This window comes from Meriones unguiculatus, chromosome 7 (genome assembly GCF_030254825.1).
Source record: "Meriones unguiculatus strain TT.TT164.6M chromosome 7, Bangor_MerUng_6.1, whole genome shotgun sequence".
Classification (NCBI taxonomy): domain Eukaryota; kingdom Metazoa; phylum Chordata; class Mammalia; order Rodentia; family Muridae; genus Meriones; species Meriones unguiculatus.
Window position 1 is genome coordinate 21,850,068 of NC_083355.1, and position 139,920 is coordinate 21,989,987.

At 45.8% G+C, this 139,920-nt stretch overlaps 8 protein-coding genes and 3 long non-coding RNA genes across 19 annotated transcripts in view; 8 read left to right on the top strand and 3 right to left on the bottom strand.

The window, feature by feature from the left end:
• The window catches only part of Krt20 (keratin 20), an 8,656-nt gene extending 5,637 nt beyond the window's left edge, over positions 1-3,019 (top strand). The window contains exons 5-8 of one of the 2 annotated variants that reach the window (XM_021662123.2): positions 1-7; positions 906-1,126; positions 1,808-1,845; positions 2,623-3,019. The exon at positions 1-7 is cut by the window's left edge and continues 119 nt beyond it. In XM_021662123.2, coding sequence (XP_021517798.1) covers positions 1-7; positions 906-1,126; positions 1,808-1,845; positions 2,623-2,720 — 364 coding nt within the window. In that variant the 3' untranslated portion in view covers positions 2,721-3,019. The remainder of the gene's footprint in view (positions 8-905; positions 1,127-1,807; positions 1,846-2,622) is intronic. The other variant, XM_060386767.1, reaches the window with a different exon arrangement.
• Positions 3,020-10,258: 7,239 nt separating this feature from the next.
• On the top strand, positions 10,259-16,995 carry Krt12 (keratin 12). Its single transcript, XM_060386766.1, has 8 exons — positions 10,259-10,893; positions 11,789-11,871; positions 13,013-13,169; positions 14,105-14,266; positions 14,355-14,480; positions 14,613-14,833; positions 15,863-15,933; positions 16,642-16,995. The coding sequence occupies exons 1-8, from the start codon at positions 10,354-10,356 to the stop codon at positions 16,737-16,739; spliced, it is 1,458 nt and encodes a 485-aa protein (XP_060242749.1). The 5' UTR covers positions 10,259-10,353; the 3' UTR covers positions 16,740-16,995.
• Positions 16,996-43,516: 26,521 nt separating this feature from the next.
• On the top strand, positions 43,517-47,818 carry Krt10 (keratin 10). 3 transcript variants are annotated; one of them, XR_009592783.1, is made up of 8 exons: positions 43,517-44,163; positions 44,978-45,060; positions 45,427-45,583; positions 45,688-45,849; positions 45,936-46,061; positions 46,307-46,524; positions 46,768-47,205; positions 47,438-47,576. XR_009592783.1 is itself a non-coding variant. In XM_021628980.2 (8 exons), exons 1-8 carry the CDS (start codon positions 43,567-43,569, stop codon positions 47,542-47,544), a joined length of 1,797 nt encoding a protein of 598 aa, XP_021484655.1. In that variant the 5' UTR covers positions 43,517-43,566; the 3' UTR covers positions 47,545-47,818. The 3 variants fall into 3 exon arrangements, 2 of the variants coding, with proteins under 2 accessions (XP_021484655.1, XP_021484656.1); XM_021628980.2 differs by having other exon boundaries at positions 46,768-47,114; positions 47,438-47,818; XM_021628981.2 differs by having other exon boundaries at positions 46,768-47,094; positions 47,438-47,818.
• A 1,568-nt stretch (positions 47,819-49,386) lies between these two features.
• Positions 49,387-52,680, bottom strand: LOC132655144 (uncharacterized). The gene is made up of 4 exons (XR_009592784.1): positions 52,597-52,680; positions 52,444-52,503; positions 50,312-50,391; positions 49,387-49,662 (listed from the first exon to the last, which is right to left on the bottom strand). It is a non-coding gene; the product is annotated as an uncharacterized LOC132655144 (long non-coding RNA).
• A 3,818-nt stretch (positions 52,681-56,498) lies between these two features.
• On the top strand, positions 56,499-65,850 carry LOC110542387 (keratin, type I cytoskeletal 28). Its single transcript, XM_060386768.1, has 8 exons — positions 56,499-56,942; positions 57,328-57,410; positions 58,308-58,464; positions 60,407-60,568; positions 60,649-60,774; positions 64,241-64,458; positions 65,237-65,292; positions 65,554-65,850. The coding sequence occupies exons 1-8, from the start codon at positions 56,499-56,501 to the stop codon at positions 65,676-65,678; spliced, it is 1,371 nt and encodes a 456-aa protein (XP_060242751.1). The 3' UTR covers positions 65,679-65,850.
• Positions 56,693-61,331, bottom strand: LOC132655145 (uncharacterized). Its single transcript, XR_009592785.1, has 3 exons — positions 60,876-61,331; positions 58,326-58,498; positions 56,693-56,831 (listed from the first exon to the last, which is right to left on the bottom strand). It is a non-coding gene; the product is annotated as an uncharacterized LOC132655145 (long non-coding RNA).
• Positions 65,851-74,820: 8,970 nt separating the features above from the next.
• Positions 74,821-92,993, bottom strand: LOC132655146 (uncharacterized). Of its 5 annotated transcripts, XR_009592790.1 has the most exons (7): positions 92,553-92,993; positions 89,767-92,339; positions 82,162-82,281; positions 78,528-79,847; positions 78,220-78,297; positions 76,550-77,266; positions 74,821-75,077 (listed from the first exon to the last, which is right to left on the bottom strand). It is a non-coding gene; the product is annotated as an uncharacterized LOC132655146 (long non-coding RNA). The 5 variants fall into 5 exon arrangements; XR_009592789.1 differs by having other exon boundaries at positions 76,550-79,847; positions 92,213-92,339; XR_009592788.1 differs by having other exon boundaries at positions 76,550-78,764.
• LOC110539361 (keratin, type I cytoskeletal 27) lies at positions 76,595-82,517 on the top strand. The gene is made up of 8 exons (XM_060386773.1): positions 76,595-77,008; positions 77,642-77,724; positions 78,084-78,240; positions 78,619-78,780; positions 78,865-78,990; positions 81,088-81,305; positions 81,521-81,570; positions 82,199-82,517. Exons 1-8 carry the CDS (start codon positions 76,595-76,597, stop codon positions 82,333-82,335), a joined length of 1,347 nt encoding a protein of 448 aa, XP_060242756.1. The 3' UTR covers positions 82,336-82,517.
• LOC110539364 (keratin, type I cytoskeletal 26) lies at positions 89,479-98,482 on the top strand. Its single transcript, XM_021626214.2, has 8 exons — positions 89,479-89,916; positions 90,862-90,944; positions 92,077-92,233; positions 92,328-92,489; positions 92,575-92,700; positions 93,591-93,808; positions 95,765-95,823; positions 97,339-98,482. The coding sequence occupies exons 1-8, from the start codon at positions 89,479-89,481 to the stop codon at positions 97,488-97,490; spliced, it is 1,395 nt and encodes a 464-aa protein (XP_021481889.2). The 3' UTR covers positions 97,491-98,482.
• An 8,652-nt stretch (positions 98,483-107,134) lies between these two features.
• LOC110539365 (keratin, type I cytoskeletal 25) lies at positions 107,135-113,863 on the top strand. The gene is made up of 8 exons (XM_060386769.1): positions 107,135-107,730; positions 108,058-108,140; positions 108,915-109,071; positions 111,443-111,604; positions 111,691-111,816; positions 111,945-112,162; positions 112,811-112,878; positions 113,221-113,863. Exons 1-8 carry the CDS (start codon positions 107,314-107,316, stop codon positions 113,328-113,330), a joined length of 1,341 nt encoding a protein of 446 aa, XP_060242752.1. The 5' UTR covers positions 107,135-107,313; the 3' UTR covers positions 113,331-113,863.
• Positions 113,864-127,273: 13,410 nt separating this feature from the next.
• On the top strand, positions 127,274-132,686 carry Krt24 (keratin 24). 2 transcript variants are annotated; one of them, XM_021626207.2, is made up of 8 exons: positions 127,274-127,919; positions 128,960-129,042; positions 129,829-129,985; positions 130,245-130,406; positions 130,496-130,621; positions 131,245-131,462; positions 131,674-131,756; positions 132,353-132,686. In XM_021626207.2, the coding sequence occupies exons 1-8, from the start codon at positions 127,344-127,346 to the stop codon at positions 132,454-132,456; spliced, it is 1,509 nt and encodes a 502-aa protein (XP_021481882.1). In that variant the 5' UTR covers positions 127,274-127,343; the 3' UTR covers positions 132,457-132,686. The 2 variants fall into 2 exon arrangements, with proteins under 2 accessions (XP_021481882.1, XP_021481883.1); XM_021626208.2 differs by having other exon boundaries at positions 131,677-131,756.
• The last annotated feature ends 7,234 nt before the right edge of the window (positions 132,687-139,920 follow it).

Genomic DNA, 139,920 nt, shown 5'->3' on the forward strand with positions numbered 1-139,920 from the left:
TGGCATGGTGAGCTCCTCTGCCGTCCGTCCGGGCGGCTCCGTTTAGTCCGTGCCACCAAAAGCCTGTGCTCAGAACTGTGGAAGCACAGACTCCCGCACCAAATAACCTCTCCCCTGGCAGAGCCAACAAGGAAACAGGTCCAACGGCTAATAATAACCACACAGAAAGAAGCCGAGGCAAGGGCAAGGAACTGTGTGAATGCAGAGGAAAGAGCAGACCTTGATGATTCCACGGGAGAAAAATCACATTTGTCCTGGATCTTAAATCCAAGATGAGCTTTAGTTTGGAGGAAAAGAGTAGAGACGCTGCAGGCGAGGGAAATCCACACGTGCCCACGGCAGGTTATGCCGACAGCACTCCCGGGGTGACTCCCAGCATTTCATTTCAGGGGCCAGAGATGAAGGGACAGACGGGTCTGGGTCATCGCAGTGTGGCGGAAAAGAGAGAGAAATAGCTGAGCTGTGGAGTAGCCCTTAGCATTGAATCTCAGGGAGGGGGAAAAAATGGCAGTTTTGCCTGCATTTCATCAGCCAAAGATCAAGCCTGGTCCCCACCAGCGGAGACCTAGTCCTCCACTGACGTCACAAATCATATGGCCAGGCCTACCGAAAGCACGGCAGGCATGACCTCCTCCCCAGGGCAATGAAGTAAATGCTGACGATATGGCACAGGGCATCACACAGTAGACACAAGGCTCACAAAGGGGAAAAAAAAAAAAAAAAAACGAGAGATGGCAGGCGTAGCTGGCTGGCTGAGGCTGGCTAGCTGAGAGGCAGGAAAGAAGAGCTGGGGAAACGGGTAGTGCTCAAAGGCTGCAAAAACGTCTTCCCAAAAGGTAACAACCGTGCTGCTGCTTGCTTCAAGTCAGCAAGTAAGGGACCCGCTCCTTGTCTTGCCCTCTTAGAAAGAGTCTCTGGAGCGCACCCTGGAAGACACAGAGGCTCGGTACGCCAGGCAGTTGGCAGCCATCCAGGGGATGCTGAGCTCCCTGGAGGCCCAGCTGATGCAGGTCCGGGCTGACATGGAGCGCCAGAACCAAGAATACAATATCCTCCTCGACATAAAGACCCGGCTAGAGCAGGAGATCGCCACCTACCGCCGCCTGCTGGAGGGAGAAGATGTAAAGTAAGGTCCTAGGCGCCACCCGTGGGGATGCGCGCCCGTGTCTGCTGGCAATTCTCTTTCACGGTCCTTGTCGAGGCCACCCCCAGCACAAGAGCAGTTTTACACACAAATCCATGAGACCAAAATACACCAAAGAGCCAAAAAAAAAAAAAAAAAAAAAAAAAAAAAACACCCCACGTATCAATAGCCTTTGAATGAGGTCTTACGGTGGGTTTTAAGTCAGAAGCCCCGTCCTCCAAGTGATACTGATCACGCTTTTATCAGTTCTTACGCCGCACGGATGATTGGAAACGTAACGACCTTTTGGAAACCCAGGCCCATGGGAACCAGTTTGTGAATGCGCGGGATTGGGGCAGCAGCCACCCTCACACACAAATCCAAGGACCTTAGGGGGAGGACACAGATTTGAACTCCTAGCCTAACTTCATTCTTCACTGCAGACTTTCCTGCCAGATGATAGCTTGTCGGTTTTGACACTGAGCGTTTCCCAAGCTACAAAGCGGAACGCTCCAGTGTGAAACGAGCACCACCTAAAGGACAGAAACACTAAAATAACATTTAACCAGCAGCCAGCAGGGTGAGGAGGGACGCTCCCCAGCTTTGACCAGGCAATAATGCTGTCTTTCTGTTTCTTTCGTTTTTTTTTTTTTTTTTTTCCTTTAAAAAAAAATGACAACACAGAAGTACAGAGTTCCAGCTGAGCACTTTGGAATCGAGGGGTAAGTGTTCTACACTTGCCCAAGTGTTCTGTAGTGCTGAAATCTCAGCAGCTCTCTGGCAAGCACCTGTCACTGAGGGAGAAGTAAAAGGTGGAGGGGGCCTCATATGCACCATGAAGAGCCGGGTTTTATTTATTTGCTTGCTTTTTAGTATTTGTTTGGGGTGTGTGTGTGTGTGTGTGCGTGCCACAGTGCACATAGTCAAAGTCAGAGGACAGCTTCATGCATACCACCACATCTGGCTTGGTGTTTGTTTGTTTGTTTGTTTGTTTGTTTGTTTTAACATGATTTTCAGCAACGGTACTCAGATTCCCATACTTGTTTAGGAAGTGTGTTATTGGCTGAGCCATCTCACCAGCCCCAAGATGTCAGGATTCTAAAAAGCTTGTACAGGAGGCTCAGAATCCATCCAAGTGGGGATTCGGGCACATTCCCCATGACAGGGCAATTTTCTTAGCCTGTGCCACTGTTAAGGCAGCCTCGGATCCCAGGAAGGAAATGTACAACTAAAATTCGGATTTCATTTCATTCAAGACTGTCTATCTCTATCTGAGGTGGGAAGGCGGCGGGGGTGGGGAGGGGAAGGTTATGAATTTGGGAAGAGCAATACATCTGTGCTTCTTTTAGAGAAACCAACTTAAGAATGTATAAGGGGGAAAAAGAGTAGGTTCAGGGCCTTTTTTATTTCTAGGAAAAGGAAAATAAATGAGAACAGCAATGACTGGAAGTTGAGCGGTAATGACAGCCGTGTCAACCTGTGATGTCTAACCCATGCAGATATCAAGAAAACCAGGAAGATTAAGACGGTCGTGCAGGAAGTGGTGGATGGCAAGGTCGTGTCCTCCGAAGTCAAGGAAGTAGAAGAGAATGTATAACCAGCTGCCAGCAGGGAGGCTGCGCCAGCCCCGGGCACCAGAAAACATCAGTTCTGCTCGGTGATTACAAGGTGGGAGGGGAGTGTACTTCTCGGTCTCTGTAATTAGCTACAAATGTCTTCACTCTGAGGAGCTGTACGCTGCCTGCGAGGTTGAGCCCAGCGAGTTCTAGAATACTTAAGCCATCCTCACTGCCATCTCCATCGCAAGGCACACCCATCACAGGCCAGTTCAATCAGACCAAAACTCTCGGGTGGAGGAGCTCAAGCAAGTTGCAAATAAACCTCTCTGTGTCCGGGTCTTGTTTCGCTTGTTTCTGAATTGCTGAACTCCCCACCCCACCCCACCCCCGTGAGTTCCCCATGGAGGCAGCTTCCCAGTTAATCTCGTTGGTTTTTTGTCGCCCTTAAGCCCTCTTTGCCTTTCCCATTGTCTCTGCTGCCTCTCACAAGCTGGCTCAGTCCTTTGAATAATTTAAAAACAAATTTCAATCTTCAATGCTGCACAGAATGAGAACGCCGCCCGGGGCTGTTGAAGTGGGGCTCCGTTAGGAGCAAAAACCACGGTGACGGCAGAACGTATCTCCTCTTCACAATAAACTGCTTAACTCGCTTTATTCAGTGAGTCTGCGGTAGGAAAGGTCTCTCCCGGGTGTTTTCAGGAACTGCTTTAAGGAGGCACAGCCGCACTCGGCGAAATCCACCTTTGTAACCTGTGCATTTTAGCACGCGGCCTCGTGCACCCCAGCAGGATGTACAGTGGTTGCTGCTGCTAACCCTTGACCATGTGTGTCACCCCCAAAACAAAGCCTGTACCTGTGGGCAGTCATTCCCGGTAGACAATGATTCCTGACACCAACCTTGCTCCCCACAGGCAGGCACTGACATGTGCACACGCGCGCGCACACACATGCAAACAGACACAAGCATGTGTACAAGCACCTACACATACGTGCACATGCACTTTGGTCCCACAAGCGCATACAAAATCACGTGAACATGCATCCACACACATGTGCCTGAACAAATGCAAACGTGCATACATATACAGGGAAAATGGAAAACAAAGAAGCCGGGAGCAGATGACACTCTACTCTCCATTTTCACCTTCTTGTACTCTGTACTCTAGTCTCACCTTCTTGATAGATTGACCAGGCTTAACGTGGTTGCAGGAGTTTGCAAAAATAAGGCTCAAGGGTGGTTATATTCTTAATCGAAAACCGTCTAACATTTATTGAACCCTTACTGTGAGCGAGCCGGGGGTAACATTCCATAGTCTCTCATCTTGTTCTCACGGTGATACCACAGGGTGGAACAGACTTACGTGAGCCCTATTGGTATATCATAAATAAAATTTTCATAAGACTGGACTTTACGAGATCATCTCCATCTTACATATAAGTATCATACCTGAAAACACAAAACGAGTGGATTCCCAGGATCGTAGTCAGCAAGCATGCAGAAAGACTGAGCCTCGGGTGGTCTAACCTGCCTTAAGCAATAGACCACGCCAGGAGGAGTGAACGAGACTCACTCTGCTGCGGCTCTCTACCGTTCTCACTCGCCAAACAGAACAGCCGGCAAGGCAAATGAGCAGCCTCACCCGCCCGCATCAGACTCTTCAGAGGGCTTCGCTCGGCACCGCCACGTCAGGAACGACAGACGCGAGATTCCCGGCCACGTCACCCGTGGGATTCACTCTCGTTTGTTCCTTACTCTCCTTCCAAGTCACACAGACTAGTCGACTGCTTTTAGATACATAACAAATCTCACGTTGGCTTCTTTTACGCTCGCCCAGACACGTTACATAGTGGTCCGAAACTTTGACAGGCAAATACCAGAGACTACAAATCTAACAACAACCACCAAAAGAAGAGAGAGAGAGAGAGAGAGAGAGAGAGAGAGAGAGAGAGAGAGAGAGAAAGAGCAATTACCCTTTAAAGTGTGTCAATGTGTTCTAATAGGTAGAACTGAGAATCTAACTCAGTTTCATATCAGAAAATGAAGAGGGTATTTTTTTTCCTTCCTCTTGCTTTTTGGTTTCCCCATTCCTCTTGCTTTTTAGTCTATCTCTGAGGTTTTTTTCCCAAGTAATCTTAATCCCAAGAAAATAAAGGGAGAGCACACTAGAGCGGGATGGTAGGTCCTTCCAGTCCAGTTCCACCAGGAATTTCTATGTAAGAGAGGAGTGCTCATCTCTGCACCTGTTTGTATACAGGATTAGAAGCAAGCAGCCTGGCCCTGGGTCTGATGGGCACAGCCAAACTGGTCAACATGGGATGGCACAGCACCAGACCTCAGAATTAGCACCGTCACGACCGTGGCACCCCTGCGGACCATCTGCCCTTCCCCTTTCTTATTAGCAATCAGTCTCAGATCCCTAACTACAATCCCCCAAATAACAGCCCCCCTATATACACGATTTCATCTGTTCCTCTCCCCGCCACACTGCACCTCTAGAACCATCCCCTCCCCCCTTTGCTTTCCATAACCATTGAACTCTAGGGCCTCAACTCGGCCTCCTTCCACCCTTTGGGGAATTCATGTTCACCCCTAGCCCAATACGAAACACAAGCAACCCCTCATTTTTCCCTCGCTCACAGGATTTTTAAAGTGTAATCCACAGCAAGAGGCGTTCCGGTGAACATGACCAGCTAATTGCAGAGAGTGTCAAGTCTAATTTGCAGGAGATGAATTCAGGTGTGAGTAGCACAGTCCAAGATCCAGGAAGTTACTGAACCAAGCCACCATGAAGACACAGAGCACATGCTCAATAAAATCTAAAGATTTATAACAGCACATAATGTTCCCCGTGTTGAATATTCCCTAAATTATGCAAAAACATGGAAGCTATATAAGAGATACATATTATAAACATACACAGGGTTTTGCAGTGCTGGGGATCAAATCCATGGTCTTATGCGCGCTAAGCACTTGCCTGTACACAATTCCAAAAGATACAATTATTGTCTTTCTGTGTGTGTGTGTGTGTGTCTGTCTGTCTGTCTGTCTTCCTCCCTTCCTCTCTATGTCTCTCTCAATCGCCTATGTATCCCAGGCTGACCTCCAACTTTATGATCCTCCTGCCTCAGCCTCTAGACTGCTGTCAATAGGGAAACTGACCACCACACCCAGCAGAACCTTAATTCTTGTTAGCGACTCTCGTCCTTTCTTTCTGTGCCTCAACTTGTGCAATCCCTTCCCTGACAAGCCCAGGACTGTTCTTGAAACACTCCCACCTGTTCATCCATTTACATGGCTGTCAAAGAAAATTATGTTCGCTGCGTACAACCTCAATGGCGGAAGCTGATGACAAACACCAGCCTCCAATGAGCTAAGCTAACAGGCCACACCACGGCAGGAGGCGGGCAAACGAACGCAGCACCCTGTCTTCCAGAACAGCCTCTGAAGAAGAAATATTTCCAACACAAACATTATCTCCTGATACTTGAGTTCAGAAAAAGTTTTAATCAAGCGCTCCGTAAAGTCAGGGCATGATGACTTTTAATGGAGGCACACTTTCGATGACACATTTTAAACAGATTTCAAATAGGTTCTTCCAAGCAAACCACCCTGGGTTGTAAAAGAAAGGGCTTTGGCCAAACAATAGGTGGGACTCAGGATAAAACATCAGTTAGATGCCTGGTCTCCGCCTAAGGAGCTTATGGTTGAGGAAAACACATGTGTAGAAACGTAAATGTCTATTATGGGAGCCTATGTGTGGGTGTGGGGTGAAATTAACTAAAATATACAGCCGTGCAGTGGTGGCACACGCCTTTGATCCCAACCCTCGGGAGGCAGAGGCAGGCAGACCTCTGAGAGTTCAAAGCCAGTTCTGGCCTACAGAGCGAATTCCAGGACAGCCAAGGATACCCTTGTCTTGAAACCATTGTCTTGAAAAACCATTTTAAAAAATAGATATACATGCAAGCATTAAGGATATAAAGCATGCATTTCAGCACCAAATAGACTCCACGTTCAAAAATACATGTCATTCATATTCTATTGCTCTGTGCTCATAACTGCTGAGTGGCGGGTTTGCTCTGGGCGCATCCCTTTTGACTCTGTAATCCCCTGTTTTGTTTCTACGGTGGTAAAATGGAGCCGCTCCACCTTGGCAAAGAGTTGCCTCTGAGTAATAGCAATACACAGCAACCATAATGGCACTCACTTGTGCCATTATGGTTGTGTAATATGTCTGGAGGCGAAGCCAGAGGACAAAACCCAAACTAGAGACGCATTTGCCTATGTGTTGGCATACGTTCGCCCGGCATCCTTTTTCTTAAGCCAGGGAAAATCATTTTGTGGGTCTTGAGCTATGCCCTAAGAAGTTGCGGGAAGGACAGAGCCAGAGTTTCTGGTTGGTGTGTAGGAGAGAACCCCAAGCTCACAGCTAGAGAGGCCGCAGTCACCTCATGTCCTCTCTAGTCTCACTGAGAGCAGCAGCGAGGTTGCTCTGTCTGTAGCATATACTGCAGACTCAAATTCTATCTCTGCCTTAAATAAGTCAACGTCCTTGAGATGGTTCAGTTGGAAAATGGGATAAAAAAAAAAATCACCCTGGGAACTCTCCAAAACACAGTGTCTGTGACCCTCTTGGTCCATGAAAACCGATGACAGTTCAAGCAAGGACAAGCTCGGCCAAGAAGCTTGGGACATAGACGTACAGGAAGAATCCTTGGTGAAGCCTCCATCTGGGGCTGCAGTTCTTGGCATCGCCGCTTCACAACGTTGCCTTCTCCCGAGAAACAGGCAAGTGGGTTGCAGACGCTCTCACTGAACCTTGCCTCCCTCCTGCTGACCCTCCCCACATCTACAGTAAAGGTGTGATTTCTGCAAATGCCGTGTTTGAAAGCCTCACTTATTCTCCATGACTGTGCGTAGGTTGGAGGGAGACTGTGCCCCTCACAGGTGTGACCCTCTGTGTCTGCCCTGAGTCCCCAATGGGCAGCTGCAACTCTGGCTTGGTATGACTCCAGAGTTACGATTTCACCTCTGGAGACACTGGATATGAGCAAATACTATCTGGATCTTTAGATGGGTGTGGATACTGAATGAGGAAAAATGGAGGCTTCGGATCTGCACTCTATCGCTGTAAAGCAAGGACTGACCCTGAGGTCAAATCTGATGCCATAAAGGTCAGAGAAAGATGCCTTCTCTGGGGTCGGGGCTCCCGGGAAATGTGGAGCTGCTGTTAAAGGCTCTGCTGTGGGCACCTGTGCATCAGAGAGCCTTCTGGACGCATGCGAATGTTCTCATTGGGATGCCGGGAGCACCTCAGCCATCCATCTGCTGTGCTGAGGTCTGTTAACACTCGAGGCCTAGTGCTGCTTGTCTCTACACTAATACTTCCCTAATTCTGCGCTACGCGTTCGAGCCTCGGCAGCTGTGTAGCTTATCAAGAGGAAAATCAACCCAATATGTCCTCTCCTACACACCAACCAGAAACTCTGGCTCTGTCCTTCCCGCAACTTCTTAGGGCATAGCTCAAGACCCACAAATTGATTTTCCCTGGCTTAAGAAAAAGGATGCCGGGCGAAAGTATGCCAACACATAGGCAAATGCATCTCTAGTTTGTCCTGAATGCCGATTTTGCAAGACACTGAGCAAATGAACCAGGCATTAGATGATGTCCAGATGGTTGTTAGTTACGTAATCTTAATTAAATAGTAAAACCAATGATGTTCAAAATATAGTCATCTACACCAGTATCCTCTTTATATTAGAACAGTTCTCATATTTTCTATTTACAGAGAGTGTTATTTTCTTTTTGTTGTTGTTGTTAGTTTGTTTACTCACTTTACAGCCTGATAGGTCACCTCCCTCCTCCTCATCTCCTAGCCCTCACAATCCCCTTCCTCCATACCCCCTCCCTCTCTTCTCAGAGAAGAGGTGGCAGCCCATGGGTACCAACCCACCCTGGCACATCAAGTCACAGCAGGACTAAGTACATCCCATACAGGGTTATTCTCAGTAATAAAATTACTTGACCATGAGGAATATAGACAATTGGACCGCCATCTCGAGAAAGTATGTTTAAAAAAATTAAAAACAACAACAAAAAAAAAAAAGCTTTCCCTTTCTCACCCAACCAAAATGCCTATAACTAAATTCCTGAAGAGCTCCCCACGCCCTGAAATTGCACTAACAGGTTTCCTCCAGGTATCCACATTTTCCCATGAGAATATTGTTTTCATGTCCCATATCTATTTCAAAAGCAAAAAAAAGGAAGAAAGAAAGAAAAAGAAAGAAAGAAAGAAAGAAAGAAAGAAAGAAAGAAAGGAAGGAAGGAAGAAAGAAAGGAGGGAAGGAAGAAAGAAAGAAAGAAAGAAAGAGGAAGGAAGGAAGACTACTAAAGGAAAAAAGTATAATAAAAAATGTTAGCTTTTGGAAATGAAGACAACGCATAAAAATTTTGTTTTTCTCATCTTTAGTAAGGTGTAGCTGTGTGTATCTACAGGTGCGTATGTTCATATTCTTGCTGGTGCCCACTGAGACCAAGAGTTTTAAATGGATCCCCTGGAGGTGGAATTAGAAGTTGTGAGCTGCCATGTGAGTGCAGGGGAATTGAACCCAGGTCCTCTGGAAGAAGAGCGGGTGTTATTGAGCACTGAGCCATCTCTCCAGCCCTTGGATAAAATTCTTAGGGTCATGCTACCCAAAGTGTTCACAGAAATTCAATAAGATGGCCTTCCATTGGTTGTTCGATGCTGAAAAAAAAAAAAAAAAATTCATTCTTCTTCCTCACCTGAAATGGCTTGCTGGTTTCTTCAGCATATAGTGTTAATCATTTCTTATTTTGGATAGTGTTTTTTCTTCGTGCACGTTAACGGTGAAAAGACCTAGGTGATATACAATCTGTTCAGTCAACATACTTATTTTGACTGAACAAAATAAGTATGGGTAACGCCATTGAAGGAATATCAGTAAACATTTGGCCCAGACCCCTGGTGTTGTGGTTTACTAAGAAAGCCAATTCTTGTATAACTATAACGTTCGACTTCCAAACGTCACGTTCCCGAGTTTAATTGTTCTGCTTTCCCAAGTCTGAAAAACAAGAAGCACACAGCTCCTAACAGCAGGTGTTTCTAAGGCCTTGAGAACTCAAATTCTAATATCTACTCAGAAGATGCATCCGTTTCCCACTCCTCATCTGCCTCTGGAACTTTTTCTACAGAGAGAGCTACAGCACCATTGGCTGGTTTATTTAGTGTTTCCAAAAGAAATCGGCAGGGAAGAGGAGGAAAGAGCTTTCAGAAGCATGAGGGTCCCTTAACACTCCATCCATTCCTTTGCTGGTGTCTGGAAGATACAGGCAGTGCGGAGAACACAGGCGAGGAAACAATCGAAGGTGACAGATTCCTTGCGACAGCCTATCTGCTCCACCCACCCTCCTTATTTGACAGATATCTAATGGAAATGGTTATTCAATTACGGCTATCCCAGTGAATTTTCAGAATGCATAAATCACATGCCTTGGGGGAGGTGGGGCATCCCATTTGGAATGCAGAGGGTGAACTCTTCAACTGCAACCCCCACCCCACAGCCTATAAAGGCATGACCCCTTCAGGCAGGCCAGCACTGCAGCCTCTCTGGGGTCACCTCCTTGCACAGGCTCTCTCCTCAGCAACGCCATGTCACTTTCAGTCCGCACCTCTGGGATGTGCAGGAGGTCATCCTCCCAGAACGGGGCGGCAGGCAGACCGTGGGGTGTATCTGCTTCTGGTTTTGCCAGCGGCTACGGGGGAACTGGCTCCAGCTCTGGAGTTGGCAGTGGGGGACTCTTTTCTGCTGCTTCCATGTTTGGGTCTAGTTCTGGCTTTAGTGGTGGCTCTGTAGGAGCCTTGCCAGGGCTTGGCGCTGCTTATGGGGGGTCTCTGGGAGGTGGCTTGGGAGGGCTGGGGATGGGGATAGGAGGTGGCTCGGGTGGTGGCTCTCTGTGCCTCCTCTCTGGCAATAATGGGGGGCTTCTTTCTGGTTCTGAAAAAGAAACCATGCAAAACCTGAATGATAGACTAGCTTCCTACCTGGGTAAGGTTCGTGCCCTAGAGGAGGCGAACGCGGAACTGGAAAATAAGATTCGAGAGTGGTACGAAACGCAAAGGCCTGGAGACGCTGGGTCCCAGAGTGACTACAGCAAATACTACCCACTAATTGAAGACCTCAAGAATAAGGTAAGGGGAGGGGCTTTAGAAACATTCTAAAGTTACAATATTTTATAATAATAAATCCTCTTAACTTAGGTACTTTCAACCTAGGTTGTACTTAGAGAATTTTTCTCCTCTCAAGAAGCACAGAAATGCAGCTCCACTCCATCTTAAGACGGCTGTCCTTCCATGGTCTTCCTAAAGGAAATGTACATTTTTAACTTTTCAACATTATTTCTTTACCAATGTATTTGCTTTTAAAAAGCTGTCTTAATACACACACACACACACACCCAAGCCTGGGGATCTTTGCTTTGCTTGTTGTTCTGTTTCATCGTGATGCTGGGGACCAAACGCAGGGCTTCAGCCCTGTGACCAAGTAAGGGTTCTCTCACTGAGCTACATCCACAGCTTTTGCCTTAGGAAAACACAGCTGGAAACCGTTATACTGAGTGAGGTAACCCAAGCCCAGAGAGGCACCTGCTCACTTTCAGATGTGGATTCTAGTTTGGAGTGTTTAGATCTCTGTGTTTGAGTTAAATGAGTGCCCTTAGAGACCAGAAAGCAAGAGAGGAGTGACAGTGGGGAGGAGGTGCCTGGGGAGAGGGGCTGTAGTAAAACATGTGATATGAAAGTAGAAGGGGGGAGAATACTGACATGGAAAGCTTTAAACAAGGACGGGGTGGGATGGAGGGACAGGTGGGGGTGGGGTGGGAAGAGCACCCAAAGCTAAGGATGCATGTAAAGGCCGTATAGAAACTTGCTACTTGAAAAGCTGAACGGAAAATGATTTTTAAAAAGCAGTTTGGATGGAGGAAAAGAGTATTCAGCATCAACATTTACTCTTCATGTCCAAAATGGCACCTAGGAACTAACAGTTACTTTAGGACCCATTTTCATGTGTCTCCCTCTGTTCTCCCAGATCATTTCTGCCAGCGTTGGAAATGCCCAGATCGTCTTGCAGATTGACAACGCAAGGCTGGCTGCCGAGGACTTCAGGATGAAGTGAGTCCTCTGATGGTAACTCCCCCCTCCTCCGGCTCCCCACTTCCTGCCTCCAGGGAAGGCAAATGATTCCAATGTCCTGAAGTCCCCAAGCTCCGCGCCTTCAGTGCTCGCCCAAATCCACACAGGGCACCTAAAAAACACTGAAGGTCAAATCTCTCACCTTATAGTTTAAGTCATAAGTTGCTTCCACCTGGAGCTGCAGATCATCTCTTTGCAGTGAGTCAGAAGCCAACACGATAATTGCACCTATGTTTAAACCTGAATTCTCAACGTATCAAAATGGATTAATAATATTTTCGCCAAGGGGTTAAATGGAACAATTGTTTCCCTGATGACACATACACTTGAAAGCTTAACTGTGTGTTTATTTTTGTATTCCAGCTCCTTTCCCATACCCCACCCTCCCATGCAGAGGAAATACAGCCTAATTTCTTTCTTGTATTACAAACATGTCTTCATAGGAAGGTGTAGTGACAATAGTTCTGAACCTGTGAAGACCCGGTAGAAGCTACTAATGAAGTATCGAGGTTGAAAACTACCCACAAGAGAAATCGAGCAAAAGGAAGTCACTGTCCGTTGACCTCCAGCTAGTTGTAGCGTATCATTTAGGAAGTCAAACCCCGGGGAACCCCCTTCCTGGGGTGCCAGGGTCGCCGTTGGAGGAAAGTTATTGCCTCGTTATTTCCTCATCTTTTTTCTCTTCTCTCCAAATGAACAGTAAGAAATCAGAGAGAGAGAGAGAGAGAGAGAGAGAGGAAAAGTCACAAAATGGAAGGTTGTTCATACACTTTTAGTGCACCACTTTTCTTCTTCTTCTTCTTCTTCTTCTTCTTCCTCCTCCTCCTCCTCCTCTTCCTTCTCCTTCTTCTTCTTTGGGCAGGGGCTGGTGTTGATGCACCTCAGGCTGGCCTTGAACTCCCTATATAGCTGAGAATGACCTTGAACTCATGGTCCCCCTGCCTCCACTTTCCAAGTGCTGGGATTACAAATATGGATCACTATGTTTTGTTTTGTTTTGTTTTGTTTTGTTTTGTTTTGTTTTGTTTCCCCACGCACACATCCATACATCAAATAACCCAGATGGCCAGGGCCCCACCACAATGGTTGTGTTAACGTAGACCTCCTAAACTGCTGACAGGTATGAGAACGAGCTGGCCCTGCGCCAGACAGTGGAGGCCGACATCAGCAGGCTGCGCCAGGTGCTGGATGAGCTGACCCTGGCCAGAGCCGACCTGGAGGCCCAGACCGAGAACCTGACTGAGGAGCTGGCCTACATGAAGAAGAACCATGAGGAGGTCAGAGATAGCTTTGTTTTCCTCTCAGACTCAAAGGTTGCAATTTTGAATTAACAAAGCTGAAGAATCATTATCTCCGTATTAAAATAACTATTAGTTTTGGTGTTCTTGTCTATGCGCTCCCAACCCCCACCCCACCCTCTCTCCCCTCTGTGTGTGTGTGTGTGTGTGTGTTATGAATCTTTTTGTTAAGCTTTAATGGATACAGTGTTAGACTCAAGCTTAATTTCATTATTAAGTAATGGTAGGGATTTTAATTGTCTTCATTAAATATTTCTTTTAAATGTGAAGTATTTCAAAAAATAGAACAAAAGTCTGCAGATAGTGTGTAGGCCACATATGTTAGAGAAATGTACTTAGTATAAGACATGGAAATCTGATGTATCAAAGGCTTGGGGTCTAGAAAGGGAGGAAGGACACTGGCAATGGGCTTCTGAGGGAGTCTCTGCTAGATTCTCAATGACTATGGTGTGAAATAGTATATGGGCCCAGGTACCACTTGTGGCCCTGGCTTTGCAGCAGTCGCTGATGTAAGGAGCACACAGCTCTCTTTCCTTCTTGTAAATGATAGGAAGTGGATGTTCTAGAAGCAGAGAGATCAACCACAGGCACAGAGCATGAAGCCCTTGGTCATTCAAGAAAGCTGAGAAAATATCTTGAGTTTTATTTTTGCTTTTTCCTAATCAGGAGAAAAGCAGGTCTTCGAGCTAAAAATCTGTTGATGTCTTACACTAATATTTTGCCTTTATATCAACTCAGTCAAAATTATAATTTCAAGCCAGGCACAGTGGCTCATGCCTGTAATCCCAGCACTTGGGAAGGCAGAGATGGGAGGATCTCTGTGGGTTCGAGGCCAGCCAAAAAGGCAAAAGTACCTGGGAACCCCACGAGTCATGTGAACTCCTGTATCTGTCTCTCTCCATTGCTGTCCCTAGGAACTCAAAAGTTTCCAGGCAGGTGGCCCAGGTGAGGTCAAGGTAGAAATGGACGCTGCCCCTGGAGTGGACCTCACCAAGATCCTCAACGAAATGAGAGCCCAGTATGAAGCCTTGGCTGACCAAAACCGCAAAGACGCAGAGGCCTGGTTCCTTGAAAAGGTAACGCCAAGACAGAGATTTGACGCCTTCCCAGAAAGCCCTCTGAGCCAGCACGGGGCTCACCCCACCACCCGCTTGGCTATTGCAGAGCGGAGAGCTCAGGAAAGAGATCAGCAGCAACACGGAGCAACTTCAGTCCAGCAAGAGCGAGATCACCGACCTGAAGCGTTTGCTGCAGAACCTGGAGATTGAGCTCCAGTCCCAGCTCGCCATGGTAGGGTAACAAACGCGCAGAGAGATGAGGCACCCTTCAGCTTCCCAAGGAAATGGTGCACCCACTGTAGGCTGGACCGCGGGCTGCCCTCTTTTTTCCAGATCCCCACGCTGCTCCGTCTCCCTTTTGCAGAAGGCGTCCCTGGAGGCGACCCTGGCTGAAACGGAGGGCGGTTACTGCTGCCAGCTGTCTCAGGTACAGCAGCTCATCGGCGGCCTGGAGGAGCAAATCCAGCAGGTGCGGGCTGACGCGGAGCGCCAGAACGCCGACCACCAGCGCCTGCTGGGAGTCAAGGCCCGCCTGGAGATGGAGATTGAGACCTACCGCCAGCTGCTGGACGGGCTTGGTCAAGGGTGAGCAGACAGTGAGGGTCGGACACGTCGAAGGGGCTGATAGACAGTGGACATCGGACGTAGACTGCTTTTCCTGCGATGGGAGGAGAGGGCTGCTGTGGATTAAACAAGGAACAAATCTTGCCAGTCATCCCAGCGCTCAGGAGGCTGAGGTAGCAGGAGCCCAAGTTCCAGACCGACCTGGACTACACCTACATAGTAAGATTGTCTGCAGGAAAAAGGGGCGGGCTAGGAAGTAGCTCAGAGGGTGAAAAGCTTGCGAGTGTAGGAACTGAGCCCAGAACCCCAAAACCTTAAAGCATGCCTCTAATTGCATCACTCCTACTGAATATGGAAAGGGGAGACAGGAATGTCCCCATAAGTTTGTGGCTCAGTGTGTCTCAAACAAGGTGTAGTTCAGGACCAACAAAACATGCATACTCACACACACACATCATACGCACATATAAAAATTATTTGTAAAGAGGAGGGGAAAAAGATAAAACAACAAATCTAAAAGATGCATGCCTAGAATTTGTCAAATACTTTACGAAACGTATTCAGCCATGATCTTACTTGAGACTAATTCGCAAAATGCTCATTGCGAATGAGCACTTACATTGTAAAACGAGTACTTCCATGTTCCGTTTTATTAATGCTCATTGTAAATTCAGGCTTACATATTCTAGAAGAAATGCCTGATGGCCTGATGCTAGGGATGACGCCTCAATGGTAGCCATCTGGACCACTTGTCCCATGGTAGCGAGCCTGTCGTAAACCATAACAGCCTGATCTGGAGGGGAGGAACTCCAGATTGTAAGTTCAGGAAGCTGGTTTCTGAGAGCAAGCTGCCCCCCCCCCAGCCCAGGCGGTTCGGAAACAAATGTGTGTTGACCCAATTGTGTACGCTCTCGGTGCATCCTTCAGCCAAGAAGCCTGTAGCGGTGTCTCCATTGTTTGCTGTGGTTTCATAGACGTCCCTAATGTTTAAACTCGAGCTACAGCTTCTCCTTATGCAGCACGTGAGCACAGCCTTTGTTTTCTTTACAGTGATGGTTTTGATGAAAGCTTATCGCCCGGTGTCTTCAAATCTCAGACATCATCGGTTGATTCCTCTAAAGGTATGGACATGAGAATCGTTAAAGTGAGTCAGAATCTCATGCGTTAATGACTGAAACGGTAAGAGCTCGCTGAATGTTGAGCACAAGTGACTTAAAATATCTTGGTGTTCTGAGCGGGGGAGGAGACATCAGCGCATCTCCTGAAGCACACAGAGCGCTAGGTGGTGTAGTCAAACCCTCAGCAAGCTCAAGGAAGGGGAAGCCTTCTCTACGAAGGCATGATGAGCACCATGAGACAGGGTCTCTCTGTGTAGCCCTGGCTGTCCTGGAACCTGCTCTGTAGACCAGGTTGGCCTCGAACTCACAGAGATCCGCTTGCCTCTGCCTCCCTGAGTGCTGGGATCAAAGGTATGCACCATCATGCACGCTTCTTAAATGCTTTAAAGTGCACCAGGCCTGGTGGTGCTTGCCTACTGTCCCATCTCTTGGAAGGAAAAAAAAAAAAAAGAGGATCGTGAGTTCCAGGCTATCCTTGGCTACTTAGCAAGACCCTGAGGAATGGATAGATAGAGGGAGACACTGAATATTTTGATTTGTGCACAAGACAGAACTGATTCTCATTTCCCCTAAATAAAACTCCTTTGGTTTGGAATGGAAGTGACTTCCGGAAGTCTAAATTTGTGATGAAAAGCTTAGGTTGAACAAGAATAAACTTTGGATTGATAATTGGTTGGTTGATTGATAATTTTTTCTGCTTTTTACCTTTAGACCCAAATAAAACTCGAAAAATCAAGACAATTGTGCAGGAAATAGTGGACGGCAAAGTGCTCTCTTCCCAAGTTCAGGAACTTGAAGAGGCAATTTAAGGCTTCACACTGGCGCCCTCAGAATGCAGGGTTTACGGCTAATGGTTATTGCTCCCACATGCTACATTAATTCAGCGTCTGTTTGGGCCGGCTTCCCCTTCTTTGGATTCTCTATTCGTGTTGGGTGGTGTTAGCACTTCTGGAACAACAGCCACTTACAAGTCCCTGTGGCTGTGCTGGCCTTCACTACAACCCCAAATCACCTTCCTTGGCCTGTAGGAGTCTTCCTGCTAAGTTTTCTCTTTTTTCTGGTTGCCTGGACCATTTGTTAAATCCCAGAGCTTTCATGGGATAGTACTGTTTTAACAGCGATAACCTTAATTAAAGATTAATGACAATAAAGTGAAGTACGTGCCTCCTTGATCTCAACAATAATGCCAGGGACACAGACACAAGCCTTTAAGATACCAGAGGAGGGGAAAAACCAGGAACAAGACAGGAGCCTACCACAGAGGGCTTCTGAAAAACTCTACCCAGTACTAAAGTAGATGCTGAGACTCATACCCAAACTTTGGGCAGAGTGCAGGGAATTTTATGAGTGAAGGGGGAGACAGGAGCACCACAAGGAGAGCAAAAAAACCAAGAAATCTGGGCCCAGGGGTATTTTCTGAGACTGATACTCCAACCAAGGACCATGCATGGAGATAACCTAGAACTCCTGCACAGATGTAGCCCATGGTAGCTCAGTGTCCAAATGGATTTCCGGAAGTAAGGGGAACAGGGCTGTCTCTGACATGAGCTCAGTGGCTGGCTCTTTGATCACCTCTCCCTGAGGGGGACAGCCTTACCAGGCCACAGAGGAAGACAATGCAGCCAGTCCTGATGAGACCTGATAGGCTAGGGTCAGATAGAAGGGGAGGAGAACCTCCCTTATCAGTGGACTGGAGGAGGGGCATAGGAAGAGTGAGGGAGAGCAGGATTAGGAGGGTTGAGGAAGGGAGCTACAACTGAGATACAAAGTGAATAAATTGTAACAAATAAAAAAAATTTAAAAGATATTGATAATTAAGTACATAAGCATTTAGACAAAAAAAAATGAGGCTGAAGATTATGGAGATTAAGTTAAGATTATTTAATGAAGCCATCCTCTCTATGCCAGCCCATTGAAGTCGCTGAAATGTTCTGATTTCCACCATAGGAGAGAGCAATTGTTCTATTCATTTCTAGGGCCTTCTTTCATACAGTCAGTGAGTCCCTAGACACTTAATGAGTCCCCATAGAATGGAAGATAGGAGATTCAATGCTGAGTAAGACTTGGTCCTTTTCTTGAGGACCAAGAGGGAGACATCTACCAGACATGGTGACACTTTGGCAGAGGGCTCACAGAAGATCCAAGGATTCATGGAGGAAGAAGGGATGGAGTTATTCGAAGGCGACTAAATGTTTCATTCAGAAACCAATCCAGCAGTGGAGAGAGAAAGGAACACGTACATGTAACAAGATCCAAGGGTGGGGCCCTCTCTTGCGTTGGTCTTTCTCCTATCTGGCAGTGATGAGGCCCAGGGTGGGGCTTTATGAGAGTGAGTCAGACCCACAAGCCAATGACAAGAGTCAGTTCTGAGTCGAGATAGAAGATAACCAAAGTCTAAAGCAGAGTAGATGCTGGTTTGATCTAGATTGTCAAACCCAAAGCCCCACGAAAGAAACCAAGGTTCAGTTGATGAAGGAAGACTCAGGACTCCAAAGTCAGACTGGGTTCAAGTCCTAGCTCTGTTCCTTAATTCTGAGGGACTTCTCTCTGCAGGCCTCTGTCGCCTACATGCGAGTTGCATCCACATTACTGTGCAGGTGCACACATCTGCAGCCTCTGAGCTTCTCCCTCTCTTCCTCTCTCTCCCTTGAGACCAGCTCACTCAATGAACCCAAAGCTAAGTGGGCTGGCCATGGCCCACAAGGCTGGGGTTATTTGTCTGCCCTGATTTTTTTTATGTGTGTGCTTAGGATTCTGATCCAACTTCTCATGCTTGCAGAGCACAGGCTCTTTTTGCCCACTGTACCATCCCCCAGCCTCCAGTTCTGTGAAGATTAAATGAGGCAGTCTACATAAAACACCAGGAGCCTAGAAAGTGTTGGCCCTAGATGGTACCCAGTTGAAGAAGAAAAAGAAAAAAGAGGTAGCAATGTTTTCTTTCTTATTCTCTGTTGCAATGCTCAGGATCTCAAACCCGGGACGTCAGTATGCTACTGAGCTATGCTTCTAACCTCAAAGTACGTGTGTGTGTGTGTATGTGTGTGTGTGTGTGTGTGTGTGTGTGTGTCCCATTATGGTCTACTATCTGGAACCCAACCTGGGTTAGATATCCAAGTGGGCAGAGGAGAGAGGAAAAAACTGAGCCTGGAAACTTCTGAGAAAGACCCCCCCCCCGGAGGGTTACTCCATATTTAGCTGGTTTGCTTCAGTGCTCAGGTGTCTGAAGTCACTCTTCTTTAAGAGTTTAGTGGCTCTGAGTCCTCTGTTCACCTCTCTCTGGCATGCACACCTCTCTGTGGGTTGAGGCACCCTCTTCCAGCACCTGTCTTAGACGAACCTGACCTTTCAGACCCGCTTGAGAATGGTCTGTTCTCAAGCACAGTCCCCAGCTCCCAGTAATAGATGATGCCACCACTGCATTCTCCTCAGATGCCTCTAAGTAGCTATTGCTTTAACCAACTGGTTTTCCTTATTAGCTACAGCTGACAATCTGAGTGCTAAAGAGACTTAAGAATTTCAAAAAGAGGTATGATCAAGTATAAAGCTAATGGTCATTTCTGAGTTATCTTCATTTCCCAGCCTTCCTTCCTCTTGGGACTGTCCCTCACCTCCACCCCCACCCCCAACCCCACCCCGACCCCTGCAATGTGGCTCCAAGACACCACTCCCCCTGGAAGCCTCCTCTCAGGCTCTTCTCTATTAACTTTGAATGTTGGCTTCGCCCTCCATGGTCCCTCTCTATACTCACTGGTTAATCTCCTCCAGTCCTGTGTTTTCAAATGTTGTCTGTACATCGGTTATTTCTTGGGGTGGCCTCTATAATGACCCCAATTATCCCCACCTCCTGGCACTCGTGTGGAAGGAAGTAACAGAGCATGGCCTCCAAGACAAGCCTAACCCCTAATATTACCCAACCCAACCCTAACTCTCCCCTACGCTGAACCTAACCCTAACTTAAGCACTACAAAGCTATCTCGGCAGGAGGAGGGAGGTGAAGATAGGCGAAGGCCATGGAAGCGAATGTGGTCAAAGTACATGATATATAGGGATCAAAATGCTGTTGAGCAATGCTTTGGTCTAGGGGACTGTCAGATGCCTACAAGGTTATACTACAAGGGAAGGCAGCTGTCTAAAAATTACTGGTGATTTCAAAATTCTCCCACAGAGGTTCCCATGGCTGGGACCTCATAGCAGCTTCCAAATCACAGTCTTTTTTCCCCATCATTTCTCTGGCATATTGTCCAGTACGCACTTTGCAACGGAAGTCCGAAAAGCTCACTGAAATGCACACTCTCACTGGCAAGAGATGCAGTTAGCACAGCAGTTACCCTGGTCACTTGTGCCACTGTGACGAGATACTTTCGACCAGGGGAAAAGAGTGTAAAACACAGAACTTGATTTCTCACAGGCAGACTGGGGCCCACTTTCCGCGCAGATGGCAGGGGAGGGAAGCCACTCCCTGGGACCTCTGTTCTATGATATACCGATCCCATCTGCAAGTGCTGTGCCCTCAGAACTGCCTAAATGCCCCATCTCTCAATGCCACCACACTGGTGGTTAGGTTTTAATATACGTGTTTGGGAAGGACTCGGACTTTCAGGCCACAACAATGACCTCACGAGACTCCAGCTTCTACCATGAGATCACACTCCCTGGGTAAGCACAGGTGGGAAAGGCCCTCTAGACTCTGTAAAACACGGATTGAGAAAATGTTCTCGGGGGAAATAAAACTCTGGGAGGTTGTGGGGAATGACACAAGATGGACCTAAGAGATCAAAAGGCAAAAGGCAAACATATTGTTTACAATTATGTTAAAGTCTAGAATTTTACAAATCTAGGTTCTTGTAGATGCCGTTGTTTTGCATAAGCTAAAAAAGGGTCTGGAAAATGCGGTGTATGCTGAATGGTTACAGCAATCTCTTGGGACTAGCAAGGGGTTTCAAGGGTATATGCTCTATTCTTCCTTTTGCATATGTTTTAAAAGTTTAACAGGTCCATACATTGCTCTAATAATCGAGGGCAGAGTGTATGTTAGCCGTTTAAACGAATGTATTTGGTGAAAGTTCAACAGGAGAGTGGAAACCACCTAGAAACGCCGCCTTAGGCTGCAAAGCGAGGCTCCTTTTGGCTTGGTGAGAGCGCCACCTGCTGGAATGTCAGAAAGGGAACTTTGTTCAGGTCACTCGAGATTAGCATCTTAGGTTATTTCCCTCTTAGAAAGGAAGAAGAAAGGCGACAGAGGGAAAGAGTGGCAAGAGGAGGAGGGAGAGGAGGTTCTTTTCATGGCAAACTTAGTAAGTTAAGACTGTCTTCTTTAGCTAGTAATCACTCTCCAGCAGACCTACCAGAAAGCTTTCCAGGGTATAAAAGGAAGTTAGTAATTAATGTTTAGAATGGCCAGACAGGCCATCTGATCTTGTGCTCTTCAAAATGCACTGACATATCCAATAAAACAAAGACATATTCGTAGATCTGGGGAAATGGCCTTTTGTAGAGTAAACGTTTCTTAAATGTTAGACATGAGGGTAAGATTAAATTGTACTGAGATCAATAGAATACGGCTCGGTCGATAAAGTATTTGCCATGTAATCGTGAGGACCAGAGTACAATTCCTAGAATTTCAGAGACTGAGACGTGTGGATCTGTGGGGCTCGCTGGTCAGCGAGCCCTAAATTAACAGTGAGCCCCAGCCCAGAGACCCTGTTTCAAAATACAAGGTGGATAGCGCCTGAACATATAAGGTTGACCCCTGACCTCTACAGGCATACACACGTATGCTCATGCACCTTATACATATGTGTAAGTACACATACACAGAGAGAGAGAGATTAATATCATAAACTCAAAATCAAACCTAAAAGACAGCGTGCTATCTGTATATTTTTTCATCACTATAGCTGGTTTCAAAAGCTGTGGCTGCAACCATCAAGCAACATATCAATAAAAGATTATCACCATCAGAATCCATGGTCCCAAACCTAATCACCTTATGAGTCACCGAAGTCCACTCAACTAGAATACAACCTGCAAATTTACGAAGAAGAAAAATGTTGATACAGAAAAGCTGTGGCAGGCAGGGTCCCAGGTACCCAGGAAGCTGAGACAGGAGGACCGTTTCAGTCCAGAAGTGTGAGGTCAGCCCAGTGGCTAAGCTACAGAAGCCCAGGCCAAAAAGCATCCCATTTACATGAAATGTTCAGAAAAACAAGGGTCCTCTCCAATGAAAGCAGGTCAGTGGCCTCCAGGGATGAACGGTCAAGGAGGATAAATGAACTGCCTTGCTGGGGTCCTAAGACAGCCTTTGGCCTTGACAGACCTATTGACGTCAGCGACGGTGACGTGGGCATATCTAAATCTTGGGATTCTTCAAACCACGAGCTTTAGACAGATTCATTCCTCTGTGTGCAGATCTCCCCAAATTCAATCTTAAAATGATGGTAGCCAGATGCTTGGTTTGTCTTTGTCGTGGTCCTGCAGTGGAAGCCCGGCTCAAGTGTAAATTTTATTTTTAAGCAGCATCCCGTCGGTACAGTCTTATATAGTATTATATATTCCTTTATTCTCATATCGAGTCAACAGATTCATTTCCCACCACCCAGCTGTGCGTATCTACGTGTTCTACTGAAAATGGTGCCAATCTGTAGAACCTAAATGCAAATACGATGTAGCACCATACATGGCTTTCCCTGTCAGATTGGCACAGACGGAGGAAGCCATCATTGTTGTCCACGGGCAAATGTCGCAGTTCCACACATAATATGCACGATTGCTTGACAAAGCTGTGAGGAAGAGGCTCTTTGTGTGGAAGGTAAGACATTCCTCACTTTTTTTTTTTTTAACTGGTTTTAAAAGGAGCAACACATACTGTATTTATTCCCTGGGAATATTTTTCCAATGGCGTAAGATTTAAACATTTCGTTACAGTTTACATTCATATGTAAGCACTTCTAGGACACTTTACGTTTGGAGGACAGCTGTTCTAAGCCATCTATGTACTGATCCAGCGCATAGACAAGTGACAGAGTAATTTCAGGGTTAAAACGTCCTAACTTATCTTAAGAGCAGCCGGGTAAGCTGGCAGAGAAATATTTAGGCATCCAACCAAGAGATACCCAGGAACAGAATCTGTGGCAGTCCATCCACACTGATGAGAATTCACCAGCCCAGTTAGAGATAAAAAACACAGCAATGGCGTCCAACTTCCCCGTTCTGGTTGTTCAGAGGTTGGGGGTCAGCAAAAGTCTTCCAGGGCAGTGTAACTGGAGGAACACTTGACTCAGTTCCCCCACTGGAGTCCCCAGTGGCAGAGCGCTCCCCCGTGTGACCCTAGATGGTGTTTGTTCAGCTTGCAGGGCTGAGGGAGCTGGAAAGCTGAAAGCCAATCGGAGGATGAGAGTCGCTCAAGGGGAAGGCAGGGTGAGGCAGGGAGGAGAACCCATGAGTGCCTGAGTCATCGTTATCATGACTATCCATCACCTTGAGGGTACACAAGGAACAGTTGAGTGACAGGGGAACGTTTCTGCTGACTGAAGGGACAATATGTGTCAGGTTGTGTTTCCCAAGATACACTAAAATAGCAAGTTACACAATTATTTGTCAATTTAGACAGGAGATGTATTATTGACACACTGTTACAGAAAGGAGCCTTTATTCAAAAATCTGTATGAGTTTTCATCATATATATGTGTGTGTGTGTGTGTATCCTATAAATATACCATTTAATATAGTTAAGCCGCATTCTCCAAAGTATTGGCACCCTGAAAAGTTAATCTTATAAAACGTATCCTGTGTATCATAAAATATTTGTGTGTTGTGGGTTGTGGGTTGTGTGTTGTGGTATACACACATCTCCAGACCTTCTAAGTTATCATGACAGCTGAAGCACAGTCATGTTAATATCTTCGAAGTTATTAAACTTATGTTTGATTTGCTCAGATAAAACACCAAATGAGAAAGCAGTCTCTTAACAAATTCTTACCTTCCAGTGAACTTGAATTTGAACTAAGCAATCCAGGAAAAATATCCCCCCATGTTGTCCTAAAAACCCTTCTGTTGAGGCTTTTTAACCTAGATCGCGCTCCTTACACCCTGAAACTGTAGGCTTCTGGGTCCCTTCGCCCGGGACACTAAACTCATCATGAGCACATCTGCCTCTGTTTCTCCTAAATAAGTTGATTTGGTTATTTTTCTCCACCACCACGACCCCCACCCAGGCTGGATGGGGGTCCACAAAGCTTCCCTGAGCTCACTCCTTTCGTTTCTTCACACACAGAGCTGATCACATCACTCAAAAACTCAAAACGTCGCTCAAAACTCAAAGACTTCAGGTGTCTTTGGAATAAACACCAAAAATCCTCCTAAATGAAGTCTGGCCTTTCTCAAACTGTGCCTGTCTCTTATCTTCACCAGTCCCACTGGCCTTGCTTACTGATTTTCAAATACATACACATATGTCTTCAAGGTGTACAACATGCTTAGACATCCAGGTAAGTGATTACTACAGTCCAGTACAATCTAACCCTTCAGCTTCCTCTCAGACATTTTCCTTTGCCTAGAGGAAATGCCTGCCCAGTCATGGTCAAACTAACCCCTGTTCATCAATCAGGTCTAGCTCAAACAGCATCCTTTCTGGAAAGACCTAGTTAGCCTTTTCACTGTCTTCTACCCACCCACCCCCCACACACACCATTAAGCCAATCAGCTTCCTTTGATATAAATATACATGTACATATATGTATATATACACATATATATATTTCCCTTCATATCTCTTAGCACAATTTGCAGTTCTATATTTATTTGTGTGGCAACTGAAATAATACAAGCAAGTTCTTAAGAACAGGGGCTGTCTCTGTTTTCAATCCAGGGGATCTGCTGCCCTCTTGTGGCCTCCAAGGACACTTGCACTCATGTGCACACATCCACACAACCATACACAAAAATAAAAATAAGTCTGAGACCTGATAAACCAGGGTCAGATGGAAGGGGAGGAGAACCTCCCCTATCAGTGGACTTAGAGACGGCCAGGGAGGAGATGAGGGAGGGTGGGCGGGGATTGGGAGGGAACGAGGGAAGGGGCTACAGCTGGGATACAAAGTGAATAAACTGTAATTAATATAAAAAATTTAAAAAAATTTTAAAAAGTCTTCAAAAGAAAAACTGTTGTTGCATCACCACCTCATGTCCAGTAGGAAACTGTGTCTCTAAATAATTAATTAATTAATTAATTAATAAACAAGATGGCCAAGTCCTGGAGCAACTCCCACACTCCTCCACTTCCACATGTACATACACATATCCACGTGCATGTACTCACTCATGCACACATGAACACGCATATACACACATGTACAAACATGGACACAGCACTAGCATCCCAACAGTGAATAAGACAGCACTGTTATCCCACGGCAGGAGTTGATCGGTACTTGTTGAACAGAGATGCGCAGAACCATGAACAAGTGTCAAACTACTGGATAAAACCTATAACATCTGTGTTGCTATCTAGGCAGCTCCACTGCCGAGCCAGCACGTGGCTACCACATTAAAAGTTTTCAATACACAAACGTTGAGTGCTGCTTCCTAGAAATATCCGTCAGATCACAGTCTGGGCTGAGACCTGGGCTGCTCTCAACCTTGCTCAGAGAAGCTTCCTTTGGCAGTGAACAGCAACTGGTCAATGAGCTAACAATAGGAGACTGGGGGCTCAGCCACAGATGGGACTTCTGTATGACCCCCACCACCAAGGCTCGGGGACCGCTAAAGAACGTAAGAGCGGGAGGACGGCTGTGCTGTGCTGTGCTGTGCTGTGCTGTGCTGTGCTGTGCTGTGCTGTGCTGTGCTGAGCTGTGCTGTGCTGTGCTGTGCTGTGCTGTCTGCCGAACATGGCTCTCCTGATCATGAACTCCCAGCAGCTGTCTTTATTTCTCAGTCTTTTTCCACTACTCATCTATGGTAATACTGAATGAACAAACCCACACTTAGTATCCAACGCAGGGAGGCACAAAGAGAATGCCTTGAATATTTTCTAACCTAGATCTGTTATCTGTGGGTACTCTGTTTAGATATGCTTCGGTCCCCTGGAAATAATTACTCTTACTCGGTTCTCCTTAATTCTTAACAAAAGAGTTTGACTGGCTGCTGTAAATTAAAACACGCTGAGAGGGGCGTTTCCATTTTACTGAGGTAGTCACTGGCTTCGGTGGATATTTTCAGTGCAGTCTGTGGGGACAGAAAACCTCCCAAAGCATGCAAACCTGAGCTTGCTCCTTTCGCACGCTCACCGATAGAGATCACATTGCTCAATATCTCATGATTCAGTAGAAGGTGCTCTTCGGTTTCAACAAGCCGGCTTTTAACTCACGACATTTTCTAAGGAAAGCAACCTGATGATTTTTTTTTCCCACATGCATTAAGAATACCAGAGGTTGTTTTGGAAAAAAAAAATTGAGTAACTTGGTTTCTATTCGGTGTTTATCAGATAAAAATATTCCCATAGCCACTCACTTATAGAAGCAATATTGCATTCCCTAACCCATCCTTAGAGACTACAGTCAACTAACTATGCATATAAAAGTGAATTCTCCTGAAGCAACTGATGGAAGACAGGGTTTATAGGAAAGACTAAAAACAAAACATGATTTTAATATCAGACTACTCCTTGTAACCTAGGTCAAAATAAAACATGCATCTCAAGTCCTTGTCACCAAGGGTTCTCTAAAGTTTACTTTTCTCTCAAACTGATATCTGTCTGGCTTTATGGAGGCCCCCGTGAGCAGCCACGGATATGGCTGCAAACCATCTTACCTTGAGGGATAAAGCAGCCCGCCTAGGGTGCGGCAGACCTGGGCAAGATGGCGGGGGAAATGAATTGGGCTGAATAAGAGAAGCACCCTTGCGGAGCAGGACCTGAGCGGAGCCTACACACTGGAGCAGGGGCCTAACACTGTGTAACCTCTCCCTGCATGGTGTGAAATGCAAGACGATGGGCAAGAGCCAATCTGACTCATAAGAACCCCAAGTTCTTTAGCCATGACAATCTGGACCCCAGTCTTAGAAGATGAACTCTCAAAAAGTCCTTTATACCAGGTGTGTGCCTGGTGTAGAGGGGGGCCAGAAGACAACATCAGATCTCCTGGGACTGGAGTTACGAATGGTTGAGAGCCACCATCTGGGTGTCGGGAACTGAGCACTGGTTCTCTGGAAGACCAGCCTGGGCTCTTTATTGCTGAGCCATCTCTCCAACCCAAAGATTTTTTTTTTTAATAAAAATGCCATCATTTATTTGGATACTTTCTTATTTCAAGGAGTCAGACAATTAGATAAGCAATGCCATCCCCATCAAAATTCCGATGAAGTCTTCCAAAGGACCAGAGAGAAGAATCTCAAAATCCATACAGATGCATAAAAGACTCCAACGGCCAAAGCTATATTCATCGCAGAGAACAAAGCTGAAACATCACACTCCCTAAGGCACAAACAGCGTGTCATAGCACAAAAACAGACACACAGACACATGACTCAGAGTGGCACTCCCAGAATCAATCCAAGAGGCTTCCAGCCGATGCTTTAAGGATTTTTATTAGCATACATCAAGTGTATTTAGTGGGCTTCGTCATGAAATTTTCAGACCCGTATATAATAATTTGGGTCGTATTGGAATGCCTGCCTCATGTTCTCTCATCTGTGTTCCACTCTCACTGACCTTCGTCCTCTTCCCAAATAACCCCTGTATTATTTTTTTTTTTTACATCTAGATTTGGCATATGACAGAAACATGCAATGTCTGTCTTTCTAGTCTTTCTTAGTTGGCTTGGCATGCTGGCCTCCAGTACCACCCATTTGTCTGCAGATGGCATTATTCTGTTCTAGGAGACCAACACAAAAGCTAGGGATGGCCATGTAGCGTTAGCCATGTAGAAACAAGTCCCAGGTGCCTACAGCAACGTCCCGGAGAAGGTGGGTATGCCGTATGGGTGTGAGTTGAAATGATATGTAGAAATATCACAGTAGGTTGTCCAGTTGCTTACTTGCCACTGAAACACTCACAGGAAAGTGAATCTGGGACACGGCGCACTAAGAGAGCCTATGCTTACCAAGTTCGCTTCTTCCCCAAATCAATGCATTAATCAGAAAAAAAAAAAAAAAAATGCCAGAGAACAAAACTGGCTGAAGTCCAGTGAAGATTGTTTAGTCTGTCACTTGGCATAAGAGCTTATGCTGACTGAATTTTTCATTCTGGCTGTCGGATATGTATGGCTCTAGAGTATGAGTCACCCAAACTTTATAAAAATCCGGGAACAACCATAATGTTTTAATCACTGCTCTACAGCAGGTAACTGTAGTGCTCTCTGCAATGTGGGCTAGGAAACTAACTGTATTATCGAGTACCTACCGATCAAACATTATTGGAAAGGGCGTCCCGCCCAGGCCGAGGAACAGCGGTGGGACAGCTGAACAAGTCAAACACCAGAGTAGGAATACTCAGGGAAAGTTTGTTTGGAGTGAAACAGAAAACCCGATATGTGTTATTAGATTTTGCAATGGCTGTGTTGCAATAAAGAAATGAGATTTTAATTGAGGAGGAGGATAATTACGGCTTAAGAACCAACTACTTAATCAACACCACAATCAGAAAAGTTGGAGTGGCAAACGTTGGCCCCACACCCAAGACAAAAAGGGTGAACCCAGAAAGTGAGTAAAGCAAATTTCCATTACAAATGTGTTCAAGATGCGTGAGCCACTCCAGAACCACGCCCTGAAACCAGGAGGGGGGGGGATTTATGTTCCTAGTGATCATTCCATTTAAATAATTTCCACAAGTTTAGATAATAAAAGAAGTGATTGTTCTGATTGTATCTCAAAAGGATGCGGTGTTACTCTGGAGACAGACACAATGGCATAGAACACAGTGCACATTCCTCCAAACGATATGACTCGAGATGATACGATAAACAGGAAGGACGGGCAGGGGGAAGCAGATTAAAACTACAGATTTACAAGCGAACCTGGGGAAACACAGCTCCCTGCTGTGGGCGAAAGCTGTGCCATCTGAGGAACAGGTGCATGAGCAGGTGGGGAAGACTTCAGGAGACTTGGAATCTAACGGATTTTAAGCCAAGATTTAAAAAACAAAAACGTATTTTTATTTTTAAGATATTATTTTGTAACACGTAAACTAACACTGGAAGTCGGTGAGTTTCCCTTCACCGGAAATATTCAAGCTGAGATTGCAGATATTTGATGAGGGAATCTTCTTAGTGTTGACTATTTAACAAGACAAAAAAAAATCAAATAACATTAGTGACTACCTGCTGTGTATAGATGTTTCTGTGTTATCTAAATTATTGATCTCAAATTTAAGAGTTAGACACTAGGCTGGAGACACAGTTCTACATACATACACACACACACAAACATATAAACATGCCTCCTTAAGATCTTTAGAAAATACACTTTAAAAAAGATAGAGGGCTAGAAGATGAGTCAGCAGCAGCACCGGCTGCTCTTGCAGAGGACCTGGTTCAATTCCCAGCACCCACATGGCAGCTCACAACTGTCTGTGACTCCAGTTCCAGGCGATCCAACACCCTCACGCAGACACACATGCAGACAAAACACTAATGCACGTACAATAAAAATAAATCATTTTAAGAAGAACTGTATAGCACTCATTTTGCAGCGATTAAGAGAGACTGCACCATTTAGCACAGTCCCCACAGAGACAGCTGGGACTTGAAATGAGGTGACAGCCTCTGAGGTCCCTCAAAAATTCTGTTACAGTCAGAGCCATGGCAGTGAATGTGTTGGTGATCATGTCTACCTGTCCACTCTGGTGTTCTTTCTGTTAAACTATTCTGAGACAACAGAAGGAAGAAGATACTAGCTTTCTCCGCGTCACTAAACTCAAAAGCTAGCCCAGCGTTAGGTCCTTTTCAACTGGCTCCACATATTTCAGGAACGCATGGTTGCTGACAAACTGTCTAAGCCAGAAAGGGGAGACAGTTCTAGTTCAACGGGACCAAGTCTAGAAAACGGCTGTGATTTCCTTGATTAACGTCACTAACAACAATTCTGCGGCAGGTCTAGTTTCATCAGGAAGCTGTGTCCTCATCAGTGAGCAACGTCCGCTCTGAGTACAGAGGAATGGCAGCAAGGATCCCTGAGTCCTTGTGTAAGGAGGCTGAGGAGGATAAAGAGCTTGAGGCCAGCCTGGGCTTAAGTGATGCTGCCTCAGAAGAAATGGCAAAAGGGAAAGAGGAAGAAGAGGGTACTTTTGAGTAGGTTTTGCATTTGTTATCTCTGATCTACAAAGTCCCTAAAACCATCTTTCTATTTTTTTTTTCATTATCAGTTCTTGAGTGCACGCAGGAAATAAATCCTTTAACCAACAAACTAGCTAAAGTCATGCTTATTAATATCATTCCTCAAACCACTAATGGGAATATGAGGGATAAGAAATAAGGCGAACAGAGGGCTGTCCACAGACTAAATCAAGGGAGTTTTCTTAAGATGCAAATTAGAATCCCCTTGGAAATTTTGTCATGGTTCATAATCTGTTCCTCAGCTTTCTGGATCCAGGAACTGAATGTTGCCATACCTGGATGTCACCTGGCATTTGGCGCCAAGCTATGCCAACTACATTCATATAGTACTGCTGTGTGGATGGCGGTTCCAGTTTAACAACGAAGGCTGTACTTTCCCAGTCTCCCAAGAATAATTTCCTGAGAGCCCAGCTTCCCAACATTCACCACATCTGGCTTTTCTAAACTGTAGGGTTAAAAAAAAAAAAAAAGACATACATGTATGTTTTTATAAACTCCATTATGATAAATTTTAAATTATTCTTCCAAAACTTTGTTTCGTTGGGGTTCATGGGATAGGCAGGTACAGACTTGTATTCGCAAACCCTCACCCAGGGCTCCTTGTTACTATTATTTCCGGTGTTCTTCCTTTTCCAGGCTTCTGCCTGTTCTGCCTCGCGTATGGGATCCCTGGGTCTTCCTTTTTTGCCTTCTGGAAGGAAACATTTCCTAACTACCTTTGAAGACTCCATCATCTAGCCCACTTCCATTTGCCGGTGTGCCCCATATATCCTTGCCCTAACGACACCTGTTTGTCATGCCTTTGTCTTGCACACTCACTTGGAATGTTTTAGCAACACAAGAAGAAGGTGACTTCATTTCTCTCCACCCTCTCCTTCCCTAACGATGAAGGATCTTGCTTCTGTGCCATAAATTATATGGAAAATTGTTGTTCAGGGATCTCCAAGGATCTTGTGGCAAGAGCATAGATGTTTCTCTCCTGGCTCTCCTTCTCCGTGCTCTCTCTCTCTCTCTCTCTCTCTCTCTCTCTCTCTCTCTCTCTCTCTCTGCAGAATGTGACACTCACAACCTCAAGAGACTGCCAGGTTAATGGCCATGCTTCCATCCACTCTGGTTTCCTGAGCTTTCCCCGGCTTCCAGTCCACTCCTTTTCATTTCTTTTACTGAGTGCTTTTCTCTGAGCCAGACCTAACCCTGAGGGTTTCCTCGCCTCTCAGTCTCCACCTTCAGCTCCCCCTTCTCTGGAGAAGTCAGGTGTTCCTAAGGCTTCCTCTGCTGCCTCAGTGTGAATCAACTTGGCCTTCAGCTGTCTGCTACACTCACATCAATCTCAGTGTTTCTTTTACTTTGCACAAGCGGTCAGGTTGTATAATCTATAAATTATGAAGACAGGGGCTGTAAGGGTAATTTTAGTTAATACCTTCCAGTGATTCACTGCCTAGTCACAGCGGACAATGGTAACTTATAGGATCTTTTCCAGAACAATCTCTTTGAAACTCAAGTTTGAATCTTTGATATTGTTGGCCAGCCCATTTCATTAACATGTTACATGCTGTGGTATCCTTGGTCTTCTTTCTCTTTTTTTTCTCCCCAGGGGATCTTGCACAATCCATGCTTTCTCTTTGCCAGTGACTTCCAACCCCAGCTACATACATGTCCCTGAATCCTGAGACGCACTGCCATGGCCTAGCTATGCCTACTTGGCTGTTCCCTGGGTACCTCATCTCCAACCTTCTTGTCCCAAATTCACTGGCTTTCCTACAAGGCCTGACCTTCCTTTGTAGTCACATCAGTTAATGAGATTCCTCAAAGCCCAAACCAAGAAATCTCTTTTTGTCTTAGACTCCCCCACAATCAACCTGTAGCCAGTCACCGTCCCAATGCCGCCATTCAGCTCCTATCTTTCCTTCCTTCCCACACTACCGCCACCTTCTTGGTGTCTCATTGTCTTTTTTTCTCCCCACCTCAGGCCCTTGAAAATCTTATCTCACCTCCTTACCTCCAGTTCCCCTAAAATCTTTCTAGTCCAAACCCAAACTTATAAATGTTAAGGCCGTGCTCATCTCTGGTTTGATGGGTCTCACTTGTCTGCCCTCTGACTGGAATGAGGTTCGGACTCCTTTAAATGGCATGAAAGGACCTTCCTAATGTGGTCCCAGCCTATTTGCAGGCTTATCACTTGGCACTCACACACACCAACTTTATGCCAAGCCAAACTTTTCAGTTCTTCACCCTGCATGTTTCCCTCTCCTCTGCACACGCAGGCTTCTTTGTCTGGTGTGCTGTTTTAGGCAATGACTTCCCACTCACCATTAAAGGTGCAGTGCCCGAGGCTTCTCCTTAAGACCTCCAGAAACTCCTTTTTTTTTTTTTTTTTGCCTGTAACTCGCATGTCCTAAGCAAACCTGTATTGGGAAGCTCTTGTCCAGCTGGCGATTACTTGTGTCTCATTCCCTGTGCTCCCTCCTGAAAGAGCTGGCTTCCTTAAGGGTCAGGTCTATGTCTCACTCAACCTTTACCTCTACAGACCCAAGTAAAGGGTCCAGCAAAACACGTGTAGACAGTAAAAAATAAGTATGATTTAAAAAAAAAAAAAATCAGAACCAACTCCTGTCCCTGTCCTTTGGGACAAGGGACTAGGGACAGCAAAGGGCTTTCCTTACCTTTCTTGTTTCTGCAAACCTTAAGGTCAAGTTGTACTAATCTAAACAATACAGAAACTTATCTTCTCCCAAGTTTTCACCCCCACCATGCCTTAAATTCTGCTCAGGTCACAGGCGTGGGTTTCTTTGTTGTCGTTTCTGTTTTCTTCTTTAATCTAAACAGCTTCCCTGAAGCCTCTGCACTCCTGCCCACCTCTCCCATCGCTAAATCACACCTCAGCCTGAGTCAGATTAGCCGGATGACAATCCGCCTGACGCCTATTCTCACGGCATTCTCTACAGGGAACGCAGAGGAGATAGGCAAGTGGAGACTGACCGGGGACAACAAACTAAAGGCTGGGATGTGGCTTTGGGGTGGCAACATCAGAACACGGGACCAGTTGCTGGCAGGTGGGGGAGGGGGGCTGCAGAAAGGGAGAAGTCAGCAAAGCAGGTATTTAACGTCAACGTCAACGGTGGAAACTCAAGTAGATGCTGGCTCCTATCCGCGCGCAGAGCAGGGAACACCCTCTCTCACACTCAGCTTGGCCCCGCCCCTACACTTGGCAGTGCAGGGGAAGAGCTCATTGTCTTCTGTTACCTAACTCCTGCTAGCTCCTGCAGCCTCCCCTCGGTTTCCACCCCGCGCCCCCATTATCTTTTCTCTCCTCTGGTAAGGGAGTGGAAGGAAAGAGGCTGAGCTGGTTTCTGCTGTTGCCCAGACTGCGGCCACAGAGGCGATTGGATCTCCACTCACCCTTCCACCTGAGAGGTTCTCTCACCTCCCACCTTAACTGCAAACAGTGAGAAGGCTTTCCGAGGAGAGGAAGGAGACTAGGTTTCCACACGACAAACACACCGTGCGTCCAGGGCTGTTTCTGCCTTGTGAGGCTGGCACACCTTTAAGAAACTCAAGTCAAGCTGTGAAGAGGATGTGCCACCACCAACACCAAGACTGGAAGTTGGCATATCTCACTGCACCAATTCTTTCTCCAGACATTCCGTCCACTCCAGTACCAGGGCAACAGGACAATCATTGCTGTTTCTGTTCATTCGCTGTTGGGTTTGGAGCTAGGGGCTGATTGTATCCCTCTTACCCACTTCTCTCATCCTCAGAGTCACACCTTAACATGATTCCTTCCTCCCTCCCTGAAAATGCCAGAACTCCCCTTCCTCTACACGTGTCCTGCAGATGGGAATCAGAGATGGCCCATAAGCAGTACTGTGGACTGCTCATCAGTCATGCAGCATAGAACCTCCTGCCTTCTGCATGACCTATAAGAAGGGACTCTGCCTCTGCCTAGTAACCCTCAACTCTACTTGGAGCCCCCTCTGTGTCTGTATCTTTCTTCCCCCTAACAGCCCTTCTAATAAACCTCTTATCCAAGAGAACAATCCACCTCAGTGTCCCCTGGACCCTTATAGACTTTCTTTTCCTGGGTGCTGACTTTGAGGACTGGCCCATGGCACCGGAAGCCATCTGTGTTGAGTAAGAGGGGCAAATGTATAAAATGTGTGCCTTTTCCTCTACCTACTCCACCACTTACTTTCTGTTTTGGTTTGTTTTTTTGTTTGTTTGTTTGTTTGTATTTTGTTTTAATTTTTATTTGGATGTGTGTGTTTGTTCATTTGTATGTGTGCATGTATGTGCAAATATGCACATGTATGTGAAAGTGACTTTCTCAATGACCTTCTAGTTTTGTTTTGTTTTGTTTTTTAAGACAAGGTTATACTGAACTTGGAAATCACCAATTTGGTAAACAGCAAGCCTGAGGGATCCTCTGCTCACCACCCTGCCACAGCTTAGATTTTAGCCACACGCCACCGGCCCTGATTTGTGTGCCATGCTTGAGACCCAAACTTAGATCTTCATGCTTGCGTGACAAGCACTTTTCAGACTGAGGCATATCCCCAGGCCACCCATATGTCTTCTTTAAAAACAAAATAATATCTTTTGCTTAGAGTGGCCTTTTAAGTGTGATTTCAGCAGATGTCTGCCCAACCTCCTCTTTCTTAGCCAGATCTGAAATTCCTGTTGCAAGGAACAGCCTTTCATTTCACAATTAAAAGAGCTCAAAGCACAGTTTGGCTAAAGTTCTGAAATGCAGACAGCAAACAGGCAGTGTTTTATCAGTGCCCACGAGCAGCGGTGTGTCCCCTTAAGACGAGTGAGAAATCAGATCACAAGAAAGCCCTCAGCATCAGATAAGGTGCAGACAGCACATCAGGAAGAGGAGGGAGGAAGACCAGGAAGGATGACGATGCCAAAGACCAAGCTTAACGTCACTGTTTCTCCAAAGACAGCTTGATCCAGCTGGAAGTCCGAATGGATCCCTAGAATCAACCAACGTGCACTCAGACGTGGGCCTGGGGTGACCATCAATGAAGAAGCATGCATGGCAAACACACATGCCCAGGACCCAGGACAGCGCCGTAAGACTGCCAAGCCATCCATTCCCAATCATCCATCGCTGCTTCCTGGCTGTGGGTGCAAAGCAGGCAGCTGTATCATGTCCCCACTGTTGGGAACCCACTGTCATGCCTTCCCCAATCATGACAGACTGTTCCTTCAAACTGTGAGCCAAAATAAACCCTACCTTCCTTAAATTTAAAAAAAAAAAAAATCAGCTAAACCAAAAGGAATACTCTTCAAGCCCGCTTACCTTCCAGTCTCCATTCAGTTCAGTTATATGGAGCCTGTGACAATAACAAGGCTCCATCTTCACCACGGCAATTTGCATTTCTGGGAGAGACTCTGAAAGCACAAAGCAGAGTTGAATTCAGTGTCTGGCAATGAAAGGTCGGGCTTGAGGCTATACCTACAACCTAATGACGAGTGTCATGTCCATTCTAGCTGGGACACTAATTCATCACTTGGGTCACCCTCCCCCAAGCCTCAGTTTCCCCCTCTATGAGGAGAGACCAATAGTTTCCTACTCACAGGTTGTCAAGTGAGGGAGTGTACATAAAACCCTAACACAGTGTCTGGCAAGCTAAGCATCAGTGATGATAGTCAATGCTTGTCTGAAACCCAGCCTGGGGTCCAGCCTGGGGTCCAGCCGGGGTCCTAGAGCACAACTGTTCTTATGCTTGATGATCTCTGCGTGAGGCACAAATGCCAACATTCAACACTCCAGGCTGTAGGGTCTTCGTGTGTAATAAATAAAGTCCAGCTTCTTACATAACTCTGCAAATATCCACTTATTTATCTAAACCAGAAAACTCCTTGGGCTTAGTCGAAGTCTCGATTTGTAGTGGACTTCAATGAATGCAAAGACTTGTGGAGAATAAGCAACGGTTGAGTGCTCAGCCCTGAATAAGGCGTGTATACCACCCCTCCCCCAAGGCTCAAGGGACACCGTGGAAGAAGGGTAGGGAAAACCCAAATGACCAGAAGAATGGCTGTGCAATGTCATCTTCTGGGCATGACACAGTCATTGCAAAGAGGAGACCAGACCAACTGCTGTAATGTGCGCTGGGCCTGTGTCAAACCGGCCCCGGCAACAGTCGCGGGAGGGAGCGGGGCCCGTGGGATCCTGCTCTTTACTCTTGAGCTACTGGCTGCCAATAGAGTCCTGAGGAGGAGCTGGGAGTCGCCTTCAGTTGTGTTCTCACTGGCGAGCCCACCAGGTGCCAATGAAAAGTCACGAAGTTCCAAAGCCACAGCCACATAGAGGGCCCTGGTTGAACTCGATGAATCACAGAGTAAAATTAAACTAAAGGACAAGCCTTTGGAGAAAGGGATTTGGGGCAGGGGACGGGGCAGTGACAGGGTAGAAGGGAGCTAACAGAGGACTGGGGACGAGAGTGAGCAGAATGCACTATGTCCTTGTAGGGAGTTGTCAAAGAAGAAATTTAATTACCTTTTCTTAAAAGAAAAAAAAAGGAACTAGAAAATTCTACTTAGCCCCACATTTTAACCGAAATAAATTTACAAAAGCTGGTGAATTCCAAACCAGCAAGGCTCTGGTTTGGTTTGGTTTGGTTTGGTGGCACATTTAAGTCGGATTTGCACGCTGTATTGCACTGTAGTGCCCAAGACTTAAGAGTCAAAACCTGAAGCAAGGGGATTAAGCTCCAAATGGAAGCTAGCAGCTTCTGGAAAAACCAGCAGCATAAAAGGATTAACACTGCAATTAGGCACAGTGGCTAATTGCATCGATTTAATGACTGTACCTGGGCTTAGCACAACCCTGACAAAGACTTGAGAACCTGCAGAAATGCAAACAGGAGAGGCCCTCAGGAAGTGCGGGCCAAGCCATGGGTGTAGAAACTGGCAAATCTGACCACTCGCCCATTCCTTCTTTTTCTCTCCAACTCTGCCTGGTTTTTCTGCTACAGCGTCATTTTTTCTAGTAGCAATAGTAAAGAAAATTTATCCAGTTTAAAAATAATAATAATAAAATAAAATCCCTGTGTACTTATTAATCTTCTAAGTCACAATGCTGGAAAATACAGTTTTAAGTCATTTCAAGGGAGTTTGAAGAGTTGCTCGGAAAATACGTGTGATGAAATTCCAACAAAGCCCTTTATGGGAGACTTTTGAGCGAACTACATAAAGTTGCTGTCAGGATTTGATGAGACAAAGATGAAGGTAAAGTGCTTAGCACAGGGCCTGGGACTTGGAAACTCTCAAGCCGAGTGTTCGTTAAACAGTTTAATCCAAGGTATTAACTAGTCTTGGGATGTGATCAGTCTCCAGACCTGTAGAGCCAGAATGGTCACGGACAATTTCCCCAATACAACTGCATTATGTTTAAATAGTTATTATAGTCCTCTGCATTCTTAACTCCCGAGGAAACATGTGACTCCAGATAAAGAACTACACTTGTAATGAAATTAGTCATTTGTTGTTTGTTTTTTTTTTAAGGCAAACATCTAAGAATTTTCTAAATAATAATATTAAAAGATTAATTTTATTTCCTCTTTCCCTTCAATTTACACATTTTATACTTAATTAAAATAGCTATAGAAGGTAATTATTACTGTGTGGTTTAACTTTTATATCCCATTTCTAAGCCGAAATCTTCAATATTCTATTTAGGTTTGCATAAACTTAGTGAGAGAGAGGGAGAAGTTATACCCAGTGATACTATAGTTTAGACCCAGCCATTCTTTAAATTATCAACATGGATGAAGAACAACAAATATTCCTAAAAGAATTTCGTATATTTTTGAAAGTAAAAAACAGCTGTTAGATTTCGACAATGTTCATCTTCAGCCTTTTAAGACTGGAGTCATGCAGGTTGGTTTATTTGGTTCGTCCAGCTTTTCTATTTTCTTACGGAAACCAAAATGAAATTACAGTTCTGTCTTCTCTTCTATGTCAGTTTCCCCCTCCCAAGGCTTTCACAGACCAAAAGGAAGAAACCTGTGATACACAAGAGAAACTTACAGGCTGAACCATGCTTATTGACCCTACTTTACTCCTTACTCACAGGGGTGCTTAAGGAGAAGGCCAACTGGCAAGTAAATTCAAATTCCATAATGCAAGTCCTTAACTCAGTGGTTTACTAGCATCAAGACAATCTCAGCAGATCAAACAAATGACTTGATTGAAGAGGGACAATATGGTTTAAGGTCCATCTATTCTCAGGCACACCTCACCAAAAGCATCCTGTGAATGTTACAGCGAATCTTAAACTTCTTATTCTTAGAAAACATTTTCACATCCACAAGTGTCATCGTTTTTCCCCCCAAGCAAAATCAACTTTTGACTAGCCTTTCGGTTTTCAACTTGCAAGAGTGCCAACATGTCTAGCACAAATGTTCAGAGAACAAAAGCAAAGAAAAGCAAGTGAGGGAGGCAGTGAAAACTCCTCACAGAACAATGAGTATCTGCCAGGTGTGCCAAGAATCTAAGGCATCAGCCATTCTCCGGAGGAAGTCAAAGGGCCAATCTCCTTGGGAAAAATGATGAGGAGGCCTGCACTCCACACCAAAAAAAACACTCAATGCCATATGAGAACGTAGAGACAGCCTCGAGATGGCCTAAAGATGGAAAACTCACGAATAAGGTGGCATCTTGGGCAGAGTCTGCAGCTGAGCTCAGATGATTTGAACAAGCCAGCCACAGGGGGAAAAAGCGATTCCAGACTGGAAACAACAGCAAGGGCCCCAACACGGAACCCAGCACAGTGTTTTAACTGGAAGTTAAAAAGGCCTCCTTGTAATTAAGCAACATTTCAGGAAATGCTAACACTTTTCATTGGCTTGTATATTACTCTACTTTAATATTTAGTATCACTGGACTCCGTATTTTAGAGATGATAACTTGAAACACAGAAAAGCTGAGTGTCTTGCCCAAGGCCATGTAATTACTTTATGAGGATGCAGCTTTCCTTCTACCTTGCCACCCTCACTGCAGGGGCCATTCGATTGGCTGGATAGGGGGTGGGGGTTTGGTGGGGATTCGGGGAAGGCTGGGGGAGAAGAGCCAGGTTATAGAAAAGACTTAATCCATCACAGAAGCTTGAGCATGATGCTGAGGTGGTGACGACACTGCCTCCACGGCATTAATCATGCCACAGCAAAGGGACTGGATCTCAACTGACACAGTGAGGAGCTAAAAAATAAAATAAATAAAGGACTTCAGAAGCTGGTGAAATCATCCTGGGGCAAATATTGGAAAGCCAAGTTTAGAGCACTAGCAGCAAAATATGACAAAATAAGTGAGGTTTGGGGTTGGTAGGAAATGGATAAAATTAGTTTAAAAAAAAAAAACAATGCAATCAAATATTGCTCACAGAAAAATGGATGACACGTTCATCATAGAGTAAGGCAGGCTCAAAACTCTTTCTCCACCCTGCTCTCCCCTCTGGCCATTTTCACCCTCGAACCCTACCCTTTCATTATTTCAGGGTGTGTGTGTGTGTGTGTGTGTGTGTGTGTGTTCATGTGTACACATTATGTATACGTACATGCCTGTGAAGTAGTCAGGCATAGTCAGATGTCTTCCTTGCTGTCCACTTTACCTTTGAGAAGGGTTTCTCACTGGTCCTGGGGTTTACCAATTAACTAGACTGGCTGCTCAGCCAGCCTCAGGGGACCTCTTGTCCCTGTCTCCCAGCACTGGGACTTCAGGTAGGGATCATCATGCTCCCCTTTTTCACACAGGTTCTGAGGTACCAAACTCAGCAAGCACAAACACCAGCGGCTAAGCTGTCTCCCATGGCCCATTCTTTCATATTTTGCAGCCCTAAGTGGTTGTAAGAAACAGAAATCAATAATGACAAAAATATTTGCCAAGCTCTTTTTCTGTGCCTGCCATCTGCTGTCCTGTGTTTTATATTTATTAACTTATAAGTCTCCGAAGATAACTCCATAGAGTAAGCGAAATTATTATTATTATTATTATTCCTACTTTAGAGAGAGGAAACATGGACCAGGTTACACAGTATGACTCAAGAGCCTACCCACTGAATAGATGCGGCAGCCTCCCATCTCAGGCAGCTCCCATCTCAGTTCAGACAAAGACACTGGGAGGGGTGGGATGATACTAGATTACCTGCAGACTTAGGGCCACTGAATTCTGCAAGTTCTCCAACGAACAGGCATGGTCCTTATCAAGACCTTATCATCATTTCTCAGCTACGCAACTCTCCCACAAGACTCTTGGAATCCTGTTCTGTGCTCCCTTAGCACTGTGCTGGTATCCTCAAATGTAGCCTAGGTTGCTCTATCACTCTCCCTGATTCATGGGTATGTTTGTTTGCCTCGCTGGAGACACTTTATACCCCTTGAGGAGCAGGCGTTATATCACAGTCACCCACGTAAACCCAGGTCACACTGCAGGTGCTCTGTTAAACCAGTTAAAGGAATGAATAAATTAATGAATATGGACGACTTGTTCCAGCTGAGCTGGTCTACTTTGAATCTCCACCTGCTTGGTATTTTTTCACTTCCCAGAACAGCCCTCTCTGTTGTTGGACACACCACATTGAAAACTCCAGCCCATCCTTCGCAGGTCTCCGCTTAATTCTACCCGTAAGGTAAAATTGAGCCCAGAGGCCTCGTCAATCTTACAATGCCAGGTCAGTGTCATGGAAACCATCACCTCTGTCACTCTATCAAAACCAGACTCTAGCACAACTAGCTGTGCTCTTCGGGGATAATAATTCCTATGAACGTCTAAGGGTTAGTGCTTCCCAGCTATAAGGTTAGGTAAAGAACTCCTGTCTTAGAGAACTGTGGGGAGACTGAAAGTGAACCACCTGAAGACCGCACATGCTGGGGAAATGTGGGCTCCTCCCAGATCCCACACTCCTTTGCCCTTCTGGTAGCACTTAAGTCTCAGTGTTTAGCACTTCCCTTCAGTCAGACTGCAGGGACTTGGAGGGGTCCTTAAGGACAGGAGCTAGGTGTCACCCACATCCTTCTCAATCTCTCCACGTGCCTTACACAGCAAACACTGACGACAGAGAGATTAGAGGTGGGTTAGGACAATCACATGTAGGCCATGGCAGGACTAGAGTCAAACATTTCCATGCAGTTTTTTGCTGTAGAACTATCACATGGCTCCTCTGATCACACTCTTGCCGAAGGACTAGATTCAACCAGTGAGTGCAATTAAAGACAAAGGTTTGCCCCTGTGCCGTGGTGGGTAGCTCTTCAAGCTACTTGTTTAAATCAGTCTTAAACCAGATTGAGGTTTCCGTGGTTTTCACTGGTGTGGAAAATTTAGAGCTAACACTGAAGCAAGCCGAGGAAAATCAAAGCCCCAAATCCGTGGTGGCTGTCAGTAACATCAAAAGCTCTTTGCTCTTACCATCGAGTCTTGATAGCAAGGCTTCACCTCTCTGAACCTGCCAGTCTTTCTGCCCCTCCTGACTTGTCACGGCCTCCGTTTATCGTGTGGTATCTTCACAGGAATCAGTTCCCATGCTCAGGGCTTTTTTGTTTCTTTCAGCCGCTGCCCTACTTGCAGGTGCTGGCAAGTTGGAGGAGCTGCAGTCTGTGGCAACCTGCAGCATAACAAGCAGCTTTTCACGATGCTTTGACCACGCTCTCCCCCCCCCCCCCGCCACACAGACTCTTTTCTAGCTCCCGTCCTGTGGAAGGTGCAGCTACAAATTCAATTTGGAAAAGCAATTACCAATGGGATCATGCCAAGGCCCTGCACTTTCAGTATTTTCCTGCTTCCGTGTTCTTTTTGTTTTGCTTTTTCCCCTGGGGAGAAGCACGTGGTGAGAACAGGAGCCTTGGTTTCTCTGACAGCAAATCCAACACCGGAGAGAATGAATCTATAACGTGGAATAGTACAAAGAGCCAAATCCAAGATTCAACCATGCTTCCAACCGTAGTTCAGCCAGCCGCCGTTAGAAAACTCGCCACCTTCCTCAGCTTCACCTCCCTGACACAAAACTGAGGCAGTGACTGCCGAGCCCGTGTCGGTGAGCTATCCTGGAGAGTTTCAAATCGACCTATCCCCAAAAGCACTACCTAATCCTAAAACATCTGTGAATCTATACATGTAAATGTATGTGTAATATATTTTAACAAGAGCAATGTCATAGCCTATGGGTAGTTATAAAACAATTTTATGTCATGTAAAGTCTCAATTAGGGAATTCACTAGACACTGTCCCACTGAAATCTGTGCACAGGGTAGCCAATAAAATGGGTTTTGTTTGTTTACTGAGAAGGAAAATCTAGCTTGGAAACAGAGGTGCGAGTCTGGGTTATAAGTTGACACAAGAGCCATTCTGTGACTTGGATTTATGGTGCTACAAGAAAACTTTTTGTTGCAAGTCAAAACAGAGCCAAGTTCTTCCTCTGTAATCAGTCAGAGCTTAAGGCGATGCAGCTTAGTTCCTCGCTTCTTGTGCTTAGAATTTCTGCCCCTAGGTCTTCACATGAACCTGAACCATGAGCTTAAAGATATGAGATAGCCCAGAATAACTTCATGATTTCTTATTTCAAATAGTAGCATCATTGCATTTGAAGATTCCTTACTCGTTCTTGGTGTAGTTTCCTCGGCAAAAATATGAATATACTCTCATTTGCCAAATAAAAAATCCTCTACGTAAGAGATTATATATGTGTGTATATTATATATACATATAGGAATGTGCATATATTATATATCATATATGCATGTGTGCTATATTAACATATATATAATCTTCTGAATTGTGCTTCTTAAACATGGCAACTTTTCAGCACTAATAATTGAATAGCATAGCCTGGTTTTTCATTTAGTGTCAAGATCCTTATTACAGCATTATTTCAGCATGCTGGCTACTTACTACAATTCTTAAAGCTATCTGAAGCATGAATTTGAAAATTTCTTATTTCAACTGTAATCCGTAGGCAATTTTATTTTCTTAGTGAATACCAGGTGCAACCTAAATGAGCATGAGAAAACTTAAGATTTTTAATAGTTACTCAATGGTCTCTGAAAGGTAAAATGTCCACTCATCTGAACTCCACCCATTTTCAGTTTCAACACAGAAAATTTCCCATTTGTTCTCAGGGCAAATACAACAGCATTGAAAAGGTATTGGTTATTACTGCAGATAATTTATGCAATCATAAGCCGAAGATGCCAAGCTGGCAAAAAGAAAACCATGCAAGTAAGCAAACCCTGCCACCTGAGAGACCCGCCCTCTCCGTATATAAGGGCTCAGTCACTGTCCTCGGTAGCAGGCACTCCCTGAGCTCCTTCACACCATGTCTATTCGATACAGCTCCAAGCAGCAATCCTCCTCCCGCAGTGGAGGTGGGGGAGGAGGCTCAGCCTTCAGAATTTCCAGCACCAAAGGCTCCCACTGTGGAGGCTTTAGCTCAGGGGGGTTCAGCAGTGGCTCTTTTAGCCGTGGGAGCTCTGGTGGAGGTTGCTTTGGGGGCTCATCAGGTGGCTATGGAGGTTTTGGAGGAGGCGGCTATGGGGGAAGCAGCTTTGGGGGTGGCAGCTACGGAGGAGGCGGCTTTGGTGGAGGCTGTGGAGGAGGCAGCTATGGAGGAGGCAGCTTTGGGGGTGGCAGCTACGGCGGCGGTGGCTTCGGTGGAGGTGGCTATGGAGGAAGCTTTGGTGGTGTCTTTGGAGGAGACGGTGGTGGCCTTCTCTCTGGAAATGAAAAGGTGACCATGCAGAACCTGAACGACCGTCTGGCTAGCTACATGGACAAAGTCCGTGCTCTGGAAGAGTCAAACTACGAGCTGGAGGGGAAAATCAAAGAGTGGTATGAGAAGCACGGCAACTCGAGCCAGCGTGAGCCCCGGGACTACAGCAAATACTACAAAACCATCGAAGACCTGAAGAACCAGGTAAGGGCACTGTAAATTCCGGTTCCGATAGTTTCTATCCTTGGAAGGCGGACAGATGAAATTACGCTAAGCATAGCACAGCTGAGGGCTGTCTCTGTTAATTTTAATTTTTTTCATGTCAATAGTGTAACCAAGTCTCATCAAAGATATGTATGACCGTATGGTCATGTCAATCTTCATTTAGCATGTGTATCACCCTTCTTCCAAGGTGGCAGGCTAACGAAAACCTTTTAAGTTTTCACAAACGTAAAAGTGCGTTCACAGTTAAAATATGCTAGATCATGTACAAATGTGGGAACTAGAATAATTTTAAATGAATATATATTACATATATATATATGGCTTACTTACAATTATAAACAAGGAACTCATATCCAACACTAACATTACGGGAAACACCAACTTTCCAACACAGAAATGAGATAACCCTTGTCTCTAGGGACTATGTGAACTACATCTATAAATTCAGGGTATATACATTTAGAAGTATTATAACACATTAAACAAATACAAGTATGATTCACTCAAAAATTAGCTGTAACACAAGCAAATCACAACTGTAAAGGAGAGGGTCATAGCTGAAGGAATGTGCCTATACAATGCCAGCCAGTGCCTAGAAAGGAATCATGGCTGTAAAAGTACTGAAACCTCAAGAGGAAAAAAAAATATCATATGGGCAAATCTTTAATATTCTGTGCTTAAATTAACCTCCCTCCAAATTTTTGCAAGTGTATAAAAATGCAACACACCTCTGCTTATCTAAAAAGCCATAAACCCATCTGATCTTTTCAATAACCTGTGTCTCTCCCCCCAGATCCTCAGCCTGACAACTGACAATGCTGGTGTCCTGCTGCAGATTGACAATGCCAGACTGGCAGCTGATGACTTCAGGCTGAAGTAAGCTAAGTGAATGTGGCACAAATAGAGCGTGTGTTTAAAACAATGACCTTGGATGCCCACAACAGCTTTTACATTTTCAGGAACTCATCCAGAGTGAAACAGTTCTGAGCTGTTAAAGAAATTTTTAATTGTAATAATATCTTTTAGGTAATCTTTAAAAGAAAGATGTGTTTTAAATAACAGCTAACATTCTTTGTATTGAACTATTAATATTCCTACATTCCAGACTATTCTTAATATTCCTGTGAGTTTGTGTGTTACACATGTTGCCATGACGAATAAACCAAATCTGTATTTGCATTTGTATCAGTCTTTGTGAAAGTCTACCTTCATTCTCCAGTGTTTGTATCCTGCTTGTTTCAGATATGAGAATGAGGTGGCCCTGCGCCAGAGTGTAGAGGCTGACATCAATGGCCTACGAAGGGTGCTGGATGAGCTGACCCTTGGCAAGTCTGACCTGGAAATGCAGATTGAGGGTTACAAGGAAGAGCTGGCCTACCTGAAGAAGAACCACGAAGAGGTAACACATTTCTCCTCAAATAAATAAACAAATAAATAAATAGAAATTTTAAAAAATCGTCTTGGTCATGGTACATTCATTAATTCTAACTGTCCCACAAACAGGAAATGAGAGACCTTCAAAATGTGTCCACTGGTGATGTGAACGTGGAAATGAATGCTGCTCCAGGGGTCGACCTGACTCAACTGCTTAACAACATGAGAAACCAGTATGAACAACTTGCAGAAAAGAATCGCAAGGATGCAGAAGCCTGGTTCAATGAGAAGGTAAATGAAATGCCTTTCTAGGTGAAGCCCATGAAGATTTTGTTATCATGCTCAATTCTCATCTTTTCCCGTTTTTAATCCTCTAGAGCAGAGAACTGACCACAGAAATCGACAGCAACATTGAACAAATGTCTAGCCATAAGAGTGAAATTACTGAACTAAGACGTACTGTCCAGGGTCTGGAGATCGAACTACAGTCCCAGCTGGCCCTGGTATGTTAAATCTTGTAAAATGGTTTCTATTTTATCCTGCCACGTTTCATGCTTGGAATGAGTTGGGGGGGGGGGCAAGAAAGTAGAGTCGAAACCGAAGCTTTGTACAGGAAAAGAACTGCTAGCAATGAGGCAATCATGCATAAAAGTGCTGCCATCAGGCCTGAACCCTATTACTTTCCTTCTCTAACGTCTTACTGAGTAATTTCCATGTTTCACTATACTAAATAAAACCGTCTTCTCAGAAACAATCGCTGGAAGCCTCCTTGGCAGAAACAGAAGGTCGCTACTGCGTGCAGCTCTCCCAGATTCAAAGCCAGATCTCCGCCCTGGAGGAACAGCTTCAACAGATTCGGGCTGAGACCGAGTGCCAGAACGCAGAGTACCAACAGCTCCTAGACATTAAGATCCGACTGGAGAACGAGATCCAAACCTACCGCAGCCTGCTCGAAGGAGAGGGAAGGTATGTTGGAAACCTGCAAAGAGCCTCAACTGCTTTCATTCAGGATTCCACATAGCAAGGCTTATCCTAACCCAAGGACATGCCAGCGGGTAGGGTAAAGGAGGTGGTGATGTTTTCAGAAGTTAGGGCCGGTGTGTATGAATATTTGTTACAAATGCACGAACACTAACAGACAAACCACTAGATGGTATTTTCTCAAACTATTGCAACGGAACGCATTTGACCCTCACACTATTAATTTAGTTCCGGAGGCGGGCGCGGCGGCGGCAGCGGCGGCGGAAGCTACGGCGGCGGAAGCTCTGGCGGCGGCTACGGAGGCGGAAGTTCCGGCGGCGGCAGCTACGGTGGCGGCAGCTCTAGCGGCGGCGGCGGCTACGGCGGCGGAAGCTCTAGCGGCGGTGGCGGCAGCCACGGAGGCAGTTCCGGTGGCGGCTACGGTGGCGGAAGTTCCAGCGGCGGCGGCGGCAGTTCCGGTGGCGGCTACGGCGGCGGCAGTTCCGGCGGAGGCCAGAGCGGAAGCGGAGGGTTCAAATCTTCCGGCGGCGGCGAACAATCGTCCAAAGGGCCAAGGTCAGCAGAAGCTAGCTGGGGTAATCCGAATTAGTTTTAACTTTCTCGAAGGGTCTCGCCGCTCTTTAAACTCCAGAGCCGACTTTGAAACAACAGAAGATGTCGAGTCAGGTCTTCATTTGTGTTTTTAATCATATTATAGACGACATCAGTTTTTGAAAGTGACACCTACCGCTTGGAGTTGTGTTTTTTGGGAGGCTTTTTGGTTTTTGTTTTTGTTTTTTTAGATCAACTTGGAAAAGTTTTATTGTCTTCCTTTTGTAACATTAGCTTGTTGGTTAGCCAGGATCTCTACGAATAGTTTTATCTAAATTCTGCGGTTTTTTGTTTTATCATTCCACAGATACTAACAAAACCAGAGTGATCAAGACGATTATTGAGGAGGTGACACCTGAGGGTAGAGTCCTTTCGTCTATGATTGAATCAGAAACCAAGAAACACTTCTATTAAACTGCATAGAAGAGTCTCTTCACACAGGCCACAGCACAGAAGTAATGAAAACAAAATGTCCAAGAAAACACTTCTGTCCTGATGGTCTACCGAAATAGGTTCACTCCTTGAAAATAATGGTCTAAAAGGTGTTTTGTGGTTTCTGTATTTCTTCTTTTCATGTATCAGAAAGTGTTCTTTTGTGGAGAAAAAGAAAAAAGAAAACTTTCTCATTTACTAATTAATTTCTCATTTACTAATGAATTTCAATAAACTTTCTTACTGATGCAAACTATCTAAATTTGTCAGAATTATTATTTAATTGTGTGGGTGTGATCAGACCAATATGAGTAATCTGGGTGAAAAAGTCCATAGTGCCCACCTCCCAAAACTTACATTTTCTAAAGATACACAAAGAATGGAGAGATCCCAACTCTCTGCCTTTAAATTGCTTCAATCTTGGAGTTTTTTTAAATAATCTCAAATAAGATCCCCAATATAAAGGGAAGTTTCACATTCTCTTCTGTTCTGACTTTATTTTCTTCCAACTATAATACTGCTTCTCAAGTCTCATATGCTACCTAAGATACATCTTCCAGCAGAAGTCCAACAACAAAAACAGCCCAACAGAAATCATCAAAATTGTTACACACCCAATAAGATGATTTTGTCTGCCAGATGATAGCAATGGGTCCAAACAGACATCTCTAAATCTGCTTACCCCAACCCTTATTTTGTAATCAATATTAAACACCTGTTCTTTCAGTATACACTGAATTTTATCTCAACCAGTTAGACTCCCAACTGGGCTGGCTAGTTTTGTGTCAACTTGACACAAGCTAGAGTCAGATCTGAGAGGAGGAAACCTCAATTGAGGAAATGCTACCCTAAGATTGGGCTATCAGAGGTCCATAGGCATTTTCTTAATTAGTGATTAATGGGGAAAGGTGGAGCCCATTGTGGTGGTTCTGGGTTCTATAAGAAAGTGGGCCGAGTAAGCCATGAGGAGCGAGCCAGTAAGCAGCACTCTCACATGGGCTCTGTATCAGCTCCTGCCTCCAGGTTCCTGTCCTGATTCCTTCAATGATGAACAGTGATGAGAAAGCACAAAGAAACCCTTCCCTCCCCTAGCTGCTGTGGTCAGGGTCTTTCCTCACAGCAATATTAACCCTATAAGACACCAACTGACATTACTTAGTACTCTAGTTGGGTCTGAGATGGGAAGTCCTGATGTGCTTTCTAGTTGCCCGTGTCCACTGAGGAGCAACTTCAGCATCCTTCTTGATTTGAACTCCAGTGCTTTTCAAGATCTGAGCCGTAATCCCTTGCCATTTCGGTGGGACAGTACAAAATAAACTAATAACACACTTAGGAATGTGCCCTAGGGGACGGTACCCCTCCTCAGGCATTGAGAACCAGGCTTTCTTTTAGCATCAGGGGTCCCTATTAGTAAATAAACAAACAAACAAAAATCCTTCTCAATCTAGATGTGTTGAGACCCCTTTGTCAACCTACATATTTTGAAACTCCTTCGGGATACTGAATTGCATCCCAGTGCAAATCTAAACTCGATTATAATACTAGTGGAACAAGGACTGGGTCTGCCTTACCAATCCCTGTGAACCCCACCCTAACACAGTTTTCAGCACAAATTGTTAAAGCCCAGTAAGTACTGGTTGGGCAACAAACTTAGTGAGTCATATCCATATAAGTAAAGGCAGCACCTCCCAGGGTGAACCCAGAAATGCTGGGGACTAAGAACCCAGAGGAAAACGTATTTACTGGCACTGCATGACAATGCAAATGAGACCAACTCTTCTGTACATTTAATATGTGATTATTTTGAACACCTTGTAGGCAAAATGGAAATGATTCAGTTGAGCCAAAAAGGTAAAGAGTAGCCACGGCCCCCAGGGCCTTCCATGTGCTAGAAACTTTGCTGGCTCTCCGCCTTCCGTGCTTTCTTCTTAATCCTCCAGGAATGGCGACCCCAGTCCTGGCAGATGGCTGGAGTAGTAGTAGAGGGACTAGACTGTAATCAATGCAGCTGCTTCAAAATGTGAAGGGGGGGTGGGGGAGCTGGCCAAATGCCAGACAATCAAGACCCTGGAGGCATATTGTCTCCTTGTTCCTCTGGCACTGAAAGAGAAGGTAAGGGATGAGGCGAACAGCCCCTTTAAGGAGGTGATAAACATGTAAGCATTAGTGCAGAGAGAACCAGAGAACCCCCTGAGCATGGAGAAGATGGAGGACAGTGACAGTAAGACCAAAGGCTGCCTAATCGTGTCAAGGATTTGTTGTACATCTGAATATCAACAGCAAAATCTTTTCAGCAACAACCAATCCCAGGATCCTGCTGAAGGAGAACAAGGGCCACTCCTGTGTATGGTTGAGAAGGTTTTTATCAGAGAGAGAGAGAGAGAGAGAGAGAGAGAGAGAGAGAGAGAGAGAGAGAACAGCCAGCCAGAGGCATCTGGAAGAGTCCACACTGAATATGGCCAGCAGATGGACAGAGCCATGAGAGGCGAGAGTGGGGAAGAATGAGAGGGGAAGAGAAGAGAGAGGGCCAAGAGAGGGGACAGGAAAGAGGGAAGAATCAGGAGGAGCTTATGGACAAAGCAGCCAGGCGCCGAGAGAGGAGCAAGAAAGCATGTGGCTAAAATGACTGAGTGATAGAGCAGAGGGAAGCTGGCGGGAGTGGAGGGACACTCAGGGGCTGGCAAGGGTTAGGGCTCAGGGTCTGGGATGAGAAGTGCTGGAAGAGAAGCCAGGACTCTGCAGTGGGTACCTGGGAAGGAGCATCCACTTTGATACGCTAATAGGTACCTCCGTTGGCCTTCTGTCCTGTGTTTCCTCCAGACCTAACACCTACCAGGAAGAAAGGAGAGTTCAGGGTACCAAAGAGAAGAATGTAATTCAGCGGCTAAGATACAGCCACTCCCTTGACAAGCACAGCTGAGCAAAGCGGGTCACACACAGACTAGATCTTGAGAGTGAAAAGAAATTAAGAAACAGCCACTTCCTGTCATACATGCCACAGATGTGTCCATCAGGGACCATAAAGATCATGGACAAGGCGCTAAGGCCTTCAAATGGTAAGTCATGTCAGGGAAGGGTCACTAGAAAATATGACTCTTGAATTGCTCCTGGAGCATGGCAGAAACTGGCTCATTGGAGCTAATGGGAGTTCTGGGGCAACCCGGGACACTTTCACAGTGCTTCCGGGTAGCAGCAGCACCCAAGCTCTCCGCTGCTACTGCTCTAAGGAAACTGCCTCAGAATCACGATTGCTTGTCCTCAATTTAATCATATCCTCAAAGCCCATTTCATTGTTCAAGGGAACACAGTCACAATTAGACTTCTAAGAGGGAATTGGTCTTCGCTGCAAGAACAAATCTCAGTTCCTCTCTCTTCCATTCACCCCTGCCCTTACCTCAGCCAGCCATTGCTAGGTGCTATTTGGACTGTCTTCAGCATTTTCGCAGCGCCATCTGGTTCTGGCCTGACTCAGGTCAGCTTAACATCTCCCCCCAAGTTACTGGCTGGCTTTCTAACGGCTTCTCATACTGATTTCTATTCCATCCCCTGTCAGTCACCCTCTACATGCCAGCCAGTATAACAAAACGAGACAAGACAAAACAACAAACCAAAAAACTGCATTTCTCAATGGCTGCCTTTAAAGCTCAGAATCTAATTCAAAGTCCTTCCCTAGCCCAGTAGATCCTTTTATCAGCTGCCTCCTGACATACTATCAGCCATACATCCTCTGCTCCTTAAAGGCACCAGACTGTTCCTTTCCGCTACGTTCCCCAAAGTCTCATGTGTTGGAAATTTGGTCACTGGTACGGCAACGCTCAGAAGTAGCGGGGCCTTTTAGAGCTGACTCCTGCCGGGAGTTGGTCGTTGTGGGTACCACCCTTGGAAGGAACTGATGGGGTTCTCCTGAGACCTGGGGTAGTCCTCTGAAAGTGCTGTTGTGTAAGTGAGCCCGACGCCTCTGTGTTCTGGCTTTTTCCCGCACCACGTGATCTCTCCCTTTTACAGCACTCCCTCCAGAATGCCACCAGCATGAGGTTCCTACCCTGTCCTTGAGCCTCTAGACCTGTCCCTAAAAATATTCCCTTTGTTATAAAGTATTAAATCTCTGGCAACTGACTATCCTAATATAAAATAGGCTAATGGCTCCAAAGGTTAAATATAAATATTTTATTCATGATTATGTTCTCTTCCCTCTCCATGCCCCTGCCTAGAAAGTATTTTTCATCTTTCTTCTGTGTACTTAATGTTATTTCTTTAAAAGAGCACCCCTGCCTAGACCAAGTCTTCTTCAGTATTTGCGCATTGTTTCTCTCCCTAACTTTTTAAACACAATTTCTATTGTATGGTTATTTACTGAGGACCAACTCTCCACCAAAAAAAAGAGAGAAAATATCCATTACCTGCTGCTAGCATAGGGTCTAGTATATACTAGGTGTCCGTTAAATATCTCTTTAAGGCTTACTTAATTTTATTTCATGCTTTTGGGTGTGTTGCCTCCACGTGTTCTAAAACGCTCCACGCATGCAGTACCTGTGACAGCCAGAAGAGGGCGCGTCCACACTGGCACCGGAGCTACAGACAAGCTGCTACGTGGCTTCTGAAAACCAAACGCAGCTCCACCACAGGATAAACACTGTGACCAAAAGCAACTTGGGGACGAAAAAGTTTATCTCTTACAGCTGATCACAGACCGTCAGTAAAGGAAGCCAGGGCAGGAACCTGGAGGCAGGAGCTGAATGCTGCCCGCTGGCTTGCTCTCAAGCTCGGGTTTATCTTGCTCTCAAGCTCCCAGGACCACCTGCCCTAGCGATGGCACCACCCACAGTGGGCTGGGACCTCCCACTTCAATCCCAAATAAAGAAAATGCCCCCACACACTTACCTAGAGGCTAATCTGAGGGACGTATTTTTCTCAGTCTGGGATCCCCCTTCCCAAGGGACACTAATGTGGGTCAAATAGGAAAAAATAAAAATAAAAAAAGCTTATACAAAAGGAATATCTCCCTCCCTCATTCCCAGCTTTCTTGAGCTTCACCTTAGATGATGCCCAAGAAGCTCCTCCGGAATCTGCCCAGCGCACTATCAACACAAGACAATTTGGTCCTACATAGCTTCCAGCTAAGGGTCAAGGTTCTATCCTGAACGCAAGGAGCGACATCCATTTGAAGACCAGCACTGCCCTCTGGTGGAAACAGCACACAAGGGCAAGCATGGCCACCAACGCAGGGTCCGACCACTTACTTATTTACACATGCTTCTTGGGAGAAGCTTTTATTTGTATGTGTGCCACTCTATTATTAATTGCGATATATTGTTCACACGTATTTTGTGGAAAATATCGTATTGAGGTATGTATATTTGTGAAATGACTAAATTAAATTGACATATCACACACCTTTTTACGATAAGGCCACTTAAAATCTACTTGAATAAAATGCACTGCTGTTCTCTCTTATTTTGACATAAAATGTTCTCTGAGAAACATTTTTATTTACATAGGAAAATGCAGTCATATTACACCAATTAGTTGTCTGCTTGTTACTTGATTTTAATTATAATTATTGCAAGGAACAATTAGCAGTAACTAGTAATAAGGAGGCCGTTATGTAAAATCAAGCACTTAAAATTCTTAATATATGCTAATGTGCGTATTTGGTCTCAGCAGTTCAATCAGAAGGATGATTTCCCAATGCATAAACATTCTAGACTGTGGGTGACAGTATGTTAGTACGTATGCAAATAAGGGTGCATCAAAGAGCAATTATTCGTAAGTGAAACAGTCTCCTCGGGTCATTTCCCTTCAAGGGTGTGGCCCCCTGCCGGGCTGCCCATGCTCTAGGCAACCGCTCCACATCCGTGGGATATGGGCTCTGATAATTCAGACGCAGTGTATAAAAAGACATGAAGTTTGGAAGAGGGTGTGTGGATGTACGTCTGGAAGGAGTTGGAGAGGGGCATGGGTGTGATCAAAATGCATTGTTTTCGTCTATGAAATTCTCAAAGAATAAGTGGATCTCATAGCAGGAGAATCTCAAGTCACCTCCAACAAACAAGTTTTTACCCAGCACATGCCTGATATGCCTGACAGATAAAACATTCTGCATGTCTGGGTCTCCTTTGCCTAACCTGCCAATAAGGAACTGGATTAAGAGATAGCTAGGGCTCTTGATAACTTTTAAAATGTCCTGCAGTTTTGCCCGGGTCATGCATTTAAAGACCATGCCAATGTTGGCCACAGCACCAGCTGGCCAGGCTTATGGCAACTCAGGACCTGGCAACCTGGTATGACACAACCCCATACCATCTTCTCCACCTGAAGCTAAAGCCGGTCATTTCAAAGTCCCCCTTGTTCCTCCTTTCTCCTGTTCTTTCAGCCATCTTTATCCCTCCCTTCCAAGCCACTGCCTCAAGGGAAGGCTCCTTCACATTCAGCATCACTTCCCAGCTCTTACACACATCACCACCACTGCCGACACCGCTACTCTTCACTTTCCCAACCCTTACACACACACACACACACACACACACACACACACACACACACCAGCACCACCATCAGTGATAACAGCTGCCATTTATTGAAGTGTTCCACTTTCCAGGCACTATGTTTAAACATGCCCTCAGCTACCTAAACAGACTGAGAGATGGGAACTTTTCCAACTACATTTTGGCAATTTATTTGAACTTTCTCTGAAAGTCTCTCTGAAGAAAGGAAAGAAAGAAAAAGAGAAAGATTTAATGGAGAACCTATGCCTTATAGCATCAACCATTTAATGTGTCTTTCCCCTGAAATGTCCTAGCAATGCCATCGGTCAGGAGCCCCGGTCTGATCTCTCTCTCTACCCGTGCCTTGTCTCTTGCCAATTTTCAACTTCCAACTCCTCTCCCTCCTCCGGCATCACTCCTTCCATTCCCACTTCCACATACCCTTACTATGGACAAATAATATGCAACCGTATTCCCTCCATCCCCAATGCTGCACCCAGCTTTGTGCCACTTAATTCTTCTTTAATTTATGTTTGTGTGTGTTTGTGTATGTGTCTGTGTCTCTGTGTGTGTGTGTATCGGCTCTTAAGAGCTGTTTTAAAGCAAGGCCATTCCCAAGTGTTTGTTCCTTCTTCACATAGCTGTTTCCCTTCCCATCTCTCTACCAAACTGTGACGTAGACAAAGGGACCCTCACCGGAAGCTGAAAAGATGCTGCTGCCCGATCCTGGACCCTCAGCTTCCAAAACTGTCCGTTGGGTAGATCTCTTTTCTTTTTAAAACAGTCGGCTTCGGGAGTCTTGTTAAAGCAACAGAAATCAGATTAACCAAGCCACTTTAACCGACCTTCCCTCGACTTCAGCCAGGCCGTGTTCACTCTTGCCGCCTCAGTGATGGAAAGGCATGCAGTGACTTAAACTCTTCCCTTGGCTCATCTGTCCCTCTGGTACCATTTCTTCTCTCTATGTAATTATGCTGTCCGTCGCCCCAGTGGTTTTCTCTAGGAATTTCCTTGACACTCTTTTCTTCTGGTGCTGTCTTCAGATCCCCCCCAAACCTAGGTCAGCCCTGGCCGCTGTACTGTGTATTTGTTATTCTAGTATTTGACCACCTGAGGCAGAAGAATCACTTAAAGGCCAGCCTGAAAAAAAGGAGAAGGAGGAGGAGGAGGAGGAGGAGGAGGAGGAGGAAAGAAAGAAAAAGAAAAAAGAAAAATAACCCCAATTCTTTCTTTACTATCAAACGTCAATCAATTACCATTTCCTCTCAACTCCACCTTCTTCTATATATCATCATCTTCATCTCTCCCACCTGGACCACTCTTCTAACTCTGGAGTGTGCCTCATCAACTTGTTTCGACTTGATTCTTTTGCTACATTTTTTATTAAAATATAATTACAGTATTTCCCTCCATTCCCTTTCTTTCCTCCAACCCCTCCCATGCCCCCACCTCTCACCCCCACCATCACTCCCTATTAAGTTTCCAGCTTCCTCTTCTTTAATTCTTATTGTTACATACACATGCATACATATGTAAAACCCAACCCGCTGAGTCTGTTCCGGGTGACTTGCATGTTTATAGTTTCAGGGCTGACGGAGGTCTTGGATCACCAATTAGAGGCTCTCCCCTGTAGACAGACCACATCCCCTACTCTCAGAATCAAACTTGATATTTCTCTTTGTTTTTTACTTAAGATTCACTCCAAACTCCTTGGCCTAGCGCACAAAGCTAGAAAAAATTAAAATAGAAAAGATTCCGCCCCTGTCTGGAACTAATAATTCTCTAAAGATTATGGTACTATCTTTTCATTTCTACATTAGGTATCTCCACATCTTCCACATCATTGTTTAACACAGAGCATCAGACATGGTAGCCATACATTGTGGTGTTGGCCAACACGATACACAGGTGTTACAGCTGTGGAAAGAAGGGGAGATCACCAAGGTTATATTTATTTAAATGACATGGTTTTTGTTCTCATGGGGTAAAATACCTGTTTCTGTAGCTAATAGTCCTTCATCCACCTGCATAGTAATCCAGGCAGACGGGGCCCTATCTCCGTCTTGTTTGGCCTTTAACACTCGCTCAGCCCCTGCACTAGTTAATGACAGTCTGTTCATAGGGTCTCTAGATGAAAGAAAAGGATTACTCACTCAAAATTAAAAGTCAAAATAATGAACTTAATATAGAACTAAGCCCTACTTTATGTACGATAACAAATATCCTGAGGCAAGCACTGGGGGATGTTAGGCATTAATTATTTTTCAAATCATCCAATTATGCATCATTTCATGCTAATCTAAATGATGCCATTTCTCTCCCAGAAGACACTACTCAACTCCAGACAGCCCCCATACCCGTGTATAAAAGCCCACAGGCAGGTGACGTTCTGTTCTCCTTTGCAATCACAGCTGCCCACAGACAGACCGGTGGAACGTTTGCCTTGGTACCATGTCTCTCCGGTTTTCTGGCGGATCCAGGCACGTTGGCATGCAGTCTGGATCCCTCAGGCCACCCAGCGGAGGCACAGGCTTTGCTGGGAACGGTGCAGGTGGCAGTTCGGTTGCTGGCAGTGGATTTTCTTGGCCCTTGGGAGGTTCACTGGGCAGTGCTTCTGGTGGGAGCCATGCCACCGGTGCCCTGGGAAATGCCGCTGGGGTTGGCTTCGCCGGAAGTGAAGGAGGTCTCCTCTCTGGAAACGAGAAGGTCACGATGCAGAATCTCAACAACCGCTTGGCCTCCTACCTGGATAACGTAAAAGCTCTGGAAGAGGCCAACACCGAGCTAGAGAGAAAGATCAAGGACTGGCATGAGAAATATGGACCAGGATCTTGCCGAGGACTTGATCATGACTACAGCAGGTATCAGCTAACCATTGAGGACCTTAAAAGCAAGGTAAGCGAGTCAGGCATCTAAAACTTAATAACTTCCATCAGAAGCATATAGAGCCACAAAGGGAAACGCTTCTCTAATTTGTGTTTAATTTTAACAAATAATTCTTCCCATTGCTCAAAATTAGAAACCTTGAATTGTGAATTTCAATGTCGCTAAAAATGTTAATTCCACTGTTTCTTTTGAAACACGTTTATAGATAATAAATTATATTCTAAAAATAATACAATTATCTGAGAATAAATTTAAAACATTGCTACTTTTTAAGTTAAGTTCTAAACATTTTCATAATTGTGTTAAGAAATTGATTCAAAGGCTTAATTCTTTTTTTAAATAATAAATATCAAAAGCGGTTGTTCCTGTTAAACTCCCTTTTGATTTCTTCTAGATTATCTCCTCCACGGCTACTAATGCGAATATAATTCTGCAAATTGATAATGCCAGACTGGCTGCTGATGACTTCCGACTAAAGTAAGTGACAGATGACAATCCTGGCCCCCAAACCAGGCTCCTATCTGCTTATGTAGTCTATTTTTTGTTGTTGTTGTTGTTGCTGTTGTTTCCATTTTCATCTCAAGTGAAATAAATTATAACCTAAAAGAGTAAAGGAGTCACAGGATTTCTGTTACAAAATGACAGTCTATTTGAGTCAAGAGTGTTACACATTCGTTACATCCGGGGAATAGACTGTCTGCGCATCTCCATGCCCGCCTGCAGTGATGCCAAGCCCAAGGCAAATTGTTTGGTGACTATTGTTCACGCCTTAAGAATGTTAGCTTAGGTAAGATTGCAAAAAGGGATGCTTTTGCTTAACTGTGATGGACACTGGAATCTGTACAGTTGGTTAGCTGTTCATTGTCCTGCACAGAACTAGAGGAAAGGGTCTGTCTTTTCTGTGTTTAGCTGTTTTGTTTTGCTTTGCTTTGCTTTATGACAGGATCTTACTATGTAGCGCAGACTAGTCTAAAGCATTTTCTTTCCCTGGTGGGTCCTATTAAGCCAGCTGCAAGTAGTTTGATTTTGAGACTCCACAGCTACAAGAAGTCTTCTTCGTACGGAATCTCACACAGAACTTCAAAATACAGAAATAAATTAGCAATAGCTTTTTATGCGAAATACATATATATATATATATATATATATATATATATATATATATATATATTCTTAACCAGGATGTAAATCCTCCCGCCTCAGCATCCTGAGTTCTTGGATTACAGACATGGGCTACCACACGGGGCTTTTTCTGTGGATCTTTACAATATTCCGAGTCCTGATTTGGTTTCAGGTTTCCGGTTGACCTCTTCAACTTCTTGACAAGGTCTCACTTGCCCTGAAATTCATTCAAGTCCACTCCCTCCCCTCAAGGTATGAAAATGAGCTCACCCTTCACCAAAACGTGGAGGCAGACATCAACGGACTTCGGCGTGTCCTTGACGAGCTGACCCTGTGCAGGACGGACCAAGAGCTGCAGTACGAGTCCCTGAGTGAAGAGATGACGTACCTCAAGAAGAACCATGAGGAGGTAGGCAAGGCTTCACTCTAGTCCCAACACAGCCCTGCGCAGGAAGAGGGAAATTCCAGCACTAACCCAAGCTCGTGGAAATCACGCACAAAATCTGCTTGCCTCCCACATTAGAACATTAGAGGAAGGAAAGTTAGAAGGGGGCGGGGTTTGCAGCATAGCCGTGGAATAAGACGGAGCATTGGCAGGAGAGTGACCCCCAATCAAGGAAGCCAGTGGGGAGAGAAGAAAGAGCAAGCACCCGGAGAAGGGCTGGAAGCAGTGCGGGATCCACATCCCCTTAAAGACACAGCAAACTGAGGAAGGGCAGCTTTGGCAGTGCTGGGGTTGGGGTAAAAAGCCATTCTGCATTGTGATGCCCTGAAAGCATTTTCTTTCCCTGGCGGGTCCTATTAAGCCAGCTGCAAGTAGTTTGATTCTGAGACTCCACAGCTACAAGAAGTCTTCTTTGTACGGAATCTCACACAGAACTTCAAAATACAGAAATAAATTAGCAATAGCTTTTTATGCGAAATATAGATATATGTGTATATATACATACATATATCCTTAACCAGGATTTAAATGAAATCGAAATACAGTTTAAGAAAACAGAAGTAGGCCAGGCAGGGTGGTACACACCTGTAATCTCCTCGGCGCTTGGGAGGTGGAGGCAGGAAGAGGCATGTGAACTGGAGGCCAGCCTGGGCTATATAGCAAGTCCCTGTCAGAAGGGGATAGGGGAGAAAGCTGAGATATATCAGCCCTTTGAAATCAGTCCAGATGGGGGGGAAAAAAAGATTGGCCATTCAATGAGCTAGGGCAGATCACTGCTTTGCTTGAGAGCCCCGTTCTCTGACTCTGCAGACTGATAACACAAGCCCTTGGCAAACTGTGGAGTTTTGGGTGGGGGTAGGAGGACGGGAGGGGGTGGCCACTAAGACCAGGTGTTCAGGACTCAGGAGCCCTCCTGTTCTCCCTTCTGACCAGACCCCGGCCTGCATGTTTCTCTCCACTCTGTGCTTCAGCGTTCCCATCTGTGAAGGGGCTGTTGCCCCCCATCAAGATGCTCAGACTTGCCGTGCACGCTCAGAGCAGTGTCTGGCAAGCAATCACCACTCAATAAGTGACAGCTAGTGTCCCTCGGGTGAAAATGTCCACAATGGCTGGGGGCTGGGGGAGGGGGGGAGGGGCTGGGTTCTCCACCGCTCTAGTCTCATCGACCCTGACGGTTGGCAATTATTTGTAGAGTAAGTTCTCTGGTCTTCGTAATCTTTTCTTAATCTTTTTGTTTTTTTTAAATGGCAGGTGTGGTTGCCTTTTCTTTTTTAATTACATTTTATTGGTTTCTGTGGGAAGAACCAGGTACGTGCCACAGTATGGCTGTGGAGGTCAGAGGTCAGGAGCTGGTTTTCTCCTTCCACCCCCGGAGGGCTGGGCATTGAACTCAGGTTGTTTGGCAGAAAAACCTTTACCGGTTGAACCATCTTACTGCCCACTGGTATGCTTGGGCTTGGTGTAGTAGCTCAACTCTTTCCTTTCTTGTAGCCTTCGCTGTCTTGAAACTCACTCTGTAGCCCAGACTGGCCTTGAACTCACAGAGATCCACCTGCCTCTGCCTCCCAAGTGCTGGGACTAAAGGCTTGCGCCACCACCAGGCTGGTGGCTCAATTTTATAATCCAAGCATTTGTGTGGCTGAAGCTGGACGGTTCCCAAATTCAAGGCCTAACCTGGATTGCACGGTAAATTTATCTCATAAAAACAAGGATTGGATAGATGGAAAGAAGGAAGGAAGGAAAGATGGATGGATGGAAAGATAGAAGGAAGGAAGGAAAGATGGATGACTAACACAGATGAGCACAGATTAAACAGCACCCATAAATTATGCATTATGCTGGGGCCTTTGGGACCTCTAAACGCTTCTCAGGTGCCATGTGGACAGTCACTTGCTTTTCGCTCCAGGAAATGAAGGTTCTGCAGTGCGCGGCCGGGGGCAACGTGAACGTGGAGATGAACGCGGCCCCCGGCGTGGACCTCACGGTCCTGCTGAACAACATGCGAGCCGAGTACGAGGCTCTGGCGGAGCAGAACCGCAGGGACGCCGAGGCCTGGTTCCAGGAAAAGGTGAGGGGAGCCAGCCCTGCTCTGCCCATCGCACCCTCGCAGGCCAGACTGAATGTGACCCTGGGTGCCCTGCCTTCCAGAGCGCCACGCTGCAGCAGCAGATCTCCAACGACTTGGGCGCAGCCGCCTCGGCCAGGACGGAGCTGACAGAGCTAAAGCGCGCGCTGCAGACCCTGGAGATTGAGCTGCAGTCCCTCTCGGCAACGGTAGGTGACGGCTGGGAGTGAGCGGCAAGGAGCCAGCTCCCTGATTCCCAGAAACCCAAGGGAAGTCCTTCCTTTCTTTCCTATAACAAACGCTTACCTACCGGAAGAGGGCGGGGGAGAGAAGAGAGCAGAAAACTCATCCCGGGAGGCAGAAAGAGAGGCGGGGTCTTCCTCGCAGACTTCTTGACACCGCCAACTATTCCTTCCTTCCTGGTTGGCGCCCAGAGCTCGCTTTGAGCATAGTTCATTTCAGTCCCCAGAGTGTGCAGTGTTGTTTCAGTTTAAAAAAAAAAAAAAAAAACCTTAAGGGGCGGGACCAGCTATTTGTCCACACGGGTCAAGACAGGTCACACCATCATCCTATTAAGAGAGGTTAAGTCATATCAAGAGAGGTTACGCAGGGCTGCAGAGATAGCTCTGCTATTAAAAGACCCTGTTCCTGCAGCGGACACAAATCCAACCCCAGCACCCACGTGGAAGTTAACAACTATCCGTAGCTCCAGCCTCGGGGCATCCGGTACCCTAGTCTGTCTTCTGTGAACACTGCATACATGACGTGCACATACATGTACATACGTGCAGGCAAAACACCCAGACACATAAAATATATGTATGTGTGTATATATATATATATATATTTTTTTTTTTTTTTTTAAGAAAGCTTTTTAAACACACCAACCCGGACATGGGCACTATGTCCCTTCACCCCCACAAAGTAAAGCTCTCATCCCACAGCACACACACCCCAGAGCCCAGGAGGACCATCTGGGACAGCTAGAAGATTTCCATGGTTGCCATGGAGACAACCTAGTTGGAAAGCCTGCTCCCCGTCACGACTGTGAGCTGGCAGCATCCAAAGGGCTTGACTTTGAGAACTCCCGGCCAGCACGTGGCCCGAGGATTCCCCATCTTCGTAAGGGGTTTCGTAACCTCTGAGGACCCTGGGGTGTCATGTGAACTAAGAAATAGCTGCTCTGCAAATCGCAACAGTGAGCCGGCCGCGATGGCTCGGTAGACTAGAAGAATCTCTTGATGTGGCCACCCTAAAAACACAGCCCCAGTGCTCCATCACTGTGCAGTATTTAGACGGAAGATGTGTCCTTAACGTTGGCTGAGCCCCCAGCTTACCCAGCATGCCCCTCTTCCCCTCACCCTCAGCACAGACTGCTCTCTAGCATATCCTCTTGCATATTCCTCTTGCATATCCTGTCTTCCCTGAAACCATCAGAATCCTGCATAATGTAGGAGAAAAAAAAAAACAGGGTAGGAAATAAATTCTCAAAGTTCCTCATCAGAATTGTAAGCATTTTCACATGGAAGCAATGATGTCATGAAGCAATTAGATTCGAGGCTCAGATCAACCCATACTGGGAGTTAGGCTTTGGGATCAGGAAATAATCACACACACACACACACACACACACACACACAGACATCCATCTAACAGTCAATATAACCAAATTATAGAGTAATGCTGGTAACCTAGCTTTCATACCTGAGATTCTTCGGTCAGGATAAATTCTAAGTTCATTTTCCCACAAGCAGAACACAGGTCAGTTATAGGTTGGGGGTTATCTACAGTAACATCCACATGTTTGCTTCCTGTGTTATGCAGACTTCCAGGTTCTTCTAGTTCTCTCCTGTCAGCACCCAACTTTCCCAGAAGGCAGCTAAGAGAGATGCTGGCCCCTCCGGCTTTCCAGGGCATTAAGCCATCTTATAAAAGAATCAGGAAGTAGCCTTTAGGTAAACCCCTCCCTGGTAAACCCCTCTACTTGTTAATGGCCACCTTCTGCTTGAACGCTCCCGGAGAGCCCCGCAGCCTCTCCGAATGCAGCGGCCAGCCTAAGTCAGCATCCTAAGAGTCTCAGCCCCGTTGGACCCAGGCCTGCCTGTTACGATGACTCTCTTCCTCCATCACTCCTTCTTTGCAGTCCTAGGACTGAACTGATACATCATCTGTTTGGCGATATGCAAGACTATCCTTAAAATTCTAATGCTACTATTGCAATAAAGAAGAGTAAGCTAGGTTGCTGGGAGATAGCTCAGTTGGTAAAAATGTTTGCCAGGCAAACACAGTGATGTGACTTTGAGTTGTGGGACTGGTGTTTTAAAAAAAAAAAAAGTCAGGCATGACAGCATGACCTTTTAATCCCAGCACTGGGAAATAGGGACAGGAGGATCCCTCGGACTCACTGATCAGCCAGTCTAGCTGAATCAGTGAGCCCCAGGCTGCCTCAAAAGAAAAAAAAAAAACAGAAGTAGATACCACCTGAGGAATGACAAACGCGCACTCGCACGCACATGCACACGCACACACACAAATACGTACAGAAAGATTTTTAAAAAGCATTTAAAAATAAAATGCATCTACTATGTAAACACTTGAACCAAACTGCCTCCAAAAACCCCAGCCAGAGGCTTGTGTCTCCCTTGAATAGAGGCTTTATTTCCTGTGACGTAAGGGCAGTAGCCATGCCACACGAGAAGAAAAGGAGAATGAAAGAGTGGAAGAGGCAGTAGACGTTCTGACGATGATTAATATCAGGAGTAATGACTGCCTGGGCATACATATATTTACATATGACGAGACAAAGACGGAGATTACCGTACTTGCATCAGGGATCATGTGGCAGGGCAAATTACAGTCTATAGAAAGAGAGGAAGTAGGACATTCAGTAGTGCGGACACAATGACCTGCTTGTTATGAGCGCTGGCCTTGACAGCCTACCCTGCTAAAGGCTTCATTCCGTCTTAACCGCTTTTAAAGGAAGACTCTGGTGAATGACGGAAAATCAAGAATGGGTTAGAGAAAAATAAAACAAAACAAAAACAAACAAAAAACAAAACAAGAGCCCAGGAGGGCTAGGAATAGGAAGGAGTAAGATTTTGATATAACTTGAAAACAATTTTAAAGTATAAATCGCCCTGTGTGGATTTCTCACTGTGCTGTCCTCCAAAAGTGCTTTAATATACAAGTTGTTCTTTAAAAAAAAAAAGAAAAAAGAAAATGTTACCAAAATCTTAACAGTCAAATATCTTGCAGGGGGGCAGTGAGATGGCCCAGTGGGTGAGGGCACATGACTGGAGTTTGGTCCCAGGGACCCATTAGGTGGAAGAAAAGAACCAGTTCCTGCAGGTTGCCCTCTGACCCCCATGTTTGCTGTGGCACATGCCAACACACCACACGTGCACACACGTGCACATGCGTGCACACACACACACACGCACGCACACACAGACACACACGAGTAAATGTTAAAAATGAATAAAGTCTTGGGGGTGGGGGGCTAAAGATCTTATCCCTTGCCAGGTCATTCAGCGCCTGTTCAGGCTCCGCCTTCCGTCTCATTGTGACCAGCCCCTAACATCCCCGGGGAGTGGTCCTGCAGGATGCTGAGAAACCCAGGGCCCGGGTACCCCTCTCTCTCTCCTTCATCTCTTGCTGTGATCTTTGATGCCACAGAAACACTCCCTGGAGTGCTCCCTGGCCGAGACGGAGGGCAACTACTGCTCGCAGCTGGCCCACATTCAGGCGCAGATCGGCGCCCTGGAGGAGCAGCTGCACCAGGTCAGGACGGAGACCGAGGGCCAGAAGCTGGAACACGAGCAGCTGCTGGACATCAAGGCCCACCTGGAGAAGGAGATCGAGACCTACTGCCGCCTCATAGACGGAGACGAGAAGTAAGATCTTGCTCTATCCCTTAGCCTTCCACACTTTCAGCCTGTTTTTCTCCTGTGTGTCCTTCCCCCCCTCGGTGGGTAAAGTGCTTGACCCAGGAGAACCTGACTTTGACCCCCAGCGCCTATATGGATGCTGGGTGTGGTGGCTCTGAGCCTGGAACTCCATCCCTGGGGTCAGGGTAGAGACCGGGTGCTGGGTGCTCACTGGCCAGCCAGTGAGCTGATGTGTGAGCTGGCTCAAAAACTGTGGTGGAGGGGACAGAGAGACCGCTGAGATGCTCTCCCGGGGGACAGGGTTCAGTTTCAGCACCTGCAGGATTCACACCAGTCCAAAACTCCAGATCTTGGGAGACTGGTGCCTTCTTCTGGCCTCCAAGCGAACTGCATGCATGTGGTAAACATGCGTACATGTAGCCAAAATACTCATACATGTAGAATACAAAAATAAAATAAAATAAACCTCTCTTTAAAGCTAAGCTTGAGAGCAACAGAGGAAGATTCCTGATGCCAACCTGCACACACCCACACTCACAAACACACACGCTCTCACATACGTACACATTCACACACTCACCCACATACTCACACACATTCACACACACACCATCACAATCACCACCACCAAAAAGGAAAAAAAAATCCTCTCTTCCTGCTCCTGCACACAAAATCATCTTTTCTTCAATCGTGGAAACTGAGCTCTTTTGAGTCGTTCTGTCCATGAAAGTTTCCTAAGTGATAATACACACTAACATAAAAAATAACCTTTTCTGCCTTCCAGTTCCTGCTCCAGCTCAAAGGTCTTTGAATCCGGAAGCTCGGGGAATACATCCAAAGGTAACAAAACCTCACGCTGTTTCTACAGCGGAAAATCCCTTTTCCATCAACGGCTCTCACTCACGGTAGCAAGCCTACAGCTGAGCAGCTTTCAGCAAAGTGCTCTGAACTGGAAATGTTCCCCCGGACACGCCAAAACCTTCAGATAGACCCCTCACCCTCCCCAGGGCGCGCGCCGCAGGGTGTGGAGCCAAACAACTGTGCCCTTCGTCACGTGATCTCTGGGGTGGGGCGGGGTTTGCCCTGTGCTTTCTTCTCTAGATGGATCCAAAACCACCCTGGTGAAGACGGTGGTTGAAGAAATAGACCAGCGTGGCAAGGTTCTGTCATCGCGGATTCAGTCCATCGAGGAGAAGATGGCGAAGATGGGCAATGGCAAAGCTTGAGCAGAGGGGCCCCTTCTAGGGGGCGGAGCCAGCACAGCCGCCCTGTCCTGAACCAGCGCGGGGAGAACCGGAACGCTAAGGCAGAGGGAGACCTTTTCTTGGGCACTTTCAAAGGATGCTGGGTGTTGTTCATGTCCCAAAAAAAAAAAAAAAATAAAGTAAAATAATTGCCGGGCACACACTTCCGTCTGCTGGTGATTGACAACGGGCTGTGGCTTATGGTGGAAAAACCTTTGCGTTGAATTTCGCTCTAGTTTTTGATAACTACCGATACGATCACGCGGCATTTAAATATTAGATACTCGCTAGGCATGATCTTCAAATTCCACCACGTCAGTAAACCTGTGGGCTTACCAAGTGAGTAAACTTTGGGGACGTTCAGGAAATTCCCCTGCTGGGGCTGGAGAGATGGTTGTGCTTCCTGAGGACCCGGGTTCAGTTCCCAGCACCTACACGGCAGTTCACCTCTGCCATCCAGTTCCAAAGCTTCTGACACCTTATACCTGCAGGCAAAACGCCAATGAACATAAAATGAAAATGTTTTTTAAAAAAATTAAAAAAACAACCCTCCTGCAACTGACACATTCCACCACTAGATGGCGCATGCTCATTATTTTTTTTTCCAAGAATTACCTTGCGCTCACCCACAAACTTTCTAGGATACCATTCCCAACTAAACACACACACACACACATCTCTGAAAAGATCTACCTCAATCAAGGGAGTGTTGACTTTTCCAGGAGAGATTATAGAAGCTTTTTCCCAAGAAGGCCCAGACAAAAATATTTTAGGCATTGCAGACCGTAGGTTTATTGCCACTACTCAGCTTTATAGTTGCTGCTAACAGGAAGAGCCCTAGACTGATGGACACAACTACATTCCGGTAAAACTTTATTTAGAGGTGCTGAGATTTCTGAATTGCAAATTTAACGCTTCATAAAAGGTTACTCTTTCCACGGTTTCCAAGCGTTTAGAATGTAAAGGCCGGGAACTGGAGAGATGGCTCAGTGGTTAAGAGCATTGTTTGCTCTTCCAGAGGACTTGGGTTCAATTCCCAGCACTCACCAGTAGCTCACAAACATCTGAAACTCAGTTTCCAGAGGATCTAATGCCCTCTTTGGGCTCCTCAGGCACCAGGCACTTACGAGGTACACAGACACACATGCAGGCAAAACCCCATACGCTTAAAATGTAAAAGCCACCTTAGGGCTGCTCAAAAACACGTGACAGGGAGGCCTTCAACCCCTCCCCAAGACTGGCATTAAGGCTCAAAATCTCATGATGCGTGTGACCTCTGAGGTCACCACATTGCTCTGCCTTAGTTTAAAAATTTGCTCTTTTACTTCTCAAGTGTCTTCCTGATTTCATTGAAAAGCTCCATCCACCCAACAGCCCAAGAGCACCATGGGGGTTCAAATGAGTAGAGAAAACAAATACTCACTAATTCTCTGTCAGGTTCACCACGTGAAGCAAGTTCTAGAAGTTATGAGGAGATGACCTCCAAACACTCAGGAACCTGCTGTATAACTTGAAAGACTCGGTGTGAAATTAAAATGAAAATATGAGGTTCCCAGGTTCAAAACTCATGGCATTGGAGATTCTAGAATATGATGCTCTTTCTTACATCTCGCTCTGTAGACCAGGCTGGCCTCAAACTCAGGTATCTGCCTGCCTCTGCCTGTGCTGGGATTAAAGGCATGCACCACCACCATTCCTGGCTCTTTTAATTGTGTTCTTGGTTAATCCTGGGGTTTTTATGCTTTTGGTTTAGGGAAGGTTTTTTTGTTTGATTGGTTGGTTGGTTTTTTTTTTTAATTTTTCCCCTTTGTTTCAGCTTTTGTTTTATGGCCTTTTGCTATTAATAGTCAAAGTAAGAGAAAAATTAAAGTGATCACATGTTTTCCACCTGTTCTTATGCCATGCAATTCTAATTTTAAGTCAAAACACCAAAATTATATAATCTGTATCTTATGGCTCACATGTGCATATGTGTTTTGCTCTTACCAAACAAAAGAAACAGTAAAATGAACTTAACTATTTTTATTTCACTCTGTTGCTGTTGTTTGGTTTGGTCTGGGTTTGAGTTTTTTGTTTGGTTTGGGTTTTGTTGTTGCTGTTGTCATCGTCGTTGTTGTTGTGTGCTGTTCGTTTGTTTTTGCTTAGTTTTGTATAGCCTTGGTTATCCTAGAACTCACTATGTAGGGCAGACTGGCCGCAAACTCAAACGCTCTGCCTGCTTTTGCTTCTCGGGTGTTGGGATTAAAGTCAAGCACTACCACACCCAGCTATCAACTTCAAAAAAGTTCATATATACAGATTCTTCAGTCATTCCATGAATGACATTTGAAGAAAATTCTGGTTTGCATGGGAAGCCTGGTTTCCTGGGATTGCCAGACCTCCAGCTTACTCCATCTCGGAGGCTATATACCAAACATTTACCCACCTTAGGCATGGCTGGACTCCCATCATATCATGTCTGGTTAACCCATCACTGTTAACCAGAATCCAGTATGCTGGGCCCCACCTATGCTATGTGTAGAGGCGGGAGAAACCACTGCAGACAAAGGGTTCAAATACTCTCCTGTGTACCTGCATGCCCCGCGGTCCATCAGAATCCACTCTACAGAGAACAAGTTTGAAGATGCAATGACTGAGAATTTCAAGTTAGCGACAAAGAACGCTGACCGCTGACCGAGCACAGGACTCACCTAACAGTTTTTGTGTCTGTAGCCTCAGAGGAACGCCTACCTTGCGGGTGTGCTCAGAGGCCCTTCATCTTTTCAGACACTGCGTGGGATTTCCTTTATGCAGGAAGGCCCAAGAAGGCTCAGCCAGTACAGGATGCATTTTGTGGCGAGAGCGCTGTCGACCCACAGAAGGGCTCAAAGGAAAGCAAAACTCTCTAACCCTGAACCTTTTGCTGAAGAAATAACTCAGAATTCCCCAGGTGTCTCTTCACAACGTGATAGATAATAGAGTTAACCCCGGGGTGGGTTTCCTTAGAGTTCTGTTGATTTCACGGGGTGTGAGGAAACGCTCCGAGCTCAGACTTTAGATCTGTTCTTCCTAGAAAATGACTGGGCCATTCAGTCCTGCGGTTCCCTGTTCATAGCAGAAATTAGGACACTTGGGCTCTGACAGAGTTCTGCTAAGGGACTCTTCCCCCTCCCACTTCACTTTGCTGTAGTTGCGGGTTTGTATACTTCAAGGTTCTGAAGCTCTGAAAGAGAAGGAATTCCACCACTCTGCTTGGACAGTCAGTTGGTTGATTGGTGTGTGTGTGTTGTTGTTGTCATCGTCTTGGGATTTGTTGTTGTTAAGACATGATCTCATACCCCAGGCCTGCCTGCAACTCACTGTTTTAACTTAGGCCATCATCAGACTCATAGCAATCCCCCTGCCTCATTACTGGGAGTGCAGACATAAACCATCACATCTGGCTTTCAGCAGTTAGTTGTTACAAAGGGGATCACAGCCGTCCGAGATGTGTGGGAGGCCCTCGAAGGAAGTAAATCACCTCTGGCTTCCTGGAAGTGGCTCCCGGGGGGCAGTCTGTGCTATTTCATATGCTCTGGAGTCGTGGTTGGCAATACTGTGAGACTGTGTGGCTGTAGAAAATAACCTTTCTCTGGACACTGGTTCTCCCTGAACTTCACATTTCCTGGGAATATGTCTTATTTCTGTTAGCTCATTCTCAGCTTTTTTTAGTTTTTTTTTTTCTTCTATCGCTTTTAATGCATTTTAGGTGATTTTGAAGTGGTAGATGATATATCTTAATCTCTTTGCAGGCACAAAACGTTTTCACTTCATACAGGAATTCTATCCATTTCTATGCTTTCTTATTCGTGTGTATTCACATTTTTGTGGGATTTTACCTCCCTTGGTGTCTTTTGCTCTTTTTTTTTTTGTCTGTTTGTTTGTTTTGTTTTTTGTTTTTTCAGGCAATTAGTCCTTATTTTCTAAAGTGAGGTACAATTCCAAATGAGTTTTCTAACTTCTCAGAGTTCTCTTTGCTCTTGCTTAGATGCAGGGATCCAAAATTGTTAGCCTTGGGCAGGAGAGATGGTTTAGTGTTTTGTTTTGTTTTGTTTTGTTTTGTTTTGTTTTGTTTTGTTGTTGCTTTGGTTTGGTTTTGAAGTTTTACAAGACAGGGATTCTCTCTGTGTAGTCCTAGCTGTCCTGGGAACTTGCTGTACAGACCAGGCTGGCCTCATGCTCAGAGATCTGTCTGCCTCTGCCTCCTGAGTGCTGGGATTAAAGGTGTGTGCCGCCACGGGCCAGCATGCTTCAGTGGTCCAAAGCACACAGTGTTCTTCCAGATGATGTGAGTTTGGTCCTCACAACTCTATGGGATGTTTACAGCTACCTGTAACTACAGCTCCAGGGGATCCAGTGTCCTCTTCTGGTTTCCCAGAGCATCTTCACTAAAGTGCAAATACATAGGCACACACATATAAACACAATTGGAAAGAGAATAAACATTTACCAAAAAAAAAAAAATGTTTAAAAAGAGGCAGACACATAGAGCAATTGAATACAAGGACCCAGAAATAGACCTACACAGTCACTTAATGTCTGACAAAGGTACCAATAACACATGTGGGAGAAAAGACAGCCTTTTCAATGAATTCTCTTTAAAAAAAAAAAAGATAGCCACAAGCAGAACAAAACCAAATTACAGTGTCTCTCCTTGGGGGAAAAAAATCAATTCAAAATGAAGCAAACGAAGTTCTGAATGTCTGGCCTAAAACCTTGAAATGTCTAGCGGAAGCACATTAAAAATCTAAGTTTGGGAAAAGACTTTTTGATAAAACTCCACCAGCTCCAAGAATAATTGACAGATGGGATTCCATCAAAATTCAAAGCCTCCTGCATTACAGAGGAGGAAAGAATCAGGGGAGGAAAAGCATTCTACCGAGCCAGAGAAAACCTGTGTGAGTCACATCTGATCAGGGATTAGCATCTAGAATCTGCAAATCACTAGGAAAAACTAACCATTCAAAACCAAAGTGCCGGGCATGGTGGCACACAGCTTTAATCCCAGCACTCAGGAGGCAGAGGCAGGCAGACCTCTGTAAATTCAAGGCCAGCCTGGTCCACATAGCCAAGTTCCAGGCAGCAAGAGCTGTATGGTGAGACAATGGAAAATCTACAAGTTAGTTGAGCCTAAAAGGAGCCAAAGGGCAGCAGATTGGACCTGTCAGAGAAGGTATGTCAAAGGTCGGAATGGACCAAGGAGACAGAAGCAGACAGATTCCCGTGAGTCTGAAGTCAGCCTAGTCAGCACTGTGAGTTCTGGGCCATGTGGGGCTTTATACAGTGAGCCCCCGTCTAGAGGGAGCTGGAAAAGAATCTAGGGCTTACAGTTTTTCAGTTTGAGGGCTTGGGCTTGGACTTGGGTTGGGGAGGCGATTTCATACATACATGTATCTTACAAATTTTGGTCATTTCTGACCTCCATCATCCTCTTAACACCCCACTCCCTCTCCCACTCACACCCGTCTCTTTCCCAGCAAGTCCCTCTCCAGCTTCGATGTCGTGTGTGTGTGTGTGTGTGTGTGTGTGTGTGTGTGTGTGTGTGTGAGAGAGAGAGAGAGAGAGAGAGAGAGAGAGAGAGAGAGAGAGAGAGCACCACCGGGTCTAATTTGGGTTGCTTTCATGGGCACGAGAGAAGCATTATTTCCTGGAGCCTGGCTGCATTACTGAATCAAATGTCACCACTCACCTGCAGTAGCCATTAGCCACCTATTGCCCCTTAGGGAGGAGTGAGGTCTCGTGAGTCCCTGCGACAGCCATGATGACAGGTTGACAGGCACAGACTTGTTCTCCCCCCCCATGTGGGGAACCAGAACTGCAGTAAGTCTGAGTACAATAGCAGCTGTCAAGTTCAGGAGACACCGTTCCATAGCGCTCCTCCCTACCGCTTGGCTTGCTCGGACCATCCACGCCCTCTTCCAGGATGTCCCCTCAGCCTTGAAGGGGATGACACAGAGGTCCCACTTAAAGCTGAGGGCTCACAGTCACCTCATCAGCATTTTGACCAGTTGTGAATCTCTGAACTGTCACATTGCATAAATAAATGAGCCTCACTGCTGAAGGTGGAGAGCGCCACTGACCCATAGGTGTAAGTAGAGCAATTTAGAAGGCAGTTGGGAAACAGTGACCGTTTAGCAAAACAATAGTAATGGGCTCCGCCCCAGGGCCTGTGAACTCCCCAGCCACAAGCTCTTGACTGGGTTTGCAGAACCAGGCATGAGGGTTTACAGACGCAGGGATGACTTCACACCTGGTCTTTTTCAACAGTCACTTGTCCATTGACATCACTTGTAGTTCCTTCACTCCCTGTACATTAAAGGTGTGTGTGTTTGTGTGTGTGTGTGTGTGTGTGTGTTTTGTATAGACTTCCTTGTAATTTCATGATTGTTGGTCTTTCATGTTCCACAGACTATAGTTAACATTGATTCCTGGTCTTCTGTCCTTGTTTCTTCATCTGTTTGTTTAGTTTGCTTGAAACGTGTCTTTAGGGATCTTGTGGGGCCTGCCCTGAAATGGCGTCTCTTGGGTATTACAGAATATCACTAACTTCGTTTTGACCATGTGTATACATGTTCGCACGTCTGCAGGTAAACAGGTGCATTCATGTGTTCCTTGTGAACACTATCCACCTTTTTGTCTTTTTCAAGACAGGGTCTCCCTGTGTAGCCTTGGCTGTCATGAAACTCTGTCTGTAGACCAGGCTGGCCTTGAACCCGGAGAACCAACTGCCTCTGTCTCTCAAGTGCTGGGATTAAAGGCATGAGCCGCCACCACCTGGTTCTCCACATTTGACATCTATTCTCTCTTTGGCCTAGGACTCACCCATTCAGCCAGGCTGCCGGCTGTCGGGCTGTCGTCCTGTCTCTGCATCTCCTTCACTGAGGTTGCAAGCACATGCTACCACACCTGGCTTCTTCCCGTGGGTGCCAGGGCCAAACTCAGGCCCTTGACGTGTTTTGCCAACTGTTCCAACTCCCCAGCTCTACTAATTTAAATTTGGAGTTGATGCATTGGACCTTTTCAGACCATGGGAGTATTAACCTGGTTTCCTAAGTGCCCTCATCTTCCTTAACATCAAAAATCATTTTTACCAGGCTAGGTGTGGTGGCACACACCTTTTATCCGAGTGTAGAAATATGGCAATAGTTGGGACTTTTTCTAGTGCCCACCCTAGCTCCCAAAATTAATGACACAGAGACCTGTTAGATTTATTCAACAAGCATTAAGCTCTCTGACTGTGTTCTAACAGTTATGCTAGTCTGGCTCCCTCCCAGCCACCTGCGCTTTTACTTTCCATCTCAGTCTTTCCTCGGCCTTCTGCTGTAACTCTCTGTCCTTGTGGCTAACTTCTCCTCAAAGAGGCTTCTTCCTCTACCTGTCTATCTATCTATCTATCTATCTGGCTGGCTATCTGAGACCCCCAGACTGAGAACAAAAGTCCTGCTAGCTCTCTCCTCTGCCCAGTCATTGGTTCATAAGCTTCTTTATTAATCAGAGATAACTGGGGAACAATGTTTACACAACACTGAGTCCGGAGATTCTTCATAGAAATGACAATGCCAACTCCAGAATGGAACCAGATCTCGGGGCACAGAAATCAGCACTTGAGCAGAGGCAGGTGGATCTCCATGAGTCTGAGACCAGCCTGGTCTACATCAAAGTGCCAGGCCAGTCGGGCTCACAGAGACCCTGTCTCTCTCTCTCTCTCTCTCTCTCTCTCTCTCTATATATATATATATATATATATATATATATCCACTAAAAACTTCACTATTCAAAGCACCCCCTTCTTATTAAGCCAAGGTTGTACTTGATTGAGTGATTGGTTGATTGAGTGATTGAGACAGGTTGGCCTCAACTTGATACAGTTCCCCTGCCTCAGCTTTCTAAGTGTTCTAAGTGGAGCAGGCCAGCACAGAGACCTAATAGATTTATTCAACAAGGTTTATTCAGCTTATCAGCTTATGTTCTTAAAGGGCTGCTGCTTCTTCTTCTTCTTCTCCTTCTCCTTCTTCTTCTTCTTGAGGTTTTTTGTTTGTTTGTTTGTTTGTTTGTTTTTGTCAGCCCACTACTAAAGTTTTATTTTGGAAATTTAGTGGAATTACCCATTGTTTTGTTTGTTTATTTGTTTGCTGTTATTGTTTCAGTTTGGTTTTTGGGAGACTGGATCTCCTGTAGCCCATGCTGACGTCAGGATTCCAAGGAGGACCCTGAATCTTCTGGTCTTCCAGCCTCCCCCTTCTGAGGGCTGCGACTACAGGCATTTACTACCGCATCTGGGTTATGTGTTATTAGGGCCAGAGCTCTGGGCTCACACAGGAAGGGCAATCACACAACACATTCAACTGAGCTACAGTCCCAGGCCTGCAAGTTAATTTTTTTTAACTCAAACAGCTCTCTTGTGTGTGTGTGGGGGGGGGGGGAGTATAGAGATGCCTCAGTGGATAAAATGAGCTGGACCTCCAGAACCCACGTAACAGCAGAGCACAGCAGGGTACACCTGTAGTCACGCCAGCTCGGCCGTGCATGCCTGTTACCCCAACTCTGGGAATACAAAGACTGGTGAATGTTTGGAGCTTGCTGGTAGCCAGTGGAACCCGAATCAGTGACCTCTGGGCTTAGCAAAAGACTGTGGCTCAAAAATTAAGTTAGAGAAGAAATGGAAGAACAGCATCCCCTGACTCTTAATCCTCACACACGTTTTTTTTATAAATTCAAAGCTTTTCTTGTGTCGGCTGTTCTGTTTTGATATGCTCTAACCGTTTTCTGAGTGTGTAATGTAATGTTTTGTTACTTCTAAAGTTAATAATTATAAGTGATTTGTTTTGAATGTTTTTTTTTTAAGGACTTATTTTATCTTGAACTATGTGTGTTTGTGCGTGTGAGTATCGCTGAGCATGGAGGCCAGAAGAGGGCATCAGACCCCCTGGAGCTGGAGTTACAGGTTGTTGTGAGCTGCCAATGTGAGGCTGGGAATCGAACTCTGGTCCTCTGGAAGAGCAAAAATTGCTCTTAATTGCTGAGCCCCCTCTTCAGCCCCTGAACATTGTTTCTTAAATGCAAGATCTTACATTTTAATCTTTTAAAAATAAGAAAAGAAGCTGGTGCAAAGAACATGAACACAGGCAAAGGACAGGAAAGAGGCTTATCATGAAACAGGATGGCAAGCAAGGTGACATCTGTGTCAAGAACAAATCTTAATCGGGCACACACAGAACTGTGATTGTACAGTGGCAAAGCGTGGCTGGACAAGGCATGAATAGAAGAGAAAGGGGAGCAGGCAGAGATGTGGGGGGATTCTCAGAGGGCCACCGTCTAAAACTCAGTCTACCGAGATGACCAGTAGCCAGCGGAACCAGGAGGCTATAGGAAAACAAACATAAGGAATAGTGGTTAAACAAGCACTGTGCTACCTCTATAAGCCCAGCACTCCAGAGGCTGAAGGCAGGAGGACCACAGGTTCAAGGCCAGCCCGGGCTACTTAGTGAGACCTGTCAAATGGAAAGAGGGAGGAGAAGGGGATCGGAAGGAAAGGAAGGATAAGGAGGGAAGGGAACACGCAGGTAGGAGAGGGAAAGGAAGGGCTGTAATCGAGGTGTGGTAAACCTGAAATCTCTAAGATAATAGAACCAAAATCCAGGAAGGAATAAGAGGTCAAAACAAGAGGACGCAAGTGCAGAAATAGTCTAAGAAAAGATATATAGAAAAACTAGAAACCAGGCCTGGAGAGATGGCTCAGTAGTTAAGAGCACTGTCTGTTCTTCTGAAGGACCTAGGTTCAATTCCCAGCAACCACATGGCAGCTCACAACTGTCCATAACTCCTGTTCCAGGGGATCTGACCCCCTCACACATGCAAACAAAACACCAATGTACATAAAGTAAATATAAATATTTTTTTAAAAAAAGAAAGAAAAACTAGGAACCTACAGACAGAAAGGGAGCCAAGAGGCCATGACCTAGATCCTTCATTGACAGCCTAAGAAAAAGCACTGCCAGGCATGGTGGTTCATGACTGCAATCCCAGCACTCTGGGAGGCAGAGGCAGATGAATCTCTGTGGGTTCAAGGCCAGCCTGGTCTACAAAGCAAGTCCAGGACAGCCAAGGTTATACAGAGAAACCCTGTATAAACAAACGAAGAAGAGAAAGAAGACAGCGAAAAGAAACTGAGTGCCACAGAGGCTAACAGATCCCCCTGTATGGCCTGCCTAGGAAAGCAGCTCAGGCAAAAACCTGTGCAGATTAAATGACAATTCAACAAAGTTAACAAACTGTTACTAATATTAAAAAAATAAAAATTAAAAAAAAAAAGGATAGGGATCAAGGGAAAACTTTCTGTTTCAAAAAAAAAAAAAAAAAGAACCTGTTTTTTTGTTTCCTTTAAAACTCAGCTTCCTTCCTCTGGAACCCAGGGCCCATGATCTTGAAATTATTTTCAATGTATCTGATAGAAAAGGAGGTTTTGCTTGCCAGAGAAATACAGATGTTGTTGGGCAAAGGATGAAGAACTGTACCAATAACACATCATTTTAATTCTGTAAGGAACTTCATACTCCTGGAAGCCTAGAAGGCAGGAAGGGTTGCTCCCACTAAATTGAAAGGCATCACCCCTGTAATCACCTTGATAATACCCCACCCTGCTCCCGCCCAGAGATAACAAACATCAAGGTAACTATCCACCTACGGAAGTGGACACAGCAGAGTAAAGACATTCATTAGGGGAAAATGTCACCCATTACGGATAATTCTCAATGAGCTGGCAAACACCATTTTGCTAGGGGAGACAGAGTTCATGCAGCGACACCCTCCCTATGCCTATATAAAGCAGTCCTCACCCAGTAGGGCATTCGCCATCGGAGCAGCCCTCCAACCTGAACACCATGTCTGTTCGCTTTTCCTCTGCATCCAGAAGGCTCGGCTCCTCGAGGCTCTCCAGCACCGGAGCAGCCTTGGGGGTGGGAAACACATGTGGAATGCCAGGCATTGGAAGTGGCTTCTCCTGCGCCTTTGGGGGCAGTTCCTTGGCAGGAGGGCTGGGTATGGGCGGCGCCTCCTGTGGGGCCTTCACCTCGAACGAGCATGGCCTCCTCTCCGGCAACGAGAAGGTCACCATGCAGAACCTCAATGACCGCCTGGCCTCCTACCTGGAGAACGTGCAAGCGCTGGAGGAGGCCAACGCTGACCTGGAGCAGAAGATCAAGGACTGGTATGAAAAATTTGGACCTGGTTCCTGCCGCGGTCTCGATCACGACTACAGTAGATACCTCCCCATCATCGACGACCTCAGGACCCAGGTAAGAAGTACAGTGACCCCAGGGGCATATGGACACAGAAAAGAAGATGATGTCAGAGCAGCACCCGGAGCTCAGCTTCAAGTACTCCATTATCAATATTCAAAACCGTTTCTGGGCCGGATGTTGCTCTTTCCAGAGACCTGGGTTAAGTCCTAGCATCTTCATGATGGCTCACAACTGTGTGTAACTCCAGTTCCAGAGTATCTAAAGTCTTCTCCCTGCCTCCGGGGGCACCAGGCACACCCAGGGTGCACAAACCTGCATGCAGGGGGCAAGACACGGATACACATAGAGCAAGTGAATTTAAAAAAAAAAAAACAAAACAGTAATAATTTATATTACAATTATAACCTCTGAGCATGACCCGCCCATCATCCGAAATCAGTCACGCACGCACGTTTTTAGTAATGGAAAGATATCAAAAACTGCCCAGTGTCTCCAACTACATATTTATAAACTTAGAGGGGGCATTTTTAAAATGATAACGTGGGGATTAAAATTGACTCTATCTCACTTCTCATCATCAGCTCCAGGCGCAAGAAGTATTTACTATGATCTCACACATAACTTAACTGCAAGGCAATCTGAACGGTTTACTATGTCCCCACTCTTAACTAAGTCTCCATCCATCAGATTATCTCTGCAACTGCCAACAACGCCAGTATCATCCTGCAAAATGACAATGCAAGGCTGACGGCGGATGACTTCAGGATGAAGTGAGTTGAGCCAAAAGTTATCCCTGCACATCCCTCTTTTTTGGGGGCGGGAGGAGGGAGGAATGGGGACCATCGTTTTTGTCCACGTGTCCATTTTAAACCAAATCCGTATCGAGAAGACCAATAGGGGAACCTAATTTACTCAGAAAGTGTGAAGCTAGCACGAACGAATGTCAAGGTCATAGGGAAGAGAACTTTGAATAGTCCCACTGGCTTGCCTCGTAGGAGCATTGTCTATTCCACTGTGGGTAGTTTTGCCCAGGCCTGATGTATTAGGTTGGGTTTTAGGATGACTTGAAAAGTGGGGTGACTCAGATCTGGTGGGAGAGGAGGATGAACCTTTCAACCTCGTCTCTAAGGTATGAAAATGAACTGGCGCTCCACCAGAGTGTGGAAGCGGACATCAATGGCTTGAGAAGGGTCCTGGACGACCTGACTTTGTGCAGAACCGACCTTGAGGTCCAGCTGGAAACACTGAGTGAGGAGCTGGCCTACCTCAAGAAGAACCACGAGGAGGTAGGCACTCAATCTTCTCCGTCTCCACAGCTTCTGCCTCCTTCCCAAAATCTAAACCTAATTTCAGATGGTAAATAGCATATCTTAATATCAAGACGGTTTTAATTTCTCCCTACTCCTTTGAAATATTTCTCTCATTCCCTCTCAAATGAAACAAACCAGCCCAGGATGATAGCTCACAGCTACAATCCCAGATCTCAAGTGGCTGAGGCAAGACAATTGCTCACAGTCCCTGGGCAGCCTGGGCTCCAGAATAAGACTGGCTCAAAAGAGAAAAAGAAACAGACCTCACAGAAAGCTTTGAGCCTCACGGATCCTGCCGGCTTGGCTCCCTTTCAGACAGTCAGAACCTAATGTGGTTGAGCACATCTGTTCCAGGAAATGCAGGCCCTGCAGTGCGCAGCCGGAGGCAACGTGAACGTGGAGATGAACGCAGCCCCCGGCGTGGACCTCACTGTCCTGCTGAACAACATGCGAGCCGAGTACGAGGCTCTGGCGGAGCAGAACCGCAGGGACGCCGAGGCCTGGTTCCAAGAGAAGGTAAAGCCAGGCTCGCTGGCACTTGCCTGGCATGGGGTGTGGATGCCGCTGTCTCCACCCTGACACCAGCTCCTGACTTTGCAGAGCGCTTCCCTGCAGCAGCAGATTTCAGACGATGCTGGAGCCACCACCTCAGCCAGGAACGAACTTACTGAGATGAAACGGACTCTCCAAACCCTGGAGATAGAGCTGCAGTCCCTCTTAGCCATGGTGAGTACCAAGGACCAGGCAGATCTGCTTTAGAACTTGAGAAAAACTCAAAAGAATTGTCGTGCTGGTAGTGTTGCACCATTTGGGATTTTAGTCACGGATTACTATGTTGACATCTGCTTGAAAACCATGCCTACAACAAGCCCCGGAAACCAGTAAATACAATTATTTTAAAAGAGCTCAATAAGAAAGCTAATTCTGTTGACTCTCCTCTCCCGAGTCAACAGATCAAAACTTTCATCTGTGCAGAGCAAAAATGTCTTCCCTGGTTTCCCCACCCCGCCTTCCCGTGGGTCAGTTAATTAAGAGCACTTAAGCTCCTTTTAAGTGGCATAAATAAGAAGCAAAGCAGAGGTGTATTCAAGAGGTGCCTAATAACAATAATAATCACCCTTTTCATTAAGGGTTTGCCCAGTCTTTCACTCAGAGGTTAGTCCACAATACCCCTGAGGGGCAGACAGGCACTCCCGTCATTATCTCCAGAACAAGAATCAGATTCAAGGAGGAGAGGCAATTCACAGGGTTGCGCGATTAGAGACAAAGAATGGGACTTCCTCTCCAACTCGCCTAACCTGTGTCTGTACCTTTCCACCTATGGCTAGGAAACCTACAGCATTAAACCCACAAAACAATGCACGGCTGTGCGTGAATGTATATAAAAATCGTTCAAGAAATGATTCTACGAAAATATTTGGTTATAAAAAGGGTCAGTAAGATACTGATGTCTAGGCAGCGATGGTGGTGCGCGCATTTAATCCCAGCATTCGGGAAGCACAGTCAGGGGAGATTCTGTAAGTCTGAGGCCAGCCTGGTCTACATAGCGAGTTTCAGAATAGCCAGGGCTATGTAGAGAGATTCTGCTTCAAAGAGAGAGAGGAGAGAGAGAGAGAAAGAGAGGAAGGAAGGAAGGAAGGAAGGAAGGAAGGAAGGAAGGAAGGAAGGAAGGAAGGAAGGAAGGAAGGAAGGGAGAGAAGGAGGGAGGGAGGGAGGGAGGGAGGGAGGGAAGGAGGGAGGGAGGGAAAAAACGAAAAAAGAAAAGATACTGTTATCTTCATTCCAGGTAACATTTTAACAGGTGTTCCCTCTTACAGAGACTCCTTTGACTTCACAAGCCAAGCAATTGGACAGTTTAAAGGTTAAGAGGGGTGGCGCTTTTCTTGAATCATTCTACGTATACACCGGTTTATAAAGCTGACTAGAGAACGAGGAATGATCAGCAAGAGACAGGGACTTCATGCGACTCACAACGAGGGAGCAAAGTGTAGGGGGCTTTCCTGAGAGAACTGGAGACTTTGCCACACCCTACAAAGGCAGCATATATTGGTGTAGGTGGTAGAAATCTTTCAACTGCACCATAGAAGGAAACAGTTTCTTTTTTTTTTTTCTAGCATTTCAGGATTGACAGGGTCCATTCGTCACCATCTGCATCATTATCAAATAGACTAGTATGGTGTCTATCACGAATAGCGAACAAATGAAGACTTCATTTCTTGTGTTTGGGATACATGTATGTCTGTGAGAGGGAGTTGGATCCACTGGTACTGTCAACTTGACAGTTGTGAGCCGCCACGTGGGTGCTCAGAATTGAACCCAGGTCCTCTGGAAGAGCAGCCAATGTTCTTAAGCACTGGGCCATCTTTGCAGCCCCACAAATGGGATCTTTTAAATGGATATGAGTGCCTGCATATATGTGCAGTGTGTGTTCCTGTGTATGGTACACATGTGGATGTAAATGTGTGTACAGGTGTGTGAAGTCCAAAGGTCAACCTCGGGTGCTGTTCTTCTGGAGCTGTCCGCCATGTTTTTTGTTTATGGTTTTTGTTTTTGAGACAGAGGCTCTCAGGGGACCTGGGGCTCACAGGTTAGGCTATGTTAGCTGATCATCAAGCCACAGAAATCCTGTCTCCACTTCCCCAGCACTGGCATTACAAGCACGCAGCCACACCTGACTTTTTAACGTAGTTGTTGGGGATTGCTCTCTGTTGTGCATGCTGGCATGGCAAGCGCTTTACCGACAGCCATCGTCACCACAGCCCGGATATGAGAGATTGCCTCATACAGCGACGCTTTCTACAATACCCTCTTCCCAAACCACAGAAACACTCCCTGGAGTGCTCCCTGACGGAGACTGAGGGCAACTACTGCACACAGCTGGCTCAGATCCAGGCGCAGATCAGCGCCCTGGAGGAGCAGCTGCACCAGGTCAGGACGGAGACTGAGGGCCAGAAGCTGGAGTACGAGCAGCTGCTGAACGTCAAGGCCCACCTGGAGAAGGAGATCGAGACCTACTGCCGCCTCATAGACGGAGACGAGGGGTAGGCACTGCCCCTGTGGGACCAACACCCTTTAAGATCCCTAAACATCTTCTGGAGCTGAGCCAGGTCCAGATCGCATCGGTGACCACCCCGCCCCAACCCCCAGCATTATTTCCCCACTCAATGAATTCCTTCTGTAGGTCTGTGCTTCTCGGTGGCTTTAACAAAAGATACGGATGAAATTAATGCCAAACTTTTTTTTCTTCCCCTCACAGCTCCTGTGTTAAGTCAAAAGGCCAAGGGGGACCCGGAAACCAGACAAAGGGTAAATAAAAATTTTGAAGCATTCAGTGGCTTCTTCCTCTCCTTCCTTCTCTCCTCCTCCTTCCCCTCTTCCCTCAGCCCTCTCTCTCCTGTGTGTGCATGTGAGCAAGTGCAGGCCAGAGGACATCCTCAAGTATTCCTAAGCCATGGTTCACCTTTTTCTTTGAGACAGGGTCTCCTACTCATGAGGCCAAAGCTTGCCAAGTGGGCGAGCCTGGCTAACCAGAGACACGCAGGGATCCTCCTGTGTCCCCCTCCCCAGCCCTAGAATGACAAGTGACTTGTTTTATGTGGCTTCTGGGGATGGAGTTCAAGTCCTCATTACTAAGCAAGCACTTTACAGACTGAGCCATCTCTGCAGCCTTCGTTTCTCTCCTTCTCTGTCTTCTTCATTATATATGTTTTGTTTTGTTATGTTTTGTTTTGTTTTGCTTTGTGGAGTAGGTTTTCTCTGTGTGGCCCTAGCTGTCCTGGAACTCTCTATGTAGAACAGGCTGGTCTTGAACTTAGAGATCCACCTTCCTCTGCCTCCCGAGGGCTGGAATTAAGCATGCACAATACATATTTTTTCAAATGATGAGTTATTTCCCACCTGTGAATTTAACACAATTTCATCTGTGTCGTTTTAGATTCATCTAGAACTGCAATCGTTAAAACTGTTGTTGAAGAATTAGATCCCCGTGGCAAGGTTCTCTCCTCCCGAGTTCACGCCCTGGAAGAGAAAACCACTAAAGTCAGCAAGAATGAGCAGAGGATGCCCTCCTAAACTCGGCCCCCTAAAATGAAGAGCCCTAATTGAAAATACCAAATCTAAATGGTTTTCCTAAGTAGGGCCCTCTTAAGTGTCTGCTTCTCTCCCAGTGAGGGAAGACAAGCTCCTTTTAGACTAGCGGCATTTCTTTGGCTTTCTCTCTGGCACTGTTTCAATAAACGTCTTCCTGTTGCAAGCTATCCTGCCTGGATCTGGTCCGTCACTGCGTTTTAAGTAGCTCCTCCCACGGAAGCTAAACTCTCCCTTTAACTTGCTCTCTGCAAGTTAGGAACAAGTTGGCTATGTGGTGGTTGTAGTCTTTGTCACGTTCCTATAAAAATTTGTCTTCCATCCTTCCACACATCCTGGGCATACATAGGTTGAGGGCTAGGCAATGGAAATAAAACAACTAATAAAAAATGAAAGCTGGTTCCTGGAACTGGGGAAATGGCTCAGATTCAGTTCCCAGCACCCACTCGGTGACTCTTGTAACTCCTGTAACTCCAGTTTCAGGGGATCTGACGCCCTCTTCTGGGCCTCCTTGGGTACTGCACACATGTAGTGCACACACATACATGCTTTCGAAACACTCATACACATAGAATACAAATAAAAGTCAGAAACATTTAAAACATAAAGGAAAGGTAAAATGTGTCAATTGTTTTAGGAGAAGTGAGAGAGAGAGAGAGAAATTGCATAAGAGCCAGCAGAAAGACTGTAAGAGCAAGAGGTAGCAGAAGACTTGCTGCAAACCAACGCTGGACATGATGGGGCTGTTATGCTCAGGAACCCACGGCAGCTTCACTAGATAAAAAGGTGATGGATGGCTGACAGGTGAGTGAGAGTTCAAGGCGCAGGGAACATGGTGGAAGAGTGGGTGGAAAGAATCTAAGCACTGAAGGAAGGTAAGAAGCGCTGTGAAATGCTCTCTCTGGACTTGACATGGCTATGGCTTCACGAACTCCCATCTGTGAGCTGTGTAGGTAGTCATGGCTGCCTACACAAGATCAAGCCAGCTATGTCCCTGCAGAGATGGAGTGGATGATTCAGCAGGGCCCACCCCTCTTCAAGAGGCTGCTGGCAGTGGAGAGTTCCTGGGGAAGGAGAATAATTCTTTATTGAAGACATGGCCATTGGTAGGTACCCGTGTTCTCGTGAATGGTCCCACACCCATGCCCCCTCTGGACAGAGCTAACTGGATTTAGTGGGTTATAAAAGAGAAGAATGTAAAGTCAGGAGGAGGATATAATATATAATTCTCTGTTAATTCTCTGTTAGTGTGATATAGCGATTAAGGCAACTTACAGAAGGAAGGATTTCTTTTGGCTTAGAGGGCTAGAGTCCACGGTGGCGGGGCAAAGCTAGCGGGCATGGTGGCGGGAGCAGAATGCCGAGAGCTTACATCTTGAAACTCAAGCACAGAACGGAGAGAATGAACCGAAAGTGATAAGTTTCAGGCTCTCAAATCCCACCCCCTGTGACGTGCATCCCAAAACAAGGCCATGCTGTCCTGGACTCGCTTTTTAGACCAGGTTGGTCTCGAACTCACCGGCCTCTGCCTCCCACAGTGCTGGGATCAGAGATGTGTGTCACCGTACCACGGTTAACGCCATGCTTCTTCAATCTCCCCAAACCACTGTAACCGACTAAGGACCGAGCATTCATATGTTCCCAAGACTACAGGGAGCATGTCTCATTCAAACCACCATGTGAGAGATATAGGAATAATTAAAAGGGGAAGATGGTATCATATTTCATTATCTACCTGTACGAAAGTCTCAAGAATACATAAAAATTGAAATGCATTAATGAGTTGAAAAGTAGGGGCTTCCGTGTAGCTTTCTGTATAATTCTTGTCAAGCATGCACAAAGCTCTCAGCTCTATCCCGGCATCACATAAGTCCTGGGTGAGGTGGGAGGGGGATGTAGGAGGATCAGAAGCTCAGGGTCATCCTTAGCCGCATAGAGAAGCCAGCCTGGACTACACGGGGCCTAGCTTCAAAAATACAAATAAAACAAAATACCCAGGTGACCCTGAAACAGACACACGCTCACTTAACTTCCTGAGTGACAGACACTCTTACATCCTGTCAAAACCATAAAAAATTGAAATAAATAAATCTCTCTCCACAGAGTTCCACAGTCAGAACTACTCAGCTACTGTAGAAGACAGTTCAGCAGGTTCTTCCAGAGCTGGACAAGCTCTGATCATTGGATCCAGCAACTGCTGGAAACCTCTGGCTCCTTACTCCTCTATCTGAAGGAGATGAAAACATCTCCACACAAAAACCTGCAGAGGAGGGGCTGGAAAGATGGCCTGGTGGTTAAGAGCACTCGCTGCTCTTCCGGAGGACCGGAGTCTGGTTCCCAGCACCCGTGTCAGCTGGCCCACAAACACCTGTCACTCCGGGAGATCCAGCATGAGCATGTATAAATAAAAATACATCTTTTTTTTTTTTAAACTGTACAAAGATGTTTACAGTGGCTTTATTCATTAATTGACAAAATGCAGGAGCAAACCAAATGCCCTTCGGTGGGTGGGTAAAAACAAAAAAAATAAATGATGGCAGATCCAGACAATGGGTCATTAACCGGAACCATCAAGCCACGAAAAGACAGAGAGAGAGGAAACTTCAAGGTGTATCGCTAAGTGAAAGAAGCTGATTTGGAAAGGCTACATTATGTAGGAGCCCAACTCTGACATCCTGAAATACACAAAAGCCCAGCAACAGTACGTGGCTGCCCAGGCCTGAGAGGTGAGGGATAAACGGGGAGCAGGGGGATTCAAAGGACAATTCCAAGTACTCTATATGCTACCGAGAGCAGGCATGGGTCAACCAATGTACAACTGTCCAACCAACAGGGTTCATCCAGCGTGAGCCATGGGTTTGATCGCTGGAACAAAAGCACTGCTCCTGCATTAATGTGGGCCGTGGAGAGCCGTTGATCAGCAAGGAGGTGGTGTGTGATGAGGGGGAGTATGTGGGAAATCTTTGTACCTTCCTCTGAATTTTGTTGTGAATTTAAAACCGTTCTTAAAAATTCTTTACAGCTTTTTTTTTTTTTTTTATGACTAAATAGTTAGCTCGGATTTTTCCAGTGTTTGGGATGGCTCATCACCAACTCATCCCAAGTAAGGGAAAACAAACAAACAGACAAACAAACAAACAAAACAAACTCTTTCCACTGGAACCAAGTTGAGATCATAGGCGGGTGTGTTCGTGGCTTTTAAACTATAACTTCTAAGGAAGGACTGGTTTTAAGAGATAGCCAGGTCTGCCCTGTGCTAAACGCCGTCTAAAATCCATTTGGTCCCCACCGCAGCCCTTCGAGGTAGATACCGTGGGCACCATCATTTTATGAGTAAGGAAACTGAGTCAGAGAGTGGAGTCCTTTTCCCAGAGTCACACAACTAGTAACCCGAGGTGCTGGAATCCAGGCAGTCTGACTCACAGCCTGAGCCCAGACACAACCTAATGCAGGGCGCTGGTGAGAACCAAGAGCTCTGCGGCTCCACCCTCCTTTGCTGTCTCTAATCGGCACCTCTTTCCCAAACCAGAGAAGCCATTTGGGGAGGAGCTAACACACCACAATCTAACCCTGGGGTGGGGGAGACACGAAGGATCTAGGGGCAAAACAAACTGTACTCACGCTCAAGAAAAGTGTTTTTCTGGGCAAGCAAGGAGACTCAGTAGGTAAAGGCACTTGCCCCCAAGTCTGGTGACCTGAGTTGGATCCCTAGGCTCTAAGTGGCGGAAAGAGAAAACTGACACCTGAAAGTTATCCTTGTGATCTCCACCTGTCCATTGCATCACACACATGCACAGGCACACTCTAAGTACATACATACAAACATATACATACATACATACATTAAGAGTTTTTTTGTTTTTTTTCTTTTCACTAGAAGTGCTCTTCCAAAACAGCCAACAGGAACAAAACGTATGCATCTTTAATTTTTTTTTTTTTAATTCATTCTGTGTGAGTGCAGGTGTGGGTGTGTGGACACAGCCTGCCACACTCACACACCGTGAGAGTCGGAGGACAATGTGCCGGACTTGGTGGTGTTAAGTCTTCTCCTTCTGCCGTCTGGAACCAAACTTGTGTCCTTACATCAAGGGCCTTCACCTGCTGAGCCAGCTCACCAGCCCCTAGAGTTTGCATTTTAAACAGTGGACTATCTGAAACTAAACAATGCATGTAGGGGCAGTGGGCTCGTCATGAGATCGTTAGAGCCAGACAGCAGTGAAAGGCTTCGTCTTGAAATGAGACATGGAAATAGGGTATGAGTTCAAGTTCAATTCAGCTGAATTTCTTCAAACACTAGCAACGTGCATAAAATGCTTTAATACCTAGTAGATTCTCAAGAAATAACGAGTGATATTCCACTGTGCACTGCTCTCTGATCATGAAGACGTAATCTGAAGACACAGACATTGACAGAAGTGACCTGGGAACTTGTTCAAGTCGTGTTTTGCGTCCAGAAAAGCACAAATATAAACAAAGGTATAGATATGGTATGTTTGCACTTTTAAAGTTTTAGTTCAGAGGGATTGGGGAGATGTCTCAGCACTGGCTGAGCCCTGGCTGCCTCTTGCAGAGGACCTGGGTTCGATTCCCATCACCCACATGGCAGCTCCCAACCATCTGTAATTCCAGTTCTGATCTCCATCAGGCAGGCAAGCGGCACACAGACATACACAGAGACAAAACATTCGTACAGACACACACACAAAAATAAACTTTAAAATGTATTCGCTTACAGGAGCTCTGTGCTGAGGAGGAGTGAAGAGCGAATGCGGGAACACCAAGTGTTTCCCGGAGCTAAGCGTCATTCGTCCTGCTCTGAGAGAGAAGTCTCTGATCTATGTGGCTCTGTTATTTCCAGAGCCAGCTCATCTCCAAAATGGTTCTAATAATATATGTTCAACGTAGTCCATCAGAGATAAGTTAATTAGTATTTACAAGCCACCTGGAGATAAATGGATTGTGTTAATAACACTTTGCAGTCTCGTTAGAACTCTTATCTTAAAAAAAAAAAAAAAATCAAGTCTTACTATTACTTTACCTACACGCTGTTTTGGTTGTTTCATTCATGGGAAACGTTGGCAAAAGGTGTAAAAGTTTGGCCAGGTCGCTACAAAAAAATCACCAACAATTCTCTGACTAGAATTTATAAATCTTACAGTACAATTCTATGAATTACAATTTTGTATTAAATATTTTTAAATACCTGTGCTTTTTTTTTTAATTCATGCATCCTAGTCCACTGAATAGCTCCTGTCTTGTAGTGACAAACATCTGATATGTCCAAATTCAGTGTCTACAACACTGAAAACTCTCATCCAGGAGAGAATTCGTGTTTCAAAACTAAACCCTGCGATCAGTTGACCAATCAATTTGTACCCATCATAAGTGATAGCAAGCTGCCCGTCTGACATGTCCACCTGATTATAATAATGCCAATAATTCACATATATTGAGTGTCTGTGTCCTTCGGACTGTCTCATGGTCACTCGTTATTGGAGCTGCCCGTTGAAGCCTTCGGCTGACACTGTTGGAGGTGATTATGCTCGTTCATTCCTAGGGAAGCTCAAAGAGACTGACTAGTTTCCCAAGGGTTTCGTGGAAAAGAAGAAAGCATCGGCTTCCCCGTGACAACCAGTCTCCTGGGTACCAGATTGTGATGGATTTCTTAGGCAGTGGCGGAAACAGCACTCTCTTCCATATATTTTACTTCCCACTGATCAGTGGTGAAGCTTATGTCTCCAAGAGGCTTTATGTGCACAGATGAAAGCCTAAGAACCATGACGGGGTGGGTGGTACACGCCTGTAACCTCAGCATTTGGGGAGGCAGAGGCATCACGAGGAAGAGACAAATTCAAGCTCAGTTTGGTCTGTAGAGTAAGTTCCAGGCCAGCCAGGGCTATACAGTGAGACACTGTCTCAGAATTGATCATTTTAAGGAAAACAGTTTGGAGTCTTGGCAGTTAGTTGGGTTCGTGTTCTACTCCTAGACCAAATTAAAAAAAAATAAAATAAAATCTCAGCAGCACTCAGATGATACCAGCACGCAGATGGCTGAGAGAGGAGAACTGGAGTTCAAAGCCAGCCTTGGCCGCGTGAGACCCATTCCAAATGGTCGACAAAAAGGAAGAAAGAAAAATCTCCATATAAATCCCCACCAACCCCACATATCTGTGTGAACTTTAGCAAAGCTGACAAGCAAGCTGTTAACACTTTCAACTTACTACAAATGGAGAGACCGATCAGTAAGAAAAGGGTTTGCCATGCAAATATGAGGACATGAGTTAGATTCCACAGGGGCCGTGTGAAAGAAAGCCAGAGGCTTGGGTGTAGGCTTGCCATCCAGCACTGGGGAGGCAAAGACCTGCAGATCCTGGGCTTCCCTGGCTTGCAAGCCTAGCCTAATTCCCAAGCGCAGGACCAGTGAGACCCCCATCCCCCAAAACCAAACAAGGTGGATGATGGAAAAACACCCAAAGTTGCCCTCTGACCTCCACACCTGTGTACATATACATGCACACACACACACACACACAGGCACCTGCACACGCTAACACCCATGTCATATAGGTACACCTGGAAAAACAGATGAGTTCAAGAATTCTTACTAGCAAAAGATGACCGAATATGGAGAGTTTCTGCCTCAAGAAGCAGGAAGGCTCTTGGCAAAAACAGGGACGATTGAGGCACTCCGGTGCATTCCTTCAACACGGGGAGCAAATATTTCTAGTGTGAATTTTTTTCTTTTGTTATGTGGGGGGGGTCTCCACCCTTTCCCCGGGGGTCAAAAAGATGCAGAGTCTCATCCTGGTGACACACATGATACTTTCCTCTCTGTGATCTTGGGACTATGATTCAGTGTTACTAACGCTGCAAGGCTACGAATTAGGATCACTGTCTCTGGCACCTTTTTTATACATTAAAAAAAAAAAAAAAAATCCTGGGGGCGCCTCGCCACCTGCCGGGCACTATTAAAATTCGCCCGATTATGAAAAACAGCAATTAGGACACGAATAAAGTTTTATTACAGATCTCGGTAGCTGAGATTGAACCTATAAAAGCCAGTGGCGCTGTCTCCCCATGCTACCTAAACGTTGGCTTTGCACCTCTCTGGGGAAGACGGCTGTCGCCATGTCTTTTCGGTTTTCCGGGGGATCCAGGCTCTGCTCTCGAGCTGGGTCTGTCAGGCTGTCCCGGGGAGGGGCAGGCTTCGCGGCTGGGAATGTGAGAGTCGGGCCTGGAGCAGAAAGCAGCTTTTCCTGCACCCTTGGGGGCATCTCCTCCGGAGGAAGCTTTGGCAGCGGCCATGAGGGCTCGGGTAGGGGAACTAGCATGGGTTTCCTTAGCAACGAGCCTGGGCTCCTCTCTGGAAATGAGAAGGTGACCATGCAGAACCTCAACGAGCGCCTGGCATTGTACCTGAACCACGTGGGTGCCCTGGAGGAGGCCAACACAGTCCTGGAGAAGAAGATCGAAGGCTGGTATGAGAGATGCGGGCCTGGCAGTGGCCGTGGACTTGACCATGACTACAGCAGGTATTTCTCAGTCATCGAGGACTTGAAACAACAGGTAAGAAACGCAGGTTCCCATCCTGTGGCTGTGGGCGTGGGGTGGGCATGATTAAAAGCAAAGGAAACTTAAAAAGTATTTAGCAGTAAGCTGTGGCGGCACATACCAGTCATCACAGCGACTCCCGAGGCTGAGACAGGGGGATCACAGATTGAGGCAGGCCTGGGAACTTAAGAAACCCTATCTCAATTAAAAAAAAAAAAAAAAAAAAGCTGAAAATATAATAGTAGAATTTTTAGCCAGCATGCCTGTGATTCTCAGTTCAATCTCCAGTATCATAAATGAGCTTCATTAGTTAATTAATTCATTTCAAATGCACTTAGCAAGTGTATGGGGTGTGGAAATTTTCTCACTCTTTGGTCCCGGAGTTAGGGTGGTGCCTGGCAATTTAAAAAAAAAAAAAAATGTAGAACCAAACAGTAGAAGAGAAATAGCTTCAACATCAATATAACAGAGCCAGGCCTGGTTGCACAGTCCTGTGATCCCTGCCACCCCAGAGGCTGAAGTAAGGGGATCACAAATTGGAGGGCAGCCTGGGTAATTTAATGAGATCCTGCCTCAGAATTAAAAACTAAAATGAGAGCTTGGGATGTAGTTCATAAGCCCATAAGCACGCCTGAGGCTCTGGGTTCAGTATCACAGGGTTGCTGCATCACTTTATTTATTTATTTATTTATTTATTTATTTAGCTTTGATATTCAACTCATAGTTCTTGATGAGCAACTGTGAAGTTATCTGTGGGGCTCTTTATTACCTGACTGAAATAATGGTTCTTGTTTGTTTGCTTTGCTTTTTGATCGTTTGTCTGATATGCTAAACAGGAGTTCTATCACTGAGTTACACCCCAAAACCAAGGTTCTTTGGGCACCCAAGTAAAGATACTAATACAAATGCCCGAGACAGATTCACACTGACGTTGCAATGTCCCTTGACTGTCCCATTCAGATCGTTTCTGTGACCACCTGCAATGCCAACCTTATTCTTCAAAACGACAATGCCAGGCTCACAGCGGATGACTTCAGGATGAAGTAGGTGCCAGCAAAGTGAAGGCCACAGCTGCTCTAAGGAACGTACCTTTTGCTTTTAAAACCTATTTTGTGTGTGTGTGTGTGTGTGTATGTGTGTGTGTGTATGTGTGTGTGTGTGTGTGTGTTTTATGTCTACAGGTGTCTTGCCTGCATATATGTCTGTGCATGACTTGTGTGCCTGGTACCTTTGGGGACCAGAAGGATCATTGGATCCACTGAAACGAAAGTTACAGACAGTTGTTAGCTGCCATTTGGTGGCTGGGAATCAAACGCAGGTCCTCCGGAAAAGCAGTCAAATGCTTTTAACCATCGAGCCATCCCTTCAGCCGGCCAAACAATTTTAATGAAGTCACTCTATTCTAGATCAACAAAGTAGTAGAATTTAATACATCCTTATAAAAAGATCTACCATAATTTTTTTTAATTCTATTCCAACATGTTATTGGATCACAAAGATCAACTGTAAAGAAATAATACCTCTAAAATAATACATTTATGGGGGCTGGGTTGTTGGTAAAGGGTTTGCCACAAAAGCATGAGGGTCAACCTGACTTCAGACCCCCAACATGTACATACAAACAAGGGGTTGGCAGCATACCCGAGCAATTCCAGTGCTGGTGAGATGGAGCCGGGTGGTGGTGGCGCACCCCTTTAATCCCAGGACTTGGGAGGCAGAGGCAAAAGGAGCTCTGTGAGTTTGAGGTCAGCCTGATCTACAGAGCAAGTTCCAGGACAGCCAAGGCTACATAGAAAGTCCCCGTCTCAAAAACAAAACAGAGAGAGAAAGAGAGAGAGAGGAGAGGCTTGCTGGCCAGCAGCCTGGACAAACCCGTGAGCTCCAAGTTCAGTGAGAGCCCCTGTCTCAAAACCGGTGAAGAGTTACTGAGAAAGACCACCCAATATTGACCTCTGACCTACGCATGCGTCTGCACAAGCACATGCAAACGTACACACACAAAAAGCTGTACTTACCAATTAAAAGGTATCTCAAACTGTCTTCATAGTTTGCCATTGCAAGAAGCCTCAGAAATACATACAGACCACAACACCCCTTCCCCTTGGCATACGACCGGTCTTTACAAGTTGTACCTGCTTGGAATCACAATTCTAAAACACCTTCGCGCCCTTCAAGGTACGAAAATGAGCTTGCCCTGCGCCAGAGTGCTGAGGCCGACACCAACGGTCTTCGCAGAGTGTTGGAAGAGCTCACACTCGCCACGACCGACCTGGAAATACAACGCGAGGCTCTGAGCGAGGAACTGACATACCTCCAGAAGAACCATGAGGAGGTAAGGAAGCCTGAGGAACAGCCTTCCGCGCCGAGTTCCTTTCTTCAGGTCCGTCCCAGGATGTGGATGTCAATCAATATCCTTCCCTCTCCAGGAAATGGAAGTCCTGCAAAACGCAGCAGGGGGAAACATCAATGTGGAGATGAACGCGGCCCCCGGGGTGGACCTGACCGCCCTGCTAAACAACATGAGGGCCGAATATGAAGATCTGGCCGAGCAGAACCGAAAAGATGCAGAGGCCTGCTTTCAAGAGAAGGTACGTGCGCCTCGGGGGACGCGGGAGGGGCTCGTTTGCTAAACAGTCAGGCGGGCTCCTAACCCTTCTGGCAATGCCTCTTCAGAGCGCAGCTCTGCAGCAACAGATTTCAGACGATGCGGGAGCAGCCACGGCGGCCAGGAACGAGCTGGTGGAACTGAAACGCAGCCTGCAGACTCTGGAGATAGAGCTTCAATCCCTCGCGGCGATGGTACGTGAGGGCGGAGCCGAAGGTGTGCGTCAGCACGCTTTCCACGGCGGCAGCAGAACGGCCCAAGCAGAGTATTTTGTACAGAAAGGGGGTTTACTTAACTCATAGCCACCCCAAGAGGCACAGCCTCAACTGTGGCAAAGCCCTCCCCGGCTACGTTGTATCATGGCACGAGGCATCCTGATAGAAGCCTGAGCATCGTGAGACAGGAAGCTAGAGCACAGGAGGGCACCACGCTCAACTCTTTTAAAATAACCCTCTCTGGAGAACTAACTAGGACTTAAATCAGCTCACTCCCAGAGCGGTGCCCTTGGTGACTGAACCTCTCTCTTAAAGGTCCCCACACATCCAAACTTACCCATCACACAAGAACCGAGCTCCTGATACATAAATCCTTGAGGGACACACTCACATCCAAAACATAACATTATAGAAGTCAGCACATCTAGACAACGGATGTTTTTAATATTTTACTTTGTGTCTGTGGGAGTTTTGCCTGCATGTCTGGACACACATCATCATGTGTGGGTCTGGTGCCTGTGGGGGGTCAGAAAAGGATGTCAAATATCCTGGTGCTATAGTTGAGAGCCGGCCACGAAGGTGCTGGGAACCCAGGTCCTCTGCACGAGCATTAAATGTTCTTAGCTGCTGAGCCATCTCTCCAGCCCCTCTAAGATGAATATTTACAAAACTAAATGTAGCACATACACGTAACTAAAATTGCTACAGCGTGTTCTACTATGTGTCAGGAATTCCATCCACACACATCACTTCTGACACACCAGCCCCCCCCCCAAAAAAACCGTGACATCCTCCTCTTGAGAATATTTCCGTTCGGACACACTGCCCTCTCTTGCCCGTCCAAGCCTTACGCTCCTCTCCTCTCTCAGAAACAGTCCTACGAGAGTTCGCTGGCCGAGACGGAAGGGAATTACTACGCTCAGCTGCAGCACATCCAGGAGCAGATCGTGGCCCGGGAGGAGCAGCTGCAGCAGATCCGCTCGGACACAGAGGGCCAGAAGCTGGAGCACGAGCGGCTGCTGGGCATCAAGACACATCTGGAGAAGGAGATTGACACATACTGCGCCCTGCTGGACAGAGAGGAGCAGTGAGTACCAGCAAAACAACTAACCTCGCGGGAACTAGGTCTTTACATGTGTTTATTACACGTGTGTTACAGATTCCATAAGTATGTTATGTGCTTACTACAGAAGCAGGGCATAGATCACATAGTTAGTATATGTTCTATTTCTTTGGTAATATGTAGCATACATAGAACATCCTAGACTTCTTAAAAGTCATATGTATGTATGTATGTACATGTGTGTATCTTCAGTTATTACATTATTGCATCCAGTGAAATGAAAACAGACAGAAATTTAAAAGTGAAAACTCGGGGTTTTCTTCTAGCTTGAGTGTTGTTGTGATGGTTGTTTTTGATGATGATGATGATGATGATGATGATGATGATGATTTCTAAGACAGTACCTCATTACGTAGCCCAGACCCTGAATGCTGTGATTTTCCTGCTTTGGCATCCTGAGTACTGGGATTATAGGCATGAGGCACACACGCAGCCTAAAAATCAAAGATCTAAGCATGGAAAACATTTGCGTGCATTCATTACATAAGTGACAGTTAAACACAAAACACTTGGTCGTCCCAGTACTCTGGTCCAAGGGGGAAAATGCTTTTTTTTAAAATTATGTTTGTGTTTAAATACATTTCTTATAACTCAGCCTGTTTTATTACCTGACACATACCCCCTGTCCAGGCTCAGAACGATGGCTGAAAATGCCTCACTGTACTGTTGGTAAAGCAGTGAGTGTAGCCACCTCCCGAGCAGATGTCATTAGAGAGACACCAGGCCCACACACATACAAAGCCCCAGTATTGCGTCTTTGGTGTGAACCACATCCTGACTGAATTGAAACACGTGGTTAAACCTCTTTGAACCACTGTTACCTTTTTGGTAAAGCTGTGAATACAGCAAAACCGTACCGTTCTCAGCCACATCACCTCACCGTGGGGATGAGCGCCATGGCAGAGGCGGACATCGGTGGCTGTTACTAAAGGCTTACCCATGTTCACACTGTGAATGGCTGTCTTCTTCTGCAGTCTTTGAAGCCGGCGGGGGGGGGAGGGAGCCTTCCCCAGACTTTTTTTTTTTTCAATACATTCCAACCACAACTTCTCCTCACTCCATTACTCTCAGTTCCCCTTCCCAGCACTTCCCCACTCCCCCAGATCCACTCCTCCTCCATTTCCCTCAAGAAAAGAGCAGGCCTCCCCGGGGTACCCGTCAAACACAGCATAACAAGAGCCAATAAGACTAGGCACAGACCCTCATGTCAAGGCTGGGTGAGGTAATCTGGTAGGCGCTGTTGGTAGAGCGGTAAACGTAGCTGCCTTCCAGACTGTTCTAAAGAAGAAACCAGCAGTGGTGGCACCCTCCTCGGTATTTGGAGACCATTCACTCTTTATTTTAGGTGACGTTAAACATAATTTTCTCACGAATGTGTTGTCTCTCTAACACCATAAACGACTGTGTTCCTTAGGTCTCTCTTTTTCTACAGCGCCTAGTCCACCTCTTAGGGCAGGCACTGAACTGTTGAATGAAAAGTCAGAAGACGAGCTTGGGGTGCCCGTGTTGCTAGATGAAAGAGACAACACCCAGCCATAAACACCTACGTAATCTCTTGTCACTATGCTGAAGCCGCAAAAAGCTTACAATGTCCCTCTAAAACAGGACAATTTAAAACTTACCGAAACCAGAACTCCAAAGTGATTCTTTCCAGGGCTGGAGAGATGGCTCAGCAGCTTAAAAACCAGTTCAGTTCCCAACACTCACGTCAGATAGCTCACAATCACCTGTAACCCCAGATCCAGGGATCTAATGCCCTCTTCTGGCCTTCACTGGCACCTGCATATATGTGGCTACTCAGACGTGCACATAAATAAAACTAAAAGTAATTGTTTAAAAAAAAAAATTATTTCCAGTTCACAATCATTTATGAGCTTCTAATTGAAAGAAGAATATAATAATCTGCTCCTCTCTTCACAGAAGAGGTGAATCCACATCTTACAAACCAAAGGACAGCAAGCCAGTAAATGAAGCCAATGGTATGGAAGGAATTTCAGTTAGTGTAATTGTGTGTGTGTGCGTGTGTGTGGTGTGTCTACCTGCTATGCATGTGTGTGTACCTGCTGTGTGTGTGTGTGTGTGTATATATGTATGTGTGCGTGTGTGTGGTGTGTCTACCTGCTATGCATGTGTGTGTACCTGCTGTGTGTGTGTGTGTGTGTGTGTGTGTATGTGTGCGTGTGTGTGGTGTGTCTACCTGCTATGCATATGTGTGTACCTGCTGTGTATGTGTGTGTGTGTGTGTGTGTGTGTGCGCGCGCGCGCCTGCTGTGCATATGGAGGACAGAGATCAACCTCATGTGTCTTTCCCAAATGCTCCTCACCTTATTCTTTTGAGACAGAGTCTCTTAGTCTGGAATGTGTCAGTGTGGCCAGTGGATGCCTTAGCATCCTCCTGTCTCTGCTTGCCCAGTGCTGGGATTACAGGCGCGCACTGCCATGCCTGGCCTTGTGCGTGCGTGCTGAGGATTGGACTAAGTTCCCCACGCTTCCACAGCAGAGCAGCAATCACTGAGCCATCTCCCCAGCCCTGAAGGGTTCTCTTAAATCCCTTCAGCTCTACTAAACTATCCACCTAGTGAGTAACTAAAATCTTACTTTAAGTTTAGATCTGGTGAATGAACCAGGGAGGTTATTGTGACTTTATTTATTTATTGTTTGTTTATGCATTCATTTTTTACCTTAAGTTTTGCTAAGTGACTGGCCTGAAACTCATTTTTGCTTTGGCCTAACACATGCTAGCATTACAGATGTGTACCACTGTATCCACCTGACCATTCTTAGTATTTCTATCTAATATTCCCGTATAACACGTATGATCAAATTATACAATGACTGTCCTGAAGAATCCTCCAATATCTTTACTCCCTAGAACACACTGCTTCTCAGTTTTACTACTTAATAAAAGAACTTATTTTAAACCACTAAAATAAGACGAGCTGGTATTTAAAGAAGGCAGTCAATAGCCTGGCCTAGTACTTCAGGCTTATAACCCCAAGTACTTGGGAGACTGTAGCAGGAGGTTTGTATATTCTAGACTTGTCTGAGTCACAAAGTGAGTTGAAAACCAGTTTGAGTGATTTAATGGGACTCGGTCTCAAAATAGAGAGTGAAACGAGGGATGGACATTCCGGTGAGCAATAGAGCCCTGGTCCTGTAGGTTTTGAGTGCCTGGGTTCAACCTCCAGTTCTAAAAGGGAAAGTAGGGAGGGGGAAAGGGAGGGAGGGAGGAGAAAGAAGAGAGCATTGATTATTCCAGACATATTTATTTACCTGATGTCCAGATTGTTTTAATACATGCTTCATCTGCACTTTCAAGCACCTGTTGCAGAGAGAGATATCCTGGGTCTTGTTAAGCATTGACTTTAAACGAAGCATCGTATCTCAGTCTTCTCCAAACTTTCAAAACCCAGTCCTTAACCCATACCCGCCGTGACTAAGCACCTTTCCCCTGTGAGGACTGACCACTGAACTTTTCCCTGACTTCATTTTAGAGCCAACGGAAGAAACGCTTGTCCGGACGATGGTTGAGGACCTAGACCAGCTTGGCAGCCTCCTCTCCCTGCGAGTGCACTCGGTAGAGGAGAAATCCTCAAAGATCAGCAATATCACCATGGAGCAGCGGGTGCCTTTCAAAGCCCCGTGATGACGGAAAGGTTGTTCATCAAACACAACGCTGCCTCAGAAGATCCCACTGGCCAAGTAACCCAAGAGAACTAGCCATGCCTGTCCCTAAGAGTCAAAGGACTAGACTCTGGCTTCCTTTTCTTTCTCTTTCTCATGCAGTCATGAGCAACCCCGGTGGAGGCACCAGAACCCTTGGCTTTGGCAGAGAAAAAAAATTCCATGGGCAGCCAAGGTGAAGCAGAGTTGGAGATTTCCTAAAAGGCATTTTTTTTTTTTAACCTCGCTCCGAAGCACACGGGTCGATAGAGAGTTGTTCGGGGCAAGGGGTGTGTGTGATGTACCTGGATGCCAGTGTGGACTCCTCTAGGGAGAGTCAGACTTCGGTGTCTTTATCAAAGGCATACATAGGATTTTTGGTGCCTCTCAATTTATATCTCTAAAGGTCACAAGAAATGCCCCCTCTCGTTTCTTTAACACTGCTCGAGGGGTGCAGCTTATAACAAGGTTAAAACTTTACAAAAGAAATCCCTTCGGGAAACAAGGCTGGCAGATGGATGGATGGGGGTGTTGTTTAGATTTGGGAGTGAGGAGACGGTGTTGGAAACTCAGGGTGATGCATCATGATGGTCCTCAGTAAGTAGGATTTGGTTTGACAGGTGTCTTTGGAGAAAGTTGTGTACTGTGTCTCAGGCCATTTGGGCTTCGTCAGGGATTTCTAAAGTTTCTGGACTTCTCAGGAGAGTTGGGTCAGAGTCTGGGATGAAAGGCGTAGTTTTTTTTCAACCTTTTCTTCCCGTGTCACCATAATGTTCCTATATGTCTACCCTGCCCCAGTGCTCTGGTAAGCCTTTACAGGAAATGGGACCATCTTGGTAACTTGTTTTTATCTTGTGAACCTTTAGCCATTTCATAAGGAGCTCTTCTGTTGCAAATTATTTTTAAATCTCTGCTTCCTTTCAACTACCACAGCTGATCCCCACAGGACTATGGCAAGGACGCAATAAAAAAACACTGTGCTTCACCTCAGAGTCACGTTTGCCTTAATAACAGCAGAAAGCAGAGAGGGCACTAGCCCTAACCTTGTCCCAAATCCCAGTTAGCTGTGTAAATGACCCATTTGGCTTTCCGTGGGTGTAGAAGTTAATGTATCCATTGGTCATTAGGGTTTGTTCACTCTTCTGATGCTTAGATGGATGGTCAGGGAACATTTTCGAATCTGAAGCTGGTTAGCTCTTCTCCCACTTCATAATGCATGCATCTTCCCCTACCCCCAACCCCAAAGCAAACCTAGAACTGCCCCCACTCAAGCAGGTCAGGGCTTCGAAAGCTTACTAACATCCACGCCTGACACTGTGCAGTGGACAACCATTAACAAAGGAACGCACAACTCATCAGAGCGCAGAGAATAAATGATAGATGTCCGGGCGGAGCTCAGCCATAAATGGACCGTCTATATCACGTCCCCTGATCCAAAAGCTCAGGGACCATCTCAGAAGAGGGGGAAAGACTCTAAAAGCCAAAAGTCAAGGAGGACAAGACTGAAACAGTGTCTTCTAAACATGGCAGGACCGCTGTGCCCATGAACTCACAGCAGCTGCAGTTGGCCGTACAAGGCAGACACAACAAGCCAGGCAACAAGCGTGAGTGAAACAGGGAGGGGCTCAGGAGCCCCAAGCCCCAGCTGAGGCGATACTGTCAGCTGATAGGGAAGGCATGAAGTTGGGAGGAGGCTCGAACATGGATCTTGGAGGCTTTATGGGAAGAAGGGGGTAAATATAATCAAGATAGAGTGTGTGCATGTCACAAGTTCTCAAAGAGGTAACAAATAATGAAAACAGTAATAAAAATAATATGGCGCCTGGAATTCTGACACGATATATTCTTCTTTGAAAGTGCAGCCAGGGTTGAAAAACGCGGGAATTTTCAGTGAAAGAAGTTTTTCTACTTGTGGCCAAGTGAGGCAGACAGCAATGCAATAACCCGGTTCTCCAACATGCAAGGCAGGCGCCACTGAAGGGTTTTAGCAAACTGGAGCAGAGACAACACGGGATTCAGAACAGAAGTGCTCGCTCCTCTGAGGGTACACCTCTGTCTTGACTGCTGTCCTTTTTTTTTTTTTTCTAACTCCCATATAACTCAGTTGACTCCAACGTGTAGACAGGCTCTGAAGATGTTGACAGAGCTGATCGTTCCCTTGGCAGAGTCTTTCGTCATGAATGGCACCAATCGTGATCCTCAAAGCTATAATTTCAGAGTGTGAGTTAGATTAAGTCAGGTTAGAAATGCTTCTGAGTGCAGAGCCACAGTGGCAATAGCTTATATTTAGCAAGTGGGCTTAAATAGACTTCAAATGCATTAACCAATTTAATCTTGTTTAAATGTTAACGATTTCCATGTTTTATCTTTAGTTTATATATGAGAAAACAGCTATTCAAGGGGATCAAGGAATTCCCCAAGGGCTATACAGCTGATATGTAGTGGGACCTAGATTCAAATCCAAATCTTCTCTTCTTCACCATAGTGACCAGAGTCCTTGCATTTACCTCTAGAGGGGCAAAACTGACATAATGGGCACATATTCAAAAAGAATTTATTTGCAGAGGGTAAGAACCCAGTAGCTATGTAGTTCCAGAGGCTGGATGCCTCAGCACTCCCAATCTGCTGTTGGGAAGACTGGAGGATTCCCGGAAAGCCGCTGGCCTTCAATTCGTGTTGGAAGGCCAATGGAACTGGGTTCTGATATCAGCAAAGGATGGTGACAGCAGGAGGAGCAAAAGCTGTAAGAGTAACAGCAGAGATGCACTAGCCAGCAAGAGGCAAAGGCAAACAGGCAAAAGCAACAGTTTGCCTCTCTTATATGTAGGCTACCCATTCTGGTGGAGGGATTTCCCCTCTCAAGTAACCCTTCCAGGAAATATCTATGGACTCACCCAGAGGCAGGTCTCTTAGCTGATAAGCCAAGATTAACCATCACAGTCCTAATGTGCAAAGCAGAATCAGCATAGGAATTTTACTGAAGCGCATTCTTTTTTTTTTGGGGGGGGGGTAAGATTGTGCTGCCCCCAGTTTCTCCCACGCATGGTCACCTATGATCCAATGAGAAGCACGCCTACTAGTACATCCTGGCTATCCTCTGTTCACACTCCTCTCCTCTTCTCTCCTAGCTTACCTCCAAATCCTCTCCGGTACTTCCCTTCTCTCCCCCCATATTAATTAAGTCTGGTCATCGAACGCCTGCCCTGCTGAGGCCACTCTGCTCCTTATAATGCTTCATTGCTCTCATTCTGACTGTCAGGGTCACATAGAGGCTGGGACCTAGGAATCCAAAGAGTAGAGACACATACTCAGCTCTCTCAAAACACGCAGCAAACTTAACTATTTCGAAATCACAGCCCTAGACGCTCTTTATCTTATGACTACCAGGAATCTCATGGTGCCTTCTTATTCTCAATGGAGTTCCTTTTATTTCCAAGAATAAGCTAATTACCACTTTTTTGTGTGTGTTCATATTCTCCTCCTTTAGCAGATAAATAAGCTTGCCTCTATGTTAGACAGATTTATAACTAAAACAAGCGTTGCACCTAACTGCTCACTTTTAATGAAAACACATTCGCTTTATGGAGACAAGAAATTTTGAGTATATTTCCTTGTTTCAAAAAAAAAAAAACAGTGTGCAAAAAACAAAACAAAACAAAAAAGTAAATCTCACCAATACAAAATTTTCACTGGACATTCATTCTTCCTCTTTTGTAATTTATTTTTATTTATTCTTTGAGAATTTTATACCCTATAATTTTGCCATGTTTTTCCCCCCAACTCACAGATCTTCCCCCACTCCCTACCATAGTATCACCAATACAAAATTTTCACTGGACATTCATTCTTCCTCTTTTGTAATTTATTTTTATTTATTCTTTGAGAATTTTATACCCTATAATTTTGCCATGTTTTTCCCCCCCAACTCACAGATCTTCCCCCACTCCCTACCACAGTAGACACTAACAGTAATGTCTACTGTAACAATAACATAGCAGAAAATCCACAACAGGCGTATCAAAGCAAAGCCACAGCACAGCAAAATACAGGTTTTACAGCCCAGGGGGACTCAGGCCTTTAGTCCCAGAACTCAGGAGGCATAGGAAGGCAGAGCTCTTGAGTTCAAGGACAGCCTGGCCTAGTTCCAGGCCATCCTGGGACACACAGTGAGACCCTATATATCAAAAATAAATAGAAATACAGATGGGTCCTAAAAACCTGATAACAGTTTTTTAATCCATTCAGATCAATAATATAAAAACGCATACCAACTGCTCAACAAAGATGGACGCAGTGTGCCCAAACTCAAAATTACAAATAAATTTATTAAAAGAGTTCATCCACACTAGTAATTAAGAAAAAGTTAATTTATACCACATGAGACACTCTTACAGTCCCAACAGACTAGAAACAGCTTTAGAATACCTGTCAAATTTTCTGCGTGTTACTATCAATTTGTTTCTGCTTTGGGAACACTATGAACAATGCTTTATAAATATTCCTTAAATATTACATATGAAATTGGACAACCAGAGGAACAAAAATAGAGAAAAATGAACCTAGGTGTGGTAGCACATGTCTTTAATCCCCACACTCAGGAAGCCAAGGCAGGAGCATCCTAAGTATGAAGATAGCCTGCACTACACAGAAAATTCTAGGCTAGCCTATTATAGGAAATCCTGTCCAGGGAGAAGAATAAGGAGGAGAAAAAGGAGGAGGAATGATCCAGACCGACAGGCCATTCTTCAGCGACAGGTCCTGAGAGGACTAGCGGATCGGAAAACAAGGAAAGAAGTTTGGAATTGAGAGGTCTGCTAAGTCTTACGCCAAGCAAGCTTAAGAAGGATGGCATCTTAAGTGCTCTTCCCATGGGAGAAATGGGACAGAGTCAATAGATGACATCACACAATGGGACAAAGTCAGCATGAGACTAATCAAGCAGTGTTGTACAAAGGGAACACAGGGTACCTCAATGGCACTATAGACCAAACACACCACAGCCGTGGGACTGATGACTCCAGTCTCTTCAGTGGAAAAAGCCAAGTTGCCAGAAACATAAACCTCGACTCCTTCAAGGTCTTGGCCCCAGCCCCAGACTGGCCTTGTCTACTCCCGGGCAGGGACACAGAATAAATATTCTCTTTGTACTTCTATCAAGGCTCTGAGAAACTCTTGGATCAGCCTGGCTCTCAACAGAGGAGGAACGTAGGGGAGGATGAAGAGTGGGAGAAGTAGGAAGAAAGAAGGAGGAGGAAAAGGTGGAGATCAGACTTTTTAAAAACAATTTAAAGATGGGTTAGGTAAAGGGGAAGGGGAGTAATGAGAATGGACCTTTAAGGTGGGGAGAGGGCTGGGAGGGTAGAGCAGACGAGAGGGTGAAGGGAGAGATAACAAATGCTAAGAGTTGTGGAAAGGCCATATAAAGATCTACTAATATACACACACACACACACACACACATATATATACACACGTGTATATATATCCCAACAATACAGACTTTCGCCATTGCTCCTGGTTGCCCACCAAAATCTGATGATTAGAACCTATTGTCGAAGACAACACACACACTGGCTATATTACGTGGAGAAATCACAGTAACAATTACTCGGAAAGCTCCCTCCCTCCTGGCCAGCTCTCACAGTACTTGAAGATCCTGTGCAGCCTTCTGAGAAGTGATAATAATAATAACAATGACAATAACAATAGTAACCAGCAATCTCACCTAGCTGTGAAACACCCATTATGAGTGCTGGGAACAGAAAAGTACCTGCTCTTAGCCACTAAGCATCGCTCCGGGCTGTGACTGACGTTTCATTTAAAACCCTAAATGGTGCTAGGGAGATGGCTCAGCGGGCAAGTTTCCTGCTGTGCAAACATGACGACCAAAGTCTGGATTCCCACGTAAAAGCAAGACTTGGCAACATATCTGTAATCCCAGTGCTGGGGGTACAGAGACGGGAGGAGCGTGGGGGGTGCTGACCAGCCAGGCTAGGTGAAATGGAGAACTCCAGGTTTAGTTAAGTGGTCCTATCTCAAAGACGAGAGTGGAGGCAGGTGGCAAGACAGCTCAGTGGTCAAAGCACTTGCCACGCAAGCCCGAGGACCTGCGCCCAAGCCCTAAAATCCATGTCACGTTAGAAAGAGAGAAGCGAGTCTACAGAGCTGCCCTCTCTCCTCTCCTTCACGCACTGTGGAATGCGCACACATCACAAATGCGATGGATACGCACGCACGTGCGCAGGCAATGGTAATGACCTCTTTGAGATGTAAGTGGAGAACAATGGAGGACGTTGGCCTCCGGCGTGTGCACGCACGCATTGTATAACGCCTTATCAAACACTGCTGGAACTAATGAACGTATGCGGTAAAGCTATAGAGAACAACATCGGCTCAAAGTCAGCAGCGTTTCTACTCAGTAGTAACAGGGCACCGCAGAAAGACAGCAATCCCTTTACCATAGCCCGAAAGTACCTAAGGAGAATACGTAATGCCGGAAGTGAAGGATCTTTACACTAACAACTCCCTGAAGTAGGAGCTGCCGCAGACCCTGATGGCATCTAAGGGAGGGAGAACTCGTTTTCCTTTAAGGATATGGCTCCTAATGGGCAGTCTCTTCCTCTACGTGCTCCTGGCCCCACACCCAGGGAGTACAGAAGCAACACAAATTGAAGCCAAGGGGTTATTTTTTTTTTTTTAAAGAGAACAGAAAATTGGAGAGGTAGAGGGTGGGGTGAATCTTGGAGGAGCTGGGGGGAGGGAGGTAAATATCAAAACACGTTGCATGAAATTCTCAAGAGAGTAAGTAAAAATCTCTTTAAACCAATGCAAGAAAGAAATTGAAAAGACAAAAATAAATGAAACTAGATCTCATGCTTACGGATAAGAAGAACTGAAGTCATTAAAATGTTGGCATACAGATTCAATGAAATCTCTATTACGAACCGTAGTACAGCTTTCACAGAGATAGAAAAACAATCTTGAAGTTCATGTGACACCGCAGACAGTCTCGAACAGTTAGAAGAAAAAATTAAGCAGATAGCACATCACTTGACCTTAAAACCTACTACCAATGTCGGTAGTTTAAAATGTGTTAAAACACCAAAGCACACCTTCAGCCTGGTGGAAGAAAATTAAGAAACCAGAAATAAATCCATGCATTTACAATCAATTTGTTTTAGGGGGCATATACAGAATACACAGTGGGCAGCCTCTTCAACAGATGATGGTGAAAACTGGAAGGGAAATGGAGACTTTGGGTCCTCGCCTTGTCCCATGTACAAAAATCAATGGGTAATGGGTTTAACACTTAAATATGTGGCCTGAAAATAAAAGGTTACTGGAGAAAACATAAGAGAAAATGTCCTGACATGTCTGGAAAAAACATTTTTAAGATTTATTTTTATCTTTAGTGTGTGTGTGTGTGTGTGTGTGAACCACATATGTGTGAATTTCTATGGGGGGGCCTATGGAACTGGAGGTACAAGCAATTGTGAGCTGTCTAATTGGGTGCTGGGAATCAAACTTAAGTCCTCTGGAAATGTGGCAAACGGAAAACAAACAAACAAAAAAACCTAAACTAAAAATGTAGTCAACAAATACAAAAGTACAAAATGGACTACAAAAACACTAAGGTTCCTCAGAACAAAGGACAGAGTAAAGAACTAGCCCTTACACTGTAAGAAAACACTGAGAACTCAGTCTTTCATAAGACTGTTAGTTAGCCTCAAAGAAGCTAAACAACAAGGACCTTAGGGAAGATGCTTAATCCTCATTCAGAAGAGCAAACAGGACAGACATCAGAAGTAGGAGAAGACTGGGAACAGGGCAGGAGCCTTCCACAGAGGACCTCTGAAAGACTCTACCTTCAATACCACCACCAGGGTATTGAAGGAGATACTGATAGCCAGACTTTGGGCAGAGTGCCGGAATCCTTATGGAAGAAGAGGGAGATAGACAGAAAGTCCACAGGGAGAACAACAGAGCCAAAACACCTGGGCCCAGGGTGGGCCTACAGAGATTGATATTCCAACTAAGAACCATGCAGGGAGAGGACCTAGACTCCCTCTGTTCAAAGGAAGCCCATTGGCTGCTCAGTTTCCAAGTATGTTCCCTAGTAAGGGGTACAGGGGCTGTCTCTGTTTCTGATATGAACTCAGTGGCTGGCTCTTTGATCACCTTCCCCTGGGGGGGTGCAGCCTTACCAGGCCACAGAGGAAGATGATGCGACCAGCCTTGATGAGACCTGATAGGCTAGGGTCAGATAGAAGGAAAGGAGGTCCTCCCCTATCAAGGGACTAGGGAAAGAGCATAGGGGGAGAAAAGGGAGGATGGGTGGGACTGGGAGGAGATGAGGGAGAAGGCTGCAGTGGGGATACAAAGTGAATAAATTGTAATAAATAAATATATACATTTTTAAAAGATTGTTAGTATCCAAAATATATAAATATTATCCCATGAAATACAAAAAACATATATGCATTTATACGTTATAAATATATAAACTGTAAAATCTATATATATAAATTATAACTAAAAAAAAATAGTATCCAAAATATATAAAGTCTTCTGCTCAATAACAAGAAAGTAGCCTAATTTAAAAGACATTCCTTTAAAGAAACTGCTGGGAGAGCTATGGAAAGGGTATTCTGCCCCACTAATCACATGGAAGCTCCAGGGGGGGAAATGTTGGTCAAGGGGCACAAAATTTCAGTTAGGAGAAGGGTTATACAATTAGGTGACTACATTTAAAAACAACGCATGTTTTGCTTGAAAATTGCTGAGTGCGTCCTACGTGTTCTCACTGTAAAAATATGTGAGAGGAATGAATATGTTAATTAGGCAGACTCAGTCATTCCGCCCTGTGTGTGTGTAATGAAACAGCACATTTTACATTGTCATTTACATGACATCTCAAACCGTCATTTAAATGCGGGCTTTTCGTATTTAGGTTTTTCAATAAATATACTGAAACCCAACCCAATAGATAGTCAGCATCCCATGGCTTTCCCCTGAGCTAAATAAACCTCACACCGAAAGACGAAAGACGAAGTTGCTCCTTCCAAGCTAGCCTCGAATTCTGTGGGGTCAGGAAGTAAGCTGATGTCCTTCCAGACTCCCACAAAACATAACAGCAATTAGGGGGTGTGTTCCTAATTACCAAAATGGATGAGAGGAGAGGACAACTATGCTCGCTCCTAAGGGTCAACAAAGCACGCGTCAGCGGGGTAGAAGCTGGTTTCCCATTGGAAATCGCCACACGAGGAATTCAGAACAAGCGGACCAACCATGACCCAGTGGCTGAAGAACCAGACTGGAAAATTATGGCTGCTGCTCTTCTCAACCGAAGGAAGGAAGAACTGGAGAACCAAAGCCGACTCTCAGAAACTTCAGAACCTGCCTTGGCGCGACAGCCCAAAACTCCCCAATGCCAAATTCCTGCTCTGTGACAGAGCCAGGAGCGTTATCTGCTTAGGCTGGAAGTGAAGTGTGACTCACTGGCAATTTCAAATTGTAATAATGAGGCTGACATTGCTCCACCCGGATCTATTTCTCAGATAAACACCAAGCTAGGGGCAACTGCCCTTCTGCAGAAAGGAGCCCAACAAAGTTACTAATTAGAAAAAATCATCCAATTACGCTAACTTGCTGAGGCTGGCAAGCCAGGCTTTCCCCCTATGTAGGCAGAATTTCATAGGACACCCCGGAGAACTGTCTATAAAAAGGCAAACGAAACCATCGGGGTCAGAAGGCACTCCATTCTGACTCTCAGGAACACAGTTCTGTGACGCGCCTGCCCCGAGACCATGTCTCTTCGCCTTTCTAGCGGATCCAGGAGGTCCTATGCCCGTCCCAGCTCAGGGTCGCTCAGGGGAGCCAGCTTTGGGGCTGGGAATGCTTGTGGCGTCTCCGGCATCGGAAGTGGCTTCTCCTGCGCCTTCGGGAGCAGTTCCATGGGAGGAAACACGGGGGCGGCCAGCTCCTGTGCTGGCTTCACCGTGAACGAGGGGGGCCTCCTCTCCGGCAACGAGAAGGTCACCATGCAGAACCTCAATGACCGCCTGGCCTCCTACCTGGAAAACGTGCAAGCGCTGCAGGAGGCCAACGCTGACCTGGAGCAGAAGATCAAGGGCTGGTATGAAAAATTTGGACCTGGCTCCTGCCGGGGTCTCGATCACGACTACAGTAGATACTTCCCCATCATCGACGATCTTAAAAACCAGGTAAGAAATTATATATATATATATATTTTTTTGCAGTCACATATATGCAGTTTGCTATCTGATCTCTTTTACTGAAAAAGTAAAAAACACGCTGCATCTTTATCTGTGCTGTTTTTAACCGCATTTCACTCTAGCCTTGGAAATAATCGTGAGGTAGATTCAAGGGCTTAACCTCGTGTTAAAAACGTCCTCGGCTGATAGCCAAGGATGTTAATTTTTATCATTGGCGTTTCCTAACATTAAAAATAAAACGTTGCCTTTTTTAATTATTGTGATAAGTGGCCTTGTAAAAAAAATAAATAAATAAGTCAAACTCCCGATTTCCAGATCATCACCTCCACCACCAGCAATGCCAACGCTGTTCTGCAGATTGACAATGCCAGGCTGACAGCTGATGACTTCAGACTCAAGTAAGCCACCACAGGGCGCAGGGAATCCATGGGGATTCCTGCCGTCTTCATTCGGATTTCTCTTTAATCTCCCCATCAAATACTTAGTCACTCTCCCTCCAGCACTGGAAGGCACTTGGATCTAAAATAAGCAGGATGAACGTGGGGGGGTGTGGAAAGAATGTACAAGCTAGAGGATGGGAGAAGCACCAAGAAAAGCGGCTGTGTTCACATCCCCGATGCGGCTACCGATACCTGAACAAAGCCAAGCCAATGAGATCAGTCAAGACCCCAGCAGGCAGCAACGACTGGGCTCCGGGTTAAAAAAAAAAAAAAAAAACTGAAAATGGGTGGGAGGGGTCATGTTAGGGCTTAGCCAAGAGAAGTCGGAGTGGAGAGCTAGGGAGCTAGGCGTATAATCAAGACACACACACACACACATATACACACACACACACACACACACACACACACACATATCTTAGATCCTTTTAGAAAAAAAAGGAAGAAACAGAATTTTATCACTTGCCTATACATTGGCTAGTTTTAGTGATTGTTTTTAAAACTAGTGCCCAGTAACCTGCTTTCTTTTTTTTTTTTTGTCAAATGCCTCTCACATTTAAAAAAACAAAAACAAAACAAACAAACAAAAAACAGTAAGTAAGTGCATAATAAACTTCAAAGAAGTGACAAAAGTGGCCAGATTTGCCACCTCAGAAGTCCCGAGTATATCCGTGGCTGGCGACGGTCTCCAGCCGTGTGACCGACTAAAAGAAATCCTTGACCCTCTTGAAGGTATGAAAATGAGCTGGCTCTCCACCAGAGCGTGGAGGCCGATGTCAACGGGCTGCGCCGAGTTCTGGATGAGATCACCCTGTGCCGCACTGACCTGGAGATTCAGTACGAAACCCTGAGCGAGGAGCTGACGTACCTCAAGAAGAACCACAAAGAGGTAAGGGCCAACGGGTTGGCTCGGCTCTGCTTCTGCCGGCCGGCCGCCTCTCAGCAGCTAACACTGAGCAAGAGATTGGTCTAAAGACTCGCTGTGAAGCCCTCAGGAGGCCGGCTTGCCTTTGCAGGTGTTGAGTTTGCCTGTATAAATATATATATATATATATATATATATATATATATATATATTGCCCATTTTCCCAAGGCTGGGGCCAAGAGCTGCTTTCCAGAAAAAAACCGGGCTTCTAAGATCTGTGGCCAGCTGTCATTATAGCTGAGTTAAGTGGCCTACTTAGACAATTACATGCAATTAGATAAAATGAATGTGCTTTAAAGGCCACTCTAAGAAAACTAGATCTAAGTTTCCACATAACAGAAACTTCATACACTAAGTATACAGTCTGAATATTAATATATTCCTTCTTAAAATAATATCTGCATTAATTCTTCGGAAAATTTCAAGCCATATCTGTTGATCATATTCACCCTCCCCCCAACCTGCTCTTCTATCTGTCCTCTCCACCTCTCACCTCCCTACCCACCCAACTTTGAGTTTCCTTCTCCCCCACCCACATAAGACCAGTTTATGTTGCTTAATGACTCTTGGAAATGGGGCCTGGAGTTTAACACCAGCCAGGGTCACATCACTGGAGAAAATCGACTCTCCCCCTCCCAGCTGCTAGCAAGTGCCAATAGCCCCTCAGCAGGGGTAGGATTTTATGCCCAATTCTCCAAGTCCTCCCTGCTTGAGCCTGTGCAAGTCTCATGAATGCTGTCACCGTCGCGTGAATTCGTACATGCAACTGCCCCTGCTGTGTCCAGAAATCACTGCTTCCCTGGCGTTACGGCCCGCCTCGGCTCCATCCAAGCTTTCTGCCCTTTCTTCCACAAATAGTCCCGAGCCTTGAGGGGAGGAGTGTGATATACATGTCCCGTTTAGCACCTAAAATAGTGTTATTGGACACAATGATAAAAGTGCAGCTACAATTAAATTGTAGCAGCTACAACGTAGCATCCCTCCGGAGTGCTCACTTGACCGTGATGCCATTGTTGTTACCATCAGTATTTTCTGTTCTGAAAAGATGGAGAGAACGTCTTTTAAATGCCTTTGGCATTTTTTAACTACTCGAAGATATCACGAGCCCACGTGTGACTATGATCCATGCTAATTACTCAATGAATTGGTGATGAATTAGGAGAATTTTTTTTTAAACACCTTGCTTATGGAAGGCTCCATAGATTTCCCTTTGCTGTCATCATTTTTTTTTCTTGAACTGGTGAAGCTTTTGCTAAATCCTGTGGTCTTTAAAGCCCCACGCAGAGACAGTAGTACAGAGTCTATCAGAGAGTTAAGAGGACCCCCTGGGGACTGGCTTCAGGAGGCCAGGAAGCTGCCCTCATTTTCGGGAGTGGAAATTCTGCAGCAGACGGCAGGAAGGTCTCTGCTGTTTCTGTTTGCATAGACTTGGCGAGGAGACCTGCTGTGTCTCTTAGAATCACCTCAGCCGAGGGCATGCCACACAGACAGAATACTGGGTAGTCTTTGACAGCAGACCAGACTCCTGCTCTCAAGACGACAGGGATCATGATAAGCAGCATTCATGTGTCAAGCAACATTGCAAAGCCACAGTAGTATTATCCCTAATCCTTCCAGTTCTCTTAAAACCACCCAGAGAATTTTTTTTTTTTTTTTAGTTCGCTTCCATTTTCAGACAAATCGTAACTCCCCCCAAATTTATATAGCTACAGCTGGCCAGGACCAGAAAGCACATGGAGAGCTGTCTGACTGGAAAATCCAGAAGGGGTCTTTTTAATGAGTGTGTAAATTTAACAAACAGCTGATGCTTCCTTCTCTGGACACACCCACTCTTGTTTATCTATTTAAATGAGTTATCTGAACTCAACCTCTAGATTATACTCAGGCTGTGTGTTCTAGGGAGCAGCTGAGGGCTGAGAACGTCCAAGGTGGCCTCCGCCAGATCAAAGAAGACAGACCGAAAGTGCTGATTTAAACAATCCAAATAAGAGCCGGAGGGCAACTCTTTTAAATGGTTTAAGCACTTGTAATTGGGAAGGAATGAAGGCTTATTCTGGATCTGCAGCCCCGGGAGCTGCAACAATAATCAATATTAAAACAATACTAAAGGGCTCTGGACCCTTTAAGATTCTTCCGGAATGAAGCAGGCTACTCGAGGAGGTAGTATCTCCAAGGGCCTCGAGAGGTAAATCAAACGGATAGGAACTAAAAAATACGGAGAGATGGTCACTGCAGAGCCAAGGAGGGGAAAACCAGGACAAGAATTTTACCCACGCTAGGCTTAGACACCCTCAAAGTCTGGCTTGACTTCAGCCCAACACCTGTGTGCCTCCAGGAAATGCAGGCCCTGCAGTGCGCAGCCGGAGGCAACGTGAACGTGGAGATGAACGCGGCCCCCGGCGTGGACCTCACGGTCCTGCTGAACAACATGCGAGCCGAGTACGAGGCTCTGGCGGAGCAGAACCGCAGGGACGCCGAGGCCTGGTTCCAGGAAAAGGTAACTCTGACCCGACGCCACCGTCCCCAGACGTCTTAGTGCTGTTCCCATAACTAAGATCTGCCCCCTCTCGGATGCCATTTCAGAGCGCTTCGCTGCAGCAGCAGATCACGGAGGACGTGGGCGCCACCACCTCCGCCAGGAATGAGCTGACGGAAATGAAGCGCACGCTCCAAACCCTGGAGATTGAACTGCAGTCTCTGCTGGCCACGGTCTGGAAGGAATTTCCTACCTCTCCCTAAAGTTGTTACAAATTTCCCGGCGTGCGCCACGGTGCATGGCTAACAAGTAACCGAGTGTCTGTGCCTCCCCGTCACCCTCTCTGTGTTCTTCCCGACAGAAACACTCCCTGGAGTGCTCCCTGACGGAGACCGAGGGCAACTATTGCACGCAGCTGGCTCAGATCCAGGCGCAGATCGGCGCCCTGGAGGAGCAGCTGCACCAGGTCAGGACGGAGACCGAGGGCCAGAAGCTGGAGTACGAGCAGCTGCTGAATGTCAAGGCCCACCTAGAGAAGGAGATCGAGACCTACTGCCTCCTCATTGGAGGAGATGAGGGGTAGGTACCTCCGTTTGTATGGGAAATGCCCTGTGCGTTCGGCTCGCCCTGTCCGCCTCTGCCACATCGGTAGATTCCAGCACCTGCAGCAGAAAACTATCACAAAGAAAACACTGAGCTGGGGCTGGACGTGCACGGGCCTCCCCTTCATCTTCCTCTGAAGGGGCAGCAGCTACTTGCACAGCCTTCGTCCTGCAGTCAGCATTGGACGTGACCCAGAGATTCAAGGAGAAATGTGTGTAGGTTCTATGTACAAAGTACGCAATCCTTTCGATGGCATTTGAACACGTGACTCGGAATCCATTGCAGTCCTAGGACCTGTCTCCCCTGAGCCTGAGGGGTGACTATTCCCAAAATGCACTTAACAGTTAGATCTGTGACAGTGAACAAATGTGGCTGTCTCTGTTACCATGGATGCCAAGTGTTAGGCATCCCACTTAACCCTGATTCGAGAAACGAATCAGCAGCATCTGGCAAAAATCCAACCCCAGGAATGAAGATTAAAACTATCGCTTCTTGACATTAAAGTAGAGCAGTTTCCGCTGTCACCCACTGGGTATGTTCTCGAAAGAGCAGAAGAAATTCTAACACTGGCTCTGAAACAGAAGGGTTTCCTCTCCACCTCACTCTTTTGTGGTGTTTTCGCAGGGCTTGTAAGTCTGTGAGTTACAAGTCTAAAGATTACGGAGCTGGGAATGCCGGAAGTCAAATCAAAGGTAAGGAAAACAGAACTCCATTGTTGGGTCAGCCTACCTTACTTCAAGTACACAGATTATTGTCTATGCTACAGCCAGACTTGGAGCAGGTAATGGTTGCATGCTAGGTGTCTAACTTTAGACGTGTTTGCTTATTTTTAAAAAAATGTCAAAACGCCACCATGATCTGGCCTAACCAAGCAATCAAAAGTCACCAAAGATGAGTCGAGTGTGCTTGCTACATACTCTAACCTATTTTAGAGAGAGAGAGTGAGAGAGATAGAGAGAAGCCTTCTTATTCCTTTATGTCACTTCTTACTCATTTTCTTCTGGCGCTTTAAAAATCTAACTTGGAATTTTCAGATTCAGCCAAAGCCATAGTGGTTAAGAAAGTTCTGGAGGAGGTGGACCAGCGCAGCAAGATATTAACCACAAGGCTCCACTCCCTGGAAGAGAAACCTCAAAGCAATTAAGGAAGATCATAAGCAAAAGAAGAAAACACACCTCAGAGAAGACAAGGCGTGAAACACGTCTTGGGAAACGAGCAAGCCCATGGAAAAATGTCTGTCCTGTCGTCTCCTGTTCCTTTCTCCTTCCAAGCCATCAGCAGCGGAACTCCCCACCCGTCTGGAGAGCTGTCACTCGCGGACGTGAGGGGCTCACCTGATTACCCCCAAAGCCATCTGTTAACAGTTCTTTACACTCAATAAACCTTCCTTGAGCAACTCATCTCTAGTGGCTGGCGTTGTCTTCTCTTTGAAAGGTTCGTGGCAGAGCTGCCGAATGTGAGTGCCTGGCAGCTTGGGAGTTACGTGAAAAGTTTCTAAACTAATTAAGAGGTCTTCCCCTTAGGTTTCTCACAGGGATTTCCAGACGAGGTCAGAGAGAATAGAATTGCTTCCACCGGCACATTAATCAGCCCCGCTTTGACATAAGATGCCTAGGACCTGTCATAACTGGCAAATGTGTGCCCGGTGCATTCTTTGTCTGTAACTGGGAATAAAGAAAGCATTTGTTTCAAAGTATAAAGATGAAACAAATTGTTGTAAAGTGTCCAGTGAGGTTGACATCCAGTAAGTGCTAATTTGGGTTCAATTTCAGTACTTAGAGTGATTTGCTTTTCAAAAATCACTGCCCTTATAAATGTATATTAAAACAGCATTCCAAATATAAGAGAAATTAGGGCAAATGTTGGCTTAGAATCCAAATTATTTTAATGGAGCCTTGTGGTTCTGTGGCTGCTCTTTAATATTACATCATAATGGGCTTCCCTGTGACATTTTCATGCTTGTATGTCATGCATTTTGATCATATTCCCAGTATACTCTCTCATCCCCTCTACTTCTGATCCCCATCCTCTTTCCAATGAGTGTTCCTTCTATTTTCATGTCTTGTGTATGTGTGCATGTGTGTACATGTGTATGCATGTAATTGTGTGTGCATTGTGTGAATGCATGTATGTGTGTTTGTATGTGTGCTGTGTCTCTGTGTGTGTGTGTTCCAAAAAGTTTCATCATTAAAGTTGCTTACAGGTGAGTAGACATCTTACCAATACAACACTGAAGAAAATGCCTCTTCTTCACCCCAACCCCAGCATCCATTAACTACTTAAAAATCCTCAGGGGTGGATGGGGCCTCTCATCCATTTGTCTTTAGGGTTATATCATAGCAAATATAACTCTTAACGCTCAATAAAGAGAAACACGTTAGTCAGGGTGTTGAATGTTTTGACATTGCAGCGTGATGCTGTGATCTGCAAATGTGTTGGAGTGTATTCATGACCATCCTCAGACACATGTAGTCACAGGTCAGATCTGCCGGTTAGGTGACCTGTAAACTTGATTTTCTCGAATCAAACGTAGCCGCTTATACTTAGCTGAGCCTTGTCTCTCTATGGATGGATTATCTACGTTGTAATCCACTTGGGAAATTTTACTTGGGGCTCTGTGGAAAAACATCAAACAGAAAAGATGATGATATTGTTTAAGAGCACAGTAATTACTCCTGAATTACTTTTGTGATTATCTGATACAATCTTACCTATATAAGATACAATCTTAGCTATAAGCCACTAAAGCTGGAATACAAGGTTATATTAAACAAAAACATTACAATCTCAGAGAAAATCCCACTTCAAAAAAATATCTCATGATTGTTAAGAAATGCTGAAAGCAACCTACACCCCTCTTTCTGCCTACCATCCAGTCCTCCCTCATTATCTACACTGATGCTCCCAAATGGAAATCTGTAAATAACTATACATTTACTGTCACAAACTTACGTAGCTAAAAGGGGATTTTTAAAATATATGCAAATAAATTATATACAGTGGTCTGCTGAAATGCTTTTACCATCTCCTGAGAGATTTCTGAATATCTCTTCTCAACTCCTTTGATTCCATTACTCTCTAGCATGATATCAGCCCAAATACCCACACGGCAGGAGAAGACAGACTCGCATGTGTGTTGTGGTACACGAAAGCACGCACGCGCGCGCACACACACGGTGGGAGTTTCGGTTTCTTTAAAAACTCATGTTATGTAAACATCTTTTCTTTTAATCCTAGGTGTGGAATATGGGGTTGCTGCAGATTGCCCACAGCAGCGGACTATGTGTCTCGTGCAGGCTCTGAGAGGGGCATGGTCTTTGCTGGCTGTGGATAGTTTAATTCTGGGGACCCTGTTCTTGCAATCTCCTAGCGGGTCACACGTGATGTGTGTCACGTCATGGCCTAATGTTTACTGGCCAATAAAACTGTTTTCTTGGGTTGGATGGATGGCGCAGTGGTTAAAAACACTGCTTGATCTTTCAAAGGACACATACACATTCTCACAAGCGTCACGTCTTCTTTAAAACATGAAAGTAGAAGAGAGTCAGCAGGAGAGAAAAGGGAGAGAGAATAAAAGTTGGGAACTGAAGCGATTAAATGCAAGTCGTGTGTGTGTGTGTGTGTGTGTGTGTGTGTGTGCTTGTGTGTACGTGGAAATGCCATTTTGAAAGGCAATATTTTAAGTGATTAGTAGACAGTAATTAATTTTTTTTCTTAGCTGCCGTTTGGTGCCACCTGCTGTCTTGAAATATAATTACATTAGCCCGTCATCTCCAGGGCTTCGGTCAGAACAGAAGCCAAGAAACTATTGCTGTGGCCTAAATTCCCCACAGTGCCCTAAGACACGAAGGGTTTTCATTACACTTGACATATGCGGCCAATGAACATGCTGAACTTTTCATTGTGTGAACTTGAGAGCAGATCTATCAGCAAGCAATAACGGGATCCCTGAGAGATGAGCCCATGCTGCACAGGAGCAATTCACAGACTTAGAATGCTCACGAAGCATTGCCTCATGTCCAGCCTAGCTGGGAAGCAAAACAAAGCAAATTTAAATAAGAAATGCCGTTTCGGTACCAAACCAGCCCTATTTGTTGAATGAGGGTGGATACTCACTTTATCAAGAGAATAGGGAAAAGACACCGACACCTAGCCAGATGGCCAGTGAGCCGGCAAAATCATCAAAAGACTAATGCACAGCAGGCTCCAAAGAATGTTTGCTAGGGCCAGTGAGTCCCCGTCTAGGAGTCTTCTCTTTACGTAATCAACTATTAATAGCCGTCTATTCTTCCTGGCCGCTTTATTGTAGCAAAACCTCAGACATACTAAAATATCCACTGACCAAAGTAAATAAGCACAGTTTAAGAGGCATGAGCACATCTAGGGACCAGCATGCAGCCTGTGAGGATGTCCACGTTCACCCATCGACCTGGAAAGACATCAGTCGTTCACCGAGAAGTGAAGAGTGGAGACCCAGCATGGCACAGCTTCCTAAGAAAACAATTGCCCACATGTTCCACACATGCTTGTGAAGATAAAACTTACAGAAACAATAAGCATAAATGTTTTCCCAGTGTTGGGTATGTTGAGGTAGTGAAAATACAAGGGACAAGATGACTCAGCAAGTAAAGACACTGGCCACCAAGCTTAACAACATGAGTTCAATCTACCCGATGGAAGGAGAGAACTGACTCCCACAAGATGTCCACATACACACACACACACATAAACTGCTTTTGTTATTATTTTCTCAGATAATATATCCTGACTATAGTTTCCCCTCCCCTCTACTCCTCCCAATTCCTCCCCGTCCCCTGCAAACCGCCTCCCTTTCTACCTCTCATTAGAAAATAAGAGGCTTCTAAGAGATAACAACCAAACATGACAAGATAGAATATAAGATGAAGCAAAAAACTATTATATCAAAGTTAGGCACAGCAACAGGAGGGAAAAGAGTCCCAAGAGCGGGCACAAGAGTAAGAGACTGCTGGTCACGGTCAGGCATCCCATAAAAATAGAAATCTAAAAGCTCTAATACAGACACAGAGCAGACCCTATAAGCCCTGTGCGTGCTGCTCAGTCCCTGTGGCCTCATACGCACCTAGCTTAGTTGGTTCAGAGGGCCTTGTTTTCCTGGCATCCTCCATCCCCTCTGGCTCTTACAGTCTTTCCACATCCCTTTCTTCCGGATTCCCTGAGCTCTGAGGGGAGGGATTTGAGAGAGAACTCCCAAATAGACTCTCTCCTCATAATGTCTGACTGTGGGTCTCGGCGCCTGCTCCCGTCTGCCACTGGAGGAAGCCTCTCTGACGATGACTGGGTAAGGCTGAGGACCGGGTGGAGTTCAGCAGCGTGGACTGCACACAGGTCCTGCCTCCGACGTGACGCACCGCCCACGCCTGACTCTGGGCAACGAGATATACGAGGTTTAAAAAACTGGTTCGTTTTCTTGAGTCTCTTCCTAAGACCTCTGTGGCTCATGCTGTCCCTGGAAACCTGCTGAAGTCCACAATCTGCAGCCACCAGAAATCGTTGAAGTCCATGATCCATGCTGCCCCTGGCTGCTCTGGGCAAGACAGCTTCTTTTGCCCTGGAATGGATGACAGCACACTCATAACTGAGAGAGAGAGACATTGAAGGCTTCTGTAATAAAACACGCACACACCCCCAAAAAAGAGAAAGAAATAGAAAAAATAAACAGTCCAGACAGGAAGCTGTTGAAGAGAGTTAAAAGCTGTGATAAAGACGCTGAAGTGTAGCTCTTCAAGCTGATGGTTCCGGGGGGGAGGGGGTGATGGGGAAGGATTTTGTTCTTTTTAAGGGGCTGGCCACAGGGAGCTTAAGCATGCTCCAGTGAGTATATGGACAACACAAACTGGACGTGGTAGACTTCCCTAATGCTGCAAAGGCCACAGTGATCCCAGGCATGGGGGCCATGTCAGCAGTCTGCCCAGGGACTCTAGAGAGACAGTTTGTTGGTCTTGGTTTAAACCAGTGAGTCTCAGCCTTTCTAACGCTGTGGCCCTTTAATAAAATTCCTCATGTTGTGGTGACCCTCGACCATAAAATGATTTTTTGTTGCTACTTCCATAACTGTATTTTGTTTCTGTTATGAATCACGATGGTTAAATATGTAATGTGCAGGATATTTATATACAACCCCCGTGAAAGGGTCATTTGACCCACCTGGGGTCATGACCCACAGGTTGAGAACGGCTGGTTGTCAGGGTTTTCTGCAACAAATCAAGACAGCAGAGACTCCAGTAAACACATCTTCACATGTAGAGGCGTCGCACGGCCACCAGGATGCAGAAGAACCCAGAAAATAGGCTCTGCCAGAGAGACAAGAGAAGGTACCAGAGACCTGAAGAGACAAGAATAATTGAAAATAATCACCTCCAGGAAGCTCAGCACACTTTGGAAAAACGATAAATGAAATGAATAGTAAATGACTATAATGAGACAATTGACAACGGATTGATTTCAAAAAATCAAACAGAAAAAGGCAAGGAGCTGAGAAAAGCAATTAACAAAATGAATGAAAAAGCCAATATCCAAGGCCAGTCTGGTCTACAGATTGATTTCCAGGAGAGCCAAGACTATACAGGGAAACAGTGTCTTGAAAAAGAAGAAGAAGGAGGAGGAGGAGAAGAAGAAGGGTGAAAAAAGGAAAGAAAGAAAAAGGCTAATATGCTAATATCCAACACTGACAGCAGAATTGATTAAGAAGAAGAATCCATGAGCTCCAAGTGGGTTGTTTGAGAATATGTGGTTGGAGAGAAAAAGAGAATGAAAAGGAATGAAGAAATACACAGAACTTAGCAGGAATGGTGATACACACCTGTAGTCTCAGTTCCAGGGAGTCAGTGCTGGAAGCTACATGCAAGTCCTGGGGTAGCCTGGTCTAGAGAGTGAGTCGAACACCACTCAGGGCTATATTGTGAGATCCTGCCTCAGAAAAATAGGGGTAGGGAAGGACACAGACAGGTAGAGCGAGAGAGGGACAGAGACAACGGAAATGAATGAGCAGGCAAGATTGCTCAGCAGGTAAAGGCTCTTGCCACCAAGACTGATGACCTGGGTTCAATCCCTGAAGAAAGGCACAAGGTAGGGGGAGAGCACTGACTTCCCTGCCAGCACCGTAGCACTCATGTACCCACCTGACACAAGTACACACACACACACACACACACACACACACACACACATACACTTGAATAAAAGGAACAAATAAGAGAGGAAACAGAAAAAGAGGAAGGCAGAGAAGGAGAGACAGGAAGAGGGTGCTTAAAGAATTTGTGTGATAGCACAAAAAAGCTCAAATGGGAGAAAAGAGACAAGAAGATGTGGAAAACTTATCTAAGGAATAATAAAACAGGGCTGGAGAGATGGCTCAGCAGTTGAGAGCACTGGCTGCTATTCCAGAGTTCCTGGGTTCGATTCCCCGCAACCACGTGGTGGCTTGCAGCCGCCTGTAATGGGTTCTGATGCCCTTTCTGTCAAGCAAGCATACATGCAAATAAAGCATTCATCTACATGAAACACACAGACACATAAAAAGATGTTTTTTTTAAAAAGAATAATAAAACAACAGGAAAATCAAAACAAAGAAAGATGCACATGGTGGTCTGAGTAGGTGTATCCCCTACAGACTCATGTGTTTCGGTACGGGGCCATAGGCAATCTTAGGAGGTGTGGCCTTGTTGCCGCAGGTGTGGCCTTCTGGGAGGAAGTGAGTCCCTGACAGGGCAGCCTTTGAGGTCTCCTATGCTCAAGCCCGGTGTGATAGACACTCTCCTTCTGCTGCCTTCGGATCAAGATGTAGGACGCTCAGCTCCTTCTCCACCGCCATGTCTGCTTGCAGACTGTTGTGCCTCCCACCAGGATGATAACGGACTAAACCTCTGAACCTGTAAGCCAGCCCCAATTAAATGTTTCCTTTATAAGAACTGCCATGTTCGCAGTTTCTTTTCACAGCAATAAAACCCTAACTATGACAATATGCATAGCCAAGTGACAGAAAGTCAAAGGGTCAATGCAGAGAAACAAGGCTAATCGCATGTAAGGACGCCCAGTGTGGGCCCCTGACAGATGTCTCTGCACTCTCACAGACCACAGCAAAGTGGGATGATATCTTCAGAGGATTTGAGGCCGGGGGGGGGGACTCCCCAACAAGAATGCTGTACCCAGAAAAGATGTCCTTCTGAGCGAAGGGGACGTGAGTACATCCCTAACAAACAAAAGCCGGGGCTGTTCATCTCCACTGACCTGTCTTACAAGAAATGCTCAAGGGAGCTCTGCAGCCTGAAAGAACAGGACACTGGTGAGTGGCACCAAAGCTTCTGGAAGGTCTAAGCGCACTTGCAAGTCAGTCGGTGGCCAAGTGTTTAAGGCTCTAAAAATGTAATCAGGGAGAGTAAGTCAGTTGCAGCTTCAGTTCGAAGGGAAAAGACAAACAGCTGGAAATAATAAGCAAATGACTTGTAAAGTGACGAGAAATATAAAAGCTATGAAGTGTAGCATCCCAGACCCTGAAGGTAGCAAAGAGTAGAGTTACAGCACTGAGTGTTTTATTCTCCTTTGCTATTGAAGCTAAGTTGTTATCAGCCTGTAATGTATTATCACCTAGAAGATGTTTCTCATAAGCCTCAAGGTAACCACCAAGTGGAAATCTACAGCTGAAAGAGCCCCCCAAAAAAATCTAAAAAAAAAAATGCATGGAATCAAAATACATAACCAGGGAACATCCCTTAATCACAAAGGAAGACATTGGGAGGAGAGAAGAACAAGGAATCAATACACAACATATTGAAAACAATTAACAAAAATAGTGGCAGCAAGTCCTGACCCAACAATGACATCCTTGAAGTACATAAGTGGACTCAACCCTCCAGTCCTCTCAGTGCTTGGAGATGCCAGAAGACATCAGATCCTTTGGAGCTGGACTTATAAGTGGTTGTGAGCTGCCTGACATGAGTGCTGGGAACCAAACTCAGGTCCTCTGAAAGAACAGCATGAACTCTTAACCACTGAGCCATCATTTCTGCAGCACCAAGACTCACTGTAGAAATAAGAACACACATCAAGAGAAGGAGAAGGGATGGAGGGGAATACCCCATGCAAAGGAAAGCCAAAAGAGAGCAGGAATAATTATATGGAAATAAAAACAGCTTCAAGTCAAAAGACGAGAGAGAGAGAAAAGAGTTTGGTGAAGGGAGAAAAATCACTATATAAAAATAAATGAACCCATTCAGCAAAAAGGTGCAGCAATTATAAATATATGCATCCAACATCAGAGACCAATTTATAACGTATGGTGTTACAAGGAAAGGGAGATGAACATCCAAGCAGAAAATCAATAACCAAACACATAACAGCTTCCATCCGATAGAGAGCCTACACACCTCCTCAACTGTGCATGGAATGTTCTCCAGGACAGCTCAGTCATTGGGTCAACAAATTCAGGAAGACTGAAACTGTACAAAGCGCTTTTCCAATCACAACGGTGTAAAACTAGAAATCAGTAACAGGGGGAACATTGAAAATTTTACAAATACGTAAAGATTAAATCACATGTTCCCAAACAACCAATAAATTGGCAACTAATTTAAGAAGGGAAATTAAACATTTTTTAGGACAAAAAAAAAAAAAAAAAAAAAAAGGAAATACGATACTTTAAACCCTTAGAGACCCAGCCAAGGAAACAGAAAAGTTTACAAGTACTTACATAAGAAGAGGTCTGGTTGGGCATGCCAAACCTAAAGCCAGCCTGGGCTACATAAGTCGTCCCAGGCCAGGCTGAGCGATCCTGAGAAATTTCTCTCAAAAGAGGTGTCAAGATTGCTCAGTAGGTAAGGGTCCTTCTACTACCTAGAAGGATGACCTGATTTTCATGCCCACAATTCCCACAAGTTGTTCTTCGGCCTACACCCACACAAGTGCGCACTCTCACACGGACACATGCACACGCACACACAAACAGGCCATGGACATGAATGTGCACACATGCGCATATACCTACATACACATCCACTCAGCAATTATTTCATTCAAAAAATTGGAAAAAAGAAAACAAACCTCAAATGAAATCAATCAGGCCTTAAGATATTAGTAAAATAAGAACTAAGTTCAAAGTTAGCAGAAGGAAGTAAACAACAAAGATTGAAGATGAAACAGAGACCAGAAAAACGATGGAAATGATCGACAAGAGCTGGCTATGGCTCCTTTACCACAGAGCTTGTCAACCGTGCACAAAGCTAGAGCCTCAGAGCTGCATCAAACGGGGACCGTGCCTGCCTGTAATCCCAGCACTTGGGAGGTATAAGCAGGAGAACCAGAGGTCGGAGGTCATGTGTGGATACACTGAAGATTCAAGGCCAGCCTGGGCTACATGAGACCATATCTCCAAAAAAGTTAATTGATTAATTAAATTGTTAAAAGACGAATGAAATTAATAGCTCCGTTTCTTAGAGGATAAAAATCAACTAACTGAAGAAGACTCAAGCAAAGAGGAAGAAGGAATAAGAAAGCACAGAGGTGAAGGAGAAACAGTCACAAGACGGAATATCTGCTCTCTCTTCCTTTTTTTTAATTTTTTTTTTATTTTGTGTGTATCGGTGCTTTGTCTACATGTTCATCTGTGCGCCATGTGCATGCACTGTCCACAGAGGCCAGAAGAGGATGTCAGATCCCGTGGGCCTGGAGTTACAGTTGGAGCCTGGGGCTATCCTAAGCAGCGACTCTGCACAGAAGCCAGCCCGGTGATCATCCCCCATCCCCTGCTGCACTTTTCCTTTTCCTGTACCATTTGCCACCAAAAGCTCTAGCAACAGTCATCAATTACTCTGACTGCAGATCCTCCCGTTACCTACCTTGATCATATGCCTTGCTTGAGAGACACACACTGGGTATTCTCTGGGACAAGAAGGAAATGTGAGTTCCATTCTCAGATACACAAACATTTGTCATGAGCAATAAGCCATGCCCATCAGCATATCAGTTTCTTGCTGATCTAAAAACATGTAACATATTCAGCCAAAACTTTAAAAACTAGTAATAAAATTAAAGCACCCAGCGTCTATTTGTCAGCAATAACCAAATAACGATGGTTACTATTTGCAAGCCATTCAGCAAAGATTATATGCAGTAAAAAATGTGTCTTTTATACAATTCTTACTTGGTCAAAATAGCATACAGCGAAAGGGCAGAGCAGGAGCTGACAGCCTTGTCATTTGTGGTTTGCTCATCTCTTCTGAGCTCTCGGGTAGCAGACAACCCCTGGCTAGCTGCCAGACCCCCAGAAGGTCACTTCTGAATGGCCTAGCCTACTGAACACACACTGTGTTCTCGGAGGTTCCGCTTACAGTTGAAGGAAATGCCAAGAACTAATTTATCTTTGGCTGGTCCTTACCGGAAGTACACAAGTGATACAGCTGAGGGTGTCTGAAAGCACTGGGGAATAATGTTTACTAACAAATATAATGCTTAAGTCCAGAACAGAGTCATAATTAAATGTGTGGTTAAAAGCCTTTAATCTAATAAATACACTAGACAGTTTGCAAACCACTGAGTCAAGATTAGCCTCCCGGAATACATCCGCTTGTAAGAAGAAAAATGAAACAGATATAACTGAAAGAAGGGGTGAAAATGCTTTTAAGGGAGACTAAGAGAGAAGGAAATCCTGCAGACTGTGGTCATTTCTACACTGACTCATTGCCCAAAGCGTTGGAGGGAGCAATGGCTGTTTTAATCCTACATGCCTGTCCCACTGGGGTCCATTCTAAAAGACCCAGGGAAGTATCTACCAAGAACTTAACTTGAGAGATGGGGATGTGGCTCTGTGGATAAGGAGCTTGTTACACAAACATGAGGACCTGAGTTCAGATCCCCTAAAACTACACAAAAGCCAGGCACACCTGTGCACACTTGTAAGCCAGCACTGGCAGACAAAGACAGCTGGATCCCAGAGCCACACAGGGTGGCCAGGATAGCTGAAATGGTGAGCTCCAGGTTCAGTGAGAGACTCTGTCATCATCACCATCATCATCACCATCACCATCACCATCATCATCATCATCATCATCATCATCATGCAGAGAAACAAAGAGAAAGACTTTCTGAGGTCAGCCTCTGACCTGGACACACTTCTGCACAGGTGATTGCACAAGACACACACACAATGAGAAAAAAAAAAAAACTTAAGTTTGAAAGTCAATTTAAAGGACAAATAGGAAAAAGTTAAAAAGGTTGATCAGTGGTGGAACCCTGGCCAGCATGTGCATGCATGGGTCCCTAGGCTGGAGCCCCAGCATTGGAAATAAAGAAAGAAGCTAAAGAAGAGAGAGAAGGAGGGAGAGAAGAAAGGGGGGAAGGAAGAAAGAAAAGAAGGAGGGAGGGAGAAATGGAAGAAAGGAAGGAAGGAGGGAAGGAGGAAGAGAGAAATGGAAGGAGGGAAGGAAGGAGGGAGGGAGAAATGGAGGAGAGAAGGAAAGAGGAAAAAAGGGAGGGGTACTAGCATTACAAACCATATCATATAGAAAGCTAACACAAATTTAAAAGAACACTCCCACCATCCTGTACTTCCTCAGTAAAGATGCAAATGTTCTGATATCCCAAAAAAAACAACTTAAAAGAAGGCATCAAAAACCTCCAGCCCAGAAAACAGCTACAGAAAAAAGCCACAGAGGTGAAATTCAATCCCTTTGAATGCTATCTTTCTCTGTTCTTTCACATAAAGCTCTCTGCTCTGGGCTCTTTGCCTTCTAAGTTCTATCAGATTTTTTTAATACAGGGTTTCTCTGTGTAACAGAGCCCTGGTTGTCCTGGACTTGCTTTGTAGACCAGGCCAGCCTCGAACTCACAGAGATTCACCTGCCTCTGCCTCCTGAGAGTGCTGGGACTAAAGGCATGGGCCACCACACCTGGCTCCATCAGGCTTCTTTCACTTCACGCTTGTTCTTTTTCAAATTCTCCTTAGCCCAATTGATCAGAGCAGAAAAGTCCATAATCCACAAAAGGAGAAAAACTTCCTCACTTGCCAGCCCCTGTCTTTGATCCCCTGAACCCATGTTGAAAGCTGGGCCTGGGGAAGTAGAGGCAGGCAGATCCCTGAGGCTTGCTGGCTAGCCAGTCTAGCGTGTAAGCATACACACAAATACACACACACACACACACACACACAAATAATAAAGGTAATTATCACCCAACTTACTAAGAAATACACAATAGAATCAGCTTAAGGAAGAAGGCTGCATAGAGATTGAAGCATGCACATCGTTTAAAAGACCACCAAGGTTAGGGAGAAAGTTTCAAACGTGAAAACTCAGTTACTTGAGTACAAAGCTAAGCATACCTTTGGGAAAAGGACACCTTTTTAAGACTGTGCTGAAATGTGCACATAAAGCCTAGCATCACAGTCACCTGCTGTATGCAGTTCAGGGGTGTCGCACGCACTCACATTGCCTCTGCAACTGGTCCACTGAAGCCTTGCCACATTGCCAGGCTCAGTCTCTACCAACTCAGCAGCCGCTGTCGCACTCCCCCACGCCCCCCAGGCCCTGGCACCCCCACTCTACTGCCCACGTGTATGAATTTGGCTCTTCTAGGAACCTAATACAAGTAGGGTCAAACACTACATTTTTAGTTTTCATTTGCTTATTTTGTGTTCGTATGTGTGCACGTGCTGTGGTGACTTGGGAAGGTCGGGTGACCATTTGCAGGAATCAAGTCTCTCCTTCCACTTGGGTCCAAGTATCAAATTAGAGTGGTCAGACTTGGCAGAAAGCTGAGCCATCTCAACACCCCCATTTCTAGTGTTCCAAAGCGACGCTTTCAAACCAGGGGAACTAGTAGCCAGAGTAATGGCTACCACAAACGGATAGAACGACAAAGCAGAAAGTAAACAGGGGAGATTCCAGAATTGAAGATGCTAAGATACACTGAGTTGTCAGGGTTTAAGGTCCTCTTTTTCTATATTCTTTAGACAAAAACAGGAAGAAAAAAAAAAAAAAAACCTAAGCAATGATTGAACAGAGTCGAACAAACTCCATTTCCCCATGTGTAAAATGGCTCCTTTGTATATTAACGATGGCTTCAGATTTTTCTTTTCCAATCGCCCTCAAAAAAGAGTCAGGAACAGTAAACATCGGTTCCTCTCCATTTCTTAAAACGTGATTGTGAAGAACAAAGTTGCTTATCACCATCCCCCTGAGACTAGAGCAGAGGGCTGGAGCTCAGTTGGTAGTTTGCTTCCCTGGCGAACGCAAAGCCCTGGGTTCGGTCCCCAAGCCAGTATAAACCTGAGATGGTGGCACGGGCCTGTCATCACAGCCCAGAGAAATTAGAGGCAGGAGGATCAGCAAGGCAAGGGCTTCCTTTCTGGCCTAGATTTTACAAGCCCTGATCTCAAGGCGGGAAGCAGAGAAAGGAGGACCAGAGTTCAGTCAGAAAGATAAGCACGCAGGAGGCATTTGCAGCCTCCTGCTGGTCCCAGGCTGGGACCATCTGACAAGCCTCGTCTGATCGTTCTCAGTCCTTATCTGCCCGAATGAGCACATCCCTGACAGCCAACACTACTCACCGGGAAGTGTGTGATTAACTTTCCTTATCAACTGTGAAAAATGCATCAATTCGTCCTAAATTACAAAGAAAGCAGTGACCAAATCGAAAAAGGGAAGGCTTCGTGAAATGCAAAGTCAGCGCTGATGCTAACCCTAATTTTTAACTTTGACAATAATACAACTGAAAAGCTACAAGTTGGGAAGTGCTCCCCCCCCTCATCCCACAGAGGGTTTCGATTACATCTGATAATCCGAGGATATGCTCTGCCCCAGGAAGTCACGGAATTATATTTAAGGAATTACCAGTCATCAAAAGCTTTCCAAGATTAGAACAGTAATGCTGAGTACTTTTTCTGGCTCCACCTTATTTTTTTTTTCTCCATGTCTGACCCAGCCTCATAAAACAAGCCAGTAGGGTAGGTTCATGGAAAATAAATTATCCAATTAGGGATTAGCAAAACTGTAGCAGGGATTAGGAAATGGCCAGGGAAAAGGAACACCCTGCTGCCGTGTATATAAGGGCCAAAAAGGCAGCCGAGCAGGCCGCTCACTCCACCTTTCCCTGACACCAGAAACAGCTCAGCACTTGGAGTAGCATCATGTTTTGCTCAGTCCAGAGAGGGTCCTGCTCCTCCTCCGGGGCCGTGGGCAGCAGGGTGTGCGCTGGCGGAAGCGCCTTCAGCGGTGGAAGCAGCTGTGGGCTTGGGGGAGGATCTGCCCGGGGCTTCCAGCAAAGCAGCAGCAGCTGGAGCCTCAGTGGGGGCACCAAGGGTGGCTTCGGAAGTGGCCTCGGAGGGGGCTTTGGCAGCTGCTCGGTAAGGGGCGGATTTGGAGCGGCCTCTGGCTTTGGTGGCGGTTCCGAATTCTGTGGGGGCTCTGGCTTCGGCGGGGGTTCTAGCGGAGGCTTCTACAGCTACAGAGGTAGCACGGGAGGCTGCCTTGGTGGTGTCGGTGGCGGCGATGGGGGCCTTCTCTCTGGAAGCGAAAAGCAAACCATGCAGAACCTCAACGACCGTCTGGCCAGCTACCTGGACAAGGTCCGAGCCCTGGAGGAAGCCAACACTGAGCTGGAGACGAAGATCGAGCAGTGGTACAGCAAGCATGGGTCTGGAAGAGGTGCATCCAGAAGAGACTACAGCAACTACTACCCGGTCATCGAAGACCTGAAGAACCAGGTGGGGCTGCACAGCTGGGCTCCTGCCCTTCGTTTCTACTCCAATGAAACGGTTTTTACATTTGTGTGTGTGTGTGTGTGTGTGTGTGTGTGTGTGCATGTGCGTACAGAGAAGGGGCATGCCTTAGCACAAGCCTACCAGGTGGGTTCCAGGGATCAAACTTAGGCCTGCAAGTGCCTGCACATGCTAAGCCATGGGGGGGGGGGGGGGGCGGCGCTGTGATGAGATCTGACGCCAATGAATTATTCATGTATGCAAAATAGGTCCTGCTGCGCCTTATCGTGCAGAAGACAGACAACAATAGTCTTCTGTCTGAATCTCAGATTTGAGTTTTGAATCCATAACACGCCAGACAGCCAGCTGACAGGTGTCTGTTAGAGGAGGGGTGGTACCGAGGGGATAATTAGGGTGACCTAATTGTTTGTGACTCATTCTCACAGGTTAGGACATTTTTTGTGTGTGTGTCTTTCTGGATTCATTGAGAACAATTTTTTTCTTCCCAGAGAATCTGGTGAAAGGTTGTGTAAATGTCATGAAACTGAAAAAGTTTCTGCCTCGGTTTCGTGAGATGGGTAGTTTTCAGGGAAACTGTGTTCACACTGAAACCTTAAGTGGGTGAGGAAATTAATGCTCTTCCTATCAGCAAAGATGGGCAGAGGATAGAATTCTACAAAACGCTGTCCTGTGTCCACCCCCAATAAACACGTGAGCTGTTTACTGTTGCAGAAGGATGTGGTGCCGAGTGTTCGTGGTCCACTGCTAAGCCAGTCTGCAGGCTAACCCACCTTTAAGCGTTGATGATGGGGCTGGAGAGACGGCTGTGTGGTTAAGGGCACTGACTGCTCTTCCAGAGAGCCCTGCAGCTCACAGCTGTCTGCAGCTCCGAGATCTGACATACACGCAGGCAAAACACCAATGCACATAAAATAAAAGTAAATATTAAAAAAAAAAGAGTTAATGACATAGGAGATGTCTACCCTCCCAGGCAGGCGTCAAAAGCAAAAGAGTCACCTTGTAACTCAGTCTTCCTTCTTCCCTAGATCATTTCAGCCACCAGTGAAAATGCCAGGAAGACTCTGCAGCTCGACAATGCCAGACTGGCTGCGGATGACTTCAGAATGAAGTGAGAGACGTGAAATACTCGAAAACAGTATTATGGGGAATAAGACACAGTACAATCACTGAGGGGGGAAAAAAACCCTTTGGGAAATCATGACCTAAATTCAGAATTAAACCAGAAGTAAATTTGGCTGGTTTTCTTCTATTGTTTTACTGTTTGTTTGGTTTGGGGGTGTTCTTTTGTTTTGTTTGTTTTGTTTTGTTTTGTTTTGTTTGAGACAGAAACTTGTGTAGCCCAGACTGGAGTCAGATTCATTATGTAACTGAGGCTGGCCTCTAGCTCCAGAGTGCTATGTCACATGAGTACACTCCTATACCTGGATTTCCGCCGCCCCCCCCCCCCCGTAAACTTTAGAGATTATTGTTGGAAAACAAGGAAGGGAAGGAAGGAAGGGAAGGGAAGGGAAGGGAAGGGAAGGGAAGGGAAGGGAAGGGAAGGGAAGGGGTAAAGAAAGGGAAGGAGAGCAGGACATTAAGGTTGATAACTTAAAAAATACTGTACATGACTAGAGCTAATATTAAAAAATTACTTTTCTTTTTAAGATTAGAAAAACTTCATAGAAACCTCAGACAATTTCATTTATCAAAATAGTCAGGGGTGGGTTGGGACCCCAGCTAAACAGTTAGAGCAAAGGCCTCCCTAGCAAAGGCCCAGGGCCCAGGGTTCTACACAGAAAGAGAAAAAAAGAAAATGAGCAACAGTGCTCCAAGGTGAAAACTTTTCCCAAGGGTGTGAAAAAGAGGTGCTCCAAGATGTGTCTCCTCACCTGCCTTCCTGCCACCCCTCCAGGTATGAGCATGAACTATCGCTCCGGGGGGGTGTGGAAGCCGACATCAACGGCCTGCGGAAAATGCTGGACGACCTGACCATGACTCGCTCGGACCTAGAGATGCAAATCGAGAGTTTGGCTGAGGAACTGGTCTTCCTGAGGAAGAACCATGAGGAGGTAGGAACCGGTGGCCCCGCATCCCCGAGCGCCTCTGCCGTCCGTATTTTCCACCATATCTGGTCTTCAAAAGTAAACCCAGGTTGACCAAAAGGACTCCCCGCATCCAATGGCAGGAAGAGCTTAGTAATGAGCATGTGGCATCTTGGAGTTCCTCCGGGGTGTCACGGGTTTTGAATGTTTGCAGTGACACCCGCGTTAGACGGTTGCAGCTTTCCGTTCGCCTCACTGTGGCGCCTTTGTCGTCCCTTCGTGCTAGGACATGAAGGGCATGCAAGGAAGCTCCGGAGGGGACGTGACGGTAGAAATGAATGCTGCCCCAGGAGTAGACTTGACCAAACTACTCAACGACATGCGGGCTCAGTACGAGGCGATGGCTGAGCAGAACCGCCTGGAAGCTGAGAAGCAGTTCAATGAGCGGGTAGGGGTTTGCGCCGGATGCCTAAACCCGAGGTCGAGCTCAAGCCGCCGCCTCTGCTCGTGTGACAACCGTGCCTTATTCCCATTTAGAGCGCATCGCTGCAAGCCCAAATCTGCACCGATGCAGGGGCAGCCAGCTCCGCCAGGAATGAGGTAATGGAACTGAAACGCACCATGCAAGCCCTGGAAATTGAACTTCAGTCCCAGCTGGCCCTGGTAGGTCCTGACGGTTGTCTGTCAGTCTGTTTCAAATCTCCAACGAAGAGTTAAGCAGATGAGTTGGCCTCCTTCGCCATGACCCCCCACTGAGCATACAAAGACAGGAAAAGGGAAACCCTTTTGTCTGCTGGAGAGCACTAAAAAGTCAAGCATGCAGCTCTCCGGCCCTGGGAGATGACTCCGTGGGGAAAGTGCTTCTGGCTGTGTGAGTGTGAGCGCCAGCTTTTGAGTCCCCGGCATCGCTGGGAAAGATCGGGGGCAGGGAGGGGCGCATGGTACCAGGTGGCTCCGTGACTATCCTAGCCAACCTCACTGACCTAGTGAGAGACCCAGCCTTGAAATATTGAAGACAACAAAGGAAGACACACATGTCACCCTCCGTCCTCCACATGTCCACGTGCAGGTGTGCACACACACACAAGACAGCTCTCTCTCTCTCTCTGTTTCCAATAAAGATGTAATCTCAGTAGTGCCAGTGAAGGTTAAAAGAGGCAAAGTCAAGGCCGTGTGGATTATGCCCCCAGCAGAGGAAAGCATATACTCCTGCAAAACCGGACGTGTTTCCAAATCGTCTACTGACTTGTCATCGACATGAATTTTTCTTTTTCTCTTTGTCTTAGAAATGCTCTCTGGAAGGGACCCTGGCCGACACAGAGGCAGGCTACGTGTCTCAGCTGTCTGGGATCCAGATGCAGATTAGCAGCCTGGAGGAGCAGCTCTGCCAGATCCGAGGCGAGACCGAGTGCCAGAGCGCCGAGTACGAATGCCTGCTCAACATCAAGACACGCCTGGAGGAGGAGATCGAGACCTACCGTCGCCTGCTTAACGGGGAGGGAGGGTGAGCGAAAGCCGAGATGCACATCGTGAGCTTAGGAAATCAAAGCGGGGAGGGAGGAGGGGTCGGACGCGTGCTCAGAGCAATCAGGTAAGAGCCCCATCAGAAGGCACCCAAAGCCACACCCTGGGGTCTGGGGTGGGGAGGGGCTGGAGGACTTCTCCCACCTTGGCAAACTGCAAAGTAAAATGTCATCCTTTCTTCTTACCTACAGTAGATATGATTATTCAAACTTAATATCCAAGCATATGGTACTGAGTGACGCAAGATCGGGGATCGGTTCTGACCAAAGAAAAGGTAGACACTTTCTGAATGTTGGTGACAACGTTACCAGCTCAAAATACTTTTTAGTGGATTGTTACTAAAGAGTATTTTACAATGAAAGGCTTGCTTTACTTGTCTATTTTTACGGTTAGGCTGGGGAATGGCTTAGGCAGAATTGCTTCCCTTGCAAGCAGAGGGACCTGAGTTAAACCCTCGGAACCCATGGGCAGGAAAAACAGCCAGGCACTTATGGACTGGCAATTTCAAGGCTGGTGGAGGTGACGACAGGGAGATTTCTGGAGCTTTCTGACTGGCTAGCCTAGCTCACTTGGCAAGTTCGAGGCTAGAGAGAGACCCTGACTCAAAATAAAAATAAAAGAAAATGAGGTGGATGTTACCTGGGGAACCACAGCAGAGGTTGTCCTCTTACTTGCACACGTAAACACATACACGCACGTGCCATGCATGCCCAGCTACACATGTGTGCGCGCACACACTAAAAATAAATAAATGATAAAGTGTCCACAGTCGCTCACAGTATCTTACTGGGACAGAGCACGGTCATCAGTCATGGAGTTTCCCCTGCTCTGGGTCTCAGTGGCTGACCTTGTGGGTCCCGTGATTTTCAGATCCCAGCAAGACAAGAGTGACGAAGACCATCATAGAGGAGGTCGTGGATGGCAAAGTTGTCTCCTCTCAAGTGAGCAACATTTCCGAGGTGAAAATAAAGTAAACGGTTTCCAGATGTGCAGGGGTCGTCTATCAGAGGAAACGATTGAGAGGGAAGCCAGCCTGCCCTGGTCTGACCACTGCGCTGGCTCACTCCCAGAAAAACCTGCTATCCAAAATTGGCTGGCCAGCCCGTTTTCTGCATCCTCTTATATTCTTATTAGAACATTCTTTTAAAAGTAGAAAGGAGAGATTGGCTTTGACGGTTTCTGTGCTTCAATAAATATACTTTTGCAAGCTAACAAATGAAGCCATTCCTGAATTTTTTTTCCCCTAAAAAATTTAATATCTTACCCAGGGCCGGAGTCATGATTGATGGTTCATGATTGTGTCACTAACATTAATTCATTGCTTATTTGATGACTCCCTTATTAAGTGAAGATTTCAGCCATTTTGCATGTGGGTTTTTAAAATCACACGAGAATAGAATGACACCATGCTAAAAGCAGACATCATTCTTCCCTAACACTGTAGCCAACAGTCTAGCTCGCCAGACAAGGGTAAAAATTATTACAGTGATCAACTTATAGTTCATCAGTGCCTATTTCTTTATGTCAGTCACTGGACAAGGGTTTCCTAGGCTTAGAAAAAGACACACAAGCTACGCCTCACCCTTCAGCAAGTTCACAGTTGACTGGCTGTTCACATCCCCACACTTGGGAGGCTGAAAAGGAGGAATTGCCACAAATTCCAGGGGAACCTGGGTTACATAGTAAATTCCAGGCTAGAAAAGGCTACAGAGACCCTGTCTTGACAACAGTACAGGGCTTGCTTTGTCAGTGAGGAGGAAAACCAGACATGAAGGTAGCAGGAACTAAAGGGTGTCCTAGTAAAGACCTCCGCTGGACACAGTGGCACACAGCTAGAATGCCAGCACTTGGGAAGCAGAGGCAGGAGGATCAGGGGCTCGGTGCCATCCTCAGATAAACAGCAGGTCTGAGGCTAGCTGAGCTACGTAAGACCCTGTATCAAAAAAACAAAAAAAAAAAAATTAAAGAAGGATTATACAGTATTTGCCAACACACCACAGAAATGGGACATGGTATGTTTTGGGACGTTAACATATGACCAGAGACCATAGGGAAAGAGCATTGTGCATGTGATAGGAGATCTGATTTCCTAACACTTTGAAAGCCCCCAAAAGAAGAAACGCTTTGGAAGTTGTTCCTTTACCAGTTCTAGCCACACCTCCAACCAAAGCTTGTCAGTTGGCAGATCTGGCGTTTCTTTTTCCTGCTCTCCATCTTCAAGACCTTTCACCCCGTGGGTAGTCACAGCCCCATTCCTTCTTTTGCACAGTATCTCCAAGGATTCAGAACTTGGTCTTTGGTGATGAAAACCAAGAAGTTCCAATTGGAGGTGGTTCAGGCCCTAAGAAGAACCAGGCTGAAGATCTAGCCAGGCTGGGCAACTGTGCTTCACACAAACAATTTTATATTGACCCTCTCAGAAGTCAGAGAACCAATGCCATAGGCCAGTCCTCCGGGGAGAAAGCTCGCAAGACATGACACAGAAAGCCAAACTTAAAATTATAAGCAATGAGCCTGGGATGGAGCCACAGCTCAGTGACCTGAGTGCAGTCCCTGGAACTCACTTTAAAAAAAAAAAAAAAAAAAAAAACAGCAAGGCATGGGGTGTGCACTTGTAATTCCAGTGCCATGGAGGCAGAGACAGCCAGATAGATCCTTCATGCTCCCTGACCAGCCAGTCTAGACTAATCAACGATCTCCAGGCCTGTACCTACACATACAGAAACACACACACACACACACACACACACACACACCACACATACGAACCTAAACATAATGCATAAAACCTATACATTCAAATACAAAACTAGTAAGAATGACATAATATCACACCCTAATCATCAAAGCAACCATAAAATGTAGGATTTCATCACCTAGGCATACTGAATAAAACATTACAGATGAGCATCCTGGCACTAGAGAGATGGCTCAGAGGTCAAGAGCTTATACTATTCTCGGAGGGAACCTAAGTTCACTTTTCAGCACTCACGTTGGGTGGGTGGCTCCAACTCCAGGGAACCTGATGCCTTTGCCCTCCACAGGCACCTCACAGTCACATGCACACAGCCACACACACATGTATATAATTAAAGTAGAATAAAGAGAAACCTTCTTTTAAAATGTCAGTGCACTCTCCCTTAGGAGTCCCTCCTCCTCTTGGGAGCTCTTCCTCACTTTTCTTTGACGAATTTGTTCTCCGAGTTTAGGATGAAAGGCGCCCAAGGAAGCTGTAACTTATTCAGTCCCCCACCCCAGAACGGCATGAAAAGACTGAAATCTGAAGAAGACACCAGGAAAGAGAGTGCAGCGTTGTAAGAGGCCGTCGAGTTTCTCTTCACACCGGCACAGTAAAGGAAACTTTCAGCCACTGACCAGCATCTTCCTAGGGCTGGTTTTCCAGCTGTGGGTCCTGACTGCCTGGACCTGTATTTATGGCTGATGGGGGCCCTGGTGTGGTCTCCTGCACCCTCCAACCCTTGTATCACCGCAAACAACAAATCTACTCGGAAACCTCCCTAGAGTTGAGAGCCCTGTGCCCTTGGCCAGTGTTAACATGATACATTTTTAGGAAAGAGTTGCTCAGACAAGCCCAGCTTGTGTGCACCGAGTGAGAGTGAAAGCTGTTGCTAAGAACGGGCCACGTTCTTACTAACGAGCTGCTGTGTCACGTTGGATCATGACATTTCCTTAGAGGGCTGAATACGACGTTAAGAACAGGGTATTTGCACGTTATTCCTTGTCCAAAAAAAAATTATGTTCATACTTCACCACAGGAAAGCATCTGTGTGGAAACTGAGGTTCGGCTCCCAAGTGGCTTGTAAAGGAGCAGAGTTTCCTCTGAGAGGACTTGCCCTGGAGGAAGAGCTTTGGCTAGTAGCAAATGAGTTTTCGGCTAATGCCAACTTCTGATCCAGAGATTCACAGGGCCTGTCTCGTTTTTTTGTGAACTTAAGGGGCGATGGACAAAAAGGATGAAAATGCTTGAAGTGCCATCTGTCGTCACAGAGATTACAGGCAAGGCGCACGACAGCCAGCAGGAAAGAGTGCTAAAGGACTCCAGGCTCTAACGAGCAAGGCCGAACTTGCCTGGTGACTTCATTGAATTAGAAGGTAGTTCAAACAACAGGAAACAAAGGGAAGGAAATAAATCATCTGAAATGTGGCTCAGGCGATGTTGCCCAAGCCACCTCTTGGAGTAACAAAATGACACAAACAAGAAATCTCTTTAAATTATCTCTAAGTCAAATGTGGCATTTTGATAACAGAGAAAAAAGAAAAGAAAAGAAGGTCAAAACTTTTCAAAAAGAATTTACTTGTCTGTAACATCAACCCTTACCTGGAAAGGTGGGGAAGAAAGAAAATGCTAAAATAGCACTTTAAATACCATTTTAAGCTTTTTTTTCAAGTATGTGTGTGTGTGTGTGTGTGTGTGTGTGTGTGTGTGTGTGTGTGCAGGTATGTGCAATTGAGTGAAGGTGCTAAAGAGATCAGAGATACTCAATCTCGTAGAGCCAGAACCATCAGGTGTGTGCTGGGAATCAAACCTGTGTGCTCCTCAGGAGCACCTAGCACTCCCAACTGCTGAGCCGTCTCCAGGCCCAACCACCTTATTTTCTTAAAATTAGCATTTGCATAGCACAGGACAGAGCATCCTAGAACTGCTACGTGTTCCAAGTTGGGGGAGGTAGACAGAGGGTGTGATCTATTTCTCCAACAGAATCTCAAGGGATGCGGAGGCGTTGGGAGCTCATAGCAATGTGACCGCAGGGAAAGTGTCACCCGAGGCCAGCTTTCTTCTTAGTGGCAGAGTGGAGTTGGGCAGTGCTAAGGGTTAAACGTACCCATAAAAGTCATGTGTTGGAAACTTGGTGCTCAAAGTAATGATGTTGGGAGCTGGCGTGAAACCGAATGGACTTTCTATACCCTCCCCAGCTCTGAAGGATGATGCGGAGGCTTATGTTTACTTATAAGAGCTTTAGGCCTTGCTCACTCTTGTTCCCGGCCAGCTCTTACAACCTGTATTTTATTTGCGTTCTGCCAGGTGGTTCTCTGCCTCTCCTCGGTTTCATGCATCTGACTTCCTCCCGCCTGAGATTCTTTCCCCAGAGTTCCAATCTCTCTGGAAGTCCTGCCTATTCTCTTCTGCCTCAGCTTTTGGTTGCTCAGCTCTTTAGTCGCTCAGCTCTTTAGTCAACCAATCAGAAGGTGATGGAGAATGCCGTTTGAAAAACATCGAGGCAGATGATACTTAACAATACTAAAGCCCAGTCTACTCAGCTCTCTGCTGGGTACAGAACTCAGCACTTGAATATACAAAGACAACTTTTACACAGTGCACAAGAACATCACTCCAACAATGACGCCTAATGGAAGGTTCTTAGGTTAGGTGAGGGCATGCCTTCTAAGCGGTGAGGGCCCTTAGAAGGTCCTATGGGACCCCAGTCTCTTGCTCTCTGGCTTCTGATTTTGGGACCTGATCTCTCCTCTTCTCCCATACTCACTCCCATCATGACTTTCTGTCTAGGAAGAGATACATCCAAAGTGAACCCTCATCAGACCTTACACCATGCTATCTAGACTTTCAGCAACCAAAACTTTAAGCTAAATAAACTTCTTTTCTGCCTGTCTGTCTGTTTCTTTATTTAGAGGGTGTCTTGTGTAGTTTAGAACAGCCTTAAACTCACTGTATAGTTAAGGACGACCCTGACCTCCTGTTCCTCCTGCCTCACCTGGGGTTATACCCCCATTACATCAGCTATCCTCTTTTCTGCTTTGTGATGGCCATGAAAGATAGGCTAAAACAGCCACGTATAAAAAGTCATGTTGCCATAGCTAACATGACAAAAAAAATTGCAAAAAATCAAGTGCTAATATAATGACCTATAAATGTCTATCTATTAAATATAACTTTAAAATTATATTGACTTCTACACTGATTCATCGGGAGATTATACACAATTCTTAGAAGTTCTTTGTCCCTCTCAAAATAAATACAAGGACTTCCCAAAAGTGGAAGAATGGGAAAGGGGCAAAGCTTGGTCCAGAAACACAGCTGCTTGTCAGCTATGGGGAGGATAACCTGACATCCAAAGACAGGTGCTTTCTCCTAACTCGCCCATTCCAAAACTTATCCAACATTCTGAGGACCATTTTTAAGACTCTTCAACAGTCAGGGAAGCAGAGGCAGGAGGATCTCTGTGAGTTTAAGGTCAGCTTGGTCTCCATGGTGAGTTCCAAACCAGCTAAGGATACATGGTGAGATGCTATCTTAAAAAATGATGCAATTTTGAAAAAGAAGCGTCAGGAGTCAGGGATAATACCTACCATAAAGCGTTATAAAATGAAGTGCTGAGGCCAGTCTGGGAAGCTAGCCAACATTTGTTATAACTGTGGAGAAAGGAACTATCTCGGTGACTGATAGTTTCTTATAGTTTACCAAGTAAGACCTTTTAGCAAAGGCCACGTGGCGCGCCCAGGAGTGTTTATTGAAGAGGCCTTGGAAGATGGCTCAGTGGGTAACACGCTTGTGTGAGGACCTGAGCTTGGAGGTAGCAGTGCCAGCCTGTCATCCCAGTGCCAGAAGATGGAGACGGCTGGATCCCAGAGACACACTGGCCAGCCAGGCCAGCCAGCTGGTGAGAGATCTTCTCTCACAGAGGAAGGTGAGGTGTGACAAAGGACATCTACTGGGCGGTCATGGTGCACGCCTTTAATCCCAGCCTTTAGGAGGCAGAGGCAGGTGGATCTCCGAATTTGGGGCCAGCCTGGTCTACAAAGTGAGTTCCAGAATAGCCAGGGCTACACAGAGAAACCCTGTCTCAAAAAACAAAAACAAAAGCCTGCCCTTTTGACCTGGTAATGCAGCCACACTATGCCATGAAGGATACCCATGCCTGCACTCTGGCCTCCACATTCTCCAACATGTGTGCATGTGGCTGAACATACACACCCAAGAACAAGCAGGCACACACACACACAGAGTAAAAAGTAAATAAATGTCCTTTTAAGCGAGTTTGAAGCAACATAGGGAGTCAGTGTCTGTAATTAGTCTAATGTGATTTTGAGCACGTTTCTTGAGTAAATAAAAAAAAAAAGGAGAAAATGTGGAAAAGAAACTTATACCTGGTAAGCACTGCTCTTGCATGTAAATGTTCTGTATGTGTGTTTTGTTTCATTAAACGCGCACAGCCTGTGACGTGATTGATTCTGTTCCCATGGTAGAGAGTCAGAAGCTGGGCCCCAGCAAGGGAACCACAGCATCTTCATACTCTCACAGCGGCAGTGAATGTGGAGTGCCACAAGAGACTCGGGGTTCTGTCCCCATTTGGGGTAAGCTATGAGGGAAAGGAGATCTTCCGGAAATGTTTGTTTGTTTTGTTTTGTTTTAATTTGTGGGCTGGAGAGATTGTTCTGTAGTTAATCCCGTTGATTCCTTTAGTCCCAGAACCCACATGGCTACTCACAAATGTCTGAGACTCCAGTTGCAGGAAATATGACCTAGTCTCACTGGAGACCATGTACACACATGGTACACAGACACACGTGTAGGCAAAAAGCCCATGCGCATACAAAACGAATCTATTCATGTTTGAGAAATAGAGTTTCCAAGCACCCTCACTCATCCTTGGAAAACCCCTCCTAGCACAATGAACAAATGGGGTCATTAACAGTAGGAATTTCTAGATCTTATGGGGAAGGCACATTTTCATAGATATAATGGCCATTGTCCTCGAATTCTTTTTTTTTTTTACTTTTTATTGATACTTTGTGACTTTCACATCATGCAACCCAATCTCACTCATCTCCCCATCCCTTCGTATCCATCCTCTGCCCTTGCAACCACTCCACAATAATAATAATAATAATAATAATAATAATAATAATAATAAACAAAGCATAGAAAACCTGTTTGTGGAAGCTGTGGTGTATCACAGTGCATCACACATTATACGCTTTTGTCCACACATCTTTACTTACAGATGTTCGTTGCGGAGGCAACACCATCAATACTGAATCCTCACCGGGACTCCTCTTGGCAACATCTTGTGGTTGCCCTGCGTCATGGAGATCCTGCAGCTTTGGATCTGCGCGACCAGCCCCTTCACATGCTTCAGCTGTTCGTGGATGAGGTGTATAGGGTGGGCCAACTCAAAGCCGGGGAGGTATCTGAGCTGCTCAGCGCACCAGCTCTGCCGCACCCACACTCGCACCACCAAGGGCAAACTCTCCAGCACTGCCTCAACCAATGCTGCAGCCAGCAAGGGGCAGGGGCAGCTCTGCCGCTCTCATGCCCTCAGAGCTGGTTCACCCACACCCACCCCATCAGAGCCTGCTCTACTGTGCTGCCCAAGAGAGGTTCGGGGCTCACTCTCCTGAGTGCTGCAGCCAGTGAGGGGCAGGGGCAGCTCTCCTGCTCCCATGACCTCAGGGCTGCC

What these genes read in the sequence shown, in the direction of transcription:
- Krt10 (XM_021628980.2), top strand. Translation starts at nt 43,567, where the DNA reads ATGTCTATTCGATACAGCTCCAAGCAGCAATCCTCCTCCCGCAGTGGA. An exon ending in TCGAAGACCTGAAGAACCAG is followed by an intron (nt 44,164 to 44,977) that starts GTAAGGGCACTG and finishes CTCTCCCCCCAG; the next exon opens with ATCCTCAGCCTGACAACTGA. An exon ending in GCTGATGACTTCAGGCTGAA is followed by an intron (nt 45,061 to 45,426) that starts GTAAGCTAAGTG and finishes TGCTTGTTTCAG; the next exon opens with ATATGAGAATGAGGTGGCCC.
- LOC110542387 (XM_060386768.1), top strand. Translation starts at nt 56,499, where the DNA reads ATGTCTCTCCGGTTTTCTGGCGGATCCAGGCACGTTGGCATGCAGTCT. An exon ending in GCTGATGACTTCCGACTAAA is followed by an intron (nt 57,411 to 58,307) that starts GTAAGTGACAGA and finishes CCTCCCCTCAAG; the next exon opens with GTATGAAAATGAGCTCACCC. An exon ending in TCAAGAAGAACCATGAGGAG is followed by an intron (nt 58,465 to 60,406) that starts GTAGGCAAGGCT and finishes TTTTCGCTCCAG; the next exon opens with GAAATGAAGGTTCTGCAGTG.
- LOC110539364 (XM_021626214.2), top strand. Translation starts at nt 89,479, where the DNA reads ATGTCTTTTCGGTTTTCCGGGGGATCCAGGCTCTGCTCTCGAGCTGGG. An exon ending in TCCAGAAGAACCATGAGGAG is followed by an intron (nt 92,234 to 92,327) that starts GTAAGGAAGCCT and finishes TTCCCTCTCCAG; the next exon opens with GAAATGGAAGTCCTGCAAAA. An exon ending in GCCAGTAAATGAAGCCAATG is followed by an intron (nt 95,824 to 97,338) that starts GTATGGAAGGAA and finishes ACTTCATTTTAG; the next exon opens with AGCCAACGGAAGAAACGCTT.
- LOC110539365 (XM_060386769.1), top strand. Translation starts at nt 107,314, where the DNA reads ATGTCTCTTCGCCTTTCTAGCGGATCCAGGAGGTCCTATGCCCGTCCC. An exon ending in GCTGATGACTTCAGACTCAA is followed by an intron (nt 108,141 to 108,914) that starts GTAAGCCACCAC and finishes ACCCTCTTGAAG; the next exon opens with GTATGAAAATGAGCTGGCTC. An exon ending in TGCAGTCTCTGCTGGCCACG is followed by an intron (nt 111,817 to 111,944) that starts GTCTGGAAGGAA and finishes TCTTCCCGACAG; the next exon opens with AAACACTCCCTGGAGTGCTC.
- Krt24 (XM_021626207.2), top strand. Translation starts at nt 127,344, where the DNA reads ATGTTTTGCTCAGTCCAGAGAGGGTCCTGCTCCTCCTCCGGGGCCGTG. An exon ending in CTGCTTAACGGGGAGGGAGG is followed by an intron (nt 131,463 to 131,673) that starts GTGAGCGAAAGC and finishes TCTTACCTACAG; the next exon opens with TAGATATGATTATTCAAACT. An exon ending in CGGTTCTGACCAAAGAAAAG is followed by an intron (nt 131,757 to 132,352) that starts GTAGACACTTTC and finishes CGTGATTTTCAG; the next exon opens with ATCCCAGCAAGACAAGAGTG.
- LOC110539361 (XM_060386773.1), top strand. Translation starts at nt 76,595, where the DNA reads ATGTCTGTTCGCTTTTCCTCTGCATCCAGAAGGCTCGGCTCCTCGAGG. An exon ending in GCGGATGACTTCAGGATGAA is followed by an intron (nt 77,725 to 78,083) that starts GTGAGTTGAGCC and finishes CTCGTCTCTAAG; the next exon opens with GTATGAAAATGAACTGGCGC. An exon ending in TCAAGAAGAACCACGAGGAG is followed by an intron (nt 78,241 to 78,618) that starts GTAGGCACTCAA and finishes CATCTGTTCCAG; the next exon opens with GAAATGCAGGCCCTGCAGTG.
- Krt12 (XM_060386766.1), top strand. Translation starts at nt 10,354, where the DNA reads ATGTCACTTTCAGTCCGCACCTCTGGGATGTGCAGGAGGTCATCCTCC. An exon ending in GCCGAGGACTTCAGGATGAA is followed by an intron (nt 11,872 to 13,012) that starts GTGAGTCCTCTG and finishes AACTGCTGACAG; the next exon opens with GTATGAGAACGAGCTGGCCC. An exon ending in TCCAGTCCCAGCTCGCCATG is followed by an intron (nt 14,481 to 14,612) that starts GTAGGGTAACAA and finishes TCCCTTTTGCAG; the next exon opens with AAGGCGTCCCTGGAGGCGAC.